Raw genomic sequence first — 115,036 nt, 5'->3', positions numbered from 1 at the left:
TTGAGTAGGGGTTTCAGGCTCCTTATTTAAATAAACTTATGTTAAGTCCCTCTGGCTAACACAAGTCAAATGAATGGCTAAAATGACCAGTTAATTGTACATTTTAGAACTTTGTCCTTAAGAATACAGTACTCTACTGTAGGCTGTGTCTTTTAAAAATCCATCAGTTATCAGAATCAACTAGTCTGTGACACAAACGAGGCTAAAGAAGATTCCTAACGGTGTAGGAAATGACTTCTGGACTGGCTTCATTCAGGTCAAAAGCCTTTCTCTTCCTCTCCCAGACTGAGAATCAATACAGTCCATGTTGAATCAACTTTTCTGTTCTTTCTTTCCTTCTTCTCTTACTTCACTTTTCCCATAGGCCTCCTCGTTCCTCTTCCTGTAATTGAGGGCAAAGGTTGGGGTAGAATGTAAATATTCTCATCTCCATGGTTACAATTGGGCATTTTAGAGCTCTGTGGCCTTTTGGTTGATCTTTTTCTTTGCCTGTCAGAGTTTGGAAAACATATGTAGCAATTAGAATCACTCTATTCTAGCTATAATCGTCTACCATTATAGAAGATCATAGTTATTCTATTTCTATTGTCTGCAGTGGAGACATGACCTGTTACCTTGACAATAGCCTTGAAATGAACAGCTCTGATCTGGAATCAGTTGTTACGGCTGGAGAGTGACTGGAGCATAGAGATAATATTAAATTACAAGATGGGCTATGTCATAAAAGTTTCAGAATGGGGTTAAAATTGCAGCCATATTGGTCAGGGAGAAAAACAAACCAGTCCAATTGGATTGAATGGCAGTAGAGGCATAATCCTGATTATGAAGGAAAATAAAAGGCATGTGATATCAGAAATTGTGTAATAGAATTGTCAACCTAAAATATATAATTAGACATTTATTTTATAGTGGTTTTATACACATTTTCTGTATAAATAAAAAATATATATATCTAAACAGGTGTGTTTTTTTGGAAAGCTGTGAGTTCTATTATATGATGCAATATTAGTACTTGTTGCATTTACAACTTTTCTAAGTTATATCATCAACTGATTTAAGACAGTGTATGTCTGTGGATTGACTGCATTGTTTGAATGGACTGTTGGCATATTGGCAGTTAATTTGAAGTATTTATGGAATCATTCCTCTAAAATTGGCTGGCTAGCTAGCTAATAAACATACAGTGCAGATAACTTATTCAAATTCATTATTTTACACAATATCCTATCACAGCACTGGCAAACCATGGTTGACCAACTCCCTCACCAACATGGCTGACCTTTGGACCATCATAAGAAGGTTGATGTACATTCTAGTATTCTAATTCTATGGACTGGAGCAACCTTTAACACCTGGCTCCTATTCTTCACCTTAGAGACAGATCTCTATCGATTCCACAGACATTTAGCTTCCTAAACCGAATAACCTTGTTAAGTTAAAAATAGTATCTTCCTGTTTGTGGTTTGTGCTTCCTGTCTGCCCCATTCAAAGTGTTCTCATTTCATAGTGATTTAAGGTTTGACATTCAAGGTTTGACATCGGTATTTTATACTGTTAGAAATGCAACATTGCCACCAAGTGTCTATCTAGACACTACATCAGACCTTCATTACATAGATTAACTCAACCAGGTTTAGGGTTGCTATCTGCAATTTAGAATAGAATGTTGCAAAATCAACAAAACTGGTGAGAAAGCTCAAAGAAAGAAGATTTCCAAAGAGATCATCCGGGTTTTTTAAAAATTTTTATTTTTTAAATATTTTTTTTTATGCCATTTGCTTTTATCAATACAGTCATTTGCATGGGTGGTCCCGGGAATTATAATGCTCTACCAACTGAGCTACAGAAGGACCATCTGCATTTGCAGATTATAATGCCCTTGGGTGCAATGTAAAGGATGTCTTTATACAGTACAACTGCAGCAATTGAGAGCGAAGAGCCAGAATGTGATTTGATTGAACCAGCAACCCTGCAGGTAGCCCACGGGACTCTGCTTCCAGCGCAATAAAGGTCCAGACCACTTGGCAGAGGACACACAACAAAATTGGCTCGTACTTTGTAGCTGCTATTAATATTGAAGCAAAAGTGCATTATTTTGATGAAGTAAACTCACACACATCAATTCCATGAATGACAGTTTGATCAAAATCATTTTATTGCTTGGATCTCTGCGATGTACACACACAGCTCCATGGGAAAATGGCTGTCTTGGTCAAAGCCAGCAATGGGGTCCGTGCTATCGGGATCCATGGAACGGCCCTACCCTGTTGAAGTTTACATTTTAAATGGTTAAGGGTTTAAGGGTAGGTTTAAGGTTTGGGTTTAGCGTCTCAAGGATCCCAGATAGCAGGGAGGAAAAGTACCAAATTGTCATACTTGAGTAAAAGTAAAGATACCTTAATAGAAAATGACTCACGTGAAAGTCACCCAGTATCTGGGAGGTAGGGATAGCCTAGTGGTTAAGAGTGGTGGACCAGTAACTGAAAGGTTACTGGTTCAAATCCCTGAGATATTATTGGACCATGCTGGTCATTTATGAACATTTGAACATCTTGGCCATGTTCTGTTATAATCTCCACCCGGCACAGCCAGAAGAGGACTGGCCACCCCACATAGCCTGGTTTCTTCCTAGGTTTTGGCCTTTCTAGGGAGTTTTTCCTAGCCACCGTGCTTCTACACCTGCATTGCTTGCTGTTTGGGGTTTTAGGCTGGGTTTCTGTACAGCACTTTGAGATATCAGCTGATGTACGAAGGGCTATATAAATACATTTGATTTGATTTGAGATGACCAGATGACAAATATGTTGATGTGCCCTTGAGCAAGGCACTTAACTGTAATTGCTCTGAATAAGAGCTTCTGCTACAACGTAAAATAAATGTAGCCTACTTAAGTGCAGTGGTGAAAATGTAGTGGATAGTCAAACTTGAGCAAATGCTATACTTCAAAGTATGTTTTAATTAAGTAGCCTTCTTCATACCGCTAGCAGTGATTTAAGGGATGAAAAATGCACATTCATGGTGTCTTTGCAGAAGACGACTGCCACATCCCTGGTCCACATCAGGGTAATGGGCAGCCTAATAATATATTTACATGCCTGTCACTCAGGGAGTGAGTGCTTCTGGGGGTTTCATCGGTGACAGTCCACGCCATTATGACAGTGTCCAGTCCTCAGTGTTAATCAGACAATTTGGGCTGCGGGTAGCCTAGCGGATAAGAGCTTTGGGCCAGCAACTGAAACTGTCACGGTTCAAAATCCTGAGCCAACTAGGTGAAGAATCTGTTGATGTGCCTTTGAGCATGGCACTTAACCCTAATTGATCCTGTAAGTCGTTCTGGATAAGAGTGTCGTCTAAATGAACCACTACTTCAAAGTCTCAGAGCAAGTGACGTCACCGATTGAAACGCTATTTAGCGTGAACACCGCTAACTAGCTAGCCATTTCACATCCGTTACATTTGCCAAAGATGTTGCACCCCTGGAGTGTGCACATGACCTCCAGAACACAAACACACTTCCAAGTCATATAGACGTATAAGGAAGTGCTTGCAGAACTTTTCATCAAATCAACGTTAAGTCTAGTAAACGGTTTAGAATATGTTATAGCGGGTGCAGCAAAATGCTATGTTAAATCCTGACCTTGCAGTAAATTATCTATATATACCTGAAAAGGAATCAAGAAATATCGGAATGAGCTATTGGCTAGCGCGCACGTCCCAATACACAATCGGTTGCAAGACCATCAGTAGAGTTGAAAATTCAATGGAAACCTAATTAAATGGGTTTTTTTATTACGGAAATTTGATTTTTTTTTCTTTAAATTATTAAAAAATTCTTCCCCCCACTGTCTTGTATCATCGCTACAACTCCCGTACCGGCTCGGGAGAGACCCGAAACACAAGCCGCTTCTTAACACAGCGCGCATCCAACCTGGAAGCCAGCCGCACCAATGTCATTTTGATAGAAACATTTGATGGGGCAATACCAATTGGATGGAAACCGACTAATAATTTCGTCACCAATTATGCTAAAACTTGAGGCTAGAGCGTGCATCCACGCCATAGGCAAAGATGGGGGGCGTGTTCATAGAAATGGCACTATGCTGTCAAACCAAAATTGGAACGCAACCTGTGAAAAAATGTTGCACCTAATCTACCTGCCTAGGAAGGAGCGTGATTGATGCCGCGAGTCCGGTGTTGGAGAGAATAGTCAGAGAAGGGCTGCTGGAAATGGTAAGTACAAGCGTTACAAACGTCATAATTAAATGTATGGAGTCAGGCTGAAGAAACATCCTAAACAGTGGTGCGTTTGTCACGTGGAAAGTGACAGGTTCGAGGTCTTAGTTGAGCAGGCAGCGTGAAGTAAGAGGCAGACAAAAATGACTAACAATTATTTTGTAAGGCATGCTTTTCTATCAGTTCCAGCACATTCTCAGTACCGGCACATTCTCAATTTGGTTTCACACTTCAGTTGTGTTCATTTCGATGTCTTTACCGTTACTTTAAAATCAGACGCAAACAAAGGGGCACAGCAAACCCATCAGGTAGGTGTCCAACATCTAGATTTAGTCAGTATTGCAAACCTCGCAGCAGTCTCCATTTGTACTCTCACCAAACACATCAGCCTGTCATAATAAGCTTTCAGCGAACAATGATCCACCATGCCTCGGGACAGCGTCACTTCCTGTGGGCAGCTGCCTGGAAAAAAAGTTTTAAATACTATCATTTAGCTCATGACCAGGCAATTAACCAAAAGAAAATGCTACTCAGATTAAACATGCCAATAAGTCACAGGTGACATTCTCACATTCTTAAAATGAGCCTTTCCTTGCACTTAATATTGAAACTCTGCAAAAGTACATGTGCAATAATAGGTTTTACACACGGGTTAGAACACACAAATTGCACTCAAAGATAAACTCCCTGAAACTCGAACTATACAACAAAGTCCCCACGGAAAAATAGACTCCAATACCTGCTAGCAACTCTACCACACAGTGTCCTGAGGCAGCCAGGGCTCCCATAGTGGTGTTGACCTGCCCTATTGCTGGCACATTGCCCTCCGCTCACCAGGCCACACACCTCCAACCAGTTCCATTTAGCCTTCACCCACAAGGCACCTTGACATTCCCCAGGCCAGTTAGTGTCTCTCAGACCAGAAGGGGAGAGACTGGCTTCCTCACCTGCGCCCAGAACCACCCATGGGAGAGACCGCAAAACCTAGGAGGGCACAAAGAAACACTAGACTATGAAACTAAAATGTTCCCTGCTCCACAACTGCCCACTCGGTGGCTCAGACTCAGCTGATGCTACACCAAATGTCACAAGGTGGAAAGTGACACATTCACCTGAAAAATGAGTTGAAACCTATTAGTTCACCTTAAACCTGTTAGTCTAGGGACCACTTCTCGATTGTGTGCTAGTGAACCTCACTTTACGCATGGAATTTCCACTGTTCTAATGGAGTGTTCCAGTGTCTAGGGACCTTGGTGCACTTCATTCATACATGGCCAGAGTACCTTCTTCCATATGTTTGCGGAGTCTCTCACAGGCCTTTTGGCAAACACAAATAAGTTTGCTTATTTTTTTGAAAGCAATGTATTTTTTCTGGAGTCCAATGTTTATGGAATGTGTCATTTAGACTATTGTTAGGTTCTAAATTGACCTAGTAAAACTCACAGACAATTAGTAAAGAGTAAACCACCCACTGGGTCAATACAGCTGCATAAGACAAAGACATGCTTCCACCAGTGGTAGTATATAAATCCCAATTTGGGTGACGTCCTCCTTCTCTCTCAACATTACATCTTTATTGCTAGGCAGGAAATTAAGTGATGTGGGCAATAAACTGTTCCTTCTCCCTTAATGTGATCTGAGCTGACCTCGGCCCCCTTCCTCATTAAACCACATCTCACCACCCTTATCAGTGCCTGCCACATGTGATTGCCCTTCCCTTACTCAGTACATTCCAAGCTTAATTGCCTCCACCATATTCATTCCTCCTACAGATAACCATTAACTTCTGATGTAGAACCTAGACTATAGCACTATTCCAAGTTTAGGAGTCAGAACCCAGAACCATCACTATTAAACACTTAAAACTATGTTTCAAGTGAGAATTAGGCAGGTCTGATGCAGAAAAAGAAAGGAAATTCTAGCCTACTTCCCCCATTTTAAAAAGTAGTGTAGTTTCAGTAGTTAGCTACACCGTTACATAGCACAAAAGTAATTAACTACTGAAAACCCTACCAGCATTTGAGTTAAGTTCAACTACCACTACGCTCCTGCAAAATGTAGTTTAAATTACTATATAGTAAATGTAGTTCAATTACTAGTAGGACTACGTGTAGTTTACTACTCCTCAACACTGCTAATCAATCATATATTCTGTCTATCATAATTCTGGAATCACCAGATAAAGCCAGAGAGAAAGATGAACCTTAGTGACACTTTTGTAAAGTTTGGATCAGAATTAGTGATTGTTCAAAAATGTCCTTAACTTATTCATCGTTACTGTCTGTCAAGTCTTTCGCTTGGGGTTATCCTCCAATTTGAATGTGGTGTGGTAGCCCTGCGACACTTTGCCTGGACACATTTAGAATGAATGTCAGTAACAGACACATCCCTATGTCCCATAGCCCTGCGAGGCTTTGCCTGGACACATTTAGAATGAATGTCAGTAACAGACACATCCCTATGTCCATAGCCCTGCGAGGCTTTGACTGGACACATTTAGAATGAATGTCAGTAACAGACACATCCCTATGTCCATAGCCCTGCGAGGCTTTGCCTGGACACATTTAGAATGAATGTCAGTAACAGACACATCCCTATGTCCATAGCCCTGCGAGGCCTTGCCTGGACACGTTTAGAATGAATGTCAGTAACAGACACATCCCTATGTCCATAGCCCTGCGAGGCTTTGACTGGACACATTTAGAATGAATGTCAGTAACAGACACATCCCTATGTCCCATAGCCCTGCGAGGCTTTGCCTGGACACGTTTAGAATGAATGTCAGTAACAGACACATCCCTATGTCCATAGCCCTGCGAGGCCTTGACTGGACACATTTAGAATGAATGTCAGTAACAGACACATCCCTATGTCCATAGCCCTGCGAGGCCTTGCCTGTCCCATAAACACTGTGTTAGAATCACACACACCAGAGCTATTGGTTGTGGAAGGAGCACACATTTGGGCGAACAATAACTCCGACACATCCATCCCTTTGTGACATGTATCTCTTCAAAATAACCCAGATGAACAAACGACACCCTATGGAACTTTGACATAAATCTGAGTCAAACCTGACGACCACAAATATGTACACCCATCTGACACGAAGATCCAGCTACTGCATGTTAAAATTGGATGACTGTTTACACAGCTATAAGGGGAGTTGTCGTCAGTTAAACTGAGAAATAAAGCGGGTGGGACAGGTAGGGGTAAGTAGGCATGCACCCATTGAACTGTGCAAAACTCATACAAGACTAGTACTACTATACTGTTAGCTATGTGTTATAGATCAGTGGTTCACAAATGCCTTTTTCACTCTGACCCTTTTATAGCTTGAGGTTTATCAGTGGCCATCCAAGTCAGCGAAACCAATGTTCCTGGCCAGGACCCAGCCACAACTTAATTAAAAGACTTTTGCCACAACTCAAAACCAGTTTATCTTGACCCGCTATTTCTTTGGGGAAACACAGTTTTAGATGTACTGTATATCTTCTTATTTATTTAACCTCTGTTTATTTAAAAAAGGTTTTTCCAACCCTGCTCTGTTGTGTGTTTTTGTGCTCTATTGTAGGAGTGTCGATACAGATGAGCTGCTACCTCCAACCTACAGTATTCCCCGTCAACCCTTAGTGTGCCTTTCTGTGGGAATACCTCACCAAGACCTAAACTGGACCAGACTCACCTGCAACATCCAAGCATTGTGTCTGAGAATCTCTCATAATCAACTGAAAGACTGGAACTTAAATTGAAAGGGTACTGATCACTAAAGCAACCATATCACCTAACTCCTCAGTAACTGTCTTTAGAAGTATTATCCAAGATGGCTCCCACCACCATGGAGGCGGCGGACATCGTTGTTGTGGTAATGTACTTCATACTGGTCCTTGCCATTGGCTTCTTCGCCATGATGAAAGCCAATCGGAGCACTGTGAGCGGTTACTTCCTGGCCGGCCGATCAATGAACTGGGCTATGATTGGTGCCTCTCTGTTCGTCAGCAACATTGGCAGCGAGCATTTCATTGGCCTTGCAGGGTCCGGGGCGGCCAGCGGGTTCGGAGTCGCCGCATGGGAGTTCAATGCCCTCCTGCTCCTCCAGCTCCTGGGCTGGGTTTTCATCCCTGTTTACATCCACTCTGGGGTCTACACAATGCCTGAGTACCTGGCCAAGCGCTTCGGTGGCCGACGGCTCAAGGTCTACTTCGCTGCTCTCTCTCTGCTGCTCTACATCTTCACCAAGCTCTCTGTGGACCTGTACTCTGGAGCGCTCTTCATCCAGGAGTCACTGGGCTGGAACCTCTATCTGTCCATCATCCTCCTCATCACTGTGACCGCGCTGCTGACCGTCACAGGGGGCCTGGTTGCGGTCATCTACACCGACACCCTCCAGGCGTTCCTGATGATTGGCGGCGCGCTATGCCTAACCGCCATTAGCCTGGTAAAAGTGGGTGGCCTGGAAGGGGTGCGGACTAAGTACATGGAAGCCAGACCGAACATCACAGCGATATTAGCATCCTCCAACTTCACCTATATCCCCTCCTGCCATGTGGAGCCCAAGCCCGACTCCCTGCGCATCCTAAGGGGCCCGCTGGACAAGGATCTCCCCTGGCCGGGCTTCCTCCTTGGCCAGACCCCGGCCTCCATCTGGTACTGGTGTGCCGACCAGGTCATCGTCCAGCGGGTGCTAGCCGCACGGAGCATCTCCCACGCTAAAGGCTCCACACTGATGGCCGGCTTCCTCAAGATCCTGCCCATGTTCATCATCGTCATTCCCGGGATGATCTCCCGCATACTGTTTGCAGATGAGCTGGCGTGTATCAGCCCAGAACACTGCATGGAGGTGTGTGGATCCAGGGCCGGGTGTTCTAACATCGCCTACCCCCGCCTGGTGATGTCCGTCATGCCGGTGGGTCTGCGTGGCCTGATGATGGCGGTGATGATCGCAGCGCTCATGAGCGACCTGGACTCCATCTTCAACTCCGCCAGCACCATCTTCACCTTGGACATTTACAAAATGGCGCGGGAGCGGGCGTCGTCGAGGGAGCTGATGGTGGTGGGACGTGTGTTCGTGGTGTTCATGGTGGTTATCAGCATCGCCTGGGTTCCTGTCATCATCGAGATGCAGGGAGGCCAGATATTCTACTACATCCAGGAAGTGTCTGACTACCTGACCCCACCCATCGCTGCCCTATTCCTGCTGGGCGTCCTATGGCGGCGCTGCAATGAGACTGGTGCGTTCTGGGGTGGCATAGTGGGGTTCGCGTTGGGCGCCACGAGACTGGTGCTTGCGTTCATCTACAGAGAGCCCCACTGCGACGAGCCGGACGAGCGGCCGTCTTTTGTCAAGGACGTCCATTTCATGTACGTGGCAGCCGGGCTGTTCTGGATCTCAGGCCTGGTGGCTGTGGTGGTTAGCCTCTGCACCCCTCCACCGAGCATAGAGCAGGTCCGCACCACTACCTTCTGGGGGCTACGCCAAAGAAACACAACCCTAAACATAGAGAGAGACGAGGAGGAGATGAGCAAGCTGAACCCCCAAACTAAGACCCATGCCAATGGGAATGGCTGCATAGACAAGGAGACTACCAAAGACCTCCATAATGGGGTGGAGGCTTTATCCTATATGGAGTCTCCATCTGATCTCCAAAATGGCGGCCACCCGACCTTTTCAAGCACTGAAATGGCGGTAAACCAAGAAAAGCCTTGGGTGGTCTGCTGTGGAGTAGGAGGCGAGAAGGGGAGGTGTGTGAGGGTTCTAGAGTGGTTCTGTGGGTTTAAGGAGGAGCCGGCTAAGACCCGGCCCAGATCAGCCGAGGAGGAAGAGAGACTTTTGCAGGAGATGCTCCAGGAGACCCCCAGAACCAGACTCATCCTCAACATGGGCCTGGTGCTGGTCTGCTCTGTGGGGGTGTTCCTCTTCATCTACTTCTCTCTGTAGGAGGGGATCTCAACCTGTGACATACACAGTATAGTTTATATATAATATGTCTACATGTGACATCTAAAGAAGTGTTTCCTACGCCACCCCAAAAGTTCAAGCCCAGTGAATCAGGTGTGCTTGAGCTGGGCTAGAACAAAAATGTCCAACCTTGGTGGTCCTCCAACATGGACTCGGGGGTAGACGTAACATAGGAAACGGAAATCCAGTATGTAATGTTACATTTCGTATGGTACAGTGCCTTAAAGTATTCACACTGCTCGACTTTTTCAAAATTTTGTTGTTACAAAGTGGGATTAAAATAGATGTAATTGTCATTTTTTGTCAACGATTTACACTACATACTCATTTCAAAGTGGAAAAAAAATTCACAACAAATTAAATGGAAAATAAAACACTAATATCTTCATTAGATAAGTATTCAACCCCCCTGATTCAATACATGTTAGAATTACCTTTGGAAGCAATTCTAGCTTTCTGGGTAAGTCTCGAAGAGCTTTGCAAACCTGGATTGTATAATATTTGCCCATTTATTCTTTCAAAAATTCTTCAAGCTCTGTCAAGTTGGTTGTTGATCATTGCTAAAAAGCCATTTTCAAGTCGATTTTTAAGTCAAAACTGTAACTAGGCCACTCAAACATTCAATATCGTCTTGATAAGTAACTCCAGTGTATATTTGGCCTTGCGTTTTAGGCTATTGTCCTGCTGAAAGGTGGATTTGTCTGTGTGTCTGTTGGAAAGCAGACAACCAGGTTTTCCTTTAAGACTATGTGCTTAGCTCTATTCCCTTTCTTTTAATCCCAAATAAAACTCCCAAGTCCTTGCCGATGACAAACACACATTCATTAATTTAGCAATTTTATCACACCATCGTGCTATCAGACTTCTGATACCAACGCAGGGTGAAGGAAGGGCCACAAAATGTGAACCGCTAGCAAAAATGGTATAGAAAAGTATTTTGTATTTTGACAATCCAAATTACAGTATTTTGAAAATACAAAATACATTGGATTGTAGTTCAGCCAAGTGTAAGTCAAATGACAAAATACTCAGAACTCAAATAAGTATTTTAAATACATCTAACAGAAACTGTCCACCTTTGCCTGTGGTTTCAGGCTGCCACCTACGCTACTCTACCTAACCTAGATATAGAATACATAGAAACCCCCTTATCTAAATGGAATAGTACTGCCTGAATTGGTACTACTTTCTGTGGTAGAGTCAAAAAAGGTGCAAAGGAATGTTACAGTATTAGCCCAAGCACGTTCCTGTTGTCAGACTATTTGCATAATACAAGAAAATGAGTTAATGGTGGTATTGCAGGAAAATACATCCTGTGTGTATTTATCCCCCTCAGCCCACAGTGTCCTGGTGTGCCTGAGGTCAGAAATATCCCAGTGGGTAACCGATGTCCTGAAAAGACCCAAGATGGACACCATGGTCTGGTCTGTAGGGAGCCACTGATGTGTGTAAACCAGCACAGGAGCACCTGGTTAAACAGCAGTATGGGATTGGTGTGGGAGTGAGCACTACTTTGCTGCTGGCCTAGTCCTCATTGTCACTAATAGCCCACCACTCTAAGAGTTTTAATTCATCTAGGGTTCAATGCCATATAGGCTGCGTTTACACAGGCAGCCCAATTCTGATCTTTTTTCCCCCCACTAATTGGTCTTTTGACCAATCACATCAGATATTTTTCATAGCTGATCTGATCGGTCAAAAGCCATTAGTGGGGGGAAAAAAGATCAGAATTGGGCTGCCTGTGTAAACACAGCCATCATAGTTTATGGTGTGTTCTTGATCTTTTGCAACAAAGGTAAAATGAGTGAAAGAAGAGCATCCAGAAAACAAGGATTATAACCAGCTAACTAACAGTGACTCCGAAACCACCAAACAAGAAAACAGGCCAACAGGCAGGTAGTGGAGAAACATCAGTAACATGACTCTTCCCCTTTTGACTGTTTAGAAGTCTGGGGTTAGTTTAACCACATTCAACGACATGTTTCCACAACTTTGACCGTGTTGTGTAGGCTACGATTTATTTCGTGTCACATACTGGAATCCATAGCAGATGGACCAAAAACAATGACCAACCAAAGATGATTATCTATCTGCAAGCAACTACCCAAATAAAGTGAGACTGACTTGGCATAGCTCTGATGTTAGTGTTTGATATTAGCCTCTAATATCCATTTGAGGAAGTGGAGAGTGAAACTGTTTAATGTACTCAATGTGGAGTGTCAGGTGTGCTTGTCCAGGGTTACAATACAAATGTTCACCGTTGGGGATACTGGAGGACCAGGGTTGAGAAACGCTGGTCAACATAAGCTACTGTAACAGATCAAGAGAACTGCTGCCCCCTGCAGACATTTTCTTGTATTGCATCAGCATCTCATAAAGACTTATTTTACAAAAGTATACAGTAATGAATTTAAAACAGCCTTATAAACATGCTTAATAGGAACATTACACAGTCACGGCTCTGTTGACCATTTGCGCCCAATATCTCCGCATAACTTAAACTATCAGACTGGTTATGTCAATGTGAAACCCATCTTTTCATAGACAAACACAGGTACCTTCTACTAGCAAAGGGATTGTCTTCTCAGGCACTTGCGACGATTGAGAAAGAAAATAAAGCTGCATTTAAACATTGCACATGTCTAGCTCTAATGTCAGACAAAACAATACCAAGCGTTCATATTCAAGTATAATTCAATAATTGCACAACTAAAAATAGTAATACGATTCTCACACATGCAACTAGCTGCAGTGTTGGAGTGCTGGGGATGACACAAAGATTCCATGAGTTCCATGTGATTTCTGTAATAGCTTCAGCACACCCTAAACCTGCACCTCGCAGAAAGAACGATCAATTGACGACAATAGAATGAAACGGCAGTAAAACAGTGTGAAGCAACTCTGTTAAAAAAAAAGACCAAAGTTTCTATTTCTGATAGAGTTAAGATCAGACTATATTTTTGGTTTGATTTACCACACTGAACATGGATCCATATCTCTATGGATCAACGGTATTTCAGTCCGAGCCTGGTTATCTTTATCGGCAATGAATAAGACTTAACAGGGAATTTGACAATCAGTAACCTTTCGTTGTAATCTAAATAGAGTCTTATACTCCATCTGAAAAAGAAGGAGACATCAAATCCAGCTAAGTTTGACATTCAAAATAAAACAGTGAACCAAAATTTCACACATGCATACTACAAATAAGACTAACATACAGGTAACTGCCAAAATAAAGAAAACACCAACATAAAGAGTCTTAATAGGGCGTTGTGCCACGAGCCAGAACAGCTTCAATGCACCTTGGCATAGATTCTGGAACTCTATTGGAGGGATGCGACATCATTCTTCCACGAGAAATTCCATCATTTGATGTTTTTTGATGGTGGTGGAAAACACCGTCCCCGGTTGAGATCTGGTGACTGAGACGGCCATATGGTTTACATCATTTTCATGCTCATCAAACCATTCAGTGACCACCCGTGCCCTGTGAATGGGGGCATTGTAATCCTGTAGGGCCACAGCCATGGCAGACAGCATTTGTATACGTGACCCTAAGCAAAGCATGATGGGATGTGAATTGCTTAACCCAGGAACCACACCTGTGTGGAAGCACCTGCTTTTAATATACTTTGGATCCCTCTTTTACTTGCGTTTCCATTATTTTGGCAGTTACCCGTGTCCACATCTGTTGTATACTAACAAATGAGTCTCATTTACATACATACTTTATGTGCGCTTAAACCCAGGACTCACTCTCTTCCTGTTTGGGAGGCTATTAAAACCCAGGACTCACTCTCATCCTGTTTGGGAGGCTATTAAAACCCAGGTCTCACTCTCTTCCTGTTTGGGAGGCTATTAAAACCCAGGACTCACTCTCATCCTGTTTGGGAGGCTATTAAAACCCAGGTCTCACTCTCATCCTGTTTGGGAGGCTATTAAAACCCAGGACTCACTCTCATCCTGTTTGGGAGGCTATTAAAACCCAGGTCTCACTCTCATCCTGTTTGGGAGGCTATTAAAACCCAGGTCTCATTCTCATCCTGTTTGGGAGGCTATTAAATAGGTGTGCTATCCAGCTACATGAGCAGGCCATCATTCCTCTTCTCTTCTATATTTGTGGGTGAACTTCCTACTTCTCTTCATCCCACCCATCTCTCTTTCCTCACCCGTCTGTGGGGGCACCTTCGCCGTGAGTGGGCGGAGAGGAGTGGAAGTATTGTCCCTTTAACTGCAGGTGTCACGGTGTATCCCTTCGCCCTCGGCATGTGTCGCAGTGAAAGTGTTCCCCCTGCACGCGGGGTCAGTAGCGTCCCCGGCCCCCTCTGGACATGGTGAGGGGTAGTGAGACAGAGGAGAGAGAAGATACTTCCCAGTATAAGCTACGGGACAGGAAAAGCTGGTAGAGGATCACCACCGAGATAGCCTGGCATAGAATCACACCGATTGTCACAACCTACAAACAGACACACAAACATCAGCACCAAAAACCTTCCGAATGAGTCAGTACAATATATAGAGTGTCGTCCTCTCACCTTTTCTCTCTGATGCTCGTTGAAGACCACAGAGAGTAGGACCAGCACAGGGTGGCACAGGAACCAGATAAAACAACCCTGAGAAACAAACTAGTGAGACTGGAATAACCAATCTTATAATGCACTGTAGATGGCACTAAAAAACGCATGAAAGGGTTACCAGCTATTCTGTGTTGTATTTCTACGCCTACCTTGGCGAAGCTGAGATAGAAGTCTCTCTTGAGGGCGCTCCTCTCTGTGCTGATGATGGTGTAGAGCACAGAGGCTAGCAACAAGGCCAGGATGATACGTAGAGATATGAGTAACAGACCCGCTATGCTGCGCTGGGCATGGTAGCTGTGGTGCTCCGTCTCCTCATACTGCTCCCACAGCAGTAGCGCCCCCTAGTGGCCCAGCAGCGACACAGACAGGGAGTCAGTGGAAAGGTATTTGGGTCATTGGTATTGAATGTGTTTTTATTGACTGATCCCAAAAGGGAAATTGAGTGTTAATAGGGGGTTACAGTATTGGTCAGGATAGGGGATGGTGTGAGCAAGGTAGAGGTTAGTGCAAGTAGTAGGGGCTACTGTATCCAGTGAGATGGAAGTCAGGGCTTAGTATTTTGGGGTAAGAGATTAAAAGGTCATGGATAGGCTGATGAGGCTCTGACCTGTGTGGCGACTCCTCCCATAGCGAGGGCTTTGGAGGCGGGAGAGGAGTCCCACTGGAGAGGTCTGCTCTGGGGCTTCCTGTTCTTGCTCAGGGTCCAGCCCACACACAGACTCAGCAGCATGTACAGCATGGACACCTGGGATACCATGTCACAGACTGCAACATGGGAGAACAACAACAGGCAACAGTCAGCACAGTCACAAAGGAAGAACGAACGACAATACGAAGAAAGAAGCAAGAGCGACAGAGTGAGAATACAACACTCACACTCTGCCAAGCTGCCCATGATAGGAATGCCCACTCCATCCCTGGCATACCTGTGGAACGAGAGACAGGTGTGTGTTTTTACACAGCAAGACTGATATTCACTCATCCAAATATTCTGCAATACAGGATAATCCTGTAATACAGTAACTGATGTAAACCTGAGCAGGGCTGCTGAAAGGTGACTGTACCAATGACTGAGACAGAGTCTCACTCACCTGGCCAGGTGGATGTAGTTGAAGAGGGCAGAGATCCCCTGTAGGGCCAAGGCTGTGGAGAGCACCTTCAGCACCGTTTGCATGGGCCCACCCTTTCTCAGGGCCATCCACAGAGGCTGAATGTAGATACAGGATGCCACAAAGTAGGCCAGGATCAGCAGACAGTAGAAACTATGCAGGCCTGGTAGGAGCAGGTGTAGGTAGGAGGGTGGGGTTGGGGGGCAGGGGTAGGTATGAGGGTGGGTTAGGGGGGCAGGGGTGAAAGGAGGGTGGGTCAAGGGGGCAGGGGTAGGAAGGAGGGGGCAGGGGTAGGAGGGAGCGGGGGGCAGGGGTAGGAAGGAGTGCCAGGGGTGGGGAGGACACAATCAGTCAAGCATTCAGTGCAGTCCTGTCTGGAGCCCTAGTCATATCTTAAATTCAGAAGTATAACATTATGTGTTATGACTAGCAAACACTTAGCAGACGCTTTCATCCAAAGCGATTTACAGTGCACCAAATGCATATATTAAAGTATGTGCATGTACTGACCTGCCTCCTCAGCGCTGAAGTGTTCCAGGGGGTTGCCTGCTGAGTCAGGGTTGAACAGCAGGATGGTGAAGGTCAGGTCCCCATGGGCAGGGATGATGCCCCCCTCCCCACAGGTGTAGCGGTCTGCATACAGCGCCATCCAGGCGGTGGGGGAGTGAAGGTGGGGGATGCTCTGGTTGTGCTCCTCCTCACTCAGACGGACTGAGCAGAGAGAGGGAAACAACGTTAGGAGGGAGACAAGGCCTAGGCTTTCGCTCAGAGGGCTGATGTGGCCTTAAGTCATGCAAACGACCAAAGGATGTTTACTACGAGCCAGCGGGACATGAATGCAAACAACAATACATGGGACAGTCACAGAGACACACTCACTGGAGAGCTGTGCCTTGGAGAGGCGGTCGTGGCAGCTGAGGTTGTCGATGTCGAAGCCGTCCTCCGTCTCCGGGAAGAATAGCAGTCTGGACTCCTTCTCCGTGGCCAGGGGAGCATTCTCCAGCCTGCACACCACCAGACCCCTACCCACTGGGGAAGAGACAGACAGAGGGAGGGAGAGACAAGAGAGGGTGTGAGAGAAGAAGAGGTAGTGGAAGTAGAGGGGAGGAGAGAGAGAAAGAGGGAATGAGGGAAGAGATCTGACAGGACACTAAATCCACCTTTCAGAGGATTGGGTTTCATTCGAACCTACAGAATATGCAGACCATCTGTGATAAAGGAATGAGATCTATTGATTCTAATGTACTGCTTGGCTATCACATTTGGAAACGGGTACAACATTGCCGATGCTCATGGGTCTGGAATAATGTAAGACTGAACAAACCTATTATTAAGACACTGCATAGACCTATGTGATTTGATCTTTGAACCCAACTCAACAAACATCTTCCCACAATTTCCCGTTTAAGATTGCGATGCACACAGAAAAATACTTTGAGACAATGATGCATAACACCATGTAAGAGATGAACACTTTCCAGACTAAGAGCACATGATCTGTTGCTTCCGTATGTACATTAGCATTGCAACTATAGTCTATATAAAACATCCAATAATAAAACGCATCACGTCATCTTGGTGCGTTAGTAACCATCCACAAAAGCCTTCCTCCAGAATTTGTCGCTCGCTTCAGACTGCTACACCTACCGTTGTACATGAATTGTGTGATGTACTGTCCATTCTGCTCTCTGGCTGCATCGCTCTTGAAAACACCCGACACAGTTTTTCCAAATGTAGCTGGAATGCATAGTAAATAGGCTGTAAGTGTGAACATTAACGGATACATTGTCTCCTAAAAGCGACTTATCAAATTAGATACAACGAAGATGATTGTACGACAACAATGAATGGTCTTGTCAAAAAGGGTGAGTTCCATCTGCACTGAACGTTTGATTGATTTAGGTTTTACCTAATCATAAAAGGACCTCTGCCCTACGTTAAATCTGTAAGCCAATCAGAGAGCGATTAAAGGGCGGGCACCAAAACGGACCAACTCAACGCAGGCCTATGTTACGTGTCAACATTGCCATAAAGCGACAAATGACTGTCGCAAAAGTTGCACATTACGTTTAGCTGGTGTGGTTTGTACAGTATCAGCTGCTTCTGACATGAACTAGTGACAACACAAGCATCTGAGTAATGTTATCTAACTGTTCGTTAACGTGTTGTCGATGTGCTTCGCTTTAGAGTGGCATCAATCACTTAAAATCAGTTCCCGCATATAGTTTATGAGATTATCTCTTGTTTGCTCAACTATAAGACACTCTCCAGCACAGGTAAGCTAGTTAGCTAGCTAAATTAGGCATAATTTATGTCACTAGGCGAGCGCCTTCGGGCTTCAATGAAAACTGAAGATCCAGGAGAAGAGTTGTGAGGAGACATCAACAGGTTGTGCGAGGATGGACTTTGTCAAAACGGTCCTGGTGACTGGAGGGGCAGGTTTCATGTAAGTAACAGTTAGCAAATCATCATCATGACAATCAGTAGTTGAATCTACAATGTATGTCAAATATGAGATTTCATTGCATACTATACATGTTTCATCTGTAACTCTTTTCCAATACAGTGGGTCCCATTTTGTCTGCTCCCTAGTCAACAAGCACCCAGATTGGCGTATCATCAACTTTGACAATGTAAGTAGGAGCTAAATGTGCTTTCCTGTAACGACAGATTCAAGCCCTGTTCAAGCTGGGGCCTCTCGTTCGCTTTGCAGCCAAGATGCAACATAGACATTTGACACTGGTCACTTTAATAATGTTTATATACTGTTTTACCCATTTCATATGTATATACTGTATTCTAGTTAAGGCCATCCTATTCAACTATTGCTGTACATAAACTATTCTATCCTACGTATTCTTCAGATATACTGCATATTCTATCCATATACTGTCCATAATCACAGTAGTCCAGCTGTCCATATATATTTATTCTCCGGACTCCGACATTGCTTGTCCTAATATTTCTATATTTCTTAATACCATTCTTTTACTTTTTAGACTTGTGTGTATTGTTAGATATTACTGCACTGTTGGAGCTAGGAACACAAGGATTTCACTACACCCGCAATAACATCTGCTAAATATGTGTATGTGACCAATAACATTTGATTTGATTTGACAGCACGTTTCACTGCACATATCTGGTGTATGTGACAACAAAATAAAAAATGTCAAAAAAAACCCGAAGTGAAGCTTATACACGCTAACTACTACATTATGTGACTGCAGAATTCCAATTTGTCATCATTTCCTGGGAGTGACTGTCTAACTTTTCCTGGTCCCATACAGCTGGACTACTGTTCTAATCTCAGGAACCTGGAGTCTGTAGAGGAGAATGAGAACTACACCTTTATCAGGGTGAGAGAACTGCCAAGTCCTGCTGTTATGTAACATCACTGTATATGGAGTGCCAGTGTCACGAGACAGGGATGTCCTCTCTCCCCTCCTGTTTGCACTGGCAATTGAACTGCTTGCTGAAATAATTAGACAGGACTCAAATGTAACAGGTATCTGTATTGATAAGCATGAATATGAACTAATTTGCTGACGATCTTCTGATATACCTGACTAATATTTTAATCTCAATGTCTCCCTTGTTCAAAATATTTTCAGAATACTCAAAAATCTCAGGATATGAAATGAACGTTGAAAAAAATGCAATAATGGCAATTAGAAAAATAATAACTCATGACCTACAGCAATCCTTTGTTGACCACAAAAAATATGAAATACTTAGGATGCTTAATAAGTGGGAAAAAATATATATATATAAAGTGGACTTTATTCCATTACTCAATAACATGAAAGCAGATCTAATTAAATGGAACAATCTCCCCATAAATCTTACAGATAGAATAACCCTCTTTAAAATGGCATGGCTCCCAAAGTTTTTATATTTTACTGAACAAAAATATGAACGCAACATGCAACAACTTCAAAGATTTTGCTGAGTTAGAGTTCATGTAAGGAAATCATTCAATTGAAATGAATTCATTAGACCCGAATCTATGGATTTCACATGACTGTGAGTACAGATATGCATCTGTTGGTCACAGATGCCTTAAAAAAGGTAGGGGTGTGGATCAGAAAACCAGTCAGTATCATGTGTGACCACCATTTGCCTCATGCAGCATGACACATCGTCTTCACAAAGAGTTGATCAGGCTGTTGATTTTAGCCTGTGGAATGTTGTCCCACTCCTCTTCAATGGCTGTGCAAAGTTGCTGGATATTGGCGACAACTGGAACATGTTGTCGTACACGTCGATCCAGAGTACCCAAACATGCAAACATACTCTGCATACCATGCAGGCCATGGAAGAACTTGGAAATGTTTTGCTTCCTGGAATTTTGTACAGATCCTTGCGACATGGGGCCATGCATTGGACTCCATATAGTGGCGCAGTGGTCTAAGGCAATGCATCTCAGTGCAAGAGGCGTTACTACAGTCCCTGGTTCGAATCCAGGCTGTATCACATCTGGCCGTGATTAAGGAGTCCCATAGGACGGCGCACAATTGTCCCAGTGTCATCTGGGTTTAGCCGGGGTAGGCCGTTATTATAAATAAGAATTTGTTCCTGACTGACTTGCCTAGTTAAATAAAGGTACAAATAATATCAAAATCAAATCATACATATATGAGGTGATGGCGGCGGATGATGCTGCCAAACACACCCTCGTGAAACTGACCATCCTACCGATCCTCGACTTCGGCGATGTCATTTACAAAATAGCCTCAAACACTCTACTCAACAAATTGGATGCAGTCTATCACAGTGCCATCCGTTTTGTCACCAGAGCCCCATATAATACTGCGACCTGTACGCTCTCGTTGGCTGGCCCTCGCTTCATACTCGTCGCCAAACCCACTGGCTCTAGGTCATCTTCAAGACCCTGCTAGGTAAAGCCCTGCCTTATCTCAGTTCGCTGGTCACCATAGCAGCACCCACCCGTAGCACGCGCTCCAGCAGGTATATCTCACTGGTCACCCCCAAAGCCAATTCCTCCTTTGGCCGCTTCTCCTTCCAGTTCTCTACTGCCAATGACTGGAACGAACTACAAAAATCACTGAAACTGGAGACACTTATCTCCCTCACTAGCTTTAAGCATCAGCTGTCAGAGCAGCTCACAGATCACTGAACCTGTACATAACCCATCTGTAAATAGCCCAAACAACTACCTCATCCCCTACTGTATTTATTTATTTATCTTGCTCCTTTGCACCTTAATCTACTGCACATCCTACCATTCCAGTGTTTAATTGCTATATTGTATTTACTTCGCCACTATGGCCTATTTATTGCCTTACCTCCCTTATCTCACCTCATTTGCACACACTGTATATAGACTTGTTTTTCTACTGTATTATTGACGGTATGCTTGTTTACTCCATGTGTTGAGTAAACAAACAATAGACTGTGTTGTTGTATGTGTCGAACTGCTTTGCTTTATCTTGGCCAGGTCGCAGTTGTAAATTACAACTTGTTCTCAACTTGCCTACCTGGTTAAATAAAGGTGAAATATATATATATATATTTGTTTTTATATCTCGAAATTTTGACCTGAAAGCTTTTGGACATCTGAGCAATATTGAGGGAATCCTATTTGAGTCAAGAAAAGATACTAATATGAAAGGTAAAATATACAAAACCTTGCACACAAAAAAGCCTATTAAACTAACAATGTCTTAGAAAAAAAATATATAAACTATTGGAACCAAGACTTAAAAATAACTGATATTGGCACAAGATGGAGTGTTGGAACATAACAAACAAAATTACAGTTATTGACAATATACGCTTAATCCAGTATAAACTAATACAATACAAGAGACGAAATTCACAAATTCTACAGCACAACGGCAGAGTAATGTCTTAAGTGTAAAACTAACAATGACTCAATAATTCAAGCCTTCTGGGAGTGCTATGGTCCAAAAGTTATGGGTGAAGTTGGAAAGCTAGTTGTCAGAAGTTTTACAATGTAAGTTGACTTTTAATCCATCTTTCTGCATATTTCAAGACATGGCATATAGGGGTGCGGTCAGATACCGAATGGGTTGGACAATTATATTGAATAAACTATTACTTAAATACTGGCAGTATAATGATACTCCAACATTAAGATAATGGAAGAATCAAATGCTTTATTATTTAAATATTGAAAAAATCTATCTAGGACAGAAACAAAAGACAATTTGAAGTCAAATGGGGCAAAGTCTTAAAAGCGTTACAAGCAACATATTGTGTGGTTACGGTGGGAACATTTGGGTCTGAGTACATATGGTGTGATTAATGTTTGGAAATGTATGAATGTTAAGTTGTTTATTGTTTTTTTGTCTATTGTTTTTGTTTATTGTAAAAAAAATCTTTCAAAATTCATAAAGGCTGTTAGCTTGAATATGTGTCATGGTTTGTCCCTTTTCTTTAACAGGGGGATATATGCAATCCATGCTTGTTAAAACATATGTTTGCCACAGAAAACATCGATGTCGTCTTTCACTTTGCGGCTCAAACACATGTTGGTAAGAAATGACGTTTTACTGTTTAGATTGTGTTGTTACCATGCCAAAACAATCAAAGGCATTGTTGACAACACTCAGTGACCCATAGAGCAAGACATTCATCCATATGTTTCTGTGCCCCCTTTTCAGAGACATCCTTCTTATGGCCGTCCAGATACCACATGGTGAACGTGGAGGGGACAAGGATGCTACTGAAAGCAGCTTTTGAGGCCATGGTGGAGAAGTTTATTTACATTAGTACAGATGAGGTGTATGGAGAGAGTCTGTATAAGGTCAGTCCACTCATATCATTTTCACTGTTATCCTGACATAAATATAACTTTTTGTAAGGTGTATGGAGAGTCTGTATTTTCACTGTTATCTGTGTATGCCACATTTACATTTGAACTCCCAAGTTCAGAGTGCCACTTCAACTTATTTTGCCACTTAAGGTTCTTTGTCTGCAGTACTGTAGGTCCCTGGTGTTAAATGTGGTCGCTTTTACCACCATGTAGGAATTAGATGAAACCAGCCCAAGAAGACCCAACAACCCATACTCTGTGTCTAAATCAGCTGCTGAGTGTCTTGTATTGTCCTACAGGGAGAGACACAAGGTAGTAAATACTGTCAACAGACATACCACAATTATTACCAAGTTTTCTGTGAGGAATGTACAGTTTTATATTAATATTTGTTTTTTTTTCTTTCAGTTTCCTGTTATAATAACAAGGAGCAATAATGTGTATGGACCCAGACAGTACTTGGAGAAGGTCAATATAGTATCTATATTCTATATCAGTGGTTCCCAACCTTTTTCGGCCCGGAGTACCTCTGAAGTACCCTCTGTGTATTCTACCAGTAACCCTATGGTTTCATGAGTCTTCTCAAGTACCCCTAGTGGTCCTAGTACCCTGGTTGTGAACCACAGTTCTATATATTTCTGTTGCGTGTCTGGCCTTTTAAGATGTCTCAAATGTTTTTTTACCCCCAGGTCATTCCAAAATTTGTGTCCTTCCTTCAGCTGAACAAAAAATGGTAAATACTTTGAGAGCACTGACATCATCCCAGACTGTGGGCATCTTTTACTTCATATGTTTCAAATAAAGCCTACATATCCCATGCTTTCTTTGCCACAGTACCATCCAAGGGACCAGCCCTCAATCTCGCCACTTCCTGTACGTGGATGATGCCATTGAAGCATTCCACACCATCCTGGAGAGGGGGACGGTGGGAGAAACCTACAACATCGGGGCCGACTTCGAAATATCCATCATTCAACTAGCCAGAGAACTTATCAAGATGGTAGGTGAAGTGTGTGTCTGGTCACACTGTAGTCCTCTTTACTGAGCCACTGAAAGACATCTGCTAATAGTGTGTGTTACAGATCAGGCATGTACCTGATGCAGAACTGGACGACTGGCTGGAGTTTGTGCCTGACCGGTGAGTGAAGTATAAGTGGATCCCACTAAACACTTCAGAGCCTTTACTTCCTTTGAGCATGTCTTTGCCATGGAAACCAGTGAGAAAGGCAGGCTGTGTGATTGGCTCCTAAGACACTGACATTGTTGAACCTCTTGCCCACCCAAGGCCAGTGGTTGACCTGAGGTACCCTGTGAACTGTGAGAAGCTGTGGAGGCTGGGCTGGAAGCCTGCAGTGTCATGGGCAGAGGGCATCAGAAGGACAGGTACAGTACATGAACACATTACTCTATGGATTCCTTAAATCGACTTTCATATAGTTTAGCACAAAGGGTGAATCTCTAGTGTTCTCTCCATTTGTTTCAGTCAAATGGTACCAAGAGAATCCAGACTTCTGGCCAGATGTCACCAGAAGACCAACCAATTACCTTTGAGCCCAATAATCACAGATCCTCTTCCTGTATTCGTGGCCACCAACCCTGTTCCTGGAGAGCAACAGGGTGTTGCTGGCTTTTGTTCCAGACCTGGTTCAATCAGTCTTAATTAGGGTTGTTGACCTCCACTAGTCAAACCAGCATCTCAATCACTGTGGGTGTGCAAGGGAACACTTATTTTTGTAAATGTTTTACTAATGAAGGTAGAATGTATTATATCATAGTCAATGGCTTGAATGTTGAATATTAAACTCCAGATATGCAAAGACAAAATACAAAAGTTGGTTAAGTATTTGCAAGTCAAAACTTTTAATTTTGGTAAAATCATACAATAAATGCACAGGTGTTTTCTCGTGCAGTGCACAGCCTCTAAACTAGTACATAAAGCAAATACAAACTAGTGGGCGACTCAGTGGCGTTCAGGGGAGTGTCTGGCCAGCCGAAAGCTCTCCAACCTCTCCTCTCTGCAGCTTCACATTTCCATTCATACGTTTCATCCAAACCTTTACTTTTCAGACTCAGTCAGCCAATGTTACTGTAAGACTCACCACACACACTCCACAGAACACACACAGAAGCCCAAATATGCATATACAACAGAGCAGAACCACGTTTTTTTCCCTTAAGATTACCATGTGCCAGACATTCGCTGGGGGAGGAAAAAAAACAACTCAAAAACAAGGAAAAGCAAATTGAATTGGAGAGAATCTGGACACTTCTTGCACTGGTACAATATTTTTTAGAAAATGTTATCACTTTTATCCAAACCTTGGCATTGGTTGTTTGTTTCGAATTTTGTTCGCCAATTAAACGTTAAGGTTGATTAGACGGTGAGGCCATGTGGCCAGTACTACTATAAGTAACAGGTGTGGATTTTGATTTGAGTCCAATATGACTGACATTAAAAAGCTCACACTACCCCGAAAAATATAAATTTCCACGCATACCGGTGACATTCAACATTCAAGTGCCAGTGTTTTTGTACTGTCTTTTGGTCAAGTTTCTTAAACTATCACTTTAGGCTTATAAAAATAAATATTTCTCAAAAATGCTTAATAAATTACACAAACTAGCAGCAAAAGTAGAATCTAGTAATCTGTGTGCAAATAGCTCAATTCTCAGACTGCTACTGAACTAACCCCTGGTCCCAAATAAATCCTGGTTTAAATAGTGATAACCCTTCCCCTTTCGTAAACAAGCTGCGTTTTTCACAATCTCCTCACACACAAAATTCGGAAGCTTTAAGGACACACACTCAAGACATTTATATAAAACTCTAGATGTGCAATAAAATGTTTTTGGAAAACTTGATGTCCATTAACATCAAAGGGGCCTAGACCTAACTTAGGTAGCACCATTCAATCTTAAGTTAACACAATACTGTCAGTGCATCTGCTTCATAACCACCACCTCACTTATTGATTCAAAATGTCAAGGCACAACAGACACACTGAGAATATATACCTATTGCACTTAAAATGCCATTTTCTAGCCAACGTTGGGCCTCCCTCCTATTTAAGGAGGAAGCCTGGATGCCAGCTATAGTAGTAAACTGGCCAGTGGTTTTACATAATACATCAAGGCGGCCCAACCCTACAAAGGGAAGAATAGCTGCATTGGTTCTGTGTCAGAATAAAGGATAGATAAAGCACCCAGTCTTTGGCCGGGTCACATGGGCTAGATTCACCAGCCAGCATACACAGGAAAACGTCATTGCCTCTTAAAATGGTGCACTGGTAAATAAACTGCACTTCCCATCACCCTTTGCTACGTGTGCAGTTCAGTTTGCTCGTCTGTACATTGCTGACCCTTAACCCGTAACTTCTGACCTTCCTACGCTCTCCGAGGAGGAAGAGCTTGTGTCTTTAAACAGTTAACCCGAGAATGTCCTTCGGATTCGAACGCAGCTTGAAAAAGAGAACTAAATTAAAAGGTGTAAGAGAACGACATTTTGTAATGAAATAAAAGCCTGCTGCAGAATTTCCTTTTGCATTTTTTTTTTAAACTCCTTGACCAAAAAACAACAACACTTGCATGCGTATTTCATCCCAGGATGGCCTTGACAAAAAGCAAAGCCACCCAGGTTACTGTGTGGTCCTATGGCAACCATTCAAACTTCACTTTCTATATGGCAAGTGCCGTTTTAGAATTGACCAGTTTAAGAAACATTCTCTCAGAAGGATGGAGATTTGTCAATTTCCATCCTTCAAAATGTTTAAGTAAAAAAGCTCAATCAAAAACTAAATTCACCCACCAGGCAGCTAGAAGTTGCTTCACTAGGTGCCACAATGCCAAGTCAATTTGTTAGTGGGGAACTGAACTTTGAGCATCGACTTGCTCAAATAGCTTGTATGTATGGACATACCATTTAAAATATTCAATTTTAAAATCGTACAACTGGAATGGCTCGTTTAGTGAAGACTACCATATTCCTCTCCAGGATAGAGTGAGCGAAAAATATTTTGAACTCTTTTTTTTCCTTGAAGTGCACTTTTGTCACACAAGGGTTTGAAAACCTATAGTGGAATTCTCATAGGATGGCTGCAACATGCGGTCGAAGCTAGTTTGAGCCATCAAATTACCCTGTGACAAATTTGAATCTCAAATGGACAAATGACTCACTCAAAAGTCATGTCATCTCAGTGTTTGCCAAGGTTTGATATTTAGTTCAAGCCTATTTTGTTTTCCTTCCGAATAAAATAACAAAACCACATTTAAACCCCAAAACAAAAAATATATAATTTAGTTCTTGTTGGCCAGGTTTTAGCCAGTTATGACGCTTAAAAGAAAATACAGATAAAACAATCTAATTGTTAAAGGCACAGTACATTTACAAACAAATGATCCTCAGTTTGTTTTGTTACAAAGAAAGAAAAAGCAGTTGTAGTGAAAGAAAAAAAAATAACTGCAAGTCCCAAGATCCTAAATACGCTATAGTCACTACGGGCGGCCACACGATGATTCCAGAGCCTGGCGGTGCCATGTTTCTTTAGGAATCGCTCAGTGGCTCCAGCTTTCCTCTTGGTAAACTGTCCACTCGGTCCCCCGTCTCTCAGCTCCATTTTTTTGGAAAAGCGGTCAGAGAATCACAGCTGGTAATGTACTGCAGTCTGTTTGGAAGCTACACGGGGGTTTATATAGTCTGGCTTAGGTTACACATGTGGTTTCCTTATCAGTGAGTTTGGCGTGGTGCGACCCACTGCGATGGTGAGGGGAGGAGAAAGAAGGTGTAGGGAGATAGGGTTAGAGGGATGTTTAGTTGCCCCACCAGTCCACTCCCCCCTGATGAGAGTAGTTTCCTCCATAGCCGTCACTGCTGTAGAAGTTGCCTCCAAAGCCACCTGTGATGTGGGGTGGGAATCAAGACAGTGTTAGAAGGAGAATAAGGACTGTGTTGGAGCATGGTTGGAATTAAAAACACCAACTCTTGGACTTGGTCTATCCCACAATTCTTATGACACAGACCAACAGTAATATTTACTGTTGTTTTAATGGATATTTACCGCCGCCACCAAATCCACGGTTTCCTCCATGCCCAGTGGGCTGGCGTCCACCACGACCCCCGAACCCTCCAGTGCTGCCGCCACCACTGGTCTGACGGTAGTCCCTGGCTCCGAAGCCACCAGAGGTGAACCTAAACAGAGGATGAGTCGGTGATTAAGAGAGTGAATCGTCTCTAAACCCTTTTACTTCTGCTCCTTTATGTAGGACTGTGTATGTAAGCATGTGTGTGTACCTCTTGGAGCGTCCGCGGGTGTTGCTCTTGTGCTGGTGTTCATAGGCCAGGCTCTCCAGCCAGGAGGGTACTTCCTGTTTGGCCTCCACTAGGATGTCCAGAAGGTCCTTGGTGATGTTGCCATTCTTATCGTTGAAGAACGACGTGGCCAGACCTGGGAGAGGAGAGGGTTCACCATGTTACAGCCAAATAGTTATCTAAATAAAAAAATGTGCATTACGTGTCGCTGAGTGGTGAGTGGAGAGTTCTTGAATGTTGTAGAGGCTTACCCAGGTTGCCCACACGTCCAGTACGGCCAATACGGTGGACGTACTCCTCTATATCGCTGGGCAGGTCAAAGTTGATGACGTGCTTGACATTGGAGATGTCCAGGCCACGGGCAGCCACCTGGTACACAAGACCGAATACAACTATTGACCTTCTTGTTTGAACAGAAGCATGTTCGCTCCCTTTTTAAATGACCCCAACATCCAACCATATTGCAAAACAAAGACCAGGCCTTGAACAGTATGAGGCCAAAGATCTAGTGTTTCGCTTTATCATTTGTCAACCAATATATTTGACCTGTAACAGAGCTGTAGAATTCAAACCAAAATGTCAGCTTGCAGACTCACCGCTGTGGCAACCAGGATGGGGCAGCGTCCCGAGCGGAACTGGTGCAGAGCCTCCTCTCGGTCCCTCTGGGAGCGGTCGCCATGGATACTGGTGCAGGCGTAACCCTCACGGTACAGGAAGTCCTCCAGGGCATCCGCTCCCTTCTTGGTTTCCACAAACACCAGCGTCAGAGAGTTCTTACCTGGGAAGGAGAAGGATGACCGGTGAGTCACTGCTTAAAAGTGTTCAGATAGAAATTGATTCTGTATAACAAACGGTTTCCGACATGGGGAGGGTTAGCGTCAGGTCTATTCGTGGCATTTCTATCTGCAACGTTCAGTGCTTGCTCAGAACCCTCCTAAACAAGCCCCAGGGGAGACATTACAGGTATGGAAACAGCATCTACCCACTACCCCCTGTGGTTGAGGATCTGAGAGGAAAGGAGGGGGCTGAATCACCACAGGTGTTTAGAGAGGAGAAACATCCAGTGTTGCTGAGATGGAGGCTCTGGCAAAGAAAAGCTGCATATCTAAAGCTGTCGGGCTACTCTACAGTGGGTCGTGATGCATGATGACCAGAGGGCTTCTTCAAAATGTTTAAAATGTTACAGGCCATTCAGATGAGATATGTTTGAACATGTTTCTCCATCTGGCAGAATAGTGGATCATATTGATTTTTCTACCTGCAGTGAACGTTTTGCAAGCTGCCATGGCCATCATAACAAAAGCATACGTGTAGGAAATGGCATATGATTGCAGTAGCAAGCAGGGTGTGGGCAAGGCAAATCAACAGTCAGATTCCCAAATCAACCCCCCCCCACACACACACACACACACAGGAGACAACACCCTTCAAAACAGCGAATGACCTCACAATGACAACCACACTAGATGGCTGATCCGAACCAACGGGACCTTCTCGTCTGGACACAAATGGATGACTAATATGGGTAACCAATACAGGCCAAACAATAAATCAATAAACTGAAATATGAAATGAGATACAAGCTTCTACATCCACTTTAGTAATAATAAATTCCTACTTACCAGGTTTCTCTATGTTTTCACCTGCATTGTCCTGAACTTCGCTCGGAATGACTTTGGATAAAACCAAACCCGATGATAAACTCATTGCAGTTTCAACAGTTCATAAGTGACATTAAAAAGGGGGAGGTTAGCCAACAGAGTTCAGAAAACCCAATGGCCGCCATTAATGGTACCAACAAGTTCCAATACGACCTCATTATTAGAATGTTATTGTTGAGGAACATTTGGTGCCAACATGGAGGATGGTTTCCTGAACTCTGTGTACATGGCTCTGCATAGGAGTAACTGGGGGTTGGGGATACTAGGCAGGGTAAGTTTATGATAGCCAACATGCCTAAGCTAGAATACAAGTCTTCACCTCACATCTGACCCTATGACATTACCAACACTGGGTCACGTTCAACACACAAACTGCCCACTGAACACAACCCAGGCTTATGACCATCTGAAAGAACAGAATACCTAATGCAATCAATACTAGACCATCCCAGCTGAATGGTTACCCATCTTCTAAGATCTATATCTTACATCTGACAAGCTTTAAAATCAGGAACTAGCCAAGTGTTAGGAGCAGGTGGAATCTGCTGGGAAGTTGTCCTATCAAAGACATGTCCGCATATTCAAACAATGATTAGCTTCAGGATTTAGTTAGATTTTAGTTAGCGGATGTTGGTAAATAATGCCGTTGCAGATTCCACCTAGCCCAACTGATCAAGTCAACATACTCATTAGACAGAGGGACTATTCAAATACAGGGTTTCTCAACACCAGTCCTCAAACACCCACTGTCCACGCAAGTTTTCATTTAAATTGAATTTCAACCAATCAAAGCTTCCTTCAGATAACTGAATGCCCTTACCAACCACATATCAATGTATATACAATTGTTGCTCAATTGGAATAAAATCCAGAACAGTGATCGAGTCCCCAGGATGAGCTTTGAGAAACCCTGCACTACAAGTAAAAGTTCCAGTAAGTAACACTAACAGACAGGGACGGGAGAGGGGGTTGAGCCAGTGACCGGTATAGTCCAGGTAGTTACCTGTAGCATTGAGCAAGTCCAGGAGGAAGGATCTCTTATCACCGTCCTCTACCCATACCACCTTCTGGGTGATGTTCTCGGAGGTGGAGCCCACACGTCCCACCGCCAGGAAGATGTACTCCTCCAGGAAGTCACGCGCCAGGATCTGACCGAGGGGTTTGTGTTATTGTTGTGGAGCCAACATGGAGGACAGTTTATTATATGTGTGTGGAAAGGTGGGTTAATACACCAGAGAGAGGACATATGGCAAATAACACTTTTCCTCATTAAACACAATACTTTTGACAAATACATAAGCAATTATGGGGACTGGAGAGTAACAATTATTGTCCATGTACCATGATCTCTTTAGGAAAGGAAGTTGAACACCATGTGGGTGTGAGTACCTGGATCTCCTTGGGGAAGGTAGCGCTGAACATCATGGTCTGACGGATGCCTTTAGGGGGCATGGTGTCCTGCTCCACGATGCGTCTGATCTGGGGCTCAAAACCCATGTCCAACATCCGGTCAGCCTCATCCAGCACCAGGTAACTAACAGAGACAGAGTCAGGGATTGGCTGTAGACCTGTTTTCCCATCAGTCAGAGACTTATGGGCATGTAGTATTCCTTTCCTGTCCAGCAGGCCAATTCAACTAATCAGTAGTCTAATAAGCTGCATCAGGAGATAGTTGAAAAATGATAGTTTTTTTCCAGCTGGATTTATTACTCTCCTGCAATTTAAAAATGACTGACATGGAAGATATGGACAGGACTTAAATTACAGATGTGGTGATTTGTTCACATAATTAGATAACTCCCATCTCCCCCAGTAAAACTAATCCAATATGAATAAGGCTTATGTTATTCCTCTAGGTAAAGTGCCTAGTGACGGGTTCCTCGGGCTTTGTAACTTGTCTGCACCTCTTCAAAAACAATGAAGTCAAGAACCAAAAGTTATATCTCAGACAGCTCAGTCTGCCAGCAGTCCAGCATGTTGGAGGTCTACTCACTTGCAGTAGTCGAGGCCGATCTTGCCCCTCTCCATCATGTCCACCAGGCGTCCAGGTGTAGCCACCAGCAGGTGACAGCCACGCTCCAGGTCTCTGATCTGCTGGCCAATGTCAGCCCCTCCGTACACAACACAAGGACGCACACGGGACCGGTATGCAAACTACAGCAGGAGAGATGGAGAGAGAGAAGGGGGAATACGGGGTACAGAGATGGAGAGAGAGAAGGGGGAATACGGGGTACAGAGATGGAGAGAGAGAAGGGGGAATACGGGGTACAGAGATGGAGAGAGAGAAGGGGGAATACGGGGTACAGAGATGGAGAGAGAGAAGGGGGAATACGGGGTACAGAGATGGAGAGAGAGAAGGGGGAATACGGGGTACAGAGATGGAGAGAGAAGGGGGAATACGGGGTACAGAGATGGAGAGAGAAGGGGGAATACGGGGTACAGAGATGGAGAGAGAAGGGGGAATACGGGGTACAGAGATGGAGAGAGAAGGGGGAATACGGGGTACAGAGATGGAGAGAAGGGGGAATACGGGGTACAGAGATGGAGAGAGAAGGGAGAATACGGGGTACAGAGATGGAGAGAGAAGGGGGAATACGGGGTACAGAGATGGAGAGAGAAGGGAGAGGGGGAATATGGGGTACAGAGATGGAGAGAGAAGGGAGAGAGGGAATACAGGGTACAGAGAGAGAAGGCAGGGAAAGGGACAAGAGAGGAGAAAGGAGAGCACAAACAATGATTGTGTGTTTCACTACAGTTCCTTAATTACAACCTTGGCTGGTTGGCCGTCAACACAAAAACCGAGACAAAGAGACAGAGGCCCACTGGCAGACCGCTACCGACCTAGCTGGTATTGATGCTGATGGGATGTCTGTCCTCTGTGTGTGGATGTGTCAAGCATTTTGCTACACCCGCAAATAACATCCCGGGTGTGGGGGAGGGGCAGTTGCTTACCTTTCTGGCCTCTTCATAGATCTGCAGGGCCAGTTCTCTGGTGGGGGCCAGGACCAGAGCGAGGGGGTACTGCTTACGGCGACCATACTTTCCGTTGTCCTGTCCTCCAGACTTCTGGGCAGCGAGGGCTTCTCCTGGGCCTTCAGTGTAGATCTGACTCAGTACAGGCAACAGGAACGCAGCAGTCTTACCGGAACCTGAGAGACCACAGTTTATATTAGTCATATACCTATACTTAAATCAACTACAGTACAATACAGTTATCGTAAGTCATATCTGCATATAGCTCTCCAGACCAATCCAATTTGGAGTGGTTGTAGTTTGGTCTTGTTCTAACCTGTCTGGGCACAGGCCATCAGGTCCCTCTTGTTCTTGATAATTGGAATGGCGTACTTCTGGACCGGAGTGGGCCGAGTGTAGCGGGTCAGGGCGATGTTACTCATTATGATCTCTCCCATCTCTACGTCTTGGAACTGAAATACAAAGACGAACCAGTCACTCAAATGAGCACCAAACAGCTTTCACGCAACTCTGTTTCAGAGGGAAGGGAGGGGGGGGGGTATGTGTAGGGGGATCAACAGCACCACACAAGCTGCTCAGTAGAGCCCATGGGAAACACTTCTGGTTTTGAAGAATACTAACAAAATGCTGACTAATAGGACACGAGGGCTACTGGATCTGAGACAGGGTTATTTGGCTAGAATACTTGGGGACTCACGCTGTCAATGTGATGGGGGCAGTTTTGGCCAGTGGCCTCAACAGGAATGTCATCGTAATTGTCAAAGTTAATCCCTGTGTTGCCACCAGCGAACAGCTCCCTGGGGAGAAGCAGAAACACAGAAGGTCAGGAAAGTAACAGAAAGGTCTACTTGACCATTTTAACGAGAGGGGATATTGATAAAGGACAGGGACAGCGGATAGTTATGTATTGTAAAATGACATTGTTAACTCCTCATTATTGAAATACCATTAGTATGCAGAAAGGGGGGTAGGTTAGGTTACCACTCACTGTTCCAGGCGCTCATTGGCCTGAGTGGGTTTGGACCAGTCCTCGTCATCCCTGGACTCCTCCACCCAGCGGCTGTTTCCACTGCCTCCAAACCCTCCACGCTGGTAACTGTCAAGCATAACATAACCACAGGGGTCAGGAAGGGCTAGCTTGCTAATGAGTTGCCTCATGGTACAGCCCTGGACTCCGAGGAACCTGAAAACTGTTGGCTAAGGGCTTGGAAGTGAATTATCTAGTTCTCACCTTCCTCGGGGCGCACTCCCGCCGTTGTTGAAAAAAGCAGACTTCCCCCTATCAGGACGCGCGCCAAAGCTGGTGTAAGCATCTTTAGTCGTGTTCCAGCTGCCGCCATCTTTGTTGTCGTAGACTCCAAACATGCCGACATTCTGCATAGGCTGTACCGGGTTGTAGGACCCGCCCCTGCCGCCACGGAAACCTCCACCCCCCCTGCCCCTCTCCATGCGAGGCGGGCCACTGTTGTACCGGTTGCCCCCATTCATGCGGTTGTCATGGTAACCATTCTGCACGAAGCCGTTGCTGCGTCCGCCGTCCCAACCGCCAGGCATATCTTGGGTAAAAACAGAAAGGAAAGAGGGGAGACATGGTGACTCCCAATGTATAAGAGGGTTTCCTCCTCACACGCAGTCAATACAATACTTTGTTTATTGGTCCATTTGCACAGATATTCTTTAGTTATTGCTGTCACAGTACCCAATCTCACAGACACCACAGGCTGGGAGCAACACAGGGGCAGCGGCAGAGCAGTACCCCTAGAGCACTTAGAGGTAGTGCCTTACTCAAGGGAACAACAGCGGTAGGCAGTAACGGACCCTATAGGAAGAGACATTTGGACCAAGTAGACCTAGTTCCATTTCAGCCTCTAGCTACTTCCCCTTAACCTTTCTATGTTAACAGATTAGAACGACCTGGATGGCTGTAAGAAATGTGTTGAGGTCCTTTAGAGCTAGTAGGAGTTAGGGGCACAATGGAACCACGCCCTTCTTGGTTCCTTTGGCTTTAACATCCCAGATACCCACCACTTGTTACCTCATGGATGCCTCTGAAAAGGGAAATAATTCAATTAAAATGGACCTGGCTTATTTTCCCAGTAAACAATGCACAAGCCATACAAAACAGTATACACAAGTCAATAATTTGGCTCATTAACTAGGGTCCCGATTAAGGAACATTTGTTATGAAAGCAGCATTAATTTGCTAAAAACCTACCACTTCAAATTCCACACAAATAAATGGAAACTTGCAATTAAGCAGTATGTTGGAATGACATAACTAATGGAGGCTGTTTTGTGTTTGAACAAAATGTAAGCATGTGAGAGGATGCCAACACCCTTAATGCAGGAAACAGCCAGTCATGTCTTCGTTTCACCCATGGGAATGTGGTTTTGAAGACGTAATTTGAGAGCCTCCAGTCCCCTTGTCTAAAGGCACGTGGCCTTGTTTTCTAATCGAATTGAGTGAGACCACTGTTCTGGTAGGCAATTTAATTAAAACATGCAGAATAAAATAAAGATAACATTTACAATAAAAAAATGCCAGAGCTTCCCTCAGCCAAAGAGAGGACAGCAAACTGTAAAGGGACTTACAGCTTCCTGGTGCCATTGACAAAGCGCTCGGTCTAGAGAAAGCATCTGCTGCAAAAAAAAAAACATCATGGGGGGGAGCTTCATGATGAAAACATGCTGCCGATGTACAGCGAATGTTGGCCAGTAAGAGCAGGGAAATGGAGTGGTTGATGGTTTGTCAAAGCAGTTTCCAGATGCTGTCACAAAATGGACTCCAGGACAATGGATATGCACGGTTGTGTGTCTGTCTTCCTGTAGTGACTTTTGGGATTAAATAAAAACAAGCAGCTGGCTGTATAAGATGGGGATTCTAACGCAACCTTTACGCCATTGTTTCCAAATAGTGGAGAAAATCAATACATCCAGGTCACCCTCTAGCTGACCATGTCCCAGCGAGAATAAATGGTCAAGATAAAACTAAAGATAATAGTCTGCTTTTTAGTTGAGGGAATTTCACAGCATTGTTGCTTGCTCAATCAATTTAGTGAAATGTTTATTATGGGCCACCACAATGCATTATGGCATTCTTGACCACTAGGGGGCCAGGGTATTTTTACGGTGTCCAACTGGCATACCTCATAGAGGTGCTAGTGTTGATGGGGGGACGACACTTACCATTTTTGGAAGCCTCTTGGTGCCGTAAATGAGGTGGAATGTAACAGGTCCCTAGAGAGACAGACTTGTGAACACAAGGGAAGTACTGTACACAAACACGTCAAAGGTCTAATGGGTTCCTAGTCTTATTCTAGGGATGTCTCAATCCCTTTAATTTAATAGGTATTAAGTAGCCTCTGGCCTGTTTGATTAAACAAATAATAAAATAAAAAATGTAAACTGTCTTGTACCCCAAATAAGGAAACTGAAAAATTAATGGCGTTTATGCCATTTCATAAATGATAAGAGCATGATTTGGCTAAAAATAAACAAGTGAAATTAAAATCACTTGATGGCATCTTACACCTAAATGAACCTAGTAATACTGATGGAAATGTGAGTCAATCCCAATACTTTAAAGCTCCATACTCTAGTACTCCTTCTGTAGCTCAGTTGGTAGAGCATGGCACTTGTAACGCCAGGGTAGTGGGTTCGATCCCCGGGACCACCCATATGTAGAATGTATGCACACATGACTGTAAGTCGCTTTGGATAAAAGCGTCTGCTAAATGGCATATATTATTATTATTATTAGTCTCTTTCCCACAAAGGCCAGTGATGTCAAACTGGGATGTTTCGTGGGCCCGTGATTGGATGGTACCAATAACTCAGAACACTAACTCAGCTCAACTTCAGACCACTTCTAAGGTCTGAAAACATCTGACAAGTATTAAAAAGGCAACCTGGGGGGGTTATATTCAGTCCTTGAACCACCCAATGGCCCTGAAGGAAAGGATAAGTGAGGGCTGCTTCAGACCAAGTGATCAAAAAGAAAAGGATCACCATAACACAAGCTAGATGTCCTTTGGCTCAAAGAGTAGAGATCACTTACTGCCAGTGCCTCCACCCTGCCCGTCAGCATTGTTCAAGCCTAGGACAGCAAGCTGAAATAGAAAATGAAACGTATAGTTAAATACTACTGTAAACACTGTTATGGATAATTGTCATTCTAAACATGCACATAGGACAGTAAGCTGCAAAACAAAGGGTGACAAAAACGGGGTAACACCATCTATAGATGCTCTACAGTATCATTTCAACTACCAATCCACTAACCCTAACACTTATCCCAACCCTTTCCCTAACCTACGCCGGAAGTTGCTTATCAACAGATGGTCACACTATCCAAATAAAGTGTGACAAACTGTTGATCTCCAGAAAGCAGAAAGACATGAATATCCCTTATACTACAGTGCTTCCCCCATTATACATATGTGAAGCAGGGAACTCCCCTGTCTAGTGTCGTTGCCCCCCACCACCACAATCCATACAGTAAGTTTCAATTGTACATTTTGCAGAGCAGTCTACCGTGGGTGTACCTTTGCAAGCAACAAAATATTATTTCTTACAAGGCAGACACTCAAAACTGCCAATAGGCTAGATCAGGGCTGCACAACCCACTTCCTGGAGATCTACCGTCCAACTCTAATTTAACACGCCTGATTCTACCATTTAGCTGCTCAACAAGACCTTATTAACTAGCTGAATCAGATATGCTAAATTTGGATTGGACTGAAAACCTACAGGACAGTAGATCTCCAGGAAGAAAGTTGGGCAGCCCTGGGCTACAGGAATACAGAACCAAAAATAGGGTGTTCGATGTGGGAGAAATAATGGACCACGGTATATATAAATAAATGTTTTAAAAATGTTAGAAATGCTGTAAACAAATCTGTTATCACTAAAAGAAAAAACATAGCATTTTTTAAACAAAGTATCAGCTGTTACCCAATGTCCAAAAACCCCAATACTGTACTTTATGAAACACTATAATACAAAAGTACGTGGACACCCTTTCAAATTAGTGGATTTCAGCCACACCCGTTGCTGACAGGTGTATAAAAAAAATCAAGCACACCGCCATGCAATCTCCATAGACAAACACATTGGCAGTAGAATGGCCTCACCGAAGAGATCAACGACTTTCAACGTGGCACTGTCATAACATGCCACCTTTCTGTCAAGTCATTTGGTTAACAGAACGGGACTGCTGAAGCACGTACAAATCTGTCCTCAGTTGCAACACTCACTACAGAGTTCCAAACTGCCTCTGGAAGCATCAGCACAAGACCTGTTAGTCGGGAGCTTCATGAAACGGATTTCCATGGCCGATCAGCCGCACACAAGCCTAAGATCCCCATGCACAACGCATTGGCTGGAGTGGTGTAGCGCTTTCCTCCTTTGGACTCTGGAGCAGTGGAAACACGTGCTTTGGTTTGATGAATCATGTTTCACCATCTGGCAGTCCGATGGACAAATCTGGGTTTGAGTAGTGCCAACTGTAAAGATTTGGTGGAGGAGAAATAATGGTCTGGGGCTGTTAACTGTTTGGGATAGGCCCCTTATTTCTAGTGAAGGAGATCTTAACGCTACAGCATGCAATGACATTCTAGATGACTCTGTGCTTCCACCTTTGTGGCAACAGTTTGGGGAAAGCCCTTTCCTGTTTCAGCATGACAATGCCCCCGTGCACAAAGCGAGGCCCATACATCAATGGTTTGGGGCGAACGGTGAGGAAGAACTTGACTGGCCTGCAAAGAGCCCTGACCTCAACCCCATCGAATACCTTTGGAATGAATTGGAACGCCGACTGCAATCCAGGCCTAATCACCCACCATCAGTGCCCGGCCTCACTAATGCTTGTGGCTGAATGGCAGCAAGTCCCTGCAGCTATGTTCTCAAACCTAGTGGAAAGCCTTCCCAGAAGAGTGGAGGCTGGTGTAGCAGCAAAGGGGGACCAACTCCACATTAATGCCTATGATTTTGAAATGAGATGTTCGACGAGCATGTGTCCACATACTTTTGGCCATGTAGTGTACGTTATTAGACCAGTAGCTTTCCGTGTTACAGTTCAGACTTAGTGAGAAGTGTGTGGTGTGTGCGGATGCTGAGAAGTGTCTTAAGCCTTCGGCATGCGTCACAAGCTGAATGAGTGTGCTCGTATACACTCTTAAAAGGCCGCTTGAAAAACTAGAAAAAATATGCAATAGTACTTTTTGTCCATCTTCAGACGCCGTAGCCACTTGGTCAAAATAGACAGCTCAAGAAATCTGTAAATCATTGATGTTGTTGCCAAAAACGTTTTAACAAAGATTATTGGTGCATTATTTCTAAAGTGAAAAATATTACTCGTTGGAATGTCAACACACTTCATTGAAGAATCCATACTGCTGACCATTCAGACCATGGGGCGTGAATTGCAGATGAAAAAAACTGAAAAACGTAACAATGTTATAATAATTGTACAAACTGTTCCAAATTATTGCGGATGGGAAGCATGCAGACGCCATTAGACTGTGTGTGTGTAAATTACAGTAATGATGTATTATGTACTGCCTGGTTTGCATATGAAGTGCCTAATTTGCATAACAGCGCATTTTAAATTAATCATTTATTTTTATTTGAATAATCTGTTCTACATCAGACCCGAAAAGGTCCTAATAATATGACCACCCGGTCTTGAAATATTGGACAATATGTGTTGTGATTTGGTGCCTTCAATGACTAGGGATTCGACCTTTTAGATCACTTGAACATTTGATATCAGCAATGGTAAATCCTATCATCAGGAAATAACGTATTGTGTGTTCATGAGAAGCTTCTCTATAACATGGAATACAAAGTGTAACACCAGAACCATAGCTTGATTTCGTTGCCTAACACCCTTACAAAACACTCCAATTAACGTTACAGAGCTGGACTGGATTATTCTCTGCTCAAATGTATATACGGCTACCGAAGTTCTTCCCCCTCGAGTCCTTTGCTTTAACAGACAAATACAGGTTATCAAGGAGCGTGACCAACATGGCTCAAAGGGAGTCTTATTTCCTGTGTCAAAATAAATTGGCCCCCACCAACCCAACATCCTTTCACACTTCCAAGCACATGTCAAATAAGCATCTGCTGACTATCAGAAAATGTCATGACAGCTTACTAACTATGTTAGGTTTCATCTTCCACGTTTGACCACATTTAACAGACAAATGTTGCATTTGCAAATGCAGTTACAGCAACTCATTTTATAATGCTTCCATACCAAATGAATGAGTGGTTCCCTGGATACTGTCGGCTGGACTAACATTACAGGTGACAAAAAACAACTGGTTGACTTAACAATGACATGTTCTTTAACATGGCAACAAAATCTATAGCACAACACAAACCCAAACAATGCAGTCGTTGCTAGCCAGCAACTGTGCAAAGCATAAACACGCTTTGTTCATTCGGGAATAAAACAATGTCACAGTGACGCAGAAGAAAATGTAGCCAGCTAGCTTTCATGTTATCGTAAGTACCTAACGCTAACTAGAGGCCAAACTAGCAAGCAGGCTAACAATCAGCTCAAGTGAATAAAAGCAAGATAAAGTCACCAACATTGAACATAGGGTTTAGATTGCATGTATTAGAGGTATAGTTAAGGATCAATCCAATTGTGAGAAATACTGAATTGTTGAACGTGAAGCACCGCCATCGTCACCAACCATTATCACCCACCGGCCTCCATTTTACCCAGAGATTAGACAACACACGCAGTTACAGCTAACGTAGCTAGCGAGCAAAGCTAACCAGCTAGCTTGGTATCCACGACTGCATTTTCAGACTCGTTCTACGTGTTATAGATATGAACACAAATCAAAATAAATACCGAAAACTCACCTGCTGTTCTAGACCGTGTAAATTTTCGACGGCCACATGACTCATAACTAAAGAATATTGAGGAAAAATGTTGTCGTCGAGAAGGGATCTCTTTGTTTGCCGGTTTGTCGACGTCCCTTAGGTTTCGCTCGTCTTTTCTTATTTTGTCAATTTCCGAATGAATGAACCAACCTTAAAGATACAGTTGATATATTATATTACTGTAAATTATTTTTTGATTATGTTCATGGCACTATAGTTAGGTGGTCAAAAGCCTTTAAACCGACACCGCTTACTAACTGGTGGAGGTGCGTGTCGTGGTGTAATGGAAGCTAGAAGCAGGAACCCAGAGCGAGATTTTATTGGTTGAGACAACCACAAAGAGCAGAGGAGGACATTGCGCATGTCGCGACATTTTATCACCCTTTCCAAAAAGTTTTTAAAAGTCTGGCGACATTTGTATAATTTGCTTTACTATTTCTTATTCAATTGTGATGTTGTAAAAATCGACAGCGTCATAGTTGATATTCAGTAGTATGTGACAGTTAATACCTCATACAGTATCAGTCAAAAGTTTGGACATACCTAACATACTCATTCAAGTCCTTCATTTTTTTGTATTTTGTCCATTTAGAAAAATACTGAAAGCATCAAAACTATGAAATAATGGAATCATGTAGAAAAGTGTTAAACAACTCTAAATATATTTTAGATTTTTAAAGTAGATATATAAAACAAACATGAGCTGGCGCACACCCAGAATAATAGTTTGTGTGGAGGTGCTGACTAAAGGCGAATAAACTATAAACTATCAAAATAGTTGCACACTACATGTATAATCTCCCAGCAATTTAATGTGTATTTACCAACGTTTCAGCATCACTGTGCCCTCCTCAGGGTAATGTCATGAATTATTGAACCAGGTTATGTAGACACACTGCAATTAGTGTAACCGATGATAGTAGTGAGACTTTTTAAAGTAGCCATCCTTTGCCTTGATGACAGCTTTGCACACGCTTGGCATTCTCTCAACCAGCTTCAACTGGAATGCTTTTCCAACAGTCATGAAGGAGTTCCCACATATGCTGAGCACTTGTTGGACGCTTTCCCTTCACTCTGCGGTCCAACTCATCCTAAACCATCTCAATTGGGTTAAGGTCAGGTGATTGTGTAGGCCAGGTTATCTGATGCAGAACTCCATCACTCTCCTTCTTTGTCAAATAGCTCTTACACAGCCTGGAGGTGAGTTTTGTCATTGTCCTGTTGAACAACAAATGATAGTCCCACGAAGCGCAAACCAGATAGGATGGCGTATAGCTGCAGAATGCTGTGGTAGCCATGCTGGTTAAGTCTGCCTTGAATTCTAAATCACTGACAGTGTCACCAGCAAAGCACCCCCACACCTCCTCCTCCATGCTTCATAGTGGGAATTCACATGCGGACGAGAGGAGAGATTTCCACCGGTCTAATGTCCATTGCTCATGTTACTTGGCCCAAGCAAGTCTCTTCTTATTATTGGTGTCCTTTAGTAGTAGTTTCTTGGCAGTAATTAGACCATGAAGGCCTCATGCAGACAGTCTCCTCTGAACAGTTGATGTTGAGATATGTCTGTTACTTGAACTCTGTGAAGCATATATTTAGGCTGCAATTTCTGAGGCTGGTAACTCTAACAAACTTATCCTCTGCAGCAGAGGTAACTCTGGGTCTTCCTTTCCTGTGGCGGTCCTCATGAGAGACAGTTTCATCATAGTGCTTGATGTTTTTTGAGACTGCTCTTGAAGGAACTTTAAAAGTTCTTGAAATGTTCCGTATTCACTGACTTTCATATCTTAAAGTAATGATGGACTGTCATTTCTCTATGCTAATTTGAGCTGTTCTTGCCATAATATGGACTTGGTCTTTTACCAAATAGGGCCATCTTCTGTATACCCCCCAACCTTGACACAACACAACCGATTGGCTCAAAAGCATTAAGGAAAGAAATTACACAAATTAACTTTTAACAAAAGTTTATCTTCAGGCTGCATCACATCCGGCCATGATTGGACATCCCATTGGGCGGCACACAATTGGTCCAGCGTCGTCCGGGTTTGGTCGGGTTAGACCTTCATTGTAACTTAAGAATTTGTTCACAATTGACTTGCCTAGTTAAATAAAGGTTAAATATATATATATATATTTTTTTAACAAGGCACACCAGTTAATTGAAATGCATTCCAGGTGACTACCTCGTGAAGCTGGTTGAGAGAGTGTGTAAAGCTGTCATCAAGGCAAAGGGTGGCAATTTGAAGAATTAACACTTTTACTACATGATTCCATATGTTATATCATAGTTTTGATGTCTTCACTATTATTCTAAAATGTAGAAAATAGTCAAAATAAAAACCCTGAAATGAGTAGGTGTGTTATATTTGTAAATACATTTTTTTTAAGGAAGCCTTTTAATCAATCACCAACCTTCTCTTTTTGTAGTATTCCCCTGCTGTTAATCTAGGTGTTTCACATTGTGACTACTGTACTGACACTCCTTGTTATGTGAATGCAGGGTCCCAAAATGTAGGTGCCCTGAAGTCTCTGCCAGTAGTTCTGGACTTCTATGGCACAGGAGGTAGAGTGCATGGTGGATGCATCGAAAACATTGTCACTGGCTCTAGGTTTTCCTGGCTGCATTGGTTTGAGTCAGATAGGCCTGAACACTGGTGCTGATAATTCTACAGTCATGACTGACTGTGTCATATTAAGTAGAGATTGAGGAATGGATGACAGCTGTAAAGTCTCATTATGTCAACACCACATACCCTTTGCCTTTCTAACAGTCCTTGGGAGAATCTCAATTGCAACTCCTCACTTCCTCAAACCCCATTGGAGGAGAAGGTCAGAGGGGAGGGACCTCTGGCTTTCTCGTCCAATGACTTTTGAGGAGGCGGTGGGGAGAAAGGAAGCGAGGTATAAGCAATTGAGATTGTCCCCTTGACATTCCTCCTGTGGGTGAGAATGAGCTGGAATAAACAGTGCCTCCTGAGAGAAGATGCCAGACATTATTGCTTCAAAAGCAGATCTAGTGTCAGTTTTCACCTTCAGAAGGAGGATAGGGCTGGGGTAAAGTTGGCTGACTGTGGATCAGTGGCTGGAAGCCTACTGTGGCAGACCGGCTCATCCCTTCAGAGTGTCTGCTCAAAGTGGGGTTTATAAGCTGTGTTGTAATGCTTGTCTGTTTGGTTCGTTAGATTGACAAGTACAATGTTAAAAGGGGGCATAAAAAATATAAAGTAATTTCCTCTCCCTTGACGCCTCCCCTTTATCCATGCCAATCTAAAAATTAAAAGACAGGTGAAAAAATAAATATATATATGCAGGTTCCTCCTCGCATACAGGGCATAATAATTCAAAAGACCATTTATTTGTCTTTTCTTAAAGTATAATTTTACAGTGTGGTGTGTTTGTAGAGTGCTCCAAGGCAGATTTTTTTTTTTTTGGGGGGGGGTAATAACCATCCATGCATGTTTCACAACAACAAAAACTATAATTATTCAAACAAAATAAGAAGGCAGTTCTGATCCTGAAATAACACCTTACACAAAAAAGATGCCAAAATAAACACAAAAAAGATGCCAAAATAAACAGAAAAAAAAACAATCTAAGACCAGGCAGTCTAAAAAATATTATGGAAGAAGTGAGAGGAGACATGACCTGTAGTGCTTTAGGGCAGGGCCTGGAAGGATGACATCAGTCCATACAGCATTCTAACCACCCCCCCCCCCCCCCCATTAGGTTCCAATCTAGAACCATCCACAGTCTTGTCCTCTCAGGAGGTTCCGGGTTGCCACTTTTCTTCTCCCCAGTATGCTTTTTGTTTGGGGAGGGGGCGTTCCCTCCTCACTTTGCTCCTCCACAGCTCGTCTGTAAAGGCCACAGTTTTAGCAGACATTTTGTGTCTAATCCATTGCAGTTTCAACCCAGTCCCTTGGGGCAATGCCATTTACTGTTGGCAAATTCCCTCAACTAGATATTGTTTCGTCACTGTCACGTTGTATGTCCTGATGATTTTTTTTTTGCGTGCATTGGGTATTTACAATGTACCATAGATGAAATATGAAACTACTACAATGTAAAGATGGCATTTTCCATCTATTCTTGGTAGTGGGCACACTGCTGTACAGACAAAAACAACAACTTCGAAGTGTGAACTGTAGCTCCAGAATTCAAAATCACACCATGGCCAAAACTATTGTTAGCAAAAACAGTTCAGGGCAGATGGAACTCAAAACAATTATTAACAAAGTGTTGTTGTTTTTTTTAAAGAAAAAAGAATTGGACCAAAAAGTTCCTCTTCAATTACTTTCTACTTCCTTTCAAATCAGCAAAAACAACATCTAGGTAATTGAAATAAAATAGCCTACGATTCTTCATATCAAGGGCTTCTTTTTTTGCAGGGACTTTGCTCGTTTCAGACAATTCTCCCAGTAAAACAAAAAATAAATTACAACAAACCACACATTCATGTTACCAACTGAAACACAGCCATCTACTTTCGTTGCAGATAGAATCCTAGAAGAACAATCAGAAACACTGGGCGAGTCAGTTAGCTTGTTTACCAGCAGTTACTGTAGATCATGACCCTGCTTTAGAATGCTTCATATGTTATTCTCAACAGACAGACATTTGTAAGACTGTAGCTGTGTTCAAGTAGGACAAAAATGTGGAAGGGAAAAAGGTAAGAAAACCAAGAAGCAGAGTTCTTTTCACTTCAAGTGAGCAGAGATCAAACAAGCCTTCACCCGCCCTGCCATTGTCAACTGGTGCACATGGGGTGATACCGGTTTTAATTCTCTATTCAACATGTCCTCACTGCGAGAGGCGTTTGAAACCTACTATAGTATACTGGTGGAACTGCATCAACCAAGACCCGGTCAGCCAGTGACAGGCCAAACCTCACCTCCATGCACTACAAAGCAGAGAAAACAATAGCAACGCTTATTATTTTCCCCATTTGATTTGACATTGGTCTTCCTTTTCAGTTTTGAAGTCACATACTCGGGGCCAATCCAGGACAGCCTTGCTGCATCATTGCTGTAGGTTGGGAGGGAGGTCGAGGGAAGGAAGGTTTTAACGATTCCAAAACATTAACAAACTATGTACACCTTCCCATCACCATTCTGTTTCACTTCCTGTACACACATCATTGTCTTTCATCTCAGTTTCTCAAAAACACTGTACACACAACCCTGCAGACAGGAGTATGCTTTTTTTCCTCTGTCAGCAGTGACATGTCTCTATGGGGCAGAGAGAAAGAGAAGGTTGTAATTCTTCCCACTCAAAGTTATAGAAATCATAGAATTCCAATTCTACAATGGAAACAGACACTTGAAGAGCTTAATTGGCCCGATCCAGAGGGCAGGAGTCAAGGGTGACAAAGGACGCTGTTCCTCCTGGAGAGAAGAGAGCGCTCCGGCCTGGGTCTAGTCTTAAATAGACTGTTTGATCAGCCGATCAATAAACTGGGTGTCTTGAAGGTATTGAGTGATAGTGTGCAAAGAGATTTGGGGAGGTGAGTTGCAGGTTAAAGGGGTTGGTTGCCCTCGTGTCATGTTGTTACTCTTTTGTCGTCTGGATAGCGGGTGGGGACGCCACGGGCCCCACCTCCTCTGTGGTGCTCTCCCAGCTCTCCTGTGCTCTCTGTGGGGGCCGCTGGGGCGTGTTCATGTGCTGGGCAGCCGGACCCGTATAGGGCTGGGCGTGGGGGTGGTTGTTCTGCTGCAGAGAGACATGGAAACAGGGAGAAAGAGGTGTCAGCGTTCAATGAGCTTTCTGTAAATTCTGGAACAGTGCCACACAGTGTGTGTGTGTGTGTGCGCTACCTGCTGAAACTGCGTGGCAGGAGCAGGGTTATGGGGGTACAGCGCTGTGTCCTCGGGAGGGGAGGAGTCGTGATCTTCTGTTGCCTCCTGATCATCTGGCTCCTGAAAGAAAATACAGACAATGGAATCAGTCAAGGAGAGCTCTGTTACATTACCACACACACACACCGACAAAACATGCAAACACCCATCCCACGCGCACACACCTTTCGTACCTCCTCGGGGCAAAGTTCACAGGCCTTGGCCAGGGTCATGCGTGCGGAATGTGAGCGCTCCAGGAAGTACCCGTTGGAGGTCTCGTTGCTCTGGACAGGGGGAGACCAGTTGTTGTAGGTGTACTGGGGGTTCCCTGTGTAGGGCCTCCTCTCCAGCTCGTCCCCCAGCCACTCCACCGCCCACGTCCACTTACGCTTCAGGTCCCCGTTACTCTGGGAGCACAACAGAGAGAGAGGCAGTTCTAATGTTAACACAGTTCTATTCCTGATACACCATTCAAGATATCCAGACACAAACATACTGTACATACTTGAAACACCATTCTAAAATTACTGATCTGGTAGGCAGAGAGGAGCGAGAGGTGACTACCATATCTAGTCTACTATTGTCATGTTTACCTGTAGTATCTGGTAGGCCACAGTACAGTTGCTGAACAGAGCCACCATGCACTTGATACACTGGTAGGCCCGTTTCTGGTAGTGGTTCTTAGAGCGCTGAATGGTGTCAAACAGGCCGTCCCTGTCGTCTGGTATACCCTTCAGCACGTTGTGGATCCTGTGGGTCTGCCAGGAGTCCTCTATCAGCAGTATCTGCAGCAGCAGGTCCAGGTAAGGCCTCAGCTCATATGTGTAGGAGTACGCCACCTAGGGGTCGAGACAGGTAGACGGGTGAGGGAAACAAAAACGCTGTGTGTGAGTGAGAGTCATCCGTGTTAACCCCTTACCTGCCAGAGCAGCTCAGACAGCACGGTAGAGGAGAACTGGGGGTTTTCCCAGCAGCTGAAGCGCAGCAGCTTGACCGTCTCCTCAGAGTTGCTGCAGTCCTCGATGATTTTCTTCACATAGCTGGTCCTAACGAAGAGGATCTCTGACACCAGCTGTTGCAGGGGCATGATGGGGGTGGTCAGGTTGGTGTCTCCATACGGGTTGGCCAGGGACGGATTGCCTAGAGGACAGTGAGATACATTTATATCTATTTGCACACTTCGCTTTATTCTAAGAACGCAAATAAGAGTAAAGAAACAGGAGAGAGAGAGAATGACAAGACAGTGAACCCGAGAGAGAGATTGGAACCATTAGAGAATGAATGAAACACAGATAAAGAGAACGAGAGAGAAAGAAAGGAGAGCAGAAGAGACAGCAACCACAAGGCAGTGACAGAGAGAGTGAAACATACCATTGATGGACGACTGCATGCGTGTGGAGACGTCACAGCAGCGCAGTAGCTGGGAGACTACAGCGTAGAGCTTGGTCAGTTCTGCATACTGGTACTTTATGGGAGGGCCAGGCCCCTCGTCTAGAGCCACCAGCATGAAGGTAGCAGGGACACTCAGCTTCAACAACTGGGTCTTCTCTGCAAGACCTGGGGGGAGAGGGAGGGAGGAAGAGAAACAATGTTTTATTCCAGCAAGAAACAAACCAATAGCGTTTCTCCTGCACACGCACGTCGCCTTACCCAGGTTGGCGTACATGACGAAGAGGTTGAAGAACTGCTGCAGGTGTCGGCCGTGCTCTGACACCTCTCTCCTAAGCAGGTTCAACACAGCCCTCAACAGGTGATCACTCAGACTCAGGTTATCACAGCCCTGATGCAGGAGGTCAAAGGTTACAGGTCATTTTTTAAATTTACCCATGCACCCCGTCGGACAAATATATATATTTTTTTACAGCTTTTCTGCTACATATATGTACATACACTTAGCATCCATGGGACTTTTATATAAAGCAGTCACATAACGATACATTACCAACCATAAACCCTTTAATCCCGCCCCTCAGCCACTCTCAGCCCATCCCACCTATCACCCTAGACCATCCTCGTTTGGTTTCCATGTGCCATATATTTTTGAATTGTGCTGTTTTACATACGTTTTTTAACCTTTCTAAAATGTATAGTATCCACAGATTGTGAGCTACATTGGGGCAATACCAGAATAAATTACCTCTTCGCAGCAAAATCTACAGAGCTGAGATTGTTGTATGCCCCATATATATAGCATTCGGATGGTGGCAAGAATTTTATATACATTTAAAAAACAATAAGTGTTCTGTTTCTAATCATAATATCATTAATAAATATAACACCATTTTTAAACAATTCATTTTTTCCATAAAGATTATTATTTATTTTTTTAATAATCAGAATATTTGTTTAACCATAACGTTTGTTCTATCTTTTCTGGAGGATAAAACTGAAATTGTAACCAGCTTTGTATGGCTTAGAGGTCGAACGATTATGATTTTTCAACGCCGATACCGATTATTGGAGGACCAAAAAAGGCCGATTTAAACAACAAAAATATGTGTTTGTAATAATGACAATTACAACAATACTGAATGAACACTTATTTTAACTTAATATAATACATCAATAAAATCTATTTAGCCTCAAATAAATAATGAAACATGTTCAATTTGGTTTAAATAATGCAAAAAAAGTGTTGGAGAAGAAAGTAAAAGTGCAATATGTGCTATGTAAGAAAGCTAACGTTTCAGTTCCTTGCTCAGAACATATGAAAGCTGGTAGTTCCTTTTAACATGAGTCTTCAATATTCCCAGGTAAGAAGTTTTAGGTTGTAGTTATTATAGGAATATTTCCCTCTATACCATTTGTATTTCATTAACCTTTGACTATTAGATGTTCTTATAGGCACTTTAGTATTGCCAGTGTAACAGTATAGTTTCCGTCCCTCTCCTCGCTCCTCCCTGGGCTCGAACCAGCAACACAACAGCCACCCTCGAAGCAGCATTACCCATGCAGAGCAAGGGGAACAACTACTAGAAGGCTCAGAGCGAGTGAAGTTTGAAATGCTATTAGCACGCGTTAACTAGCTAGCCATTTCACTTCGGTTACACCAGCCTCATCTCGGGAGTTGATAGGCTTGAAGTCATAAACAGCGCAATGCTTGACGCACAATGAAGAGCTGCTGGCAAAACACACGAAAGTGCTGTTTGAATGAAAGTTTACGCGTCTGCTTCTGCCTACCACCACTCAGTAAGATACTTAGATACTTGTATGCTTGTATGCTCAGTCAGATACATATGCAACGCAGGACATGCTAGATAATATCTAGTAATATCATCAACCATGTGCAGTTAACTAGTGATTATGATTGATTGTTTTTTTATAAGATAAATGTAATGCCAGCTAGCAACTTATCTTGGCTTACTGCATCCGCGTAACAGGCAAGTCTCCTTGTGGAGTGCAACGAGAGAGAGGCAGGTCATATTGTGTTGGACTAGTTAACTGTAAGGTTGCAAGATTGGATTCCCCGAGCTGACACGGTGAAAATCTGTCGTTCTGCCCCTGAACGAGGCCGTTAACCCACCATTCCTAGGCCGTCATTGAAAATAAGAACGTGTTCTTAACTGACTTGCCTAGTTAAATAAAAAGTTTTTTTTTAACATTGGCAAATCGGCACCCAAAAATACCAATTTCCGATTGTTATGAAAACTTGAACGGCCATTCCGATTAATCGGTCGACCTCTAATGGCTTGTTTAACAAAGGGCAATACTTTAAACAAAATTTAATTTTCAATTTATAAAAAATGAAAATTTGTAATCTGTATCAATTTAACAAAGGATGAGCCTTAATCTATTGGAGAACCATTTTGGGTTTAAGTATAATTTATACATAAGTGAAGCTTTTAGTGAGAGGTTTAAAGTGTTAATATTTAAATCATTTTAGCCCCCCAAAGTGATATTCATTATATAAATAGGTACGTTTAAATTTTGTCTGGCTTAGCATTCCAAATAAAATAAAATATTATTTACTCATATGATTTTTTTAAACGAGTCATCTGGAGTAGGCAGTGCCATTAGTAAGTAAGTAAACTGTGATAGGACCAAAGAGTTAATCAATGTGATTTTTCCATAAATAGACAAGTATTTACCTCTACATGGTTGCAGAATATTTTTTTTGCTAACTTTCTATTGAAATTGATTGTGGTAAGTTCATTTATATTTTTTGAGATGTGAATACCAAGTATGGTAATTAGTATTACATCACACCACACACACCTTCTCTACTCTTTCCCTCCATCTCTCACTCCCCCTTTACTCCCACCGTACCTGTGTGGACCCGTCAGGGCAGCTGGCGGGGGCGGGGCATGGCCCGTCCGCCAGGGAGAAGTGGGCGATGAAGACGATGAGTTTGGCGAAGGCCCCCCGGACCTCGGCACTGGGACACTCCAGCAGGTACTCAGAGAAGCGCGTGGGATACGCAAACAGAACGTTGTGGGCAAACCAGCAGCGGACGTTCTTACTGTGGCGCAGCAGGATGCACAGGGCGTCATACCTGAGAGAGAGGGAGAGAAGGTGGGGGAGGGAGGAGAGTAGACAGAAAAGGAGAGAGACGAGGGAAAGAGAGTTACAAGGCTGTCTTACAATATAAAGAAAACACACACTTTCTCCCTCTCATAGACAACCCACTCACCAGTCACCGGCGGGCCCCCGGACTACTTTCTTGGTGTGGAACCCGGTGCTGAAGAGGAACCTAGCTGCTAGCTGGATGCTGATCATGGCTATCTCCTCTGCCTCTGGCAGCAGGTGGTCCTGACCCGGGGGAGGGTTGAGGTAGACGCTGTTGCAGGTCAGCAGCTTCTTGACGAACTGGAAGTACTCCAAGCTGTACTGCATACGGCTGTGCATGAACTGGACGTTCTGCTTCCTCACACTGCATTCAATGGCCCCCGGCATCGTCACCTGGGAGGGGGAATTCATTAGTACGGTTATGAGCATTACGTCATTATACACACAAACAGACTCATTCACGCCCACAGATTCTCGCCTCTGCACTTTATCACAAACAAATACACACTATCACACACACAGTCCTGATCCCCACCTGTCGTGGTGTAGTGGGAGACACAGTCAGCTCTGAGATGCACCTGGCCAGCTCTCCGTCTGCCTCCATTGCGGCCCCTCCCCCTGCCGCGTCCATCCTCTCATAGAACAGGATGTAGGCGTTCCACCATCTCTTCTGCCTCCTGTAGGACATCTTCTTCATCATGTGGTCAAACACCTCTCCCATGTACTCCCCCCCGAAGCACTGGCTCTTCATCTCCTCGTCGTCGTCCATCTTGCACTCCGTCACGTCACCGTCGTCAAACTTGTACCAGCGCTCCTTCTGCCCGCTGTCGGCGCTACCGCCGGTGCCACCGTCTCGCTGGCTGATATAGGAGTAGTAGTGGCCGCCGCTGGCCTGGCCTGAATGCACCAGCACCCCCACCAGGCGGTACTTAGAACTACAGCCTGGTGGGTCAGGTTCCGATGGTTCGTTCTGCATGATCATCTGAGAGGGAAAGAAGGAGGGAGGAGTGACTGACTAGAGACAATGTTTGGACTAATGATGAGTTTCCTTGCCAATGCTGCTTCTGTTTACTCTTTCATGGTTTCTTTAGAACTTTGTGAAACATTTATAGAGCTCGAATACACAAATCAAATTTGATATAAAAGTAATCTACCTGGCTCTCCGGGTTGCCGTCATCTCCCTCCAGCTTTGCCACCCCGGCCACAGTGTAGGGCTCCATGTCCAGCTCCCTGGGGAACTCAAAGTAGTCGTTGAACTTGATGGCACACTCCCTCTCCCAGTCGTAGTCAAACCTTTTCAGCTGGATGGCCAGCACTGGAGGAAGCTTCTTGATCAGCAGACGCTTCACTGTGTCCACCTGTAGTGGATAAAACAAAACAGTAAGAAATGTCATCCTAAAGTATCTATCCATATCGACACTGCTATTTTGCAATGGAATGAAAACAAAGGACTGAGTACTCAACAGGAATGATGAAGGACAGGAGAAGAGTGAGGTACCTTCTTGTTACACTTCTCACAGTGGTATGCGTTGGCTCCCTCCAGCAAGTCTCCTTTGACGTACTGCTCCATAGAGTCCAGCAGGTTCTGGTGGTTCCTGATGTCCACGTTCAACGTGGTGAAGGACTCCTCACACTCATACCTGGGAACAAGATGGTGGAACAGTTTCACTTATTATATTTCAGGCCTGTGATAACTGAGAACTATGTGGTGCCATTTTGTGTCACTAACCACATTTCTGAGAGTAGTCATACCTTATATATACACACTTTTTTTTTATGATCACGACAGCTAGTTTCAGTACAATTTTATAAAAGGCGACACAGATAATTTGTTCGTTTAACATGGTGGGATCTTTGTTAAAAATGTATTATGCGAGAAATAGCGGTGGAAGCGCTTTTATGCACAAACATTTCTATAATAATCATCATATGGAAGTAGACTTGAAGTCATGCGATGACACGGTATGGGTCCTCCCACTACGGTTCAGGAAACCATGCTGTTTATTTAGGCTACAGATTAAAGGTGAAGAGCTTGACGCTCCTTTCCAATAAATATCATGGGTCTTATTCTGGTGACAAGACGATAAATACATGACTGCTGTTTGACAAATAATAAAAATCCAGAAGAATGTCATCATGTAGACTAGCCGACCCACACTGACTCAGAGCTGTTAGCTAGAGCGCACACGTTAAGACCAGAGTAGGCACATTGTCTACTTAACACAACAGTTCTTGTGACAAAACTACTGGTTGAGTGGAAAATCCAATAGAAACACATTGCACTTCAGATTTTTATTCGATACACGAGAAGTTATGCGGAAAAGTACATTGTGTGCACTATGTCATCACGCACTAATTTTTTATATTTTTATGTCCATTTGGTGGAAATACCACACTGGTGGGAAAATGCACATATTTTCTTTATGCAGGTTTTAGAATATTCGCATAATAAAAATCTGGAGGATGAGTGGTCGTTCATTTGGTTCCACCTGTGTTAGTAAGTGGATGAAAATCACTCACCTGTGGGGGCAGTCACGGCAGATTTTCTGGTCGGCAAAGGAACCTCCCAGCACCTTGCTGAGCATGGAGGAGTGGCCCATGGCCTTCAGAGCCTCATCCAGACTGTCTACTAAAGAGTTGAAGAACTCCAGGGCATCGTGCTGCTCTCGCAGATTCACCGGCTCACCCCATAACCTACAGGAGAGAGATCGATAGAGATAGCTCTTAGTCTTCCAAGACCGTTTGTGTGAAATTGGTTTGAAGATAAACAGCTTGTAATCTGTACACCACTACATTCCTTGACATTTACATTTACATTACATTTAAGTCATTTAGCAGACGCTCTTATCCAGAGCGACTTACAAATTGGTGCATTCACCTTATGACATCCAGTGGAACAACCACTTTACAATAGTGCATCTAAATATTTTAAGGGGGGGGAGGGGGTGAGAAGGATTACTTTATCCTATCCTAGGTATTCCTTAAAGAGGTGGGGTTTCAGGTGTCTCCGGAAGGTGGTGATTGACTCCGCTGTCCTGGCGTCGTGAGGGAGTTTGTTCCACCATTGGGGAGCCAGAGCAGCGAACAGTTTTGACTGAGCTGAGCGGGAACTGTACTTCCTCAGTGGTAGGGAGGCAAGCAGGCCAGAGGTGGATGAACGCAGTGCCCTTATTTGGGTGTAGGGCCTGATCAGAGCCTGGAGGTACTGAGGTGCCGTTCCCCTCACAGCTCCGTAGGCAAGCACCATGGTCTTGTAGCGGATGCGAGCTTCAACTGGAAGCCAGTGGAGAGAGCGGAGGAGCGGGGTGACGTGAGAGAACTTGGGAAGGTTGAACACTAGACGGGCTGCGGCGTTCTGGATGAGTTGTAGGGGTTTAATGGCACAGGCAGGGAGCCCAACCAACAGCGAGTTGCAGTAATCCAGACGGGAGATGACAAGTGCCTGGATTAGGACCTGCGCCGCTTCCTGTGTGAGGCAGGGTCGTACTCTGCGGATGTTGTAGAGCATGAACCTACAGGAACGGGCCACCGCCTTGATGTTAGTTGAGAACGACAGTTTGTTGTCCAGGATCACGCCAAGGTTCTTAGCGCTCTGGGAGGAGGACACAATGGAGTTGTCAACCGATTTAAAACATTTCATTGTTTTACCTCAGCCTGCTATCGTTAGCTCACCTGAACTGTTTCCAGAAGCCTCGGGGTACGTAGTACTGCAGTCGGGAGGAGGCCAGGTGACCAAAGATGACCTGTAGGTGGCGTAGCACCCCAATGTTGTACTCCTTCCTGTCCTCAGACTTACTCAGCGAGGGCTTGTCGTCAAACTGGTGTTGGTAGGCGAACACCTCATCCCGCGCCGTTCCGTCGGCATTAGTCTGAGGAGGGAAAGTAACAATACACCGGATGGATTATTTAAGTTCAAATTGTACATCTTGGTTCTTCTACACAACATCCATAAACACTCGGTAATATGAACAGAGGGATTTCCTTCAGAGGGATTTCATTTCCCTAGTCCCTTCGCTCTATACCAAGGGTTGGGGCTGCCATAAAAAGCATCTCAGATTGTAGCTTTAAGCGAGTCATTTTGCAATTATTAAATCTGAAGAGTGAATACAGTTTTGAATGATTCCCAGTCAGTCAGGTCACCTCGTTCTCCTGCTTCTCGTCCCCGGACAGTTCATCGTCCACGTCGGTGCCGGTGCCCTCCACGGCCAGGACACCGTTACGGATGGGCGGGATCATGTAGAGCTGCTGGATGACAGAGTTCATGTAGCAGGTGGCCCCTGCGTTCTTCAGCCCCACAAAGCCTTTGGTGGGCCGCGGCCCCACTGGGGGGAGGTATTCCCACTCTGTCAGAGCCTCACAACCTGAGAGACAGGGAGAGAAGGAGAGGGAGTTGTTCAACGTTTATCCATTCCACATATATGATCAACACAACAATGGATATCAGAAAAACATTTATAATTCATTGGGGAGAGGTACAATTTACCAATATAAAGAGGAATGTGTGAGATAAATAATAATTGGGAATTTCAGATTAAGTAACTATGTAGTACATATCTGTAAGTGTATAGTTGTTGTACCTAAGTAGTACATATCTGTGAGTGTATAGTTGGTGTACCTAGGTAGTACATATCATTGAATGTGTATAGTTGTTGTACCTAGGTAGTACATATCATTGAATGTGTATAGTTGTTGTACCTAGGTAGTACATGTCTGTGAGTGTATAGTTGGTGTACAGTTGGTGTACCTAGGTAGTACATGTCTGTGAGTGTACAGTTGGTGTACCTAGGTAGTACATGTCAGTGAGTGTATAGTTGGTGTACCTAGGTAGTACATGTCAGTGAGTGTATAGTTGGTGTACCTAGGTAGTACATGTCAGTGAGTGTATAGTTGGTGTACCTAGGTAGTACATGTCAGTGAGTGTATAGTTGGTGTACCTAGGTAGTACATGTCAGTGAGTGTATAGTTGGTGTACCTAGGTAGTACATGTCAGTGAGTGTATAGTTGGTGTACCTAGGTAGTACATGTCAGTGAGTGTATAGTTGGTGTACCTAGGTAGTACATGTCAGTGAGTGTATAGTTGGTGTACCTAGGTAGTACATGTCAGTGAGTGTATAGTTGGTGTACCTAGGTAGTACATGTCAGTGAGTGTATCAACGATCTGCTTGAGGTTCCGGACACAGCCGACCGGCAGAGCCACCAGCAACTCGAAGCCGGCGTTGATGGAGGCGGGGCTGCTACAGACAGGGATGGCCTGCTCCGTAGGGAACTCCCCACTCTTCACGTACTGCAGGTACACGTTAGACGCCGGGAAGATGAAGTCATCTATCAACTCCTGGAGAAAGAGTGGGGTGAATTAACAGAATGGACAAAGCATCATCTTATGGTGGCTTGTCCTGTGACTATATTGAGTGAACTATTTGGCAAACATATTGGATTTCATAATCAACACAATGACCCACCTTTATGAGGTTGGCCCCGCCCTTCTCACAGCCAATGTAGTACTTCTTCTCTGGTGTCTGGAAGGCCAGCAGCTCCTTGGTGACCCCCAGGTGACCTTCTAGAATAGTCTCCTCCACCCCCGTCTCTCCTGTCCGCTTCACCTCATCCTAACGGTAAAAACATCAAACTGCCATTTAGCGGTAATATTTATGAGAGATATGAAAGCCCATCTTAGACCTTCTCTAAACTACACCATATTAAACTGCATTTCATTTTCTAACAATGAAAAGACTTCTTGTCCAATACCCTGATCTTCTTGAGCCAGTCGATCTCATTGTTGAGCAGCGCCTCAGCGTTGGGCAGGTTGATGTTGCTGTTGTAGGCGTAGTTCAGGAGGTGCCTCAGCAGCGTAAAGTAGTCCCCTGCGTGCTTCGCCCTCTCCTTTGCCGTGCTCTGGAGGAGAGGAAGGATACGTGTTACAACAACAAGGGGTCCCAATGGAGTGGGGTGAAGAGTTTCAGTGAGTTACATTTCCTCTTCTAATTATGAAGGCTGGGATTGAGAGATGGTAAACTGATCCGAGGTCTGTCCTTAAGGGCAACTTCTACCCAGAGCTGAAGAATAACTATTGTGTCAGTAGGGGAGAGGGAAGAGATGGGAGATGGAAGGATACGCACCCCTAAGACGGTGAAGAGGAGGGTGATGAAGAAGAGGAGGGGTCTGTGTCCCATACAACACCTAGTGGCCATGAGGAAGAACTGTTCCTGAGCCATCTGACGAACTGACCTGGAGACAGACAGGAAGATGACAACAGGTTGATTTCTGTCAAAAGGTGCTTTTAACATAGTCTGATGACAGTTTTATATCGGCTTGTTTTTGTGAGATTAAGTTTAAACACCAAGAGGCGGTTTTCCCGACACAGATTAAGCCTCGTCCTATACTAAACTCAATGGAGAATCCATTGAAAATGCTTTTCAGTCCAGGATTAGTCTGTGTCCAGGAAATGCCCTGAATGAACAGATCCACAACAGACATAGATTAACAGCCAGATGCAGACATACTTGCTGTGGCAGTGCAGTAGCAGGTCTATGATGTAAGTCTGCCAGGCCTTCTCCTTACTGAGAGTGTCCAGAGCGGTGGGCAGCAGGGCAAAACACAGGGTCATGATCTCCAGTGCCTCACAGCACACCATCTCATCCTCCCCGTCCGGCTCCTTACCCGCGTTCGTCTGTAGAGGTGATGAACACACACACTGCTGTGAGTTTATAGAAGACACAGAAACACACCGTAAGAACCAAGCACACACCATCTCAGTTTAGAAAGGGTTTTACCTTCTCATAGATCTGACTGATCTCTTCATTAGAGCTGAAGACCAGCTGTACCGTGCCACAGCCTGAAGCCCACACGATCTTCTGCACCGCCCGGATCACACAGAGGTCTGGGATGTACTTGGATGCTTGGAAGAAGTTCTGGGCGTTCGGGGGCAGAGACTGCCAAAAAAAGTGAGCAGACGTTTACGGTCGTACTCTTTTTGACTGGCCGTTGTTACCCGGTTGAACGCATGTGTAAGCACTCGTCTCAATAGACGCGCCGTCTCACCTCGTCAGAGATCTGTTGGGCCAGTCGTATGGCCACGTTGCGGAGCATGCACTCAGAGGCGGGGTTCGGGATATTCTGTAGAGCACTCTGGAGGACCAGGGCCTGGTCGTGGGTCGCCTGGTTGATCTGGAGAGGAACAAAATCAAAAGACAGTGGATTGAGAACACCAGTCATATTCAAGCTCATTCAAATACACAATGAAGGTACGTTGAGGTGATCATGGTCTGTCCATTCAGGGTCTGGTAACAAGGGTCCTGCTTAGAGGTCGACCGATTATGATTTTTCAACGGCGATACCGATTATTGGGGGAACACACAAAAAAAGCCGATACCGATTAATCAGACTTTTTTGTTGTTGTTGTAGTAATGACAATTACAACAATACTGAATGAACACTTATTTTAACTTAATACATCCATAAAAATCAATTTAGCCTCAAATAAATAATGAAACATGTTCAATTTGGTTTAAATAATGCAAAAACAAAGTGTAATAACTACTCCAAGTCTCAGAGCGAGTGACGTTTGAAACGCTATTAGCGCGCACCCCGCTAACTAGCTAGGCATTTCACATTGGTTACACCAGCCATTAGGCTGATAGGCTTGAAGTCATAAACAGCGCTGTGCTTGTGAAGAGCTGCTGGCAAAACGCACGAAAGTGCTGTTTGAATGAATGCTTACGGGCCTGCTACTGCCTACCGTCGCTCAGTCAGACTGCTCTATCAAATCATAGACTTAATTATAACATAACACACAGAAATACGAGCCTTTGGTCATTAATATGGTCGAATCCGGAAACTATCATTTCGAAAACAAAACGTTTATTATTTCAATGAAATACGGAACCGTTCGGTATTTTATCTAACGGGTGGCATGCTTAAGTCTAAATATTCCTGTTACCTTGCACAACCTTCAATGTTATGTCAGAATTATGTAAAATTCTGGGAAATTAGTTCGCAATGAGCCAGGCGGCCCAAACTGTTGCCTATACCCTGACTCTGCGTGCAATGAACGCAAGAGAAGTGACAATTTAATATTGCCTGCTAACCTGGATTTCTTTTAGCTAAATATGCAGGTTTAAAAATATATACTTCTGTGTATTGATTTTAACATTTAAGTCATTTAGCAGATTTTAAGAAAGGCATTGGTGTTTATGGTTAGGTACAGTCGTCCAACAATTGTGCTTTTTTCGCAAATGCGCCTTTGTTAAATAATCCCCCAGCGTTGCATCGATTATATGCAACGCAGGACACGCTAGATAAACTAGTAATATCATCAACCATGTGTAGTTATAACTAGTCATTATGATTGATTGTTTTTTATAAGATAAGTTTAATGCTAGCTAGCAACTTACCTTGGCTTCTACTGCATTCGCGTAACAGGCAGCCTCCTCGTGGAGTGCAATGAGAGGCAGGTGGTTAGAGCGTTGGACTAGTTAACTGTAAGGTTGCAAGATCGGCTCCCCCGAGCTGACTAGGTGAAAATCTGTCGTTCTGCCCCTGAACAAGGCAGTTAACCCACCGTTCCCAGGAATGTGTTCTTAACTGACTTGCCTAGTTAAATAAAGGTATAAAATACCGGCCCAAAATAGTTTATGAAAACTTGAAATTCGGCCCTTCCGATTAATCGGTCGACCTCTAGTCCTGCTACCCTCATTGTTCTGCACTCGTCTAAGCTGGAGTAATACAAGGTTTTCCCCGTATTTACAGAGGTAATATAACGGCAATACAAAAGCGCTATTTACCGGCGATGCAGGGCTGGTCCCCTCCACTACGGGCTGGCAGGCCTCGGCCACAGCTTTGACGTGTCCGAACCCCACGGCGGTCAGCAGCAGCTTGGCGATCTTCAGGGCATTGAGGTATGCCCCCCGCCGCGTCTCCATGTCGGCCGACGGCAGGAAGTTATTCCTGGTGAGCATACTCAGTACGAGTGGGAGGCCGCCGCTCTTCAGGAAGTTGTACTGGAAGTCGCTGGCGTCCTCGCCGAGGGTGCTGCTGGCCGGCATCAGCAATGCATACACCACCTGGGGAATCAATCCAATCAAACGTGGAAGGAGGATGTGAAGAGTGTAAGGGGTAATGAATCAATCACGTAAACCACCACACACACAGTGGTGTGTGTTACCAACCTCAGTGAGGTAGAGGACTTGTGAGGGCGAGGGGCCAAAGAAGCGGGAGTCCAGTGTGGGGCTCAGGCTGTTCTCTCCCAGCTTGGCATGATCCAGACAGATAGCGCGCAGGTTCTCCATGGTACTGTTGTCTACACACAGCTCAACCAGAACATCAGTCAGTCAGGACAAATCATTTCAAACCACAATAAGAGAGAGAGAGAGAAAGAGAGACAAAGAGGAAGGATGAGAGATGCTGTTTTGGGGCCACAGAAGGACAGCAAGCTATAATGAGAAAGAATGAGAGCGTGAGAGAGAAAGACAGTGTACCTGGAGGCATAAGCTTCATGAGGAGCCTGGCTCCATCTCGCAGCAGAGGCATGTTGAGGGTACAACCCAGGTCTGCTACCTGCCACAGGAACGAGATGTAGCGCAGGTGGAGAGACATGATCTACAGAGAGCAAGACGTTACTCAGGAGAAGATGACACATTTGACATTTCACACGTGAGGAAAGGTGTGTGTGTGTGTGTGTGTCTTACCACTCCAGGCAGGCAGCCCTCCACCTCTGGGTTGGGCCCTTCGCTGAAGTGGTTGCCATGGTTACTGGGTGAGCCGGTGGAGGAGTCCGAGGAGCTGTCAGGACTGGAGGGCACGGTGGCACTCACCTGGGTCAGCTTGGCTGTGATCAACTACACACAAAATACCGATTTGAACCAAACGCTAACAGATACACTGTGCTTTCATCATCTAATCCCAGTAGATTAGTGATTCCAGGAGAGAGTAAAATTGTATTTAAACACATCGGAAATAAGCCCTAATTCAAAACCAGTGCATGGGCCATTGATGACGAAATGACTAGCTTACTGCTTTGTCCTTGAGGTTGAGCTGTCCAATCAGCTTCCTGTCATCCGCTGGGTCGACAACCTCCCCGCCAATGAAGAGCTCTATCTTGGTGTGCGTGGCGTTGGCCTTGATGCGTGTGAGGATGCCGCGGCGCACCGAGCCGATGGTGTCATTGGTGTGAGACCAGATGTCCAGGTCATCCACCTGACGACCCTGGTTAGGGAAACGAACGATCAACGTGATGTGCTTCCCCCGGAACGCCCTGAGAGAGAGAAAGGGGAGAAAGAAAGAGGGATTGGTCAGTCAAAATATTGGCGCTGAGACTGACAAACTTAGTTAGACCTCGCTTTCACAAGTGTGTGTTGGTGTGAGTCTGTGTGTGTGTGAGCCTCTCTCCTACCTGGACATGGGCAGTATGGACCTCTCCTCGTGGTAGTCGCTGTCACATTCGTTGATGTACTCCTTGAGCACGGTGAGCACGCGAACCATGCGGATGGCCTCCTGCCGGGCACAGTTGATGCTGTCCTTGTCCCCATCCAGGACACACAGCGTGTCGTACGACGCCTTCAGACGGTCAAAACACAACTGGATGAAGTCCTCGTGGATCTCCACCTGGTTGACCTGCAGCTTGGGCCCCAGGTTGGTGTAGATCTCCTTCAGCAGGTCGATGGCTCGGCTGGCGATGTCATCAGTACCCTGGATCACCACCTGGTAGAACAATACAAAGCGGTTTTGTGCACTATCCTCCTCCAGGGTTAATCCAGGAACCAGACTGGTGTCTATAAAAGCTTTTAACAGCGATAAGAGGAGTTTTAACTCAAATGCCTCCCAAGGTAGTCCAGTCCTATGAGCTCCAGGTTTTACAGTATGTTCAGAAAGCTTTAGAACATTGATAAGCTGTTTAACACTCACCCTCCAGAGGTAGTCCAGTCCTATGAGCTCCAGGTCATCCATCATGTAGGCCCTGCGTTTGGCCACCAGTTTGCCTTCGCGGCAGTTGACAGCCTTGAAGAACCTCTCGAAGCACTTCATGCCGTTCTCCGTGAGCAGGGACGGGTCCAGCTGCAGAACATTGTTCTCAAAGAAGTCCTTGTTGATGTCCGGGTCCAGGTCTGGCTCATCTCCCATTAGCTTAGAGTACCTAGAGTTGGAAAAGACAGTATAAAGACGTTATAAAAGGCTCATACTTGCGTATAACAAATGATAAAGTATGATCCCAGCATGCTTTAAGTGAAGTGCTACCAATAACATTTGAGTTGAACTAACCTGGAATAATTAAAAAGGGAAATTATATTTAATATACATCAAAGGCTGGTCTAAACAAATGTGTACGTACCATTTGAAGCACGCCTCCCGGTCACACAGGAAGACAGCGCTCTCAGCCAGACACCTCCAGATCTGCTTGGCCTGAGGAGCACATAGCCACAACTGTCCGTCCTTCAACAGGAACCTGGAGAACAAGATGGTTCAAAGCAGTTAGACACTAGCAGACGACTCAGAATGGCCACTTTCATTTCCACAGACTGAGAAATGCCTCGCCGCCCAGAAAAGCAGTCAATGGTCATTGTTTTCATCCAGAGATGCCTGGAGGCAGCCGCCTGCCTTACCTCAGGAAGTTGAGCCTCTCCTGGACCTCCTGAACATGACTGTAGCGACTTCCCACTCTGACCGTCTGAGGGTCAAAGTCTGCGTGTTCAGCTTTGGAGAACGGTCTCATGGTCTCCATGTAGGCAGACAGGTTCTCAGCCACCAGAGTGACCAGGGCATGGTTGTGCTGCAGCTGGTTGATCAGGTCATGACGATAGAACACATGAGGACTCCTCTGGGTCTGACTGTATGGGGAAGAGGAAAGGGAAGGAGAGAAATGTAATATTTCATCACAAGCTTTGACTCAATGGGAAAAAGAGATGAGACGAGAGCGAGAGAGACAGGGAGGTGGAGAGAGTGTTTCGTTACCTGAGGTTCTGAGGAGCTTCCCCAAACAGGCTGCAGATCTCTCTGATCTGCTTCAGGGCTGGTATGACCCACTTGTCGTTGGTGCGCAGCTCCTCGATGAAGCGGTCTATCCACTGGATCTTCTGGGTGTCTCTGTCCTGTTGGAACACAGAAGCACAGAGCAGGGTCCTAGTCATTAGGGACCATCGTAGCAAAACATTTTGCAACAGAAAACAAAAAACAAGAGATTCTCATTTGACAAGTTCAGGAAGAACGTCCCAGTTTCCGTCTGTTTTCTTTCGTTCGGTGCCTATTACAACCCAGTAGCAGTAACAGTAGTTTTACCTGAGAGCAGCTGTAGTCCAGTATCTTGATGTGTGCGCTGAGGGCCTGGTCCATTATGTCCACGGGGACGTCGTCACTGTGAGCCAGGTTCCACAGCAGGTTGAGCACCTTGTGGGCCATCACTCCATCCTTATCGTCCTCCGCCAGACGACGGATCAGCTCCAGCAGCTTCTCACGCTGCTTCTTACTCGCATTCGTCCAACTCTCCTTGAAGCAATCAAAGAGATGGTCGAGCTGCTCTGGAGAGAAGTCCCAGGCCAGTTTGGCCAGAAGGTCATGGACGTTCTTCACTATGGCTTCGTGCTTACCAGCCTGACATAGAAACAGACACAGAAGACACTTAGGCATGGTTCTAAAAACAACCCCTTCCCCTACGCATTCCTTTTTTATAAAGGAAAAGGTCTCTCTTGCAAAATATATATTTTTCACAAATGAGAATAACCTGTATAGGTTCAATGAATAGGAATTACATTAAAATTCAAGATGGATCCATCCCCATATTGCTGAGACCCATTTTCCCATGACACGTTTAATTCAGTACCTGCGCTGCCCAGATGTTGTCCAGGTCCTGCATGGTGAGGGCTTTCTCCTTGATGACGAAGCGGAGTATCTTCTCTAGTTTCTCTACGTACTGAGGCTGGTGGAGGCTGTCCCTCAGCACGATGGAGAGGATGTGGTTCTGCTGGATCCACTCCTGAGAGAAAGGCAAACATCAGGCATAGCAGGTGTAAATGAGAACTTGTTCTCAACTTGCCTACCTGGCTAAATAAATACAAATAAATTAGCATTCCTGTGGAGAAATTCCATGTCCAATTCCACTGACAGGAATTGAACTGGAATTGACTATTAAACTCTGATGAGCAATTTAAACGCTCTATACAAATCCAGTCCATTATCATTCATAAGGAGTAACTGTGGTGACTCACCGCCATGCGTTCTGCCGTCAGCCACTCCTCCTCCTCGGGGTTGCCATGCCGATGCGTATAGTAGGACACGCTGGAGATTACCTTGTTGACCTCATTCAGAGCGTTCATCTTGCCGTTGAACGAGGAAATCTGCAATAACCTGGGGACAAATCAACAAATTAAAAGCATAACCATCTTATCGAAAAGGAAAATTCCACCGAAAAGCCATCTTTTGGTATTTATTTCATTAGTCCATTGTTGACAGAGTCCCAAAATGTTTTACATGTCAGAAAAATACCAGCTGTATTTTGAAAGTTACACATCTTGAAAAATGTTTTGCATGTCAACAATGGACTAATGAAATAAATATCAAAACAGTTTTTGGGTGGAGTTTTCCCCTAATAATAAAACAGCAGTTGACTGTCCAAAACACTCATCACACGAGGTGCTCAAACCCCAATGTGACAGTTTTAATTCTATACAATAACAACCTAAAAAGAAAACAACTGAAGGAATCTCACCTAAGGATCATTTTCAACCTAAATATCTCCAAGTTCTTGACGGTCTCCTCCTGACCGGGCACCCTGGAGGCCAGGTTCTTCAGGGACTTGATGATCATGGACAGGGCATCGTTCTTGGCCTCGTTCTTGGCCTCCTTCTTCAGCTCCTCGTCAGTCAGATTCTCCAGGAACTGAGGAACCATCTCGATCACTGGCAGGAAGTACTTCTTCACTGTGTGCAAGGTCAGGAACTCATAGCACTGGCCGAACGGCCTGGAGGGAAGACATACACGGGTTAGGACACGCACACGTCCCTTACAAGTCCCTTACATTGGTCCATCTGCACTAACATACTTGATGAGGGCAGCGATGATCTGTACGTTGAGTGCCTGTCCGCTCATGAAGCGGTCGTGTAGAGTCTGAAACCCGTTCAGCGTGCCAAACTTATTAATCAGGTCCACCAACCAGCCCTGAGAGAGGGAGAGATGGAGAAAAAATAATGAATGGCTAATCACTGACGACAGCTTTATTCATGTTGAAAACTTGGACATGCTGTATCAAGCGAGGAATCCTGAGTGAGCGAGGGTGAGTTGGGGCCTACCTTGGGTGAGCGAGGGTCAGGTGGGCGGGCGAAGAGCTCGTCGTCGGCCAGCGTGGCCCCGGCGGGGATGGTCTCAGAGGGCCGCGTGCCGTTGTAGATGTGGAACTTGCAGTGGGGGTTGGTGGCTGTGGCCAGTAGCTCCAGTAAGGGGAACCAGTCCTGAGGAAGCTTGGTCACACACAGCTCCACCAGCCGGTGTGTGTTGGTGATGATACACCTCTGTGGAAGGAAGGACAATCAGCTGTAGTTCAAACAGGAAGTGCTAGTGTGTGCGCACACATATACACACACACACACACACACACACACAAGGCCCTTACATGGATCTCAAACTTCCACCCACTGACAGCCTCGTCTGTGAGGATCTTAGTGAAGGAGATGGTCAGGCCGTCCCTGAAAAACCTCTGGCACGCCTCACACTTCACATCAAGCCCTGCAGAAAGAGGCAACAATTAAAGGCAGAAAACAAAGAGAGATCAATAGACGACAAATTAAAAAGATGTCCTATATGGATGTATATTGTATACGATGAGGGACACACCTTTTTTACATAAGTCTATAGCAGCTTCAAGTAGAACTTCTAATTCCCCCTTTGGCAGGACTGGGACTACCCATCGGGGCCTGTTGATCATGTCGTCCAGCTTGGCCAGGTCAGTGTGAGGGAAGGCAGGCTCCTCCTCCTCCAGAGCAGGGACAGAGTCTCCTTGACCCTGCTCCTCCTCCGCCGCCGGTGGGCTCACAGGAGACGGCTCCGTGGTCGACGGGTTTGCGGACACCGTCTGCAACGCGCACACACATTAATATTAAAAGTAAGTAAGTACGAAAGCATATGGCATTGCAGATCGCTCCATATTAGTCAGTCAACTTCATGCAGACATACAGTTGACATGCGGGTAGCCTTATTCACTGATAATTGGGGAACTATCCATAGACAGACACACATCACCCCGACACTCACCTGGGCCTGTGTGGGTGGGGGCTGGCTCGGAGAATCAGCGGGTGCCTGGCCCTGGCTATCATTGCCCCCCACGGGGGAGCCACGGGTGGTGACCGTCATGATCGACACGGGGTAGATCTTGGCAGTCTTGTCCGCTTTAGGAGGCCCTGGCCTGGAGGGGAATCACTGCCTGGGTAGGGAAGGAGAACCAGAGGCCGGCTGAGAGGGAACGCTCCGGCTGCTGAGGCTCAGGGAGGGTTGCAGAGACCATCGCAGAACCTGTAGGACAGAGACAGGGGAGAGAGATTTAGAATGGTTGATGCCCCATTTTTCACATGCATTTGGGACTGAGGCATTTGCATTTCAGCTAATCTGTGTAGAATCTAGTGAACATCACATGGTCAACTTCAGACCACTGTTGAGGTGTAAAAATAGCTGAGAAACAACACAGGTGCATCCAAAGGCCATGATTCCACAGTATGTTTGCAAGACAACTAAGCGAGACCAATTCAAATGACTCTCACTGTGCCACTATCTGGGTCTAGACATTAAAATGCTAATACGCATGCTTGACAACGGGGTGGAATTATGACATACAGACACACACACCCTAGCCCTAATACCGACAGACAGAACCCCCCCGCCCCACACTGCCATCACCTCTCCTATTTCCAGTTTAGCGGACTATCAACCATACGCCACCCTGGCCTATTAATAGTCTCTGTCGAACTGGTTCAGAGACATCTAGACTGTGCAAGACAGTATACAGCTACTGACAAACTGTTGATTGGTCACACAGAGCATGACCCTACCCTAACCCAACAAACTGCAGCTCCTAGGTTACTCACATCTCACTACAGCAAGACATGCATGGGATATTGAGGTTTCAAGATATCACCTGGCTATATTAGCCAAGCCTAATACAATAACTAAACAAGAACAATTGAACAAGGAGAACAAGCCATTGTGCACTTACTGACAAACAATGTATTCTTAATAATTGCCCAAAATGATGAATAATAACATATTGGATTGAAATCAGGCCATCTATGCTTGGCTGCCAGTGCCACTGACATAAAGTTGTGGTAGTCCAACAATGTGTCCCAGTACTGTAACAGTGTTTCATAACTCCAGTCCTCCAGTAGCCCCAACAGCACACATTTTTGTTGGAGCCCCAGACAAGCACACCTGAATCAACTTGTCAACTAATCATCAAGCCCTCAATGAGTGGAATCAGGGGATTTTGTCCAGGCCTATAAGAAAAATGTGTGATGTTGGGGGGTACTGGACTGGAGTTGAGAAACACTGCACTATAACATAAGTGAGTCTGTATAGAATATTGACCTTACACAACAGCAGAGTGACAAAGCAAAACATCTTAAATCACTATGAGTCAGGATGGAAGAGATAGGCCCTAAACCTGTTGAGGCTCCTTCAATCCACTCAAGTGCCTATGAGGTAACATTAAGATTAGGGGCTAGGGTTTCTGGGTAGGAAAGGTCTGTGTGTCTAGTTGTGAGACACTGGAAGTCTTGAGACACATTAAGACAGTCTCCAGCTGAGTTACGATCCTCTGGGCTCAGTTTACAGGTTTATTATTGGCTGTCTTCAGTTTCCCGTCTTCAGATGTATCCGCTTCCATCTAATGGAAGAGGTTAGTATTAGGGAAGGGGAATCTGATCCTAGATCTGTGGTTTGGGCCGACTTCTACCTCGAGCATCATCAGGCAAGCCGACAGGAGTAGGCTACAGCTGACAGCTACAATGTGAATGGAAGTTAACAAGCCAATCGGAATCAATGACCCAAGGGGCAAGAACAGTTGAGGAACCAATCAGATGAAAAGAAACCTTGAGTCTTGAGAAAGCACCTGACCGGGCCATAAACCAGGGTTTCCCCAACCCTCTTCCTCAGCACCCCCAAACGTTCCACATTTGTGTTCTAACCATAAACCGGCACACCTGATTTAATTAGTCAAAGGCTTGATGATTAGTTGAATAACTGAATCAGTGGAGCACGTTTAGGGTTAAAACTAAAATGTGAAAACTTCTGGGGGGGTTGAGAAACACTGGTTTTCAGCTTACTGAAAATATAGTATTTACACCTGGTACAGCTGCCATGGCAGTGTGTTTGCGGCAAGTATTCAGGTCATCATGGTCAAGGCTTAGTTTTGCTGACTTGAGTAAAACTTGAAGTGAGCATAGCTAGGTCAGGACTGAGAAAACGCAAAACTTTTAGGTGGAATGAAGTCATTTGTATCCGGAAATGCACAAAGTAAGCATATTACCAGGCCTAAAAATCGTCAACAATGACATATTGAAAATGCCTTGCTTGCAAATAACTAAAATCAATTATTTGTCAATAGATCTAATGCCAGACCCTACCTTGGCTAGTCTCAAAAACCGACACTAGGCAGAGGCAACTACAGTCGGGTTTTCAAGACTACCCTTGGCTACACCTTCAGTTTCCGTTTTGGAGACATGTGTCTGCATCAAACTGTCAAGACATTTCTTGTGACAGCCGTTGGTTGACAAGGAGCTTGGCACAAAGGAAAACATTATGTAACGACAAATGACAAGGTTGCTTGCATGATGTGTGTGAATAAAAATGTACTTGGTCTTAGGCTTGCTAATCATTCTTATCACGATCCGCTATCCTCACCAGAACCTCTTTCTGTGAGGACACGTCATTGAGTAACATTGTGCAGCTAACTAATTAAATAAAGTAATTTGTGGACTGGCGTATAAGGAAAACTTGATTTAATTACAGCAAACTCAATCTCAAAAGAAGTGTTACTGTCACATTGTATGATGTATTTTAGATATGAGAGACCGCTACCTAGCCAGCATCAGCCAACAACTAACGTAGCTAACTACACTTGCTAGATCAAAAAGCATTATCCAAATATTTCAAACAATGCGAAAATAACCAGCCTGCAAACACTGCCTGGAACACGGTTAACTGATGTGAAAAATAACTTCATGCAACAGGAGTCTGGACGATAACTAATGCATTACGTTATCAAGGCCCGTAACGTTAGTTAGCTAGCTACTGACAAGCATTGCAAGGGCCTTCTCCTTACTCAACATCGGTAGTAGCGCTAACATGCTAGTTAACGTTAGCTAATGGCGCTGCCACAACAATCAACAGTCTGTGTGCATTGGTAGGTTGTTGATCAAACACCAGCCCATATCTGTCAACACCACTAGTCTAAGAAGTTAGCCAACATCTTGTCTGGTTGAGACTGACCTTGAACTAGCTATGTGGAAACCGTTATATTTCAAAATCCAAACAATTAACAGGTTGGTATGGGAAACGTCAGCCATTTTGCCACAGCCAAAAATAACAGCTAACTTAACTAGCCAACGTTACATACAGAAACAAACCGGCATTTCAGCATTCATTCTGCCGATGTCACGCACATTGCTTGCTATTACTCTCGCCTCTTTATCCAATGAAAAGCATGTGTAACATTACACCTTGTAACTAGACCGCTATAACGTTTCATTGTTAATGATTACTCAGATATGTCGTTATCTAGCTATTCTAGCCCGTTAGCACCATTGTTGCTAGCTACCCAATGTTACTTACCCCAAAATTTGATGCAACTTCCTTGAGTTGACTTGTCCTGTCTATGAATCTTTCTATTCTGGGTTCCGCTAAGTGTCAACGTGTGTTACATACTATTTTCATACATGCATCCAGATCTGCTAATATGATCTCTCTTCCTTGCTTATTTTTTTTTTGTCTGCACTTGGGTGTTTTTCCTGCGTCACCATCAACCCCCCCTCTACTGTAGTCTAGCACAGTTTTCCCAGCCAGTCCGTGGTAAGCGCAGCTGACGGAGGCCGTGTTCGAGAGGATCAAAACCGTCATGTATCATGGGTAAATTGTGATTTGCTGACTGATCTACAAATAATAATGATCAGTTATTTACGATGTAAAGTTCCTTGTAGATCAGTCAGTCTGTAGTCGCCTGCACTGTCAGCGCCAATGTCGAACAAGCCCATTAAGGTAACGTTTTACAATTAAAGTGATCGTTCACTTCACATTTAGTTTGTCAAAAAGGTACCTTCAGAAAGTATTCACACCCCTGGACTTTTCCCACAATCTGTCGTTCTGCCCCTGAACAGGGAGTTAACCCACTGTTCCTAGGCCGTCATTGAAAATAATAATTTGTTCTTAACTGACTTGCCTAGTTAAATAAATAAAAAATGGAATATGGCACTTTTAAATGTTAGAACAATCACAAGTAAAACCTTTCTTATGAATCACCTAATTACCGAGCACAAAGTTTATTGCATGTTAGAAACATGGCCATCATCTACAGCAAAGTAAGATAGCATTTCTTAATAATGTGTTCAGTATTACCCTGTGCTATGGGCAACAAGGTAGCAAGAAATAGAAAGTGGTGATCAGAGGAACAATGGAGGATATGTCAATTCAAAGCCCCTTGGGAATAACTAGGTCCAGAGAATGGCCACAGTTATGGGTGGGCCCACTAACATGTTGGATAAAGTCCATAGAGCTTAAAAGATTAATACATTGAATGGCCTTGGAGTCAGTCTCTTTGTCAACATGAATATTAAAATTGCCCAACACTATGATTTTATCATAGTTCTCAAGACCAATAGACAAGAGTTCAGATAAATCAGTAAAGAAAGTGGGGCAGTGCTTTGGTGGCCTATTGAGTCTTATGGCCAGCAATGGTGGCTGACATTTAAACAGTATAGCATGATGCTCAAAAAACCCAAAGTCGCCAAACGAAAAGTTCTTACAGCTGAGAGCATTACTGAAAATAGAGGCTGTCCCCCTCCACTTTTTCATTTTCTGATAGAGCATGAAAAGCTGTAGTCCGGGGGGAGACTTCAATAAGAGCAGCACTTTCCTCCACATCCAAATGTAATGAGTTTGCAGCGTATTTCAGAGATAAGATTCGATAACATTAGGCTTGGTATCAGTCAAGCAAGATCTGATTAGAAGTTTGATGGCGTGCCCTAGCCTACCAAGCAAAGGCACTATGGATGTATTTTCCCTGGTTGACACAGACATGCTCAGGAAAGTGATATCACAACTTAAGCCTTCTACCTGCCTTCTCGATCCTATCCCCACCACCTTCTTCACAACCGTTTTCAATTGCATATCTGAAGAAGTGCAAGCTATAGTTAATCACTCCCTGTTCACAGGCACTTTCCCCACTGCACTAAAAACTGTTAGGGTGAAACCCCATCTGAAGAAAAGTGGTCTATTATTCAGCTCTTAGCAATTTTGGGACAAATCTCCAACTTTCCATTCTTAAGCAAAATTCTGGGTAAATTAGTGTTTGAACAGCTAAATGCTTTTTTAAGTGCAAACTGTTTTTTTTAACAATTCTAATCTGTGTTTTTATGCCCACCACAGCACAGAGACAGTCTTAGTTAAAGTAGTAAATGATCCTAGAGCCAACACAGATGCCAAACAACTTTCTGTCCTTGTACTCTTAGATTAAGGTGCTGCATTTGACACTGTTGACCATGATGTCCTTCTGGAAAGACTAGAGAGGTGGGTTGGCTTCTCCGGTCCAGTTCTAAATTGTTTTAGGACCTAATTAACCAGTCAAGTGTTTTTTGTAACATAAAAAATTCATATCACATGTGCCTTCCACATTGTTCGATTTTGGGTCCGGTACTGTTCAGTTTATATATGTTACCCCTTGGCAGCGTTATCAGAAAGCACAGCATTGATTTCCACTGCTACGCAGACGATATGCAACTTTATTTTGTGTGTCACAAAGGGATTTTAGCTCCAAGGATAAATTATTAGACTGTATGAGTGATTTAAATACTTGGATAGCTCACAATGTCCTCCAGCTAAATCATCATAAGATCAAGGTACTTATTGTTGGAGCCAAAGCACAAAGAGAGAATCTAGTCGCACATTTTAATTCATGCTCTTCTGTCTAGCCTACCCAAAAAAAGTAATTGGCCAACTGCAAAAAATACAGAATGCTACAGCATGGGTACTGACAAAGACCAGACGGAGAGAACACATTACACCGGTTTTAAGGTCTCTGCACTGGCTGCCTGTGAGTTTTAGAGTACATTTTAAGATTCTTCCATTGGTTTTTAAATCAATCCACGGTTGTGCACCCCAATACATGTCAGACATGATTTTAAGTTATTTACCCAGTTGGTCCCTCAGGTCCTCTGGCACTGGCCTTTTAACTATCCCAAATCCTTGGACTAAGATGCATGGAGAGACAGCCTTTAGTTATTATGCCCCAAGCCACTGGAATAGCCTGCCAGAGAACCCGAGGGGGGGCAAAACTGTGGACATATCTAAAAAATATTTTTTTAGCCTTGGTTTTCCTTAGGGTTCTTTTTGGTTGTTCAGTTGGGTGTCATTATTTTGGTTTTACCTGTAAAGCACATTGCATTGCATTCCATGTCTGAAATGTGCTGTATAAATAAAGCTTGATTGGATTTGATTTGACCTATTGGTAGATTGGTAAACATTTTAAAAAGCAGACATTGAATATCCCTTTGAGCATGGTAAAGTTATTAATTACACTTTGAATGCTGTATCAATACATCCAGTCACTGCAAATATACAGGCCTCCTTTCTAACTCAGTTGCCAGAGAGGAAAGAAATCTCTCAGTGATCTGACCATGAGGCTAATGGTGACATTAAAATAGTTACAGAGTTCAATGGCTGTGATAGGAGAAAACTGAGAATGGATCAACAACATTGTAGTTACTCTACACTACTAACCCAAATGACAGAATGAAAAGATGGAAGCCATTACAGAATAAAAATATTCCAAAACATGCATCCTGTTTGCAATAAGGCAAAAAAGTACAACTGCAAAAAATGTGGCAAATACATTAACTTTATATCTTGAATACAAAGCGTTATGTTTGGGCAAATCCAACACACCACTTAGTATTATCTTCATATTTTCATGCATGGTTTTATGGGTAACCTAAAACACAAGGCCAAATATACGCTGGAGTTGCTTACCAAGATGACATTGAATGATCCTCAGTGGCGTAATTACAGTTTTGACTTAAAATCGGCTAGAAAATCTATGGCAAGACTTGAAAATTGCTGTCTAACAATGATCAACAACCAACTTGACAGAGCTTGAAGAATTTAAAAAATAATAATGGGCTAATACTGTACAATCCAGGTGTGCAAAGCTATTAGACACTTACCCAGAAAGACTCACAGTTGTAATCACTGCCAAAGGTGACTCAAGGATGTGAATACTTACGTGAATTAGATATTTCTGTACTTAATTTTCAAGAATTTCTAAAAACATGTTTTCACTTTGTCATTACGGGGTATTGTGTGTAGATGGGTGAGGATTAAAAAAATATTTAAAAAAAATGTGAATTCAGGCAACAGACTTTGACAACAGACTTTCAGCACACTTATAGGGAAGGACACTCAACAAGCACATTGCTTACACAAATGTTGGATGATAGGCTGAGAGAAATTGATGATAAAATGATCGTGGGGGCTGTCTTGTTAGACTTCAGTGCAGCTTTTGAGTCTGCTGCTGGAAAAGCGTATGTGTTATGGCTTTACACCCCCTGCTATAATGTGGATAAAGAGTTACTTGTCTAACAGAACACAGAGGGTGTTCTTTAATGGAAGCCTCTCAAGCACAATCAAGGTAGAATCATGAATTCCAAAGGGTAGCTGTTCAGGCCCCTGCTTTTTTCAATCTTTACTAACGACATGCCACTGGCTTTGAGTAAGGCCAGTGTGTCTATGTATGCGGATGACTCAACACTATACACGTCAGCTACTACAGCAACTGAAATTACTGCAACTGTCATGTTTTGTCATTTATTATCTTGTCTTGTCCCTGTGCTTCCCATTCTATTCGTTTCCCTCTGCTGGTCTTATTAGGTTCTTTCCCTCTTTCTATCCCTCTCTCTCCCCCTCCCTCTCTCACTCTCTCGCTCTCTCTTCTCTCTATCGTTCCGTTCCTGCTCCCAGCAATTCCTATTTCCCCTAATCAATCATTTAGTCTTCCCACACCTGTTCCCGATCCTTTCCCCTGATTAGAGTCCCTATTTCTTCCTTTGTGTTCCGTTCCTGTCCTGTCGGTTCCTTGTTTAGAATTCACCGTGCTGTGATTGTGTTTCGCCCTGTCGTGTCGTGTTTTCCTCAGATGCTGCGTGGTGAGCAGGTGTCTGAGTCTGTCTGGTTCAAGTGCCTTCCCGAGGCAACCTGCTGTTCACCTGCTGTTCAAGATCGAGTCTCCAGTTTGTCCTTGTCATTTCGAGTGAAAGTTGTGTTTTTTTGTTTGTAATTACTTTACTGGATTAAAGACTCTGTTTTCGCCAAGTCGCTTTTGGGTCCTCTTTCACCTGCATGACAGAAGGAACCGACCAAGGAATGGACCCAGCGACTTCAGACGCTCGTTACACTGCCGTCGAGATCCAAGGAGCCATGCTCGGCAGACACGAGCAGGAATTGTCTGCTGCTCGCCATGCCGTAGAGAACCTGGCCGCTCAGGTTTCCGACCTCTCTGGACAGTTCCAGAGTCTACGTCTCGTGCCACCTGTTACTTCCTGGCCTGCCGAGCCTCCAGAACCTAGGGTTAATAACCCACCTTGCTTCTCCGGGCAGCCCACTGAGTGCCGCTCCTTTCTCACGCAGTGTGAGATTGTGTTCTCTCTCCAACCCAACACATACTCTAGAGAGAGAGCTCGGGTTGCTTACGTCATTTCACTCCTTACTGGCCGGGCTCGAGAATGGGGCACAGCTATCTGGGAGGCAAGGGCTGATTGCTCTAACAAGTTCCAGAACTTTAAAGAGGAGATGATTCGGGTTTTTGACCGTTCAGTTTTTGGTAGGGAGGCTTCTAGGGCCCTGGCTTCCTTATGCCAAGGTGAACGGTCCATAACGGATTATTCTATTGAGTTTCGCACTCTTGCTGCCTCTAGTGAGTGGAACGAGCCGCTCCTTTCTCACGCGCTGCTCGCTCGTTTTCTGGAGGGACTCCACGCAGTGGTTAAGGATGAGATTCTCTCCCGGGAGGTTCCTTCAGATGTGGACTCTTTGATTGCTCTCGCCATCCGCATAGAACGACGGGTAGATCTTCGTCACCGGGCTCGTGGAAGAGAGCTCGCATCAACGGTGTTTCCCTGCTCCGCATCGCAACCATCTCCCTCCTCTGGCTCAGAGTCTGAGCCCATGCAGCTGGGAGGGATTCGCATCTCGACTAAGGAGAGGGAACGGAGGATCACCAACCGCCTGTGCCTCTATTGCGGAGTTGCTGGACATTTTGTTAATTCATGTCCAGTAAAAGCCAGAGCTCATCTGTAAGCGGAGGGCTACAGGTGAGCGCAACTACTCAAGTCTCTCCATCAAAGTCCTGTACTACTTTGTCGGTCCATCTACGCTGGACCGGTTCGGGTGCTACATGTAGTGCCTTGATAGACTCTGGGGCTGAGGGTTGTTTCATGGACGAAGCATGGGTTCGGAAACATGACATTCCTTTCAGAGAGTTAGAGAAGCCTACGCCCATGTTCGCCTTAGATGGTAGTCATCTTCCCAGTATCAGATTTGAGACACTACCTTTAACCCTCACAGTATCTGGTAACCACAGTGAGACTATTTCTTTTTTGATTTTTCGTTCACCGTTTACACCTGTTGTTTTGGGTCATCCCTGGCTAGTATGTCATAATCCTTCTATTAATTGGTCTAGTAATTCTATCCTATCCTGGAACGTTTCTTGTCATGTGAAGTGTTTAATGTCTGCCATCCCTCCCGTTTCTTCTGTCCCTACTTCTCAGGAGGAACCTGGCGATTTGACAGGAGTGCCGGAGGAATATCATGATCTGCGCACGGTCTTCAGTCGGTCCCGAGCCAACTCCCTTCCTCCTCACCGGTCGTATGATTGTAGTATTGATCTCCTTCCGGGGACCACTCCTCCTCGGGGTAGACTATACTCTCTGTCGGCTCCCGAACGTAAGGCTCTCGAGGATTATTTGTCTGTGTCTCTTGACGCCGGTACCATAGTGCCTTCTTCCTCTCCGGCCGGGGCGGGGTTCTTTTTGTTAAGAAGAAGGACGGTACTCTGCGCCCCTGCGTGGATTATCGAGGGCTGAATGACATAACGGTTAAGAATCGTTATCCGCTTCCCCTTATGTCATCAGCCTTCGAGATTCTGCAGGGAGCCAGGTGCTTTACTAAGTTGGACCTTCGTAACGCTTACCATCTCGTGCGCATCAGAGAGGGGGACGAGTGGAAAACGGCGTTTAACACTCCGTTAGGGCATTTTGAGTACCGGGTTCTGCCGTTTGGTCTCGCCAATGCGCCAGCTGTTTTTCAGGCATTAGTTAATGATGTTCTGAGAGACATGCTGAACATCTTTGTTTTTGTCTATCTTGACGATATCCTGATTTTTTCTCCATCACTCGAGATTCATGTTCAGCACGTTCGACGTGTTCTACAGCGCCTTTTAGAGAATTGTCTCTACGTAAAGTCTGAGAAGTGCTCTTTTCATGTCTCCTCCGTTACTTTTCTCGGTTCCGTTATTTCCGCTGAAGGCATTCAGATGGATTCCGCTAAGGTCCAAGCTGTCAGTGATTGGCCCGTTCCAAGGTCACGTGTCGAGTTGCAGCGCTTTTTAGGTTTCGCTAATTTCTATCGGCGTTTCATTCGTAATTTCGGTCAAGTTGCTGCCCCTCTCACAGCTCTTACTTCTGTCAAGACGTGTTTTAAGTGGTCCGGTTCCGCCCAGGGAGCTTTTGATCTTCTAAAAGAACGTTTTACGTCCGCTCCTATCCTCGTTACTCCTGACGTCACTAGACAATTCATTGTCGAGGTTGACGCTTCAGAGGTAGGCGTGGGAGCCATTCTATCCCAGCGCTTCCAGTCTGACGATAAGGTTCATCCTTGCGCTTATTTTTCTCATCGCCTGTCGCCATCTGAGCGCAACTATGATGTGGGTAACCGTGAACTGCTCGCCATCCGCTTAGCCCTAGGCGAATGGCGACAGTGGTTGGAGGGGGCGACCGTTCCTTTTGTCGTTTGGACAGACCATAAGAACCTTGAGTACATCCGTTCTGCCAAACGACTTAATGCCCGTCAAGCTCGTTGGGCGTTGTTTTTCGCTCGTTTCGAGTTTGTGATTTCTTACCGTCCGGGTAGCAAGAACACCAAGCCTGATGCCTTATCCCGTCTGTTTAGTTCTTCTGTGGCTTCTACTGATCCCGAGGGGATTCTTCCTTATGGGCGTGTTGTCGGGTTAACAGTCTGGGGAATTGAAAGACAGGTTAAGCAAGCACTCACGCACACTGCGTCGCCGCGCGCTTGTCCTAGTAACCTCCTTTTCGTTCCTGTTTCCACTCGTCTGGCTGTTCTTCAGTGGGCTCACTCTGCCAAGTTAGCTGGTCATCCCGGTGTTCGAGGCACTCTTGCGTCTATTCGCCAGCGCTTTTGGTGGCCGACTCAGGAGCGTGACACGCGCCGTTTCGTGGCTGCTTGTTCGGACTGCGCGCAGACTAAGTCGGGTAACTCTCCTCCTGCCGGTCGTCTCAGACCGCTCCCCATTCCTTCTCGACCATGGTCTCACATCGCCCTAGACTTCATTACCGGTCTGCCTTTGTCTGCGGGGAAGACTGTGATTCTTACGGTTGTCGATAGGTTCTCTAAGGCGGCACATTTCATTCCCCTCGCTAAACTTCCTTCCGCTAAGGAGACGGCACAAATCATTATCGAGAATGTATTCAGAATTCATGGCCTCCCGTTAGACGCCGTTTCAGACAGAGGCCCGCAATTCACGTCACAGTTTTGGAGGGAGTTCTGTCGTTTGATTGGTGCGTCCGTCAGTCTCTCTTCCGGGTTTCATCCCCAGTCTAACGGTCAAGCAGAGAGGGCCAATCAGACGATTGGTCGCATACTACGCAGCCTTTCTTTCAGAAACCCTGCGTCTTGGGCAGAACAGCTCCCCTGGGCAGAATACGCTCACAATTCGCTTCCTTCGTCTGCTACCGGGTTATCTCCGTTTCAGAGTAGTCTGGGTTACCAGCCTCCTCTGTTCTCATCCCAGCTTGCCGAGTCCAGCGTTCCCTCCGCTCAAGCGTTTGTCCAACGTTGTGAGCGCACCTGGAGGAGGGTGAGGTCTGCACTTTGCCGTTACAGGGCACAGACTGTGAGCCGCCAATAAACGCAGGATTAAGAGTCCAAGGTATTGTTGCGGCCAGAGAGTGTGGCTTTCCACTCGCAACCTTCCTCTTACGACAGCTTCTCGTAAGTTGACTCCGCGGTTCATTGGTCCGTTCCGTGTCTCCCAGGTCGTCAATCCTGTCGCTGTGCGACTGCTTCTTCCGCGACATCTTCGTCGCGTCCATCCTGTCTTCCATGTCTCCTGTGTCAAGCCCTTTCTTCGCACCCCGTTCGTCTTCCCTCCCCCCCTCCCGTCCTTGTCGAGAGCGCACCTATTTACAAGGTACATAAGATCATGGACATGCGTTCTCGGGGACGGGGTCACCAATACTTAGTGGATTGGGAGGGTTACGGTCCTGAGGAGAGGAGTTGGGTTCCGTCTCGGGACGTGCTGGACCGTTCACTCATTGATGATTTCCTCCGTTGCCGCCAGGATTCCTCCTCGAGTGCGCCAGGAGGCGCTCGGTGAGTGGGGGGGTACTGTCATGTTTTGTCATTTATTATCTTGTCTTGTCCCTGTGCTTCCCATTCTATTCGTTTCCCTCTGCTGGTCTTATTAGGTTCTTTCCCTCTTTCTATCCCTCTCTCTCCCCCTCCCTCTCTCACTCTCTCGCTCTCTCTTCTCTCTATCGTTCCGTTCCTGCTCCCAGCTGTTCCTATTTCCCCTAATCAATCATTTAGTCTTCCCACACCTGTTCCCGATCCTTTCCCCTGATTAGAGTCCCTATTTCTTCCTTTGTGTTCCGTTCCTGTCCTGTCGGTTCCTTGTTTAGAATTCACCGTGCTGTGATTGTGTTTCGCCCTGTCGTGTCGTGTTTTCCTCAGATGCTGCGTGGTGAGCAGGTGTCTGAGTCTGTCTGGTTCAAGTGCCTTCCCGAGGCAACCTGCTGTTCACCTGCTGTTCAAGATCGAGTCTCCAGTTTGTCCTTGTCATTTCGAGTGAAAGTTGTGTTTTTTTGTTTGTAATTACTTTACTGGATTAAAGACTCTGTTTTCGCCAAGTCGCTTTTGGGTCCTCTTTCACCTGCATGACAGCAACACTTAACAAAGAGCTGCAGTTAGTTTTAAAATTTGTAGCAAGGAATAAGCTATTCCTAAATATTTCTAAAACTAAAAGCATTGTATTTGGAACAAATCATTCACTAAACCCTAAATTTCAACTACGTCTTGTAATGAGTAATGTAGAAATTGAGCAAGTTGAGGTGACTAAACTACTTGGAGTAACCCTGGATTGTAAACTGTCATGGTCAAAACAGTTTACAACAGTAGCTAAAATGGGGAGAAGTCTGTCCAGAATAAAGCACTGCTCTGCCTTCTTAACAACACTATCATCAAGGCAGGTCCTACAGGCTCTAGTTTTGGCACACCTAGACTACTGTTTAGTAGTGTGGTCAGGTGAAAATGACAGTTGGCTCAGAACAGGGCAGCAGGGCTGGCCCTTTAAAATACAGCAGCTAATGAGGATCCCTAATAAATACAAATACAACAAAATGTGAAATAGGTCAAGGGCTATGAATAGTTTCTGAAGGAACTGTATGGTGTGCCCATATGAATGGTAGTAATCATTGAATAGTCGAGACTTGTTTTCTGGTGGAGTGACAACAGCTACTTTCAAATTAAATAAAACAGAGAAAATTTTAGCAAAATATGGTGTTCTGTTTCTAAGTAAAATGACTGAACATAAATGTACAACTACATTTTACTCTCGTAGGTGCTTCCTTATGAACCTGGATCTGAGGGCAGTTATGGTAACTAACATCTACAGTATTTTCATAGACCTAGATAGATATTTCATAGACCTAAATATCTATCTTCACTATCTGGAATGGACCTACATTGAATGGAAAGGAATAATGATAAGAAACAAGTGCAGGCCTATTCTATCCCTATTTGTTAATAACATCAACACAGAATAGAGTACAGGATTCATTCCATGCCATCCTGTTACAGTGTTCCAGTGATGGTGAATGTTAAGGCTGGCTTCCTCTCCATAAATAATAAATAGTTGAAAGAACAATGTATAAACACTGCACATTTAGTCAATAAATGAACATCCTTCAATAAAACAAATGCAATAAGCAATAGGCCTATAGGCTATTTAATTCACAGGAAGGGTTAAACAGGATATCAAGCACAGGTTATTATAATTTTTGTTTGTACTTTTTACCACTTTTTCTCCACATGTTCGTGATATCCAATTGGTAGTTACAGTCTTGTCGCATTGCTACAACTCCCGTACCGACTCCAGAGAGGCGAAGGTCGAAAGTCATGCGTCCTCCGAAACACGACCCTGACAAGCCACACTGCTACTTGACACACTGCTCGCCGGAAGCCACCCCCACCATTGTGTCGGAGGAAACACCGTACAACTGGCGATCGTGTCAGCGAAAAAGCATAGGTTATGAAGGATAGTGAAATGACATACAAAATAAATAACATTGTTCCATAAGCCACTGTTAAATATGTCCATGGAGAATGAAGAGGCAAGCTTTACACTACATAGTTTTTAGTGCGACTCTGCGAGAGACTTGGTGATGAAATCTGACAGGGTACCAGTGTCCGTCCGGCTCCCGATGACTTCCCTCTCACTGTTGGTCCAAACCGCTCTGTAGAATGGGGTGATGCCATATTCCTCACTAGTTGGTCTCCTGGGACCAGTCCCCTTTCTTGATGAGCCGATCTCTGTTTCACCGCCTCTTTCATTATATGGTTTTCCATATTTTCCCTGCCATCAACCCCGATGTTGGCGCATTCGGAGAGATGAGGGTAGAAACTACCCCAGTCTGATGTTGGCTCTGATAGGGACGCGTGAGCAGGAGTGAGTTCTTTCGCCAAGTCTTCATGGTGATCCATGCCCCACAGTGCGCTTTCACACAACATCCCTGTGTAGAACAAGACAGTAAATATAGTATGAGTTTATACTGTATGTTCTGCTGTAGTTGAAGTGTTACTCAAATTACAACTGAAAAGCCTCCATGCTCTAAGCTGTATTTTCGCTGTTTTAGTATCTCTACCTTATCAGTTACACCATTGTCATTGCGTTGCCCTCCATGTCAAATGACTCACGCTGATTACAAAACCCATATAACACAAAAAGCGTTGAGAATGGCTGTCGATCTTACAAACTCAGTATTTAAAGAAATAAACGTCCAAGGTCTTACCTGCTTCACCTTTGGCAACGCTGCACTTGATTCAGCTGTAGGCTATTGGTTCTTCTCTTCCTGAAGTTACACCAGAGATGGTCTGGGAATGATTTCTCTACTGTCTCTGGTTACATACCGCGCATAAGCACTTTACTGAAGGAGGGGATTTCTTTTGGAAAAGTACATTGAATTAAAGACGAACAGGAAATACTGCCAACTGTTATGATCATTGTAAAATGAAAATTGCTGTGACGTAATGTCAGAGCAATTGTATGTTAGTTTAAAAAAAGTAGTTGGTTCACGTGTTGGTTCACTAAAAATCAATGTTTGTTTGATTCCAAATCACCTTGATATTTGACCCTCCTTGAGGGGTCTGGAAATTTCCGTTACTTTGATCCTGAGCACGAACCCACCTTTTACAGCAACGATCAAAGTAACTTTGCGTCAGTTCACACTTTATTTTAGGGAGCCAAATGTTTTTTGGAAAGCATACCAGGAAGTATCCGTTTTTACAATTGAGTGTCTTGTCTTGTTTTGCCTTGTCTTGTGTTACACGTGATGTGGTGTGACAGTTGTAAAAATGTATTGGGGGAACAACAGCATTTATAGCTCGTGGGAAAGCATCATAATTGTTTCTTTGAAAGCGTTGGAATTCAAAACACAACAGTATAGTTTATATTGCCACTACAAAATGCAGGGCCTAATCTGTGTGTTCAGTCATGAAAACGCTCGGAAAAGACAGACATCTAAACTTTACTTTTAAACTTTTGGTTTTTGCAGACTATGTCAAGTCATAATATATTAGAAAAATAAAATAGCTTCCTTTTGCATCCAAAGACTGAAATGCGTTATTTACTTCAAATACACCATATTCCTATGAGGCTGTTAACCCTTAATCTCACATGCAGCCTGCAACATTGACCTGGACACTATTTTAGGATGATGGACAAGGACTTCCAACCAATAACAGTTCAGGCAACTGTGTGTGTTCTATACTACTGATTTACAGACCTACAAAACATTAGGAACACATTCCTACTATTGAGTTGCACCCCCTTTTGCCTTTAGAACAGCCTCAATTTGTCGGGGTATGGACTCTACAAGGTGTCGAAAGCGTTCTACATGGATGCTGGCCCATGTTGACTTTATACTTCCCACAGTTGGGTTAAGTTGGCTGGATGTCCTTCTGGTAGTGGACCATTCCTGATACAGATGGTAAACTTTTGAGCGTGAAAAACCCTGCATCTTTGCAGATCTTGACACAAACCAGTGTGCCTGGCACCTACTACCATCTCCCGTTCAAAGGCACTTCAATCTTTTGTCTTGCCCATTCACCCTCTGAATGGCACACATGCACAATCCCTGTCTCAATTATCTCGAGGCTTAAAAATCCTTCTTTAACCTGTCTGCTCCCCTTCATCTACACTGATTGAAGTGGATTTAACAGATGACATCAATAAAAGAACATGGCTTTCACCTGGATTCACTTGATCATTTTATGTAATGTTTTGTACACTCAGTGTATATTGTATCCACAGGAGGTTGGTGGTACTTTAATTGGGGAAGACAGGCTTGTGGTTAATTGCTGGAGCAGAAAAGGCAGAATGGTATCAAATACATCAAACGTGTGGTTTCCATGTGTTTGATGTCATTCCATGCACTCCGTTCCAGACATTATTATGAACTGTCCTCCCCTCAGCAGCCTCTACTGATTTGATCAATTACCAAGAGAAAGAATACACATTGAGAATAATAAAGTAATTGGAAGAATTGAAGATAGGATTCATGCAACAAAACAAGAAGATGGGACTGGATGCCATGTAATGCCTAATTCTCACCATATGGTGGCAGTGGAATCGTGTGTGTGTGTGTGTGTGTGTGTGTGTGTGTGTGTGTGTGTGTGTGTGTGTGTGTGTGTGTGTGTGTGTGTGTGTGTGAGAGAGAGAGAGAGTGAGAGAGGAGTTAGGGGTTCTGTAAATAGAGAGTACAAACCAGGAGGACGAGGACAGATAGATACCAGAGACATGGTGAGTATGTCTGTTTGTTGATTTTAACATCAAGTCATTCTAGTTTTGCTTTAGACAACTATGATATCTCATATCGCTCTCTTCTTCTTCGCTGTTTGTGTTCGCAGTACGGATTCATAAACACCTGTCTGAAATCTCTGGTAATTGAGAAATTTGGTGAAGAAACATGGGAGAAACTGAGGTCTGGTATTTTGTGTACTAAGTAACTGTTGATGTAAATTTTAAACGATTCAGGACATGAGTATGCCAATTCTCTCTATCTCTTCAGGACCCTGGCAGAGGTCCAGGACACGTTCATGACTTATGAGATATACGATGATGTCATAACTCTGCGTCTGGTGCAGGAAGCATGTACTATGCTGGGTAAGTACCAGTCTCTACGTTCTTTACAATTCTATAACAGTGTTTAATCTTGAACCAGAAACACAGGTCAGTGTTTTTGATACCCTTATATCAGTGGTTAGGAGTGTCTACCTCCTCGGGGAAGGGGGTGTGTTTGGCCAGGTGTTAACAACGTCCCTGCTGAGGCCCTCCAGGTGAGGTTAGGTGTTAACAACGTCCCTGCTGAGGCCCTCCAGGTGTGGCACAGGTGACCCAAGTGTGGCCCAGGTGTCCTGTACCCGAGGGGTCACCCCAGAGCCTGTGGACATGACACGGTGTCAGGGTTAGAATTATGGGAACCCAAATAAGGGCACTGCGTTCATCCACCTCTGGCCTGCTCGCCTCCCTACCACTGAGGAAGTACAGTTCCCGCTCAGCTCAGTCAAAACTGTTCGCTGCTCTGGCTCCCCAATGGTGGAACAAACTCCCTCACGACGCCAGGACAGCGGAGTCAATCACCACCTTCCGGAGACACCTGAAACCCCACCTCTTTAAGGAATACCTAGGATAGGATAAAGTAATCCTTCTCACCCCCCCTTAAAATATTTAGATGCACTATTGTAAAGTGGTTGTTCCACTGGATGTCATAAGGTGAATGCACCAATTTGTAAGTCGCTCTGGATAAGAGCGTCTGCTAAATGACTTAAATGTAATGTAAAAATGGGACAGTCTACAGTCCCAAACTAAGGGGAGAGATAGGCACCATTTAGCTTGACAGTTGGTGATGATATAGTGATGACAATGATGATGATGTGGTGGTGTTGTGGACACAGACATGCCTTCTGAGGTGGTGCTGAAGCTTTTCGGGGAGTACTTCTTCAGCTTCTGTAAGATGGCGGGGTACGACACCATGCTGCGTACGCTAGGGGGGAACCTGGTGGAATTCATTGAGAACCTGGATGCCCTTCACAGCTACCTGGCTCTCTCCTACCAGGTGACCTTCTCTTTACGGCCTCTACAATGGGTAATCTATTATGTATTTCAATCCATTAGAGCCCAGATATTTAAAAAAAGATTATGTATGCAATAAATATCCTTCTTCCAGGAGATGAACGCTCCCTCGTTCCGTGTGGAGAAGAACGATGATGGGAGGATGTTGCTTCATTACTACTCGGACAGGAAAGGCCTATATCACATTGTGCCAGGTACGGTAATCATCCATACCTAAAGTGTACCTTTAATCTAAGGAGGTTATCTCTTTTCTCTCTGTGCAGGCATCATTGAGGCGGTGGCCAAAGACTTCTTTGACAGCGAAGTGAGCATGACCATCCTTAACCAATCAGAGGAGGACGAGCGCACAGGGAAGAAAGAGCATGTGGTCTTCCTGGTCTCTCAGAGGAGCCGAGGGTCAAAGAGGGATTTCCGGCCCCAAAGAGAGAAGAAGGAGGTAACCACGGAGGATGAGGAGATTGATAGGAGGGTGAGAAGTTAATTTTTTCTATTTCAATTTGTCATGATTCAAAACAAGAGTCAAGTAGCAGTGTTTAAGTATTACATGTTTATAATGGAATGAAAGTAGAATGAGGTCTAGAGGGTTAAAAAATAATAGCAAAGTAGTCTACACCCAGCAGACACTGTGGTCTCCAGGGGTTCAGTGTGAGATCTCTGGTGTATTCCTCTGGTCTGGTAACAGCATCAGGCAGAGGCATTGGAGAGGATGAGAGCCAGGTGTGCCAGTCTGCCCCACTGCCCTGCTGGGAAAAGATCACGCTGGGACATGGTTAGGAGCGTTGTCATGTTTGGAAAAGGTCAGGCTCTTTCTTTACTTGAAGTGTTCACTCCAAAAGCAAAGTTTGTTGGACTCTTTCATGTTGATATGAGAACATCTAATGAGAACGATTCTTCTGTGCCTCCCCCCACAGAGAACCTTCTGAAGTCATTCACACCCTGCTACCCAGATAAGCTGTGGATGGAGGAACAAGCATTCTGCAATGCCTTCCCTTTCCACATTGTCTTTGATAAACAGGTAAGGCAACTTGTGTCTTTCTAAGTTTATGCAAAACAATAATTAAGCAGCTATTAGTCCTATTGGTACATTGTTACCAGTACTCTTCTCTATGTGTGCCCAGCTCAAGGTGAAGCAGACTGGGATTAACATCCAGAAGTTTGTCCCTGGGCTGCAGACGATGGACAGCCGTCTGGATGAGTACTTCAGCATTGTCCATCCGCAGGTGACCTTCAACATCGAGAGCATCAGGAAGTTCATCAACAGCCAGTTTGTCCTGAAGACCAGACGGGAGATGGTGCCGCTGGCCTCTCAGCATCAGTCCATGCTCAAACTCAGAGGTTCAGTCAAACTCCCCTTCTCTGATCCAATGTCTGATTGTGCAGGTTGGCTCTGCATTGTGTCCATGGTATCACTGAATAACTCCCCTGTACCCAGGTCAGATGGTGTGGATGGAATCTCTGGGCTGTATGGTGTACCTGTGCTCCCCGAAGCTGCGCAGCCTGCAGGAGTTGGAGGAGAGGGGTCTGCACATCTCCGACATTGCCCAGCACGACACCACCCGGGACCTCATCCTGCTTAACCAACAGCGTCTGGCAGAGATGGAGCTGTCCAATCAGCTGGAGCGCAAAAAGGCACATACATCTCTCCTACTTTGTCCGTTTTTCATCTCACTGTTTTCTCATCCTCTTTGTCTACCATGTTGTAATTTCATAGGAGGAGCTGAGGATCCTCTCACGCCACCTCGAGGCGGAGAAGAAGAAGACGGAGACTCTGCTCTACGCCATGTTGCCTCGCCACGTAGCCAACCAGTTGAAGGAGGGCAAGAGGGTGGAAGCAGGTATGATGGCAATGTCTGCCTAATTCCATATCTACCTGGTCCTCCAGACAGGGCCAGCATATCTGCTGCCTTTCATTTTGTTCTACTGTTCAAATGAGCTAGAAGACCTGTGTAATGAAAAGTATGGCCGTTGCAAACATCTCTGCTTCCCCTTTCTCCCTCTATTTCAGGTGAGTTCCAGGTGTGCACCATCCTGTTCAGTGATGTGGTCACCTTCACCAATATCTGTGCTGCCTGCGAGCCCATCCAGATCGTCAACATGCTCAACTCCATGTACTCCAAGTTCGACCGCCTTACCAGCGTCCATGACGTGTACAAGGTATACAGAGAGAAAGAGAGAGGTACATGAAGGGGTAAATGAAAGGTTGAATGAAGGAGAGGAGATAAGGGAAGGAAAAATATTGAGATGGAGCCAACCTTTCAATGAGTGCTATGATGCCTCGGCTCTTCCAGGTGGAGACTATTGGAGACGCCTACATGGTGGTGGGTGGGGTTCCCATTCCAGCTGACAGCCATGCAGAGCGGGTGGCCAACTTTGCCCTGGGTATGCGTATCGCTGCCCGGGAGGTGACCAACCCTATCACTGGGCAACCCATCCAGGTGACTTTATAGTCCGAAATGAGCTGTTCTTTAATGAAGCTATGGAATTGTGATTTAAAGTGACTGTGTGTGTGTGTGTGTGTGTGTGTGTGTGTGTGTGTGTGTGTGTGTGTGTGTGTGTGTGTGTGTGTGTGTGTGTGTGTGTGTGTGGTGTGCGTGTGCGTGTGCTAGATTCGGGTGGGTCTGCACACAGGTCCAGTGCTGGCTGGTGTGGTAGGGGACAAGATGCCTCGATACTGCCTGTTTGGAGATACGGTCAACACTGCCTCCCGCATGGAGAGTCACGGAGTGCCTGACCACATACACCTCAGCCCCTTCACATACAGGTAGTGCCAGCATGGCTCCCATTCAGATTTGCCAATATAGTTGGCCGAAGAACTTAGTTCTTATGGTTCTGATTCTCTCTAACTATACCTATCTGCAGTGCGCTGGAAGATAAGGGCTTTGACATCCTGGAAAGAGGAGAGATCCAGGTGAAGGGGAAAGGCCTGATGACTACCTACTTCCTGCTGCAGAACCTGTGTGTGTCTGAGGACAACATCATGGCCAGAGGGACAGGAGAGCCCTGCGTGTACAGAGACAACCAGCAGGGGGCGGGAGAGAGCGAGAGAGGTTAGGCAATTTGGGCTTGTTCGAATTGCTAGCTTGTAGGGGGAAAAAAAAGGTTATTCAACAACAAAATGTGTTTATTATTGGACAAGTTATACAGCCTTCATTACATATCAGAAGATATGAAATATTCAGATTCATATGATACAGCCAGATAAAGGAGTCTTTCTTGTCCCATTTAGACACAGAAGAACCAGACAGTGTGAGAAAGGAAGAAACGAATGGCCAAACCATGGCATTTGCTTCTTCTTCGGGTGACCTCACCAACGAAGACACACCTTTTTTGGGAGACACTACACCTTTTCAAAAGGGCCATCTCAACGACGTGAACTCACGATTCTGCCGACTGCTCTAAGTATGTGGAGTTGGACCCCATTTGTAAGCACATCATTTGAAAATCTGAGACCATTTAGGAAATTAATTTTTGAACTCCACAAAGGCATGCTAGTTCTGACAGTTTCCAAAGAATCAACAATGTTTCTACACATGCTTGCTAACCCATTGGCCACAGATGTCAATTCAATATCTATTCAATGCTGGTTCAACGTAATTTCATTGAAATGACGTGGAAACAACGTTGATTCAACCACTGTGTGCCCAGTGGGAAGTTTTATAAATACTGTAGACAGAAAGTGATAAATCGGTATATCAAATTTTTGTTGATGATCCAATGGTCTCCACGTTGATTCAACATTGTAACCACATTAACATGATGATCTTTAGATATTCTAAACAGGTTGATTCAATCTGTGGGAGACTCCTGGATGAGCTCTGTGTTGTTGTGGTGACTGCCGCCTGCTGGGGGACACCTGGGGTTGCCATGGGGTGGGGACACCTGGGGTTGCCATGGGGTGGGGACAGCTTGTCGGTGCATCATTGCCTTTCCCTCATTAGCACTTTCCTGGGCCTTCAAATGAGTGTAAATTAAATAAGAGACGAGGAAAGGTAGCAGCCATTATAGAAAAGACAAGCTTCATGTGCAGCTGCTGTCAACACCAGAACTCTGCCATAGCTAATACATGCCCCCCAGGCTTGTATTCGATAGCAGAAAGATAGCAGAGAGACGGATCTATTGAATAGAGATGCTGTTGTTTTGGGATCCCGAGTGGCGCAGCAGTCTAAGGCACTGCATCTCAGTGCAAGTGGCGTCACTACAGTCCCTGGTTCAATTCCAAGCTGTATCACATCCGGCCGTGATTGGGAGTCCCATAGGGCGGTGCACATTTGGCCCAGCGTCATCCGGGTTTGGCCGGGGTAGGCCGTCATTGTAAATAAGAATTTGTTCTTAACTGGCTTGCCTAGTTAAATAAAGGTTACAGTGCATTTTTTATAGTTTGGGGTCTGCTAGACAACAGCAAGGAATGTCTCCTTTCTCTCCTCTCAGCCTTTCCAGATGCTAATCATGAGTACACAGTAACTGTAATCTGCATAAGGAGGTGTTGTTATATAGCCTAAACCTTGTACAGTTGGGATGTTCTTAGATGTGTTTAGTTTAGGTCTGGTTCCTCATTTTCCAACTCCTTGTGGCCCTTTTCGCTGACTAAAGTAAACAGATAACAGTTGAGAAAAAGTGTCATGTGGTGTGTGTGTGTCTATGTGTGTGTGTATGTTGGGAAAGTGGCTGTCATTAACATTTTAATTACCACAAATACCAGCGATAGCACAACAATTGACGCGTGAGTGGGAGAGGTGGAGACACTTGTGATATTTAAGCGCACTTAGGTGCAATCGCGCTACAGGCAGCGACACGGAGAGGGGCCCTAATGGAGACAGCAACGTTGCAGTACAGTCCCATGGAGCACCAAACAGAAGCACTGAAGTTGCTACAGAATGTGCGCCCTCACCAAACAGCGATCAGTAGGCCCAGTAAACTTGGACTAGAAAAACAAGTGACAACCATCCACGACTCGTCAGCAGCGGCCCGCACAATAGCAGAAAAGGCGCGTGAAAGTGTCATCCACGACTCGTCAGCAGCGGCCCGCACAATAGCAGAAAAGGCGCGTGAAAGTGTCATTACGCAGCTAATCGATATTCTAACCCAAATACTCACAGTCGAGGAAGAAATCAGTCATAGTTTGTTTCAGGATCTGAGGACATTTCTGCACCCTAAAGTGAGTGTTTTATCCCTTATATGAAATTCTAATTTCTTGGTGAGTGATGGTTTGCATAATTCGATATCTTTCTATTTGGTTGATAGGCTAGAGATTAGAATAAAAATTATTATGAATGAGAAAACAATATTGTATGAATATCAAAATATTTTGTATATGTTAAAAAAAACTGCATTTGTTATTACTGACTCATGTTGGCTAGACGTAAAAGCTTCCCAGTCGAAACAGTTCACGGATATATTATGACGACGTTTTTGTGACGTTTTGGTCTTTTTTTCGTGAAGGGTATAATTGCAGACCGCAATTAGGGGCGTTTTCTGATATAGGTGTTTCTTGATATCAATTTACACCAATTGATGCTAGCCATTGGTCTGTGGCCGTTTATTTTATGTCGGGACAACAGTTGTTGACAACTGTAGCTAAGCCTAACCCTTTTCTTAACTTGAATCGTTAATAATCCTAACCTGACACGTACGTTATCCTAACCTGTATGTTTTGTATTGTAAAGCAATTCAAAATGTCAAATATAGAAAGAACAAACAAAGAGTGTACAAACAACATTCCTTGTCTGCTCTTACCAGAGTTTCTAAACGGCCGTCACTAGTTACCACAGCCACAAAGTGATGGCTTCCTACAAGAGCACAAAACGTGTACATTTCTAGACATATTTAAAAGCAAATCTAGAGCCGATTCTGTAATAATAATGGTATGGTAATAATAATGCATTTCATTTTGTGAAGTGGTTTCTTGCATCAAACAACAAGAACATTTTCAGTCACCTCCTTGTCTAAAGGACAAGTGGATAAACAGGTTAATGTCAAACCCAGATTTTTTTTCTTCTTCAAAGGTCTCATGGAATGTTGGCCTACATTGAACACAACACATTGACTACTACTGTAGGCTGAATGATAGAACAGCCATTTCCAAGTTCAAATGTTATGGAATGCATTTTCTCAGTTGTTTTTGATGGTAGGCCACACTGGTAGGCCTATATTATGATAAAATTGCCACAGTAGCTTACTTGAACAATGTCTGAAACTGTAACTTAAAGCGGGTACAGCCTCAGTGTTCACAGTAAACTCGAGCTGGAAGTTGAAATTTGCTCAGTGAAATAAACATTTTGAGGAAACCTTGCTTCTCTTACTTTATTAGTTAACACATATTTATGTGGATTAGTCCACATTAGTTATCCTAAACTGCGATGTAAACAAATCATCTGTGGCAAGAGCCCATTAGTCTAGTCTGACTAGTTTTCATGCACATTACTTCACTAGAGAAATACTGCACCAAACATCTAGATGTAAATAGACATGAAAAAAAAATCAATTTGTTACAGATTTCTTGATTTACCTGAATTAATTGAAGCTATTTTGAGGAACTGTACTGTCTATGTTGTTGCTATGATGACACGAGCGACAAACAATAGTAATATTGGCGCCTTTTCTTTTTTTTCAAACAAAGGTCTTCGGGAGTATGCGAGCAGAGATGTTCGCCTAGCCGAGTTCTGCTAGGAGCAAACCGAACCTATGTATGCGGACGCCTCTACAAAATATGTTTTATAACTAACGCAAGATAGACCAGAGCCTGTCGTTTCCAATGGGAGCAAATAAATTATAGCGGGAAAAACAAGCGAGGCAGTGAACAGAGCCAAGCACGACCTAGTGAGAACCTATTGGCTCAATCTAGCATTTATTTGCATATTTCCGTTAGGGAATGCCTACTCTGTGAAATGTGCGTGTGCAAGAACTCAAGTCTCCCTTGCACTCCCAAACAACACCATTTAAAAAACTTTGGCAAAGTGTAAAGTCTACAAAACTCAATCCATTCTGTTTGTTATAGATTTTAGTTTTGGAAATTGTATGAGATTTGGTTTCATCAGCCAAAATCCATCTCGCTCCATCTACCCCCACTGCCGGCCACTGGGATTCCTCTCATCACCATATTTGGTAGTGAGTGGAAACGCCCACCTGATACTTCACATATATACATCCGGTGAAATATCTGGCTCATTGTTCTATCTGTGCCTCTACTCTCTCCACCTAGGAAAGCATAGAGCTGAGGAACATCTGTGTGCGCATGGCAATGAGGGACTCTGACTGTCAGAAGGACCGGGACCTTAGAGATCTGCAGGACTGTTTAAAAGCCATGGTGGACCGTCTGGTGTCTTCTCTCATCAACGTGAACCATCCCGTGGCCGTTCAGACATCACGCACGCTTGAAGAGATATATCTGAGCTTCCCTGAAATCTGAATAGCTAATATCTCACTTTACCTAATCTCAGGGTTGATAGCCTATTGTTTACTTAAATGTACTTTTTAAATAATTTATTTTATTTCAAATTATTGGAGGTGCAACTATGTAGGCCTCCTTTGTAAAAAGGAATGTCCGAAAAAATGATACTGGGGCAAAAATGAGTGTTATGCAAAGTGTTTTATACAAATCCTCCTTAAAGGCCTGAAGTTTCTGTCAGTTTGAAACACCTACCAGTAATTCCAGTTCCCAACAGTTGTGTACTGTATGTAGCTCCCTTCAGTAACCTGGAGCACAACCATTCCTTGATTTTAACTGGCGGCTTTATTCTGTAGTTTTAGTCAGAATTATCACCTTCCGTGAGAACTATAAAGTAAATGAAAAATACAGTTAAGCACACTCTTACAACCTTATCTTACGAGTGACTTATTAGCTTGGTATAACTCTGAAGTGCTTACATACATAACAGTTTAACCGGCGTTATAACGGGTTCAGATTAAACACATGAATAAAGGAAAAAATACCTCATTGGCTGCTTATTACAGAAGGGAGGAAATCAAACTTCACACTTATTATTCCTGGCATGAATTCACACTTCATCCTAACATACACTCTTCAACCTTTATGAACTACACCCGATGACATGAAAACTTAGCTAACGCAGCGCAGGATTGCCTTCCCTCCAAAAGTGTGTTGCTACAATAAGGATCCCCGTTACAACAGTATTAGCTACGTAGTTCTGCTTGTATTATCATTTCCCCAGCACAGCGGACACATAAACAATTCAAACAAAAGACAATGACATAACCTGTAAGTCTAATTGTCAGTTACACTCCCACCAATCACCGGTGATTTCTTTGAAAGGGGTCTGCAGGTTTCTTGATCGGCTTCCAGGAGGGTGACTGTCTTATGGATGGGCCTCTCCAGATAGGTGGGTTTGGTGATGCATTTACCTCTCTCATCTAGGGTTGAGTCGCTGATCAGTAACTTGAATCTTCTCACCCGGCCATCCTGTCCTGGGTACACTTCTGTAACCTTTGCCAATTTCCACTGGTTGCGTGGTGCAGTATCATCTTGCAAAATGACAATGTCATTAATCCTTGCGTTTCTTCTGTCTTTACTCCATTTCTGTCTGTGTTGGAGGTTTAGGAGGTACTCTTTCTTCCACCTTGTCCAGAATTCATTGGCTAAGAATTGTACTCTGCGCCATCTCTTGCGGAGATAAATATCTTCCTTGATGAACTGTCCAGGTGGCGGTAAGATAACTGTGGACTTCATTGTTAAGATGTGATTTGGCGTGAGAGGTTCTGGACCTAATGGATCATTCAAATATTCCGTAGTTAGGGGCCTACTATTTAAAATCGCCATGACTTCATAGAGAAAGGTACGCAGAGAAGCGGTGTTGAGTCTTCCGTCTGACTGATCAAGAGTGGATGTTAAGACACTTCGTATCGTGCGGATTTGCCTTTCCCAAACACCACCCATGTGACTTGAAGATGGGGTGTTCATGATAAACTCACATCCAAGTTCCTTCAGTCGTCTTTGATCCATTTCTTTCAGGGCGTCCACAAACTTGCGTCTTTCGCCAATGAAGTTGCTGCCTTGATCACATCTGATTTGACAAACATTACCACGTATGGCAATGAATGAACGCAGGGAATTGATAAAAGCGTCGGTGGTTAAGTCGTCAAGCATTTCAATGTGAACTGCTCGGGAGCCCATGCAAGTGAGTAGGAGCCCATAACGCTTTAACTCTCTTCTTCCGTCCTTGGCATAGAAAGGTCCAAAGCAGTCCATCCTGCAGTATGTGAAGGGAGGCGTGGTCTCCATGCGTTCCTTCGGAAGATCTGCCATCCTTTGCCCTTCTGTACATCTTCTGAATTTCCTGCATTTCACACATGTGTAGATGTGAGAGGAAACTGCATTGCTGCATCCTAGGATCCATATACCGTTAGATCGCAGCTCATTGATCGTCATTCCACGTCCTTGGTGTCGTACTCTTTCATGATAGTGCTTGACGAGCAGCACTGACAAGTGGCTATCTCTTGGCAGGATTGCGGGATGCTTCACATGGGAATGAAGAGTTGCATGAGCCAAGCGACCTCCCACCCTGAGGATACCGTGCTCATCCAGAAATGGACTCAATTTATGCTACTTGCTTGCTTTATCTTTGGTCTTGATGTCTTTCTGGTGCCTAAGGTTGTGTATCTCATGGGAGAAGGCTGCTTCTTGAACCATCTTTATAATGGTGAGCTCTGCCTCTCTCCTTTCTTCTATGCTTGTAGCTTCACTGGACCTCAATTTTAAGCCTATGGCTTCCTTGACACGTCGTTTGAGCCTGGCAATAGCTTTTACCACTCTTGCCCAGTCTGAGAACTTATGAAGGTGATCTAGTAATGATCTTTCTTCCTTTGCTTGGGTATCATGGACCAGGGATTTCAGCTCTGGATCATTGTCTGAGAACTCTTCCCCCTTGACTTGTCCTTTGGGAAGTTCTTCATGCCAAAGAAAGTTTGGACCTGTTAACCAGTTGGAAGCCATGAGCTGTTCTGATGTGAGACCTCTGGAAGCATGATCCGCAGGATTCTCTTCCGAGGTCACATATCTCCATTATTCGGGATCTGTGCTTTGCTTAATGCGTTGAATACGGTTAGCTACAAAGACGTGGAATCTTCTGGCTTCATTGTTGATGTAGCCAAGAACTACCTTTGAGTCTGTCCAGAAGTATTCCTGTAGACCTTGTATCTCTAGCTCCTTTTTGAGCATGTCACTTGTTCGAACAGCTACCACCGCTGCTGAAAGTTCCAGTCGTGGTATGGTCGTAACCTTGGAGGGGGCGACTCTCGAATTCCCCATAACTAGGGAGCAATGAACTTCTCCTGCGGTGCTGATTGTTCTGAGGTATGAGTACTCTCCATAACCTGAGGTACTAGCGTCAGAGAAGTGATGGAGCTCATAACTCTGCACCTCCTTGAAACTTGATGGCAAGTAGCTTCGTTGGATCCTTACCTCAGACAAGTTTTGTAGACCTTGGAGCCAGAATTCCCACTGGGAACGTAGGTCATCTGGAAGGGGGTCATCCCAGTGGATTTTGTCACGACACATCAGCTGCAAGATCTGCTTCCCCGCCAGGACAAAGGGTGCCACAAACCCAAGCGGATCATATACAGAGGCTACTGTAGACAACACTCCTCTTCTTGTGAGTGGGCGTTCCTTGACGACTACTCTAAACTGGAACTCGTCTGATGCGACACACCACAGTACACCAAGCGCTCTCTCCATGTGTGGTTCACCCAGAGCCATATCCAGGTCTTTGGCACCCTTGGCAAGTTCTTCCTTGGGAATTGTGGCTATAACTTCCTTGCTGTTAGAGATAAACTTGTGCAACCAAAGTTTTGCCGATGCTGCAAAGCTCTCTTGCTTCTTTCACCAGCTGGGCCGCTTCAGCTTCAGATGATACGCTCGTCAACCCATCATCAACATAAAAGTTCCTTTCTTTGAACTGGATAGACTTCTCGCTGAAGCTTCCTCATCCTTCGGCAGCAAGATGTTTGAGACCATAGTTGGCGCAACCAGGAGATGAAGCTGCGCCGAACAAGTGGACCTTCATACGATACACTGAGGGTTGAGACTCTAGATCTCCGTTCTCCCACCAAAGGAACCGTAGATAATCTTGGTCTTCTGCTTTCACATGAAACTGGTGGAACATGCGTTCTACGTCACACATGATTGCAACTGGACCCTTACGAAAACGACAAAGGACGCCCAGCAATGTGTTTGTCAACTCTGGACCGGTAAGGAGTTGATCATTCAATGACGTCTCTCGAAACTTAGCTGAGCAGTCAAAGACGACTCGTATCTTCCCAGGCTTTTGTGGGTGATAAACCCCATGGTGCGGGATGTACCATGCTGGATGCTTGTTAATTTCCTCTTTAGAGACCTTCTCAGCATCTCCACAAGCTATAGTCTCTTCCATGAATGCTGTGTAGTCCTTGTAGTACTGCTTGTCTCTCCTTAGCCTCCTTTCCAAGCACGTGAGTCGGTGAACTGCACATGTTTTATTGTTCGGCAGATTGGGTCTTTTTTCCTTAAACGGCAGCGGCATCTCATAATGTCCATTGTCCTTACGTCTGATGCCCTCTTTCATTTTCTTCAGGAACCGGATATCCTCCTGAGATATGAGGTCCTCTTCTGCAGCTCTCTCGTTGAAGTCAGATTCAAGCGTCTTGATAATGTCCAGTGTTGTGATTACCTCTCTTACACATGTTCTACAAACATAGTGTACTTGATTTGTGAGGTTGGAAGAAGATTGAAGGCTTGGCATCACCTGTCTAACGATAACCCGATGACTCACTCCAATAGGGTCGCCATAGTCAATACATGGATTTCCATAGCCGACTATGCTCCAGCCAAGATCTGTTCTCTGAGCAAAATGCTGATTTCCCTTACCAGACACAATTTCTCTTGGAAGGAGAGCCTGGGAACAGTTGTAGCCAATTAAGAGACCGACATCACAGCTCTGTTGAGGAGCAATCTCCTCTGCAATGTGTTCAATATGAGACCATGCTCTTGCAGTCTCTGGAGTAGGAATATGATCTCTGTTTGCAGGAATAAACTCTCTCGCGTAGGTCGTTGGCAGAGGGATTTTCTTCTCCAAGTAAAGCCCTCTAACCTGCAAACCAGACAGCTTCTGGCAGGACACAATGGTATTCCTTGAAGCCATTGTAGAGAGTTTCAGTTGGACTGGCTCCTTCCTTGTATTGAGAGCCTTTGTTGTCTCTTCAAGGATAAAAGTGGTGTCGCTCTGGGTGTCAAGAAGTGCATACACAAGAACTTCACGATCTGGCTCACTTGTGGTTGACACCCATACTGGAATGATTGTGGAGGGGTGAGTGTTGTTAATGTCCCTTACGACTCTGTTAGATATGGCCTCACTTGACGCTCTTGTCCCCTTATCTTGTGAGGTCTTCCTATCCCTTAACCTTTCTTTAGTACGATCTTCGTGCAGGCAGGATGGATGCCTCCTCTGACACGTGTCGCAGGTGTTTCTGTTATCACAATCTTTCGAGCGATGCCCAGGCCTTAAACAGCCAAAGCACAATTTATTCTCTTGAACAAACTTCTGTCGCTCTGCGGTGGGCTTATCCATGAACTTCCAGCATTTGTGGAGACTGTGACCTGACTTCTCACAGAAGACACAACTAGTAACAGTATCTTTCTCATCAGAGTTAGTTGCTAATACCCTTGCTCCGGGGCTTTGAATCCTTGGCGTCTTAGGTTTTCCATCTTCGCTTGGTTTCAAAGCATGAAGGGATGTCACGGGATTGCAAGTGATCTTTGCTTCTCTCATGAGAAACTTCACAAACTGACTGAAGCTTGGAAAGATCTCAGTTTCTTCTAAGATGTCTATGACCTTTCTATTCCATCTTGAAGTTAGCCAATCTGGAAGTTTAGCGAGGATCTTTTGGTTGTCATTACAGTCATTAAGCACCCCCAGGCCCTTATTTTGAGACATAGCAGCCTCACAGCTGCGAAGAAAGTCTACAAGGTCTCTAAGTTTCAAGACTGTCCTTGGATCCTATCTTAGGCCATGCATTGAGCTTATCTCTGAAGAACTTGGCGATGAGGAATTTGTTTCCGTACCTTTCTTCAAGAATGGTCCATGCAGCATAGTAGGCTGACTCTGTTCCTCACATAAAGTAACTTTCGATGGCTTTCTTGGCAGGCCCACCAATATATTTTCTCAAGTAACATATCTTCTCAGTTCCTGGTATGTTCTTCCTGTCTATCAGAATCTGAAAAGAGACCTTCCAGTCAGTGAACGAGAGTGGTTCTCCATTGAATGTTACTGGTTCTGGTATGGGGAGCCGGCTTTCACTGATTGATTCCGCTAGTAACCTGAACATGGTCTTGGTGCCATCTTCTTGCTGTGTGCTTGTCACAACATGTTGTGGTGAGAGACTGTGAAATGAGCCACTTCTGTGCATGACATATTTCACAGATTTGCAGTTAGAGAGTGGTTCACTCTTCTCGTCCTCTGAGTTTTCATCTTGCTCATACACTTGCATTTGCGCCTTGGCAGCATTTAGATTCTTGAGCACTTCGAGGCGCTCTAACTCTCTACGCTTGTCTTCTAGTGTCCTTCGCCTGGCAGCATTTTCTACCTCTAACTTGACTCCCAGCCTAGCTTCTTCTAAGCTGTGTTTCACAGCCTCAGCTTCTTGCTCCGCTGTCCTCTTCTTATCTTCATCTTTGAGTCGCTGAAGCTCTTCTAGTTGGCGTTCTTGCTTAACCATTGCTTCTAAAGCTGCTTGGTTAGCAGCAACTTCTGCCGCAGCCTCTTGTCTCTTGACAGATGACACGCTTGAGCGTCTGGAGTTGACCTTTGAGTTGCTTTGAGAATGGGAGGAAGCACTTGAGGGCTGATAGTTGAGACTTGACTTATGTGAGAGTTCGGACATGCACAAGGAATTGCTGTCCTTCCAGTGCAACTCTATCTGGTTACTTTGACCTTCTTCCCTGCCTTTTAAATGACACCTTACAGTCTTGATAATAGACATTGTAGCTGCTTCACAAGTATCAACTCTGCGTCGTATATCGTTGTTGGGAATGTCGATTTGACGCAAATTTACATAGACAAGGTTTAGCTCTGTAGAGGTATGGCTAATCTTCTTTAAGAGGTCTTCCAGTAGGTCTTCAGAGCAACAGCCTGTCAGTGACAGTTTTGCTTCCTTTACCAGAGCCTTCCACTTCTCATAGCTGACCCTGAAACGATGTTCGAGCTGTCTCCACCTTTCGTCGCGCAGTTCTCTGCCCTTTTCAGTTAACCTGCGGACCCTCTCACCTTTTCGTGGCTCTTGTTGTGCTATCTCATTAGCAGCCTCTGTATCATCATTCACTGGCCGAAGTGACTCCACACCAGTCTGGGCCTCTTCCTGCTGTTCTGTTTGTTCTGATGAAGGCTCGAAGTTTGCGAGGTGTTGCTGCAGCTGCTCAACTTGACCCACCCCATCTCTATCACCTTTAGTGAAACTACCTCTTTCTGACATTCTAAATCAAGTCAAATCAATTCTAGCTAAGGTTTGGATAAGTGAGTAGGTAATTTATACTCTAATTCACTGTAATTTAAACCTCAGTACGTGGTATAAACATGTATAATGCTTGTAACAAAGGCTTGAACAAACACCTTACCAAACAATTACACTATTAACTTACAGGTGAAAATATAATTAATAGGTGTACGCTGACCCTTAATGTTTGTGACTATATATTTTTAGTAAGTATCAAATAATATTTTTCAGTAATACACATACCAGCGATACATTAAGATAGAAAGAGCAAATGCATAATACCAGAGTCTTTATGAAATAGACAACTATCTCAGTCCTTACGAATTGTAATCTTAAAGTCTCTTATTAGCTGTTCACAAGGCTAGGACCACCTTCAAACACCTTGACTTGTACTTGCGTGTCTGACTTTCCTGTCTTGACCTTATGTTGCCTCACGATGCTTCCTTATGTGGAGATTTTCTTCTTAGTTTGCAGGTAGGTGCAAAACTCTTATCTGGCAGATGACAGGGTCTACCAGGATTTGGGAATCTTGTAGACGTTTTACAGCTGGATGAGATTCTTCTTTCTCTCTTGCTCGTGAAGAGCATCGAGTTCTCACTGTAGCTCCCTTCAGTAACCACGAGCACAACCGTTCCTTGATTTTAACTGGCGGCTTTATTCTGTAGTTTTAGTCAGAATTATCACCTTCCGTGAGAACTATAAAGTAAATGAAAAATACAGTTAAGCACACTCTTACAACCTTATCTTACGAGTGACTTATTAGCTTGGTATAACTCTAAAGTGCTTACATACATAACAGTTTAACCGGCGTATAACGGGTTCAGATTAAACACATGAATAAAGGAAAAAATACCTCATTGGCTGCTTATTACAGAAGGGAGGAAATCAAACGTCACACTTATTATTCCTGGCATGAATTCACACTTCATCCTAACATACATTCTTCAACCTTTATGAACTACACCCGATGACATGAAAACTTAGCTAACGCAGCGCAGGATTGCCTTCCCTCAAAGTGTGTTGCTACAATAAGGATCCCCGTTACAACAGTATTAGCTACGTAGTTCCGCTTGTATTATCATTTCCCCCGCACAGCGGACACATAAACAATTCAAACAAAAGACAACGACATAACCTGTAAGTCTAACTGTCAGTTACACTGTAGACCTGCCCACGGTGGGTTGGCCTTTCCAAAGTATAATTATGTTTCATTGGGTAATAAACAGTGATTGAATCGTTGTATGATGTTGTTACTTCACATTTCCGTGGATATATGTTTAGATCTGACCTTTAATACAAGGCGTGACAAAAAGGGCTATGTGGATGAATGAGAAGCATGGGGCATGCCAGCACACTACAGCTGTTGTCACCAGATGGCGCTATTTATCAAGGAAGTAGTTCAAATCCATTATCTTGGTATTTTGTGCTAGCCCAGCACTGAAGCACCTGATTCAACTAATTTACTATACATCCAGCCCTATAGCCCTTGTTTAGACTCTGTGGATCCCAGGACCAGGATTGAAGAGCATTGCTCTTAAGAAATAGTGGTTATTAAAAGGCTACAAGTTGTAAAATGTTTTATAGTTAGACAGGTTTTTTATAGTACTACTGTAGATACAGTGGGGCAAAAAAGTATTTAGTCAGCCACCAATTGTGCAAGTTCTCCCACTTAAAAAGATGAGAGGGAGAGAGAGACTATGACAGAAAAATTATTTGAAAAAATACAGAAAAATCACATTGTATGATTTTTAATGAATTTATATGCAAATTATGGTGGAAAATAAGTATTTGGTCAATAATAAAAGTTTATCTCAATACTTTGTTATATACCCTTTGTTGGCAATGACAGAGGTCAAACGTTTTCTGTAATCTTCACAAGGTTTTCACACACTGTTGCTGGTATTTTGGCCCATTCCTCCATACAGATCTCCTCTAGAGCAGTGATGTTTTGGGGCTGATGCTGGGCAACACGGACTTTCAACTCCCTCCAAAGATTTTCTATGGTGTTGAGATCTGGAGACTGGCTAGGCCAGTCCAGGACCTTGAAATGCTTCTTACGAAGGCACTCCTTCGTTGCCCGGGCGGTGTGTTTGGGATCATTGTCATGCTGAAAGACCCAGCCACGTTTCATCTTCAATGCCCTTGCTGATGGACGGTTTTCACTCAAGATCTCACGATACATGGCCCCATTCATTCTTTCCTTTACACGGATCAGTCGTCCTGGTCCCTTTGCAGAAAAACAGCCCCAAAGCATGATGTTTCCACCCCCATGCTTCACAGTAGGTATGGTGTTTTATGGATGCAACTCAGCATTCTTTGTCCGACGAGTTGAGTTTTTCCCAAAAAGTTATATTTTGGTTTCATCTGACCATATGACATTCTCCCAATCTTCTTCTGGATCATCCAAATGCTCTCTAGCAAACTTCAGACAGGCCTGGACATGTACTGGCTTAAGCAGGGGGACACGTCTGGCACTGCAGGATTTGAGTCCCTGGCGGCGTAGTGTGTTACTGATGGTAGGCTTTGTTACTTTGGTCCCAGATTTCTGCAGGTCATTCACTAGGTCCCCCCGTGTGGTTCTGGGATTTTTGCTCACCGTTCTTGTGATCATTTTGACCCCACGGGGTGAGATCTTGCGTGGAGCCCCAGATCGAGGGAGATTATCAGTGGTCTTGTATGTCTTCCATTTCCTAATAATTGCTCCCACAGTTGATTTCCTCAAACCAAGCTGCTTACCTATTGCAGATTCAGTCTTCCCAGCCTGGTGCAGGTCTACAATTTTGTTTCTGGTGTCCTTTGACAGCTCTTTGGTCTTGGCCATAGTGGAGTTTGGAGTGTGACTGTTTGAGGTTGTGGACAGGTGTCTTTTATACTGATAACAAGTTCAAACAGGTGCCATTAATACAGGTAACGAGTGGAGGACAGAGGAGCCTCTTAAAGAAGAAGTTACAGGTCTGTGAGAGCCATAAATCTTTCTTGTTTGTAGTTGACCAAATACTTATTTTCCACCATAATTTGCAAATAAATTCATTAAAAATCCTACAATGTGATTTTATGGAATTTATTTTCTCATTTTGTCTGTCATAGTTGAATGTACCTATGATGAAAATTACAGGCCTCTCTCATCTTTTTAAGTGGGAGAACTTGCACAATTGGTGGCTGACTAAATACTTTTTTGCCCCACTGTAGTTACTGCATTAAAGCAAGTTAGTTGACAACTCTATCAAATATAGTTGTGAACGCGAGTTCTAATACCAGGTCGGCCATTCACAGGTGGACTCCATTACACGGGCACATACAGAACTCTAAGCTTGTGACACATCCTGTTCTCAGGGTCTCAGACGGTCCTAGACGGCTGAGTCAGGAGTCAGGGCTCGGGCCAGGGCCCACCATGTGGTGCGTGGGTGTCTAGAGCAGTCTGCAGTCTGGCTTTAGGGGTTGTCCCAGGATGTATGGACCCCCATCCCACTCGTTCCACTCTAGCATGTCTCCATTGTTTCCTTGGAGTTCTAGATAAAGTGCAAGATGATTCATTCAATAATTAATTCATCCATTGAGTCATCGTCTGTAATCTGAATTTCATTTTTCACCAGTTGTGGCTAATTGAAGACAATGTAGCCTGGCAGGTAGCCTAGTGGTTAAGAGTGTTGGGCCAATAACCAAAAGATTGCTGGTTGGAATCCCAGAGCCATCAACAGGGTGAACAATGTGCCCTTGAGCAAGGCACTTAACCCTAATCGTTGTGGTTATTAAGAGTGTCTGCTGAATGACATTAATATTCTGTGTACGTGTGTGGTCTTTATGTACACTATGTATTTGACTAATAGGTTATGACAGCCTTTTGAACTCTGATCCAATCTTTACTGCAACTCTGGAGTATTACAAAAAGGATCCTTTCTTTTCAAATGATATTCTCTAAACCCTGCACCTGTATGGAGTGATGTGATGTGTGTATACTGTGTTTATGTCCATTTGAATGGTTCCAGACAGAATCTGTGTGATAGCGGGAGAGCCATGCAGTGACTCACAATTGTGGGAAAACTGTAGGTTCAAAAATCAGTCCCACAGCAGCATAGGACTGTGGAGGTGCTAGACAGTGGGCAGTAGGTGGTGGTCAGAGGGAATTTCCCCCCTTGGTCTGATATGGGTCTAGGTAGGCCCTGACAGCTGATTGGACCTGTACCATGGTCTGTTTTGGTAGTTTAGTGTTAGCACTGTAAACCACATAGAGGGATTGTTGAAGCATCCTGACAGTTTTGGTACCGTTATCGAGTTTCTACGTCTAGCTGAGTGAAATCAGACAAGTCACGAGTCACCTTCTCCTCTCCTGGGGTGGGAAGGGTGATGTCATGGCTTAGATGTTGGTTGCCATGGTTGCTGCACACAGAGCGTGTGTGTGTGTGTGTGTGTGTGTGTGTGTGTGTGTGTGTGTGTGTGTGTGTGTGTGTGTGTGTGTGTGTGTGTGTGTGTGTGTGTGTGTGTGTGTGTGTGTGTGTGTGTGTGTGTGTGTGTGTGTGTGTGTGTGTGTGTGTGTGTGTGTGTGTGTGTAAATGTATGCGTGGGTGGGGGACTGAATTGACTGGGGGGTTTTTGTCCATGATGTCATTCTAGCAGGGTGACTTTGGCATGTGTGAATATGTGACTGATTGGGATCTGCTCTTTACCCCACGGAAGCAGTCAAAGAAAGGACGTGCCTGCTTCTTGTGTACCCTCCAAAGAGACTTAATAAGGATTTGATTTATAACCCAGAGATGGGCATTTGATCAGCCGCACACCCCAACCTCTCAGGTCTCTCTCCCCTTCTTCCATCACTCCTCTAAGGTGCCGTTCACAAAGGTACCCAATTCAAATCTCACTAATTGGTCTTTTGACTAATCAGATCAGCTCTGAAAAAGAGCTGATGTGAAAATATCTGGTTTGATTGGTCAAAAGACCAATTAGTGCAAAAAATACCAGAATTGGGTTGTCTCTCAATTAAATTCAAAGGGCTCCATCTCTTCATCTCTCTCTCTCTCCCTCCATCTCTTTCCATCTCTCTCTCTTCTCATCTCTCTCACTCGCTTTCTCTTTCTCTCTTCCTCCATCTCTCTCTTCCTCCATCTCTCTCTCGCCATCTCTCTCTCGCTCATCTAGCTCTCTTTTCATCTCTCTCCCTATCTCTAGCTAGAGGGTAGTAAGGCTAGTACAGAGTTAGTGTACACTTTTAGGAAGGAATCACATTCATTCTCATTAGATCTTGATCATGTCAGATGGAAGTGGACGGAGCATGACAGGGCAGAAATCCATAAAACCCAAACCGCCTCCAGGTTTCATGATGACTTCATACAGATACAGAACACCCTGACGCCATCAGTCTGTCAGTCTCACCTTCAGTTATTGAGGGGCAGGGCCGGCTCTAGCCTTTTGCGGGCCCTAAGCGAGATTTGGTAAGTTTTAGATTTAATTTCTTGCAATTCTACCCATTTTGCCATGGGTGTAGAGAAAATGTTGCAGTTTTATTTATAACAGATGACATGCAATTCTACCCATTTGCCATGGAGTGTAAAGAAATGGTTGCAGTTTTAAAGCAAATTTCCTGCAATTCCACCATTTTTTTAATGACTTATGCCATGTTAACATGATATCTGAGTGAGAATGACTAACAAAATGAATGGGGCCTCCTGGAGGTCAGGGCCCATGGGCACGTGCCCTGTGTCCCCAGTCGGTATTCGGCCATGACTTACTACAAGTTCAGATACCATTCAAATCATTGTTAGCTGACATGACTAATGGAGTGACTGACATACAGTAGCAAGTGAAAAACTCCTGATGCACAACTATATTTCGAAATTGCACCTGCTGTATTCTAGTATTCTTAGTATATTCAATAGTAAGTGGAGACCCCGGGGGCCCTAAGCAACCGCTTATGTTGCTGATGCTTATATCGCTTAGGCCCTGTTGAGGGGAAACGTCTAATGGACATGAAACAGCTAGAGACGGTTCATTTAGATGAGGATTTAGAATAGACTACAAGGGAATCAGTCAAGTTTCACTGGGGGGGGGGTTCCGTTTGTTGTAGTGTATTAACAGTAGCAGTTCCTTATTTTTAGTCGAGTACACTACCATTGCTAGCCAAGCAAAACTTTAGAACTCTTATAGCACTTTGTTTTCCCAAAGCAACTGCAAGATCAGATCCCTGCCTTGAATGAACTCCCAACCCAGGTCTCTAGGGACTCGCTGGTCTCAGTCTTTGTTTAGTCTACTATTGCACAACAGAGAAAACACACCACTGGGGATGAGATGATGAGACGATCACTCATCACTTCACTTCTGACCTCTCAGCTCTCTCAACACTATCCTTACCAACTGATACTGAGCCTAGTATCTGTGTTGTCATGACAACGTTATACGCTTACAAGAGATTTCCATGTCATCGGATGAATACGTGACAAGAAGCCTCAATGTGTATCTCTGTGTTTAAGAATCCCCAGCAACGGTCGCTTAAGGTCGCTGCAATCATCAACCTTTGCTGCAATCCTGATTTTTTTGTGACCTTACAACATAATTGGTTTCTATGCTGACCCCAAAGACATCTGTGACACAGGAGACCAGACCCGGAACACCAGTAGACCCCGGTCCACCTGTGGGATAACTCACTCTCTGCACTACAATGCCTGTCACACGATCCAAATTTCCAATCAGAGTGATTGATAACCTTGTCTATACCAATCACCCTGAGGGGCTCATTGTCTCATTCAGCAGATTAACAAAAGTCAGTGAGATGATACATTTTCTTATCACTCAGCCAGTCTGCAAAGCGATGATATCATCCTATATAATGAGTGGAATAAATGCTATGACAATATAGGTCCAGTATTCATCACATTAGTTCTATAATATACACTCATGGCTCATCTTCTGTTTTGATAAGCATTGAATTGCTTCAAAACACCCATATTGATTTGAAAACCATGTTGAACTGTTGTAAAAGGAACCAATGAAATGTTTGACTGGGGAATAAAAGAGCAGCTATCCAGGGAGATAATCAATGTCAGTTCTCTCAGTCTGAGACGTGATGATGTCACCCTGTTCTGTAGAGTGCAGTGGGAAGGATAAACTGAGGCAGACTGATAGACGGTATTTATCTCATTAGCTGTTTTTAGACTCATGAATCATTTCAGACTCTGGGGATCAGAGTGAATTACAGGGGCATTCCCATTAAAACCTCAGACCTCAAAAGAACCTTCAAATACACACACACACACACACACACACACACACACACACACACACACACACACACACACACACACACACACACACACACACACACACACACACACACACACACACACACACACACACACACACACACACACACACGCACACACGCGCACGGGCACGTGCACACGCACACACAAACACATGGTTTTTAGGTCAACCTGAGTCAATGTGTATGAAGCCCGGCTTAGGACATCATACCAACACTACTACCCTATATTAGCAGATAAACATTTTCCCTTCTCTTTGTCTGCCACAGACTGAATGTCATTTCTCTCCCAGTGTGTTTGTCACAAAGGATGCTCATTCAGACATTCACAGTATATACACCAGGGAGGGGTGAGTTAAACTCATTTAGATAACAGTGCTAACTAACCACGCTTAATTGTACCATATACAGTGGGGCAAAAAAAGTATTTAGTCAGCCCCCAATTGTGCAAGTTCTCCCACTTAAAAATATGAGAGAGGCCTGTAATTTTAATCATAGGTACACTTCAACTATGACAGACAAAATTAGAAAAAAAATCCATAAAATCACATGTAGGATTTTTTATGAATTCTTTTGCAAATTATGGTGGAAAATAAGTATTTGGTCACCTACAAACAAGCAAGATTTCTGGCTCTCGCAGACCTGTAACTTCTTCTTTAAGAGGCTCCTCTGTCCTCCACTCGTTACCTGTATTAATGGCACCTGTTTGAACTTGTTATCAGTATAAAATACACCTGTCCACAACCTCAAACAGTCACACTCCAAACTCCACTATGGCCAAGACCAAAGAGGTGTCAAAGGACACCAGAAACAAAATTGTAGACCTGCACCAGGCTGGCAAGACTGAATCTGCAATAGGTAAGCAGCTTGGTTTGAAGAAATCAACTGTGGGAGCAATTATTAGGAAATGGAAGACATACAAGACCACTGATAATCTCCCTCGATCTGGGGATCCACGCAAGATCTCACCCCCTGGGGTCAAAATGATCACAAGAACGGTGAGCAAAAATCCCAGAACCACACGGGGGGACCTAGTAAATGACCTGCAGAGAGCTGGGACCAAAGTAACAAAGCCTACCATCAGCAAGGGCATTGAAGATGAAACGTGGCTGTGTCTTTCAGCATGACAATGATCCCAAACACACCGCCCGGGCAACAAAGGAGTGGCTTCGTAAGAAGCATTTCAAGGTCCTGGACTGGCCTAGCCAGTCTCCAGATCTCAACCCCATAGAAAATCTTTGGAGGGAGTTGAAAGTCCGTGTTGCCCAGCAACAGCCCCAAAACATCACTGCTCTAGAGGAGATCTGCATGGAGGGATGGGTCAAAATACCAGCAACAGTGTGTGAAAACCTTGTGAAGACTTACAGAAAACGTTTGACCTCTGTCATTGCCAACAAAGGGTATATAACAAAGTATTGAGATAAACTTTTGTTCTTGACCAAATACTTATTTTCCACCATAATTTGCAAATAAATTCATTACAAATCCTACAATGTGCCTCCCGGGTGGCGCAGTGGTTAAGGGCACTGTACTGCAGTGCCAGCTGTGCCATCAGAGACTCTGGGTTCGCGCCCAGGCTCTGTCGTAACCGGCTGCGACCGGGAGATCATTACACAGGTACCTCTTGTGACCAGATCCTGAGGACCATTTATTTAAGGTATCTATGACCAACAGATACCTATCTGTATTCTCAGTCAAGTGAAATCCATAGATTAGAGCCAAAACATTTTTTTCTCAATTGACTGATTTCCTCATATGAACTAGAACTCAGTCAAATCTTTGAAATGGTTACATGTTGCGTTTTACATTTTAGTTCAGTATATTTGGGCGAGGACATTCCTGGGATACTTTGTGGGTCTGTGTCATCACACCGGGAGCTGTTACTTGTTGGGAATGACCTCATCAGAATGCTGAGGTGATTGTTTTCTTGTTTGACTGTCTTACGTTCTTGCGGTCAGGAACGTAAGACAGTCAGTAATGAATTCCGAGGTTGAGGAACGAATGGAGAAATACAGGCTTAAAGACCCCAGACTGCGACGCAAAGGGAGACAGTCAGTAATGAATTCCGAGGTTGAGGAACGAATGGAGAAATACAGGCTTAAAGACCCCAGACTGCGACGCAAAGGGAGACAGTCAGTAATGAATTCCGAGGTTGAGGAACGAATGGAGAAATACAGGCTTAAAGACCCCAGACTGCGACACAAAGGGAGACAGTCAGTAATGAATTCCGAGGTTGAGGAACGAATGGAGAAATACAGGCTTAAAGACCCCAGACTGCGACGCAAAGGGAGACAGTCAGTAATGAATTCCGAGGTTGAGGAACGAATGGAGAAATACAGGCTTAAAGACCCCAGACTGCGACGCAAAGGGAGACAGTCAGTAATGAATTCCGAGGTTGAGGAACGAATGGAGAAATACAGGCTTAAAGACCCCAGACTGCGACGCAAAGGGAGACAGTCAGTAATGAATTCCGAGGTTGAGGAACGAATGGAGAAATACAGGCTTAAAGACCCCAGACTGCGACGCAAAGGGAGACAGTCAGTAATGAATTCCGAGGTTGAGGAACGAATGGAGAAATACAGGCTTAAAGACCCCAGACTGCGACGCAAAGGGAGACAGTCGGAATGAACGGCAGGATGTGTGGGTCATGTTTCATTAGACATTGCAGGTTAGTGTGACTCACTGAGACCCCAATAACCACTCACACACACACACACACACACACACACACACACACACACACACACACACACACACACACACACACACACACACACACACACACACACACACACACACACACACACACACACACACACACACACACACACACACACACACCACTGATATACAGACAGGGTGTTGTGACCTGCTGCTCTTGGGTGACGTGAGACTTAACCGGTAACATGTCTTCCAAGAGGCCCAGACAACTTACTGATTTGATTTTATGTGGCTGTTTGCTAACAGTGTCGTATTCTAGGTTTCTAATTTCTCCCTGCCGCTCTCCTCAGAGGCTTTTGGATAGGTTTGCTGCAAGTTGTAATTGCGGTTGAGAACAGTTTATGTAAGAAGAGACATGGAAGAGTTTGTTGAAAACAATAATTACCGAGGCAGTTTGTAAAATGTAGCGTGAGATAGTTCATCTAACAAGGCCCATCTTTGATGATGTTCTCTCCTTAAAGTAACTGTTCAGTGTTTCCAGATTTCTATACAATATGACCTAAAATGAACTACAATATGAGTGAAATCGTTTTCCTTTCAAGCAATTGTAATGAATTATGTTTAAAGATTTTATGTGTTTGAATGGTGTGGGCGTACCCCAACAACAGAATGGTGTGGGCGTACCCCAACAACAGAATGGTGTGGGCGTACCCCAACAACAGAATGGTGTGGGCGTACCCCAACAACAGAATGGTGTGGGCGTACCTCAACAACAGAATGGTGTGGGCGTACCCCAACAACAGAATGGTGTGGGCGTACCCCAACAACAGAATGGTGTGGGCGTACCCCAACAACAGAATGGTGTGGGCGTACCCCAACAACAGAATGGTGTGGGCGTACCCCAACAACAGAATGGTGTGGGCGTACCCCAACAACAGAATGGTGTGGGCGTACCCCAACAACAGAATGGTGTGGGTGTATACCGGTCGTTAAATATTTATATCATATTTATGTGAGTAAACCACTGATTGGCCAGCTCAGCCAATGAGCCAACATGACATCATGTTATATGAGGAAATAGCAAGCATTTTTTAAATGTTCTGTTTGAGATACAAGTTTGAGGTGGAGTTTTTGAAGTGTTTTTTTTCTCCAATTTATGCTTTTGCCACAAATATGAGTATAGGAAAAGTCAACAACATTATTTGGGTATGAGTTAACAGAATATGAACTTTTATACGTTTGATTTTCACTCCACAGTTACTTTAAATGCTAAGGAAACATGGAAACCTTAATGTACTGTAACCCACCAAGCCTTTTGGAAACATGCTGAGGGCTTATGTCAGCATTCATTTAGTTTTTTGGTTGTAAGTCACAAATTGACGCTGGCCTGTTTTTCCAAAGGAAATATCAAAGGAAATGTGTTATGTTCTTTACTACAAGTCACAGGTCACATACCTTTGATCCATCATGAAACAAAATAAAAAAGAATGGAAATAGTTCCACAAACATCAGACAGTTCTACAAACAATTACTGTAAAGGTTGGGGGTCAGAAAAACATACCAGTCTTTAGCTATGAGAGAGAAACTACCTATGTGATGATTTAGGGAATACCAGACATTCCATTCACGCTTTCCATTCATTCCTTGGCAGAATGTTGAGGCGACATTAGCCGCGGGCCCATCGTTATGACTGCACACACACACACTTTCCTAAAACTACAGAAGGCCATTCTTCCTGCCTATATTTGGTAGAGTGAAGAAGGGAATACCCTGTGATGACATCATGACTTTCTTCTGCCAAAGGGGAGCTTACAATCCGGAGGAGGACTTCGTAAAGTAAACTACATCTGTGTGTTTTTCCACCTGACATTCATTTGAATGGTTATCAATTCAAAGTTGCTTTTCCACTTAAATAAACCATGTTGATCTGTTAGTCAGAATGAAGCATGAAACAGTGTATACTGCAGTATTGTAGATTCGCCATGCATCTCAAGAAGACGGGTCATCAACCGTGCAGGGATGTTTTGCTGGGTTATTCTTTTAGCTCTGTCTTGGTCTTGGCAGGCATTTTCCACACTTCAGAGCTCCTAATGTAAACCTTGGTGGGTTTGAAAACAAACAAACAGCAAAGCCAGAGATTATAATCAGGGTGAATGTGGAGTTTAACAGCACTCAGATTCAACTGTTGTTTTTCCCTTCTCTGGACACGCCCAATCCCAGAGGAATATGGTGATGCTGGCTCTTTTGTTGCGGGGTGGGCAGTGGGGAGGGTTGTCTAGGGGAGTTTGTGACCTGTCTGACACTTTTTGGGGCACTGACCAATGGAGCCGCCCAAGGGCTGCATGCCTTTTATTGCCAAAGAGTTCCCCCCTCTACTCTGCTCTCTGCCCTTGTTCACTTCTTGTCACAGATCTGGCTAAAACAAATAGGTGAATTGCAATATAGCCTCAGCTAGGTGGACCTATCGCTAACTTATTTGAAGGGAAGTGACGGAGAATAGAGGGCATAGGAGGAAAGGGAGTGACTTTCGGGATTGAGACGAGGCCCTGGGCTCTGAGAGCAGTGAAGAGAGAGAGAGAGGCCTGTTATTTCCCTGGCGCCCACAGGACTGAGCGGTGTGAGGGATGGCGGGAGGGAATGACGCCTGTCCTTTAATTAACTTCTACTACAACTCCATCATCCACTAGAAACCAGCAGCAGCAGCAGGCTGGCTGGGTACACAGATCAACAGACTGCTGTACTGTGGAAATGGTTTGTTTTCTAGTTGAGCTGTAGGCTATATGGCTATAATAATATTGCTATGAATTTGGTTTATTTGCTATTTAAAAAGGTGCTTTAAACACTTAAATTAACAATCATATGGATTTTAGAACTGTGTACACTTCTATTAGTTTTATTTCTATATTTGGAGTTCCCAGCCTCTCTAACCGACTCTCAGGATAAAGACTCCCTTAGTTCTCTCGCAGACATAAAGAGAGAGAGAGAAAAAATATGCAATTTATTTTAGGAGAACATGAAAAGGAAGGCCTCCAGTAGTTCCTCTCAGACAGCTACTGTCACGGTGCATTACTAGCTTTCCCTGAAGATGAAGACATCGGGCCAGCGTCCGAGAGAGAGAGAGAAAGAGAGAGAGAAAGAGAGGGGGAGAGAGAGGTTGAGAGAGAGAGAGAGAGAGAGAGAGAGAGAGAGAGAGAGAGAGAGAGAGAGAGAGAGAGAGAGAGAGAGAGAGAGAGAGAGAGAGAGAGAGAGAGAGAGACAGAGAGACAGAGAGACAGAGAGAGAGCGTCCACCTACGCCTCCATGTACAGTGAAGGATCCACTCATCCATGGTGTGAGTAGCTCTTCAGAGATATTGTAATAGAATTACTTCAAAGCTACCCTGATCACATGGTTGCCTTTCCCTGGCCTTGGGGTAAACAAGCTAATTAGCTCACACCAAGTTAATAGGCCATGCCATTGAAGCCATTAAGATTAGTGGGCTTTACGCAAGGTGTTGGGCAATGGAGACATGTGGTAGTACAGTAATATCGGTGGTTAAGAGACAGACACTTTGGGCTGTGGTGCACCTAAAGTGGTGCACAAGGGGGGCGATGATGACACTGCATGGTGAGGTCATTAAACATGACATCATTGTCTGGACAGCAGCCAGGAGAGATGGTAGGCTTTCATCTCTCTCTTTCTCCTCTCTGCGCCCATTTCTCTTAAGACAACACAGACTACCTCTGTCAATCAGTCTCTCTTTCTATCTCTTAATTTTCTCTCTCTTTCTTTCTTTTTAAGTGTCTATATTCGGCGTAGCCATTTACCTATCCAGGCTGCCTGACTGCTTCTACATTCAACAACAAGTTGGCCCAAACAGAAAAGGAAAAGACTCTCAGGAAACCAGGCAAGCAACTATTCATACTTCTCCTCAATTCATAAAAGTTGGGGTTCACCCCTGAGGGCAGATCGTGACTGTTGGGCCTCTCAGGACTGTGTTCAGAGTCACGCGATGGTGGCAATGGTCCCCTCCAGAGGCCAGTGGCTCCCCTCTATTTATACAGAGCCCTGTTCTGATGTGACGGCTGATGTTGTCTGTGGCCTGGCTCTCTGAATAACCAGCTTTCTCCTCTGTAGGACCACCATGCTAATAGGGAGCATGGGTTATAGGGGGACAGAGGGGCACTGTGGACTGGGTGCAAATGGAACACGCTAACAGAACGTTAGACTGACTCTCTGTCTCTTTCTGTCTCTTACACTCTCAATAAAGCTTTTTCTCTCTCTTATTATTCTCAACCACACTCTCTCTCTGTCTTTCTTTTGCTTCCTCTCTTTCTCTCTCTCTCTCTCTCTCATTCTCTCTCTCTTTCTTTCTTTCTTTCTCTCTCTCACATACTCTCTCTTTCTCTGACATGTTATCCTTCTTGGATGTCTGCCGACATACAGTATGGTTGCATAGGTTTTGATGTACAAACACACACACACGACTAATGCCACTAACGCATGCCCAAACTTGCACCATGTGTCAGATTACTTCGACAGGGTGGAGCGTTGGCTGAACGAGGGAATATTCCAGAAGTCAGAATTTCAGGCATTTGCTGTCGTTTGCTCCGGCACCTTGGTTATGCAGGCAGGGAGCAGCTGCTGTCATTACACACACTGTTGCGTAATTGTGTGTGTGTGTGTGTGTGTGTGTGTGTGTGTGTGTGTGTGTGTGTGTGTGTGTGTGTGTGTGTGTGTGTGTGTGTGTGTGTGTGTGTGTGTGTGTGTGTGTGTGTGTGTGTGTGTGTGTGTGTGTGTGTGTGTGTGTGTGTGTGTGTGTGTGTGTGTGTGTGTGCGTGTGTGCGTGCGTGCGTGCGTGTGTGTCTTTGTCTTTCCCTACCAACGGCCTGGGAGAAACACTCTTGCTGCATCAACCAGCCACTCCCACACAGGGAGGAATGGGGATAGGACGATGTTGACCCTAAGCCACTGATCTTTGTGTTTAAAGAGTTATTATTTATGTACATTTCCACATGAAGTAACAGAAAACTAGTACTGAAAAAACTAACCTAATTGGCCCATAAAAATGTACTCATAACAGAATACCTGCAGAATAACTACAGGTTTATAACCATAATCAAAACTAAGGTTTGGTTTGGACTACATAGATATGAGACTACTTTTAAAACCTGACGATGTTCTCAGTATCAACACACAGACACACGTTATTCCCCATATCGCCTCTCACAGCCCCACACTGCACTGGCTGGCCATTCCCCATATCGCCTCTCACAGCCCCACACTGCACTTGCTGGCCATTCCCCATATCGCCTCTCACAGCCCCACACTGCACTTGCTGGCCATTCCCCATATCGCCTCTCACAGCCCCACACTGCACTTGCTGGCCATTCCCCATATCGCCTCTCACAGCCCCACACTGCACTTGCTGGCCATTCCCCATATCGCCTCTCACAGCCCCACACTGCACTTGCTGGCCATTCCCCATATCGCCTCTCACAGCCCCACACTGCACTTGCTGGCCATTCCCCATGTCGCCTCTCACAGCCCCACACTGCACTTGCTGGCCATTCCCCATGTCGCCTCTCACAGCCCCACACTGCACTTGCTGGCCATTCCCCATATCGCCTCTCACAGCCCCACACTGCACTTGCTGGCCATTCCCCATATCGCCTCTCACAGCCCCACACTGCACTTGCTGGCCATTCCCCATGTCGCCTCTCACAGCCCCACACTGCACTTGCTGGCCATTCCCCATTCCCAGCCCCACACTGCACTTGCTGGCCATTCCCCACAGCCTCTCACAGCCCCACACTGCACTTGCTGGCCATTCCCCATGTCGCCTCTCACAGCCCCACACTGCACTTGCTGGCCATTCCCCATATCGCCTCTCACAGCCCCACACTGCACTTGCTGGCCACAGCCCAG

At 44.5% G+C, this 115,036-nt stretch overlaps 7 protein-coding genes, 1 long non-coding RNA gene and 1 pseudogene across 15 annotated transcripts; 4 read left to right on the top strand and 5 right to left on the bottom strand.

Annotated features, from left to right (window-relative positions):
* Positions 1–3,898: 3,898 nt before the first annotated feature.
* LOC124011157 (sodium/myo-inositol cotransporter-like) lies at positions 3,899–11,069 on the top strand. The gene is made up of 2 exons (XM_046324230.1): positions 3,899–4,230; positions 7,808–11,069. The coding sequence occupies exon 2, from the start codon at positions 8,057–8,059 to the stop codon at positions 10,169–10,171; it is 2,115 nt and encodes a 704-aa protein (XP_046180186.1). The 5' UTR covers positions 3,899–4,230; positions 7,808–8,056; the 3' UTR covers positions 10,172–11,069.
* A 2,478-nt stretch (positions 11,070–13,547) lies between these two features.
* On the bottom strand, positions 13,548–17,762 carry LOC124010951 (integral membrane protein GPR180-like). The gene is made up of 9 exons (XM_046323786.1): positions 17,529–17,762; positions 16,761–16,910; positions 16,392–16,592; positions 15,864–16,044; positions 15,649–15,698; positions 15,380–15,537; positions 14,922–15,113; positions 14,731–14,808; positions 13,548–14,651 (listed from the first exon to the last, which is right to left on the bottom strand). Exons 1-9 carry the CDS (start codon positions 17,665–17,667, stop codon positions 14,499–14,501), a joined length of 1,302 nt encoding a protein of 433 aa, XP_046179742.1. The 5' UTR covers positions 17,668–17,762; the 3' UTR covers positions 13,548–14,498.
* Positions 17,763–17,933: 171 nt separating this feature from the next.
* Positions 17,934–24,419, top strand: LOC124010915 (dTDP-D-glucose 4,6-dehydratase-like). 2 transcript variants are annotated; one of them, XM_046323715.1, is made up of 12 exons: positions 17,934–18,327; positions 18,448–18,514; positions 19,172–19,240; positions 22,312–22,402; positions 22,532–22,674; positions 22,897–22,995; positions 23,092–23,151; positions 23,373–23,416; positions 23,518–23,683; positions 23,766–23,821; positions 23,969–24,066; positions 24,167–24,419. In XM_046323715.1, the coding sequence occupies exons 1-12, from the start codon at positions 18,281–18,283 to the stop codon at positions 24,232–24,234; spliced, it is 1,008 nt and encodes a 335-aa protein (XP_046179671.1). In that variant the 5' UTR covers positions 17,934–18,280; the 3' UTR covers positions 24,235–24,419. The 2 variants fall into 2 exon arrangements, with proteins under 2 accessions (XP_046179671.1, XP_046179670.1); XM_046323714.1 differs by having other exon boundaries at positions 24,146–24,419.
* Positions 24,420–24,526: 107 nt separating this feature from the next.
* LOC124010914 (ATP-dependent RNA helicase DDX3X-like) lies at positions 24,527–40,827 on the bottom strand. Of its 6 annotated transcripts, none has more exons than XM_046323707.1 (18): positions 40,504–40,827; positions 36,680–36,731; positions 35,809–35,859; positions 35,215–35,262; positions 33,854–34,178; positions 33,611–33,718; positions 33,320–33,419; positions 32,939–33,074; positions 32,602–32,798; positions 31,643–31,803; positions 31,039–31,183; positions 30,653–30,797; positions 29,611–29,661; positions 28,585–28,766; positions 28,240–28,357; positions 27,971–28,124; positions 27,738–27,868; positions 24,527–27,575 (listed from the first exon to the last, which is right to left on the bottom strand). In XM_046323707.1, exons 1-18 carry the CDS (start codon positions 40,546–40,548, stop codon positions 27,490–27,492), a joined length of 2,235 nt encoding a protein of 744 aa, XP_046179663.1. In that variant the 5' UTR covers positions 40,549–40,827; the 3' UTR covers positions 24,527–27,489. The 6 variants fall into 6 exon arrangements, with proteins under 6 accessions (XP_046179663.1, XP_046179664.1, XP_046179666.1 ...); XM_046323708.1 differs by having other exon boundaries at positions 35,215–35,259; XM_046323710.1 differs by lacking the exon at positions 29,611–29,661.
* A 3,036-nt stretch (positions 40,828–43,863) lies between these two features.
* LOC124010491 (probable ubiquitin carboxyl-terminal hydrolase FAF-X) lies at positions 43,864–69,905 on the bottom strand. Of its 2 annotated transcripts, none has more exons than XM_046322975.1 (42): positions 69,666–69,905; positions 66,099–66,356; positions 65,682–65,919; positions 65,461–65,573; positions 65,141–65,359; positions 64,894–65,009; positions 64,561–64,812; positions 64,061–64,199; positions 63,676–63,828; positions 63,135–63,446; positions 62,811–62,947; positions 62,462–62,686; positions 62,191–62,304; positions 61,767–61,995; positions 61,255–61,562; positions 60,876–61,116; positions 60,551–60,700; positions 60,341–60,461; positions 60,032–60,162; positions 59,648–59,926; positions 57,906–58,031; positions 57,638–57,796; positions 57,368–57,534; positions 56,984–57,092; positions 56,613–56,759; positions 56,327–56,473; positions 55,992–56,199; positions 55,008–55,228; positions 54,540–54,736; positions 53,388–53,561; positions 52,366–52,507; positions 52,022–52,225; positions 51,403–51,849; positions 50,992–51,260; positions 50,628–50,853; positions 48,012–48,141; positions 47,733–47,918; positions 47,281–47,501; positions 46,955–47,200; positions 46,547–46,768; positions 46,341–46,442; positions 43,864–46,236 (listed from the first exon to the last, which is right to left on the bottom strand). In XM_046322975.1, exons 2-42 carry the CDS (start codon positions 66,195–66,197, stop codon positions 46,075–46,077), a joined length of 7,788 nt encoding a protein of 2,595 aa, XP_046178931.1. In that variant the 5' UTR covers positions 66,198–66,356; positions 69,666–69,905; the 3' UTR covers positions 43,864–46,074. The 2 variants fall into 2 exon arrangements, with proteins under 2 accessions (XP_046178931.1, XP_046178932.1); XM_046322976.1 differs by having other exon boundaries at positions 46,556–46,768.
* Positions 69,906–80,317: 10,412 nt separating this feature from the next.
* LOC124010455 lies at positions 80,318–81,868 on the bottom strand. The gene is made up of 2 exons (XR_006834438.1): positions 81,404–81,868; positions 80,318–81,124 (listed from the first exon to the last, which is right to left on the bottom strand). It is a non-coding gene; the product is annotated as an uncharacterized LOC124010455 (long non-coding RNA).
* A 456-nt stretch (positions 81,869–82,324) lies between these two features.
* On the top strand, positions 82,325–87,796 carry gucy1b2 (guanylate cyclase 1, soluble, beta 2). The gene is made up of 15 exons (XM_046323363.1): positions 82,325–82,360; positions 83,520–83,593; positions 83,681–83,775; positions 84,567–84,727; positions 84,839–84,938; positions 85,008–85,213; positions 85,433–85,541; positions 85,656–85,759; positions 85,863–86,079; positions 86,177–86,373; positions 86,456–86,579; positions 86,750–86,898; positions 87,033–87,179; positions 87,351–87,505; positions 87,604–87,796. The coding sequence occupies exons 1-15, from the start codon at positions 82,325–82,327 to the stop codon at positions 87,794–87,796; spliced, it is 2,067 nt and encodes a 688-aa protein (XP_046179319.1).
* Positions 87,797–89,542: 1,746 nt separating this feature from the next.
* dleu7 (deleted in lymphocytic leukemia 7) lies at positions 89,543–92,505 on the top strand. Its single transcript, XM_046322996.1, has 2 exons — positions 89,543–89,899; positions 91,943–92,505. The coding sequence occupies exons 1-2, from the start codon at positions 89,552–89,554 to the stop codon at positions 92,147–92,149; spliced, it is 555 nt and encodes a 184-aa protein (XP_046178952.1). The 5' UTR covers positions 89,543–89,551; the 3' UTR covers positions 92,150–92,505.
* A 1,795-nt stretch (positions 92,506–94,300) lies between these two features.
* Positions 94,301–95,452, bottom strand: LOC124010714 (annotated as a pseudogene).
* Between the last annotated feature and the right edge of the window lie 19,584 nt (positions 95,453–115,036).

Source organism: Oncorhynchus gorbuscha, linkage group LG23 (assembly GCF_021184085.1).
Source record: "Oncorhynchus gorbuscha isolate QuinsamMale2020 ecotype Even-year linkage group LG23, OgorEven_v1.0, whole genome shotgun sequence".
Taxonomy (NCBI): Eukaryota; Metazoa; Chordata; class Actinopteri; order Salmoniformes; family Salmonidae; genus Oncorhynchus; species Oncorhynchus gorbuscha.
The sequence above is the reverse complement of the archived record's forward strand: the minus strand, read 5'-3'. Positions and strand labels throughout refer to the sequence as shown.

Bases quoted from the DNA above. Each gene is read 5' to 3' on its own strand.
- LOC124011157 (XM_046324230.1), top strand. From the start codon at position 8,057: ATGGCTCCCACCACCATGGAGGCGGCGGACATCGTTGTTGTGGTAATG.
- LOC124010951 (XM_046323786.1), bottom strand. From the start codon at position 17,667: ATGTATCCGTTAATGTTCACACTTACAGCCTATTTACTATGCATTCCA. The intron at 16,911-17,528 runs GTAGGTGTAGCA...TCTCTTCCCCAG, and splicing joins CACACAATTCATGTACAACG to TGGGTAGGGGTCTGGTGGTG. The intron at 16,593-16,760 runs GTGAGTGTGTCT...CTCTCTGCTCAG, and splicing joins CTCCAAGGCACAGCTCTCCA to TCCGTCTGAGTGAGGAGGAG.
- LOC124010915 (XM_046323714.1), top strand. From the start codon at position 18,281: ATGGACTTTGTCAAAACGGTCCTGGTGACTGGAGGGGCAGGTTTCAT. The intron at 19,241-22,311 runs GTGAGAGAACTG...TTTCTTTAACAG, and splicing joins AGAACTACACCTTTATCAGG to GGGGATATATGCAATCCATG. The intron at 23,417-23,517 runs GTAAATACTTTG...TCTTTGCCACAG, and splicing joins CTTCAGCTGAACAAAAAATG to TACCATCCAAGGGACCAGCC.
- LOC124010914 (XM_046323707.1), bottom strand. From the start codon at position 40,548: ATGAGTCATGTGGCCGTCGAAAATTTACACGGTCTAGAACAGCAG. The intron at 33,420-33,610 runs GTGAGTGGTAAC...GCTTCTCCCCAG, and splicing joins GCCAATGAGCGCCTGGAACA to GGAGCTGTTCGCTGGTGGCA. The intron at 31,804-32,601 runs GTAAGCAACTGC...CTCCTGCTGTAG, and splicing joins TCTATGAAGAGGCCAGAAAG to TTTGCATACCGGTCCCGTGT.
- LOC124010491 (XM_046322975.1), bottom strand. From the start codon at position 66,197: ATGACGGTCACCACCCGTGGCTCCCCCGTGGGGGGCAATGATAGCCAG. The intron at 65,920-66,098 runs GTGAGTGTCGGG...TGCGCGTTGCAG, and splicing joins CCCCACCCACACAGGCCCAG to ACGGTGTCCGCAAACCCGTC. The intron at 58,032-59,647 runs GTAAATAGCGCT...GTTCCTCTCCAG, and splicing joins GGACCAGCCCTGCATCGCCG to ATCAACCAGGCGACCCACGA.
- gucy1b2 (XM_046323363.1), top strand. From the start codon at position 82,325: ATGATGGACAAGGACTTCCAACCAATAACAGTTCAG. The intron at 86,080-86,176 runs GTTCAGTCAAAC...CCCTGTACCCAG, and splicing joins GTCCATGCTCAAACTCAGAG to GTCAGATGGTGTGGATGGAA. The intron at 86,899-87,032 runs GTATACAGAGAG...CGGCTCTTCCAG, and splicing joins GCGTCCATGACGTGTACAAG to GTGGAGACTATTGGAGACGC.
- dleu7 (XM_046322996.1), top strand. From the start codon at position 89,552: ATGGAGACAGCAACGTTGCAGTACAGTCCCATGGAGCACCAAACAGAA. The intron at 89,900-91,942 runs GTGAGTGTTTTA...CTCTCCACCTAG, and splicing joins GGACATTTCTGCACCCTAAA to GAAAGCATAGAGCTGAGGAA.